The sequence below is a fragment of the Stenella coeruleoalba genome (genome assembly GCF_951394435.1).
Source record: "Stenella coeruleoalba genome assembly, chromosome: 1".
NCBI lineage: Eukaryota > Metazoa > Chordata > Mammalia > Artiodactyla > Delphinidae > Stenella > Stenella coeruleoalba.
Window position 1 is genome coordinate 114,286,445 of NC_137169.1, and position 129,891 is coordinate 114,416,335.

Sequence of the window (129,891 nt, forward strand, 5' to 3'; positions counted from 1 at the left end):
GTATAGCTGAATCAGTTTGCTGTACAGCAGAAATTAACACACACTATAAATCAACTCTACTTCAATAAAATACATGTAAAAAACTACATTGTAAATTTCAGTGTTAGCTATCTACTTTCCGCCATTGTACTCTAAACTAAATTAATTATTCGTCAGTGTTTGCCTAATGCAAGTCTTTGCCTGGAGCAACTTCCTCATAGGATCCACACATGTGAGAACCAGGAAGTATAGCTGCAGAGCTACTTACCCGTCAGTACCTGAATAAGTAAGTGGAACCAGTTATTTCACATCAGACAGGGCTAGAATTACTTCCAACATATACTAGTGACTTCATGCAAATCATCAGAAGCTGCCTTATTTGGTACACAAATTACCCAATTATGGCCCCTCCAGGAGATCAATTCTGAAAAGATATCATTGTTTTGGACTAAAGCAACTCCACCCTACGATAGGGGTTGGCAATTGAAGCACAGACTAGTTTCAGCTGCTCTGCCTTCTTCTTGGGTTTCTTTGAGCAGGGCACAGCTTGTTCAACCTGTTCATTCTTTACCAGAGTTATATTCTGTAAAGATCACAACCAAAGTATAAATCCAAATATTGCTTGGGTCTTAAGTATCCCTATCTGATTTGCAGCCCACAGACTATTTGCTTTTAAGCAATGAACTAGACTCCTAGGGAGGCATGTCTTTAGGAAAAATCATGTTTATTATTATTTCCAAATTATAAAAGTTATAGATGCAAAATTAGGAATTGAGATGATACAGAGAAGTATAAAAAAATGCAAAGCACCCCATCCCTAAGAATTAATGGCTAGTATACATATTGTGGTATTTCAACCATATGTATACATATATACTTTTTTTCTGTACTTAGATCTTAGCTCCATAAACATCAATATTAATGACATCCAGGTTTTTAGAAGAACAGCTATAATCAGGTTTCCATATATGATTCAGGATCGAATGGTTGTTCCTTGATTTTCCTGGCCTTGGTGACCTTGAAGAAGAAAGAGATAAGATAAACAATGAGATGACCCTGATTATACATTTCCCCCTTCACTCACACTGTGTCACCTTGCTATGGGCTGCATCCCTTTTTCTCTTCCCGTCTGAGGGGCTCTCCTCCCACTCTCACCTATCTTCTTTAGTGAATTCCTGTCTTTTGAGTCAACACCCCCAATTCTTGGCTGGAACCCTGAAATGAGATATGCACTCACACCCAGCGTGAGTGCATGTGGACAGGCAGGAGTTGTTGGAGAACAAGAGAGAGGAAGGAGCAGGTGTACTCAAAGCCAAGAGTTGAAGGGAAAGTTCTTACTGGAAAGAAAGGTGGAAGAAAGGGGCAAAAGTTATTCCTGGCACCATGCTGTGAAGGAAGGATTGGGATATATCATTGAGAGTCTGAGTAATGGCAAGATCAAAGAGCATGTGCATGTTGGTGGGAATGTAAATTGATGCACTATGGAGAACAGTATGGAGGTTACTTAAAAAACTAAAACTAGAACTACCATATGACCCAGCAATCCCACTACTGGGCATATACCCTGAGAAAACCATAATTCAAAAAGAGTCATGTACCACAATGCTCATTGCAGCTCTGTTTACAATAAAATAGCCAGGACATGGAAGCAACCTAAGTGTCCATCGACAGATGAATGGATAAAGAAGATGTGACACATATATACAATGGAATATTACTCAGCCATAAAAAGAAATGAAACTGAGTCATTTGTAGTGAGGTGGATGGACCTAGAGACTGTCATACAGAGTGAAGTAAGTCAGAAAGAGAAAAACAAATACCGTATGCTAACACATATATATGGAATCTTGAAAAAAAAAATGGTTCTGAAGAACCTAGGGACAGGACAGGAATAAAGACGCAGACATAGAGAATGGACTTGAGGACACGGGGAGGGGGAAGGGTAAGCTGGGAAGAAGTGCGAGAATGGCATGGACTTATATATACTACCAAATGTAAAATAGGTAGCTAGTGGGAAGCAGCCGCATAGCACAGGGAGATCAACCCGCTGCTTTGTGACCACCTAGAGGGGTGGGATAGGGAGGATGGGAGGGGGGGAGATGCAAGAGGGAGGGGATATGGGGATATATACATATGTATAGCTGATTCACTTTGTTGTAAAGCAGAAACTAACACACCGTTGTAAAGCAATTATACTCCAATAAAGATGTTAAAAAAAAAAAAGGGGGGGGGGGTCTTCCCTGGTGGCACAGTGGTTGAGAGTCCGCCTGCTGATGCAGGGGACGCGGGTTCGTGCCCCGGTCCAGGAGGATCCCACATGCCGAGGAGCGGCTGGGCCCGTGAGTCATGGCTGCTGGGCGTGCGCGTCCGCAGCCTGTGCTCCGCGGCGGGAGAGGCCACGGCGGTGAGAGGCCCGCGTACCGCAAAAAAAAAAAAGGATCATCAGAGTAGCTACTGCATAGGGTTATTCTGAAAATTAAATGAGAAGATCTATGTACGATATTTAGCACATGTCCAAAATTATCAATATCATCCACTCAAGCAAGCTCTGTTCCACATTGACTATCTTCAGTAATAAGCAAATTCGACATTAGCTGATTCCACATGTTTTGTGCAATGATTGGGTCCTATGGGATTAACTGCAATTAAGTACTCCAAGTTTGATGTCCTTTATTCCTACATAGGCATCTATACACAGACTAGAAATCCAGAGAGCACTAAAAGCACCATCATGATGAATGGCAGGGAGCAAAATTATAGTTTGAGAGTTTTTTACAACCTCAGTCACAAAAGAGATTTTGGGGAGAACACTTAATCGTAAAGACATTTTTTATATCTACTATTTCACTTAAATGTCAGATTAGAGAATAGGCTTTAATTAAAGTTTGTAATAAGTAAAAAAAAAAAAAAAGAGCATGTGCATTTCTGAGTGCCTGATATGTCAGCCTTTGTATTTGATCTGTTTGCATTCCAGTGCAGGCATACATTGAAGATATTATGGGCTCAGTTCCAGACCACTGTGATAAAGCGAATATTGCAATAAAATGACACACAATTTATTTGCTTTCTCAGCGCATAGAAAACTTATGTTTACACCATACTGTAGTCTATTAATGCAGTAGCATTAATTAATGTATTAATCAATGTATTAATGTACATACCTGAATCAAAAATACTTTATTGCTAAAAAGACATTAACCATCATCTGAATCTTCAGTGAGTCATACTCTTTTTTTTATGGAGGAGGATCTTGCCTGGATGTGGATGGCTGCCGACTGATGAAGGTGATGGTTGCTGAAGGTTGGGGTGGTGGTGGCAATTTCTTAAATAAGACAATGAGGAAGTCTGCTGGATTGACTGACTCTTCCTTTTCATGGAAAATCTCTCTATAGCATGCATTGCTGTTTGATAGTGTAGGGGAACAAAGTTTGCCACGTTTACCACCCCAAAATATGTCTTTCTGGCATGAGGATTAATTTATGTTGATTATCTTTAAGAAAGAGAAGAGTCTGTAAGTCTTTCTTTTCACCTCCCCTTTAGCTGTGTAAAGAATTTAGATAAAGGGGCTGTTCCCACAATAAAGGCCTCATCAGAGGTATCTGCAAAGAATATGGGCTAGGTGTAGTGGAGGAAAACTTGGCAGGGCCCAGAGATCAGAGTCCAGTCTGTGTCCCATCCTCTCTGCATGCCCAGAAACCATTTGTTTACCAAAACATTTGTTTTTCCATCTTCGTGTGAATTGTCTTTCTCCCCAGTGGAAGTCCCAAACAACTACCCCCAACATACTCTTTTGTCATTAACTGAAGATGGTATTTAAGGTGAGGGTTTCAGTCATCTTGGTGAGTTACTCACTTTTTCTGGGTCTCTCCCATGTATACATGCTATTAAACTTTTGTTTGCTCTACTTCTGTTTATCTGTCTCACGTCAATTTAATTCTTAGACCAGCCGAAGAATCCAGGAGGGTAAAATAAATTTTTTTCCTCACCGAGAATAGCACTTTACACACAGTAGAACTTCTTTCAAAATTGGAACCAAACTTCTCAAACCCTGCCAAAGCTATATCAACTAAGTTTGTGTAATAGTCTAAATCCTTTGTTGTCATTTCAACAGTATTCACAGCAGCATCATCAGGAGTAGATTCCATCTTAAGAAGCCATTTTTTTAATTCACCCATAAGAAGCAACTCATTATACGCTGAAGTTTCATCATGAGATAGCAGCAATTCAGTAACATCTTCAGGCTCCACTTCTAATTCTAGTTCATTTGCTATATCTACCACATCTACAGTTACTTCCTCCACTGAAGTCATGAACCTTTCAAAATCATCCATGAGGGTTGGAATCAAACTTCCTTCAAATTTCCTTCAAACTCTCATTCATGTTGGTATGTTGACCTCTTCCCATGAAATAGGAATGTTCTTAATGACATCTAGAATGGTGAATCCTTTCCAGAAGATTTTTATTTGACTTTGCCCTGATCCATCAGAAGAATCATATCTACTGCAGCTATATAGCCTTGTGAAATGTATTGCTTAAATAATAATCCCTGGGCTGCAGAATGGATGTTGTGTTAGCATGATAACAACATTAATCTCGTTGTACATCTCCATCAATGCTCTTAGGTGATCAGGTGCATTGTCAATGAGCAGTAATATTTTAAAAGGAATCTTTTTTTTTCTGAGCAGTAGGTCTCAACAGTGGGCTTAAAATATTCAGTAAACCATGTTGTAAACAGATGCACTGTCATCCAGGCTTTATTGTGCCATTTACAAGAGCAGAGGCAGAGTAGACTTAGCAATCTTAAGGGCCCTCAGAATTTCAGAGTGGTCAGTGAGCACTGATTTCAACTTAGTCACCAGCTGCGTTAGTCCATAACAGGAGAGTCAGTCCATCCTTCAAAGCTTTAAAACCATGCACTGACTTCTCCTCTCTAGCTATGGAAGTCCTAGATGGCATCTTCTTCCAATATCAGGCTGTTTCATCTTCATTGAAAATCTGTTGTTGAGTGTAGCAACCTTTATCAGTCATCTCTGCTAGATCTTCTGTATAACTTAGCTGCAGCTTCTACATCAGCAGCACGCGCTGCTTCACCTTGTACTTTTATGTTATAGAGATGGCTTCTTAAACCTCATGAACCAACTTCTGCTAACTTCAAACTTTTCTTCTGCAGATTTCTTATATCTCTCAGCCTTCACAGAATTGAAAAGTGTTAGGACCTTACTCTGGGACTATTGTAGCTGGTTTGACCTTCTATCCAGACCACTAAAACTTTTTCCATATAAAAAATAAGGCTGTTTTGATTTGTTATTCATAGGTTCACTGGCATAACATTTTAAAATTCCTTTAAAACGTTTTTCTGTACATTCACAACTTGTCTATTTAATGCAAGATATCTAGCTTTTGACCTCTTTTTTGCCTTCCTCACTAAGCTTAAATATGTCTAGTTTTTGATTTAACCTGAGAGATATGTGAGTCTTCCTTTCACTTGAACACTTAGAGGCCTCTGTGGGGTTATTAATTAGCCTAATTTCAATATTGTTTTGTCTCAGGGAATAGGGAGGCCCAAGGAGAGGGAGAGAGATGGGGGAATGGCCCATCAGTGGAGCAGTGAGAACACACATAACATTTATGAAAGAAATTTGCCATTTTATATGGGTGTGCGGTTCATGGCACTCCAAATGATTTCAATAGCAACATCACTGATCACAGATCACCATGACAAATATAAGAATAATGAAAAAGGCTGAAATATTATGAGACTTGCCAAACATGACACAGAGTCAAAGTGACAAATGTTTTGGAAAAATGGCACCAGGAGACTTGCTCTACACAGGATTGCTACAAACCCTCAATTTCTCAATTTGTCAAAAAAAAAGAAAAAGAAAAAAAAAAGCAATATCTGGAAAGCACAAGAAAATGAAGTGCAATAAAACAAGGTATGGCTGTGTTAACTTTTGTTAGTGTTCCAGGAATCCATCCCACATGAATGTGTATATGTGAGTTTGACAAAGACCATGGAATTTTCCCTGTAGGACCGAACACCTCTGTTGTAGACCAGTATGTGTATCTCACTAAAGGCAGGTAACTTTGTGTTCTGAAATGCTCAGGGGCATCCTTGATCATTTAGATTGAAATGAGCTCTGTTAACTATCCTCTGGGATAAAAGGTATTTCTTCTATTCTATACATGATGAATCAGAGGTTCCTAGTATTTAAGTTATTAGTCACCTAGCAAATGACAGAACCAGTATTTGAAACAAATCTGCCTTAAGGAAGTCCAAATTTACTAAATAATCTACCTGGTCTGAAAATTCAAACAATTCTACAATATTTAGCTTAGATATCATATCCTTTAATAGCCTCTCTGAAGTTTCTCTCTTCAATATGATTAAAAGTACCCTTAAATGAAAACTATAAGATGCTGATGAAAGAAATTGAAGATGGCACAAACAGATGGAAAAGTATATCATGTTCTTGGATTGGAAGAATCAATATTGTTAAAATGACCATACTACCTAAGGCAATCAACAGATTCAGTGCAATCCCTATAAAATTACCAATAGCATTTTTCAAAGGACTGGAAAATTTTTTTTTTATTTTGTATAGAAACACAAAAGACTCCAAATAGCCAAAACAATATTGAGAAAGAAGAATGGAGCTGGAGGAATCACGCTCCCTGACTTCAGACTACTACAAAACTACAGTAATCAAAACAGTATGGTACTGCCATAAAAACAAACATATAGATCAACGGAACAGGATAGAAAGCCCAGAAATAAACCCACACACTTATGGTCAATTAATCAATGACAAAGGAGGCAAGAATATACAATGGAGAAAAGACAGTCTGTTCAATAAGTGGTGCTGGGAAAACTGGACAGCTACATCTAAAAGAATCAAGTTAGAACATTCCCTAACACCATATACAAAAATAAACTCAGAATGGATTAAGGACCTAAATGTAAGACCCGATACTATAAAACACCTATCACAAACATAGGCAGAACACTCTTTGAAATAAGTTGCAGCAATATTTTTTTGGATCAGTCTCCTAGAGTAATGGAAATGAAAACAAAAATGACCAAATGGGACTTAATTAAACTTAAAGCTTTTGCATAGCAAAGGAAACCATAAACAAAACGAAAAGACAACCTATGGCCTGGGAGAAAATATTTGCAAATGATGCTACCAACAAGGGATTAACTTCCAAAATATACAAACAGCTCATACAGCTTAATATCAAAATAACAAACCCAATCAAAAAATGGGCAGAGGACCTAAATATACATTTCTCTAAAGAAGACATATAACGGCCAACAAACTCATAAAAAGATGCTCAATATTGCTAATTATTAGAGAAATGCAAATCAAAACTACAATGAAGTGTAACCTCATACCAGTCAGAATGGCAATCATTAAAAAGACTACAAGGGGGCAGAGTCAAGATGGCAGTATGGGCTTCCCTAGTGGCACAGTGGTTGACAGTATGCCTGCCGATGCAGGGAACACGCGTTCGTGCCCTGGTCCGGGAGGATCCCACATGCCACGAAGTGGCTGGGTCCGTGAGCCAAGGCCACTGAGCCTGTGCGTCTGGAGCCTGTGCTCTGCAATGGGAGAGGTCACAACGGTGAGAGGCCCATGTACCGCCAAAAAAAAAAAAAAGATAGCGGTATGGGAAGACACCGAGTTACCATCTCCCCACAACTAGGGAGCCTGCCTAGTTGGAGGACCCAGCCTGCCAGTGGAGGACCCTGATGTCCAAGGAGATGGAGGAACCCTGAAGTGAATGGGTAAGATGTGGGGGGACTGAAGGGGGAGGTCAGACAGGATTGGCACCCCTGAGGACAGGGAGATCAGGAGATGCAGGTAGGAGGGGCCCTCTGGGAGGAGGAGCTGGAGAGGAGTGGAGGGTGACTGCCCCACCCACTCGGGCCCAGGGAGCCTGCTGAGCTCCCAGGCCAATGCCCTGCCTTCCAAAGGCCCCTCCAGGCCACATGGGTCCTTGGGAACATAGGAGGGAGGTCGGGGAGATCAGGAGAGGCAGGCAGGAAGGGCCCTTTAGGAGGGAGGAGCAGGAGAGGAGAGGAGGGTGTTTGCCTCACCCACTCAAGCCCAGGAAGCCCGCTGGGCTCCCAGTTGAGGTCTCCTACCCTCTGGGACCTCTGTTCAGTTGAGCCTAGGCCCCACGCCCCACTGCTCCCAGAGCCTTTTCCAGCACTGTGGGTCCTAAGCATAGGCCCTGTCCACTGCCCAAACCTTGACCTTGCTTAGGCCCTACCCTCCACAATCAAGGCCTTTTCCACCATTTTTTTTTCTTTTCCCTCCTCCTCTTTTTTACTACTGTGGTACCTTCCAGTTGATAATTCATTTATATTTTTATATTCTTTCTAACGTATCTGTTAGTTTCCTAGTCCAATTTTATTTTCTACATTGTTATTGTTCCCTCTCTCTCTCTCTTTTTTTTTTTTGCCACCCCCACGGTTTGCAGGATCTTCATTTATGAGCCAGGTTGGGCAGAAGCTCCTGCAGTGGAACCTCCAAGTCCAAACCACTGGACTAACAGAGAATCTCAGACCCCAGGGAATATTCATCAAACTGAGGTCTCACAGAGGTCGTCATCTCAGCACCAAGACCCAGCTCTACCCAACAGCCTACAAACTCCAGTTTTGGAAGCCTCACACCAAACAGCAAGTAAGACAGGAACACCATCCCACTAATTAAAAAAAAAAAAATGAGAGGGCAAAAAAATATGTCACAGATGAAGAAGCAAGGTAAAAAACGTACAACACCAAATAAATGAAGAGGAAATACACAATTTACCTGAAAAAGAATTCAGAGTAATGATAGCAAAGATGATCCAGAATTGTGGAAATAGAATGGAGGCACGGATTGAGAAAATACAAGAAATGTTTAGCAAAGATCTAGAAGAAATAAAGAACAAACAAAGAGATGAACAACACAATAACTGAAATGAAAAATACACTAGAAGGAATCAATAACAGAATAACTGAGGCAGAAGAACAAATAAGTGAGCTGGAAGACAAAATGGTGGAAATAACTGCTGAGGAGCATAATAAAGGAAAAAAAAAAGAAAAAAATTGAAGACTATCTCAGAGACCTCTAGGACAACACTAAATGGACGAACATTCACATTATAGGGGTCCCAGAAGAAGAAGAAGAAAAGAAAGGGTCTGAGAAAATATTTGAAGAGATTATAGTCAAAAACTTGCCTAACATGGGAAAGGAAATAGTCACCCAAGTCCAGGAAGCACAGAGAGTCCCATACAGGATAAACCCTAGGAAAAACACACCAAGACACATATTAATCAAACTAACAAAAATTCAATTCAAAGAAAAAATATTAAAAGCAGCAAGGGAAAAGCAAAGACAATATACAAAGGAATCCCCATACACAGATTTTTCAGCAGAAACTCTGCTGGCCTGAAGGGAGTGGCAGGATATACTTAAAGTGATGAAAGAGAAAAACCTACAACCAATATTACTCTCCCCAGCAAGGATCTCATTCAGATTTAACAAGAAATCAAAAGCTTTCCAGACAAGCAAAAGCTAAGAGAATTCAGCACCACCAAACCAGCCTTACAACAAATGCTAAAGAAACTTCTCTAGGTGGGAAAAACAAGAGAAGAAAAAGACCCACAAAAACAAAGCCAAAACAATTTAAAAAGTGGTAATAGGAGCATACATATCAATAATAACTTTCAATGTAAATGTATTAAATTCCCCAACCAAAAGGCACAGACTGGCTGAATGGATACAGTAATACGACACATATATATGCTGTCTTCAAGAGACCCACTTAAGACTAGGGACACATACAGACTGAAAGCGAAGGGATGGAAAAAGATATTCCATGAAAATGGAAATCAAAAGAAAGCTGGATTAGCAATACTCATATCAGATAAAATAGACTTTAAAATAAAGACTGTTACATGAGATAAGGAAGGACACTACATAATGATCAAAGGATCAATCCAAGAAGAAGATATAACAATTATAAATGTTCATGCACCCAACATAGGAGCACCTCAATATATAAGGCAAATGCTAAGAACCATGAAAGAAGAAATCAACAGTAACACAATAATAGTAGGGGACTTTAACACCACACTTACACCAATGGACATATCATCCAAACAAAATATATAAGGAAACACAAGCTTTAAATGACACAATAGACCAGATAGATTTAATTGATATTTATAGACCATTACACCCAAAAGTGGCAGAATACACTTTCTTCTCAAGTGCACACGAAACATTCTCCAGGATACATCACATCTTTGGACACAAATCAAGCCTCAGAAAATTTAAGAAAATTGAAATCATATCAAGCATCTTTTCTGACCACAACACTATGAGATTGGAAATCAATTACAGGAAAAAATACTGAAAAAACACAAATACATGGAGGCTATACAGTGCACTACTAAATAACCAAGAGACCACTGAAGAAATCAAAGAAGCAATAAAAAAGTACATAGAAACAAATGACAATGAAAACACATCGACCCAAAACCTATAGGAATAAAAGGAATAAAAACCATATGAACATCTCAATAGATGCAGAAAAAGCTTTTGACAAAAGCTTTTGATGCAGCAAAAGCAGTTCTAAGAGGGAAGTTTATAGCAATTCAATATCACCTCAAGAAACAAGAAAAATCTCAAATACACAATCTAACCGTACACTTAAAACAACTAGAGAAAGAACAAAGAAAACCCAAAGTCAGTAGAGGGAAAGAAATCATAAAGATCAGAGCAGAAATAAATGAAATAGAAATGAAGAAAACAATAGCAAGGATCAATAAAACTAAAACTTGGTTCTCTGAGAAGATAGGCAAAATTGATAAACCCTTAGCCAGACTCATCAAGAAAAAAAAGGGAGAGTACGCAAATCAATAAAATTAGAAATGAAAAAGGAGAAATCACAACTGACACTGCAGAAATACAAAGGAATATAAGAGACTACTACCAACAACTTTATGCCAATATAATGGACAGCCACGAAGAAATGGACAAATTCTTGGAAGGGTACAATTTTCCAAGACTGAACCAGGAAGAATTAGAAAATATAAACAGACCTATCACAAGTAATGAAATTGAAACCATAATTAAAAATCTTCAAAAAAAGAAAAGTCCAGGACCAGATGGTTTCACAGGCGAATTCTATCACACATTTAGAGAAGAGCTAACACTGACCCTTCTCATACTCTTCTAAAAATTGCAGAGGGAGAAACACTCCCAAATTCATTCTAGAAAGCCACCATCACCCTGATACCAAAACCAGAAAAAGATATCCTAAAAAAAGAAAATTATAGATCAATATCTCTGATGAACATAGATGCAAAAATCCTGAACAAAGTACTAGAAAACAGAATACAACAACACATTAAATGGATCATACACCACAGTAAAGTGGGATTCATCCCAGGGAGGTAAGGATTCTTTAATATATGCAAATCAATCAATGTGATACACCACATTAACAAATTAAGGAATAAAAACCATATGAACATCTCAATAGATGCAGAAAAAGCTTTTGACAAAACTCAGCACCTATTTATGATAAAAACCCTCCAGAAAATGGGTATAGAGGGAACCTACCTCAACATAATAAAGGCCATATATGACAAACCCACAGCAAGCATCATACTCAATGGCGAAAAACTGAAAGCATTTCCACTAAGATCAGGAACAAGACAAGGATATCCACTCTTGCCACTCTTATTCAACATATTTTTGGAAGTTCTAGCCATGGCAATCAGAGAAGAAAAAGAAAGAAAAAGAATACAAATTGGAAAAGAAGAAGTAAAACTGTCACTGTTTGCAGATGACATGATACTATACATAGAAAATCCTAAAGATGCCACCAGAAAACTAATAGAAATAATCAATGAATTTGGTAAGGTTGCAGGATACAAAATTAATGCACAGAAACCTCTGGCGTTCCTATACACCAATAACGAAAAATCAGAAAGAGAAATTAAGGAAACACTCCCATTTACAATTGCAACAGAAAGAATAAAGTATCTAGGAATAAACCTGCCTAAAGAGGTGAAAGACTTGTACTCAGAAAATTATAAAATACTGATGAAAGAAATCAGAGATGACATAAACAGATGGAGAAATATACCATGTCCTTGGACTGGAAGAATCAAAAGCAATCTACAGATTCAATGCAATCCCTATCAAACTACCAATGGCATTCTTCACAGAATTAGAACAAAACGTTTTACAAGTTGTAAGGAACACAAAAGACCCTGAGTTGCCAAAGCGATCTTGAGAAAGAAAAATGGGGTTGGAGAAATCAGGCTCCCCAAATTCAAACTATACCACAAAGCTACAGTAATCAAGACAGTATGGTACTGGCACAAAAACAGAAATACAGATCAATGGTACAGGATAGAATGCCCAGAGATAAACTCACACACATACGGTCACCTAATTTACAACAAAGGAAACAAGAACATACAATGGAGAAAAGACAACTTCTTCAATAAGTGGTGCTGGGAAAACTGGACAACTACATGTAAAAGAATGAAATTAGAGCAACTACCTAACACCATACACAAAAATAAACTCCAAATGGATTAAAGACATAAATGTAAGCCCAGACACTATAAAACTCTTAGAGGAAAATATAGGAAAAACACTCTTTGACATAAACCACAGCAAGATCTTTTTTGTCCCACCTCCTAGCGTAATAGAAAAAAAAACAAAAATAAACAAATGGGACTTAATTAAACTTAAAAGCTTTTGCACAGCAAAGGAAACCATAAACAAGACAAAAAGACAACCCTCAGAATGGGAGAAAATATTTGCAAGTGAAACAACAGACAAAGGATTAATCTCCAAAATATGCAAACAGTTCATGGAGCTCAATATCAAAAAAAACAACAACAATCTAATTAAAAATTGGGTGGAATACCTAAATTGACATTTCACCAAGTGAGACATACAGATGGTCAAGAGGCACATGAAAAGATGCTCAACATCACTAATTATTAGAGAAATGTAAATCAAAACTACAATGAGGTAGCACCTCACGCCGGTCAGAATGGCCGTTATCAAAAAATCTAGAAACAATAAATGCTGGAAAGGGTGTGGGGAAAAGGAAACCTGCTGCACTGTTGGTGAGAATGTAAATTGTTACAACCACTATGGAAAAGAGGATGATGACCTAGAGGGGTGGGATAGGGTGGATGGGAGGGAGGCTCAAGAGGGAAGGACATATATGCATATGACTGATTCACTATGGTATACAATAGAAACTAACACAGTATTGTAAAGCAATTATACTCCAATAAAAATATATTAAGAAAAAGATACTATGTGGATTAAATGAGATAATGTAAAGAAAAAAATAGTTACAAGTAACAAATGCTGGAGAGGGTGTGGAGAAAAAGAAACCTTCCTTACACTGTTGTTGGGAATGTAAATTGGTGCAGCCACTATGGAGAACAGTATGGAGGTTCCTTAAAAAGCTAAAAATAGAGTTACCACATGACCCAGCAATCCCACTACTGGGCATATGCCCTGAGAAAACCATAATTCAAAAAGAGACATGTACCACAATGTTCACTGCAGCACTACAATAACCAGTACATGGAACCAACCTAAATGTCCATCGACAAATGAATGGATAAAGAAGATGTGGTACATATATACAATGGAATACTACTCAGCCATAAAAAGAATGAAATAATGTCATTAGAAGCAACATGGACGGACCTAGAGATTATCATACTAAGTGAAGTAGTCAGAGAAAGACAATTATCATATGTTATTATTTATATGTGGAATCTAAAAAAATGATACAAATGAACTTATTTACAAAACAGGAATAGATTGACAGACATAGAAAGCAAACTTATGGTTACCAAAGAGGATAGCAGTGGGAGAAGCGGGAGTAAATTAGGAGTTTTGGATTAACATATGCACATTATTATCTATAAAATAGGTAACTGAGGACCTACTGTATAGCACAGAGAACTATACTCAGTATCTTGTAATAACCTATAAGGGAAAAGAATCTGAAAATGAATATATATGTGTGTGTGTGTGTGTGTGTGTGTGTGTGTGTGTGTGTGTGTGTGTAACTGATCCCATTTGCTGTACACTTGAAACTAAGAAAACATTGTAAACTATACTTCAATACAAAAAAAATAAATTTAAAAATATCATTAAAAAAAAGAATAATGAAAAGAAACTTTACACCCACTAAATGGCAAAAATTAGTTCTCGTTCCACCTGCTGGACTCTCCGTAGTAACAGCAGTCTAGTTTTCTTAAAGACTTCTACTTTGGAACAATAATGACCCCCCAGAAAATCTCACCTTGATGAAACTGTGAATTATGGATCTCAGCTGCCTCTTATCCCCACTTACTGCCAATTCAAAGCAGATGAGTGTAAGTCTATCGCCTTTCTCACAGCTGATTCTGGTCAGTCGTTCTCCATAAACCAGGACTTCCATCACTCCTGTATTATCTTGTATTTCATAATATATGCATTCATTACGTACCAATTTCTGCAAAAGAAAATTAGCATCCATCTTCTGAGAACTGGATCAGGAATTTCCACAACTTTGAAAAATATAGGGTGTTAGTGGAAACTGTTGTCTCAGACCAGTTAATATGAGCTGGAGGTCCAGAATTACAGGTACCAAATAGTGTAAGATATCTTGTTCAGTTTATCCCCCCATTTAAATTCTCTTTCTGTCTTTCCTTCCTTTAAGTCTTTGTGTGCTGGGTTCTTCTAGAAAACTGGATTACTTTCCTAATTTTTCCTGCTCCCATCTCAGAATAGCTGAGATTTCTTAAGAAAATTGGATATAGTGTGGTCTGATAAGCTTCACAGGTTTCTTTGGATCTCCCTGAGAACAAAGGCCATTCATGTCTTATTATGAGTCTCAAAAAGATGGTTGCAAGTCCTCCTTAAGCAGATTATTATTTCAATATGTAATTCTTTCCTCTATCTTCTCTATTTATTCATTCTTCCCTAATCTGCCCAATCTTGAATCTAGATCATCTACTTCCATTGTTCTAATTTCTATATCACTTACTTTACTCATGAATTCTACAAATGCACATGTGTGCACAGTCACTTAAACAGAGTGTATGGAAAACAACAGGGGGATAGGTAAACAGCCACCCTAGAAGACATATATAATGGATTATGAAACAATACTTCACATAACGGTTAGGTCAGCTAACCTTAGTATTTCTATGATGTGTTGGGACTGAAATACGTACCCTAATTCTAAGAATTCAGCAAAATTCTGCATTTTATTGCCCATATTAATATATTGTGGAATGAAACAACTTGATTTTTCTAGCGTTTTCAACATCCATATTTCTCTTATTTGTTAATGCCAAGGTTTTTTGCTCAACAATTTTTTGATGAATGAATGTGAAGAAGTGAGAGAACTTTAGAGGTCAGATGATCAGAATCTTAGCTAACTGTGGATAAGAGCTGATTCTAGGGCAAAGTAGTCTATTGATTTCTGACTCTGGTTGTCATAGTTGAAATCCTAGCTTGGAAGGGCAATTCTTTATTCACAATTAAGTTAAGCTGTCACTGAAACAGGAGGCAGAACTCAAAGAAACAAAACCAGAAGGAGAGCTCTCTCTCTTCGCCCCCCCCACCTCTCTCTATATATCTATATATATAAACATATATAGATGGATATAGATTTGTATGTATCTATATATATATACAGATATAAACTCTGCCCTTTACTGGCTCAGGGTGGCTATGAATGGATTAGCACAGCTGTTAAAATCCCATGATTTCTGGAGGACTTGCATGCTGTTACCTTGGGAAGAAGAATGTTAAGAGATTGTCTATGTTATATTCTGAAGTGGGAAGACGGCACCCAGGTATCCCTGGTCAGGGGGGCTTTGAGTTCCTGTGTTTATGAAGTTAACCAAATTCATTCGGCAGCTAAGACTTTTACGTTCCAGGGTTGCAGAAGAAATATTGCAGAACAATGGTGTGGGCTTACCTCATGCACCAGAAACACCCCATTCACAAATGTTCCTAGAGCTTGCGAGTAAAGATGACTGATTTTAGGAGTTGCATTTGCCTTTTGAATCAGGCGTTTAGAGATCTCCATCTTTCGGTCAGGGTTAACATCAGACACAGATGAGGCATTGAACACCTCCAGGAACCCACTGCGGCCAAAATAATCTGATATGGCAATGATTTTCTTTGGGATGAACTTCTCCTTCAGGTCAACATGATAAACCTTCACTTGGAAGAACTGGCTCTCAGTAGCCACTGTGGCATGAAACATCTTCCTCTCGCCTTCTCTGACATCATATGTAAATGGTTCCGTTGCTTTCAGCACCATCACTTCTTTGGGCCCCCTCTGGAAGCCCTCCTCTCTGGAAGCTTCTTTAGGTACAGCCTTCAATCTTGGTTTCTACATAGAAGTATACACCAAAAACAGGCACAATTAAGAACAGGATTCACTCTCTAATGAGAATCATCTACGGCTAAATGTTGACCTCAACAAAGAACATAATTAAGAACATAATTAACATATTAAGAACATAATTAGGTGGAGTTGGGAAAAAAACATAATTAACATATTAAGAACATAATTAGGTGGAGTTGGAAAAAAAAAAACCTAGACAAAGATCACTGACGTGGTATATATAATCGAATGGAATGTATGGAGATGATTTAAACAGTGAATTTTCTTCTTTTTCATTGTTTTATGAGTGTGGTAGGAAGAATACTTTTCTTTAAAAGGTTTTTTAAACCTTTTTAAACTCAAGGGAAGAACTATTTCTCCCAGGAAGAGCTATGTAGAGTACAGAGGCAGTGGGCAATAGCAATGCTGCTGTGTAGTGATTTCTAGTAGAGATGAGGATGAAAAAATCAACTTAAATTATCCCATCAACTCATTTCAGTGTGCAAGATAAGATACAAATTTGGATGAACATAAATTGCCCTTGATAGCACTAAGAGTAGGGAATGGCTCCAGTCAGAATCCATTGATCTCATCCCAGTAGATGTGGCAATTTAAAGACCCAAATTTGAAAGTCTCTTTTCAGGAAAGCAGTGTTATGTTGAAAAAGGGTTAGTAGACAGTCACTGGAAAAAAATCCCATGAACTTTCTGAATTTGGAAATGTCCTGGATAAGGGATGTTTTGAAGAGTAGCAGAATCAGCCACCCCAAAATATGTTTCTTTGGCATAGGATTATCTTAAGCTGATTATTTTGAAAAACAACATACATAGAGGAAGCTCTAAAACCAGAAAGAAAGTTGCCCTTTTGCAAGGGAAATGTGTATTTATAAACTAAATCTCCATTTCTAAGGGTGTCTCCCCCTGTGTACTAGGAAGAGAAGGAGGACTCTAAATCTCAAGAGAATACTATCACCAGAGGAGAAACTGACTTAAATTTGCATAACAAACATCACCCTTGTTTTTCCTGCTTTTCCTGGTAACCTCCACAAAACGGGCCTCCCCACACTTGTCTTTCTTCTGTCTTCACTAAAGATGGTATTTAAGCTGGGGGCTTAGGCCACCTCAGGGAGTTACTCATTCTTCTTGGGTCTCGTCTATGTATAGATGAGGTATACCTGTTAATAAACTTCTGCTAGCTTTTTCTTGACAATCTTTGCTTTAATACAGCGGTCTCAGCCAAGAACTCAGAACGGTAGAGGGGAAATTGCTTTTCCTCCTCTACACACCCCTGTTAGAATAATGGCAGGACCCTTAGGAGAAGAATGCCAAAGGAGAAGTCAGGTGTCAGGGGACTTTTCTATGCCCCCCTGTCTACCCAGTGCCTGCACCATTTCTGAGTTTCAGGAGAGTAGTTTGAATTGGAGGGGAGGTTACTGATCTGTAAGAAGTGTGAAGGCAAGGGGGGGCCATGGGAGTTCTAGGGACCAGTTCATGGAGACAGGCCAGCTGCCTCCACAGACCAGCAGTGCTCCATGTGGTCTGACTTGTACCGTTATACAGGCCACAGCCTGGGGGTCATGAGGCTTAACTCTGATTTCTCATCACTGTGGCCAATTCTCCCTACATCCGATGCTCATTCCCAGGCCAAGTTAATCAGGAAAAACAAATCTCATACTAGTAACAACAGCAGCACCTTGACAAGAAGTGCACAGGACCTAAGGAAGAAATTATGTATCTATACTCAGGGTCATGAAAGAAGACCTGATGGACACATGTTCTTATTATGTTCATTGTGTGTATAGGGAATACTGAAAATAGCCTAAAGTCAAATAGTAAAGGATTATTTTTAAATTTATAAAAATTTAAAGATGCAGTTATTCTCTTACATTAAAATAATAATTTAAATCTATACTTCTTGAATTAAGTAGCACTTCAAGATATAGCAGGTGAAAGTAAAAACCTGAATTATAGAAAAATATGTGTAATGTGATCAACCTGGGATAAATTGATATTCTTTGTATATACATAACAAAAGGTAAAATCAGAAAGACTGTTTACCAAAATATGGCATTTGATAGAAGGGAGATTTCAGATAGTTAAAATTAATTATTTTTGTCTATGTATCTGCATTTCCTAAATTTCTTAGATGATATTACTTCCATAATTAAAAAAAAGAGAAAGAATTGGTGATAGTGCTTTGTTTGTTTCTGTATTTCTCCACCTCATTGCACCCTAAGCTCTCTCACTCATGATGTATTGAGAGAAACACAGAAATAAAATTAAACAAACAAATTACTAGTTATACCCATGACTGAAGAGGAATGATTTATGTGCACATTAGGTCATAGAATATCCTAATACAAAGGGCAGCATAATAAGAGTCCGAATTTGAATGTAGGTAGGATCTCAAAATACACACTCAATAACAATACGTGTGATCTAATTAATAAAGAATTGTATGTTGTAGGGGATTAGTGTGAAGTTCCTTTATGGTTCTAGAGAACGCTGTCATTATGTTGTAGGGAGGGAAAGTACTGAAAACAGGAATCTGGTACCTTGGTTGAGGAACTGCTGGATGAGGTTGGTGGCAGCATCTGAGGAGTCTGAAGGCAGCCCTCATTTGGGATTATGCTGAAGTTTGCACATTGTGGAAGCTGACTCTGCTCCGGGCAGAGTTTCTTTTTCTTGGAGTCAAGCGTTTTATTGGTTGTGTCTTCTATTCTTTGAATCCCAAAATATGTATTTTCTTCTTCCTGGTTAATGGTTTTCAATATCAGATGAACCATAACATTTCTCTCTCTCTCTCTCTCTCTCTCTCTCTCTCTCTCTCTCTTTCTCTCTGTCTCTATCTCTCTCTGTCTCTCTCTCACACACACACACCACAGGATCTTCACTCTGCCAATTTGCTCTGGAATAATAGTACATCTTCAGATACCCTCAACACCTCCCCAGCTTGGAGTCCAACCAGGATTTCAAACTTCTCTCTGCAAATGTTAAAAACTCAGGTGATCAAAATTTCATCGATCTGTTTTGGAATTCTGGCTCTACCTCTGCTGCAAACTGGCCTGTATCAACTTCACCAAGACAACACTTGGAGTAATTTATTAGTAGAAAACTCTACCAGGTTATAATGGAAGCACATCTCTGAACAATGTTGGCTGTACTTATGGACATTTTATTAACTAAGTCTTCATTACCTTATATATTTACCAAATAAGCAAATCGGTTCTATCATCTACTCTTCAAATCCAGGAAACCCAGGTCTGCATTCATTTGAATGCTTTGTTTATCAGCATACCAGAGACACTGTTTCAAATTCATAATTCCAGAGGCAGGATTCTGCTATCTACCTAGTCTCTATCAAGCAACCAAATCTTTCGTAGTTCTCAGCAATAAACAGACCCATTCACGGTTTCACCCAGGGCATTCTCAGTACATGGATTTTTATAATTGTTTAAGCCAGGGCAGGAAGTGTCTGTAAAATCAATTATTTTGACTACCTTTGGTTTCACTGATGAAAGACCATTTCTAACGTTCTGCAGTATAGAATTGCCGCAGTTCTTACCACTTCTAGCATTCATTTAACCAATCCATAAAGTATCAGTTGTTGGTAAAATTGTAGTTGAGGGAGCTGCTTAAAATGCCTGTCTCTGGCATGCAGCTACTTGATTAGAACACCCTCTGACCTTCCTTGTCACTTCATTCCTCATTAGAAGGCTTAAGAGTCTGGGCAATGGAAACAAATCTGAGATATAACACTATCCGACATAAATTTTTACAAATAAATTTCAGATATTGTAGCATTTATACAACAATATATGCAACTAAAAGCTCAAGTTTTAGAATTCAGTTAGGCTACATTTGAATCCTGGCTCTCACATTCACCTTCTGCATGAACTTGGAGAAGATTTCTAACCTCTAAGAACTTCAGTTTTCTCATATGTAAAATGGGATTAACAATAGCATCCTCGTGTGACGTTATAAAGAACAAATGAGATAGTGTACACAAAGGACACAGGTTTTAGAGTCTAGCATCATTAAATGCTCATTACCTAGAAATATCACTACATTATTATTTTACAGTAGACACAGGGCTTTCTATTTTTGCTCTGATCCACAGATGTTTCATGCTTAATGTTGGCTTTCTTGATGGAAACCCAATATAGAGGTGGTATGGGAAGCACTTTATTAAAGAAGCTTCTCTATTCACTTCTGCTACATTTAGTAATTCAATCTCATTGACAAGAGCATCTTGATCATTTTTTACATTCGGTTAAACCAAAAACTCCCATCATAACAGGAGGATTTAGGTCCCTAAAACATACTATATGGCTGGATAATACTTAAAAATAGTAATTGAATTTTTTCCCTTGGCTTATTTCCTTCACCGCTCTACCCTGTTCTTGAAGCATGCCAATGTGTGCTGTTTGCTACTGGGGAGACATAGCAGCAGGAATAAAAGAAAATATTGGTCTGCTTCTGTCTTTGAATCCCAAACAGAGCCTATATTACAAAGAAAACAGTTGGGAGACCCCATGATGAAGAAGAGCAAGGCTTTCCTGCTCTTTCCACTGATGAATCAAAGACAGAATGGGTCAGATCGTCTTTGTGCCAGGTCTCCTACAGAGGTGGCTGGACCCCAAAGAAGAAATGACTGAATGGTGTGTTTAGGTGTATGAGGCCAAAAGGACAGATGAGCCTCCCTGGGATTCCTGTGCTCCAAGGAGTTTTAGGGGCAGCAGAATGATTCTTATGAAAGTAGAAATGACTATGTCACAAGTTTAGGCAGATAGGACCTTAGAAAGTGTCAATTCTAAGCCTGTATGCATAGAAAAATAGGGTTGTCTTGCAAGGGGGGGCGGATATGGGGATATATGTATACGTACAGCTGACTCACTTTGTTACACAGCAGAAACTAACACACATTGTAAAGCAATTATACTCCAATAAAGATGTTAAAAAAAATAAAGAAGAAAAATAGGGTTGTCTAGAGATGTCCACATAAGTCATTGTCGTAGCAGAGAGACAGTGAGCCTGGGGTTTCAATGACTAGACCAAGGCCAGCTGGACCTAGAGGCAAACAGGCACAGATTACTAGCTCCATCCCATAAATAAAACAAAGAGAGACTATGTGAGGAATTATTAATCATTGGAGGTAACAGTAATAAAAACAATAACAAAACTTGAAAAGTCTTGTCAGAAGAAATCTGTCTTCAACTGGTATACATGGATTTGCATAGGGGGCTTCAGCCTCAGCAGCTTGGAACTTGGGTGACAAACTATTTTAGAGAATAGTGATTTAAATACTCCTTTTGCCTATGCCTCAGTCACTTGCTTATCTACCGCAGAAATAGGCATTGTACCCCAGTGTGATGATAAGCACAGGGGTCAGATCAGGGCAGAACAAAGGCAGGCTAGGATAGGAGCTGATACACACGTGTGTGTACTCACTTTTCCATTCTCATCTGGTCTTTGCTGGGAAAGAGCACTGTGAATGAAAACTACGGCCTGCCACATCCATAAACTGAGGATGCTGCAGCCATCAAGCCATCACATTACAGCTGCCCCAACGGTAAGCCCTGAGGGAACTCAAGATAGAAACAGGATGCCCGCCATCTAGCAGTCAACTGCTGCAGCCAACCCTGATGGCACACCTTGAGGAAACTCAGCATGAGAAAGCACAGGAGACTGGCCCCAGATAGCTGAGGTTCATAGCAAAGGAATGATTTCAGTGAGTTCAGACTCTTGCATCTTCCTATACATAGAAAAGTGCTAAATTCCTTAACTTGAGATATCTGGCTGTCTTTATTAACAGTAATCTTTTGATGTTCCAACTACCTGGTCTTTGTTGCAAAACCTCCTATACATCCTGGCTCCCCACTTGCTTCTTCAGAGCAGTATCTCAGAGCTATCTGAGATTCTGTGTCCCCCGCTTAAGTCCTCATATTGTCTGCTGAATAAAACATAACTCTCAACTTTTAGGTTGTGCATTTTTCTTCAGTTGACCTGCGCCTTATAACTGATGTTATAGTATAGTAACAAAGAAAAATGTACATTTATTACAGTTGCGATAAGTGCTAAAAAGGAAAAGGAAACAGATCTTTGAAAGCAAACAAAAGGAATACCTAGGACTTCCCTGGTGGCACAGCCGTTAAGAATCTGCCTGCCAATGCAGGGGACAAGGTTTCGAGCCCTGGTCCGGGAAGATCTCACATGCCACGGAGCAACTAAGTCCATGCACCACAACTACTGAGCCTGTGCTCTAGAGCCAGCGAACCACAACTACTGAGCCCGCGAGTCACAACTACTGAAGTCTGCATGCCTAGAGCCCATGCTCTGCAACAAGAGAAGCCACCGCAATGAGAAGCCCACACACCACAATGAAGAGTAGTCCCCACTCACCACAACAAAGACCCAACGCAGCCAAAAATAAAATGTAGATAAATAAATAAATTTATTAAAAAAAAGAAAAAAAGAGGAATACCTAATGTATTCTGGGAGGGGGGGTATCAGTGAGGACTTGTATGAGGAAGAGATTCAGGTTTGCACCTGAAAGGTGTAGACACCTGAACCAGTGGTGAATCAGGACAAGTGATTCCAAACAAAGAAAGCAGTCCATGTCAAAACATCTGACATGGGAAGGAGCACAGAACTTTGAAAATAAACCCTATCATGTGGTGGGTGAACAAAGGGGAGTAGGGCCAGGGAAAGTGGAATGTAAGGGTGAACACACATTCATCTTGACTTGTCTGGTCACCTTCCCCTCCTCTTTCTATTCAACACAAGAGTGTAACCCTCTCAAAATTAGAGATTATTTCATAAATACATGCTTTGTAAATAGCCAAGGAGTTAGAATAGAGTGGGATCACAAAACATACACGGAAAAATGAATGAGTGATTATATTAAATAAATAAATGGTAAATTGTGGGAAATGAGATTATGATAATTCTTGTACTTATGTTGTAGGAGGTACAAGGAATGGGAATAGGGAGCAGGTACCTTGACTGAGAAACTGCTGGATGGTGTTGGTGGAGGTATAGATTTCACTGGACAACTGCTCCCAGTTGGGCATTTGCTGGTTGCTGAAGTTCCTGGAAGTTGACTCTGTTTCTGAGATACGGTCTTCCTTTTTAAGTCGTTAATTTTGGTGGCTATGTCATTTTTTTTCTCGAGAAAAAAAGATTTTTTCCTTAGTTCTTGATAATGATATTCAAAATCACATAGAACACAACATCATTTCTTTTCTCTCTTTTTTTTCTTTTCTCTTTTTTAATGTAGAGTCTTAAGTTTTCAATTTTTTTCTGAAATAATAGCACATATACAGATACCTGTATTACCTATCCTTCTCCTATCTCAACTAGGATTACAAATTTCACACTCCAAATATTAAAAGCTCAGATAAAATTTCATTGTTTTGGGATGGAATCCAGGTCCTACATCTGATGAAAACTGGCCAAAGCAGGAAGGTAAACTTCCCTGGTTATAAGGGAAGCAAATCTCAGTCCAGAATTGGCTGCATTTAAGGATGTTTATTAACTATGACTTTCTGATCAAGAAAATACACAAGTGGGTTTCTGATATCTGCTCTTCAGGCTCCTAGAAACCTACTGATATTTTGGGAAAGATTACTGGACGAAATATGGACTCTTGGAACTAATAAAAATGACAACAAGGAAACTACACCCCAAATAGAGAGTCCCTTTATATGGGAGGTCTGTCTTCAAGGGGCATGTGTGTGTGTGGGGGGGGGGGGGTGGGGGTGGGTATGCAGCCTGAGTCAGAGGGCAGCTTGGTTCATAGGTGAGAAACTATGTTAGAGAATAGTGGTTTAAATCCTGCTCTTGCCTACCCTTCATGTTGCCTTGGGGCCATCTTTTAGTGCCCATTCATCTCAAATACAGGCTCCATAGTCCTGGGTTGCATATAACCACAGGGCAAAACAAAAAGCAGGTTGGAATAGGAGTCAATGTCTACAGGTGTGAAATCACTTTCCCACCCCTGTCTTGTCTTCCTCTGGGACAGGTTACCTATAATCTGAGCTCCTTGTCTAGAAGGAAAGAAAAATGTAGTTATCACAGTTGTGATAAGTACTATAAAGGAATAGTAAAGTGTCCAAACAATGAGAGTATCTGATCCTTTCTTGAAAGGGGTTGTTTCAGTGAGGACTTGCCTGGGGAAGGAATTCAGGTTGGTACCTGAAGGTTGAAAGCATTTGAGCCAGAGAAGAGATAGGGATAATGAATTCCCAATCAAGGAAAGAGCCTATGTGCAAACACCTGACATGGGAAAGAGCATATAATGCTGAGAACTAGTCTAGGCCCGTGGTTAAGGGGAAAGGGGTGAAAGGAGACTGAAATGTAGGGGAGAAACATACCCTTATAGTCATGTCTAATTGTCTGGCCACTACCATTCCTTATTTCAGGACCAAACATAAGACAGTCACATTCTTGAGGTCAGGAATTATTTCATAAATGCATACCTTGCCAAAAGCCACAGGACTTAGAATACATTGAGGTCTCAATATCTGCATTTGATAAATTAATGGGTGATTTTATTATATAAGGAAATTTTATATAGTAAGGGATTACTGAGAAACTCTTTCAAGGTCATGAGGATCCTTATAATATGATGTAGGGTGGTGAACATATTAGGAACAGGAAAACGGTACCTTGGTTGAAGAACTGCTGGATGGGTTTGGTGGAAGCATTTGAGGAGTCTGGGGAAGGCTCTCAGTTGACTCTGTACTGGTTACTAACAATCCTGGAAGCTGACTCTGATCCTTCTTTAGATTCATCCTCTTAGATTCATTAGTTTTTGTGGTTTTCTTTCCCTGAAAGTAGGGTTTTTTCCCCCGGTTAATACTTTTCAATAATAAAAGAAACACATCTTTACTACTGAGAAAATCAAATTTTTATTATTAGATTCTAATTATACTAAAATTTATGTCCTTGGGAACTCCAGGGAACTACATATAGTCCATTGTCTGAAGAGATGCCCAGAAGGTAAGCAGTGCACATGTATGTTGGCTTCATACAAATAGTAAGGAAAATTTTATACATGTCATTCCTGTACTCACTTCTGTGTTGATGAGAGGAGCAGTGGACTTGGATTTAGAAGATCTAAGTTTGAATTTAGTCTCTTTGAGTAGGCTTTGGCAAGCTGTTTTCCTAATCTGCTTGCTATTTTAATATACATCTAAAAGAGGGGTAATGATTTCATATTTCCACCATAGGGAATTATATTACACAATTTAAAGTGCACAGTAGTTCAGAAACATAATGGGTGATCAGTACCTATTAATTCACTGGCTCTAAGATTAATTTTCACTCTGGCCCTGGATCCCTTTTTCTCTGATTCATTTATTTGCACGTTGAGAAATGAATAAAGAACTAAGTGTTCATAAGAAGGTAACAAGTAGAAAAGCCACAGTAAAATCTCCTTTTGTGGGACCTTAGCCATCCTACCTTCACAGGTGTATCCTTGATTGATTCAGGTCCCAAAGCTTTATCAGTGGTGGATGTAGATTGGTCAGGACTGGGTTTATTCAGCTTGCTTTTTTTCGCTGGAGTTGCTTCTTTTGCTCTGCTTCTCCTAATAACTGATGTGGTAAAAAAGAACATGATAAATCCAGAGGAGATGGTCTAAGATACCTGAAGCACCTTCAATACTATTTCCTGTCACTTCCTGCTTGTGGATCTGGGTAAGCTTGTATCTGCCTCTACTGCATTAGCCTAGCTTGGCCATAGGTGGCCAGCAGTAGCAGCATAGGTATAGGTACTGGCTCAGACTTCCTCAGTGGTTTCCTTTCTTGTCCCCTGTACCACAAGCATATTCTTCCTGTCCTCTGGACTCCTATCTAGCTCAGTCGAACACTTTTACAATCCACTTATTCTATATTTTCCTTTTAAGAATCTAAAGTTTTCATGATGCTAGTGGTGGGTCAATTTCTACAGAAGATCTATTTGAATTACTGAAACCAGAGAAAATGAATATAATCTAATTTGTGATGGGACAAAGTGGTGATACTAGACTTTGACTTTTTAAAATATGTTTTCCTAATCCAGTGGTTTTATAAGAGGCAAGTTCTTCACATCTCTCAGAGGTAGGTTTTTATTTAAGTACTGCCTCAGAGTTTTTCTAGAAAGTATAAAAATGATAGAGTAAATATGATAATAGAGCATGCATATCAACTGATTTAAATATTTCAAGAATCTACATGTTCTAATTTTGTTTCATCATTGTCTAACCTTTCTAATGTATGGAAGCCTCAGCCTTTCTCATCAGCTCCTTCTAATATTTCCTTTGCCCACACCCCCAAAATACACCCTCTAAAACATATCAGATCTCTTTGTAGGAAAGGCATCCTCTAAGTTGTCAATTTGTTGGCATCTGAAGTACTACCATTGTCATGGCTACTGAGTCCTAAGTTGGGAAACAGAGGTCTAAACTTTGACCAAATCAGGGTTCTATTTAAGGTTGAGGTCAGTACGGAGAGAGTGTGAAAGAGGTTCTTCCAAGTACCTTTTAACCTCTCCTTTCGAAGAGTTTTAGCAAGGTCTTTAAGTTCTTCTATATCTTTGATCAAGTCTATTAATTTTTCAACACAGGCAGCCCCAGGGTACCTTACTTCCATCAAGTCAGCAATCTTAATTCTGTCATAGTCATCTTGCATTTTACTAGTCAGTCTTAAATCCCTGGCCAGTAAACTCTTAATCATGCTAAACTGATAATCCTTGATGTGCTGAAATCCTTTCAGCAGAACAATTCTTTTGAATTCACTCCCCATCTCTCAAGTTAGGGATGTGCCTGCAAGAGAAAAATAACATACAGTGTTACACCTTTATACAGACAATTTAAAAGACTGGTTATATCTATGTGAGTTAACGGCATATGTCAAAGTATTATCCATGGGTGTGTGTGACAAAAAGAGACTATTACCAGATGTGTTACTGCAGAAAATGGGTTGAAAACTGCTGTATGAGAAACTTCTAAGAAATTCTCCCATTTTAATGATGATCTTGAGTTGGTTTAAGGGTGGGTATGGTGGAAGGAGGTCCAGAAATAAGCAATGGTTGCAGTGTGTCAAGTATGGACTATGCAGTGTCAAAGTCCCTGATTCCTCCTCCCATCCTTTATTGGAGCTGCAGCATACTTCTTGAATGTCTGCCTTGTTGGTTCATGACTCTTTCCACCATGTCTGAAGTGGCCTATGAACAAAACGGGCTGCAACCTCTCACCTTATACAAATATCCTTCTGCCATAGCACTACAGCTCCACGCTGGGTACCAACCCTAGTCCATCCACTTGGCACTTCCCTAGTCAGTTCTTATTAGCATCATCTCTCCCTGGGGCGTGGACCATGTTCTCTGTGTCCTATGTGCCCATATCAGTGTCCCTTTGTTGGACTTCTCCCTTCTCTCTTAGACAGGATCACAGCATTTATTGGCTGGAATTATTTCGATGGCTGCTTGATTTTTCTCCTTCCAGGCTTAATTTCTCTAATCAGTTCTTTTCATAGAGCCAGATATCTCTCTATAAAGCCACAGTTCTAGCTCACTTGACATCCTTCAACAGTTTCCCATTTTCTCTTTGAAAAAGTTCTTGCTCCATAGCCTGGCTTAAAATGCCTTGAATTATCTGCCTTTCTTTACCTCTGTAATTTTTATTATTTATTTATTGTAATTTTTGCTCTAGAAATACACACCACACCTTACCTTTTCATATTTCATGACTTTGTTAATTCCCTTCCCAAGGCCTAGAAAGCCATTCCCATCTCTCTTCCTCTGAATACCTCCTTAGAGCATTCAAGACTCAACTGAGGCTTTGTCTTCTGAAAGCTGCCAGGGGCCTGACTTGGGAGGGAGTGTCCCTCTCTGGGCCTCTTTAGCACCGCCCTGTGCACCTCCTTGATGGCACTCAGTGTATGGTGTGCATTCCAGTTTTCTGTTTCAAGTCATGAATTCTTTTAGTTAGGAAACATGTGTTTGTGTACCTCTTCTATAATTGGAATGTTCAAATTCCCAGGGTTGTGAATTATTCCTTCTTGAGAGATCAGGAGCATCCTCAGTGAGATCAGGCCCATAGAGTGATGAGCCCACACTGGCCCAGGACCACCACAGTGCTGCAGACTGCCTTATCAGAAACCAGCCAATCCACCAGCAGGCCTGAAACAGCCCAAGAATCTCCTGGGCCATTGACCTGCCTGCCAGTAGGTCGAAACCAATTCTGGGACACCATGGACCCCTTAGCCAGTGGCCCTAGGCTTTGGCCCCAATGACCAACAGGCTTATACCAGCTTCAGGACCTCCAGGGTCCTGTAGCCAGTGGCCGACCCACCAGTGAGCCGGCACTAGTCCCAGTAAGCCCTGGTCCCTGGTCCTGTCCTTTAGCAAGCTGACTCCAGCCCTGGGGCCACTGGGCCCCAGACCCAACCACCAACAGGCCAACACCAGTTCTGAGACACACTGGACCCCTCAGCCAGCTGCCCCATGACCAAACCCCACTCACTAGTGGCCAGCACCAGTTTTGGGACACGCCAGAACCTGTAGCCTGCTGGCCTGCCCACCAATGGGCCAGCACTGTCCCTGGGACCCCCAAGGTTGCACAGCCGGTCACCTTGTGACCCAGACTCACCAACCATTGTCCTTAGCACAAGGCAGGGCCTGGCAACCAACTGGGGTCAGCCACACCTACCAGACTATACACGATAGTCAGCCGACCACAAAAGAAGACTTGCATAGCCCTCATAGGGTGAACCCCTAGAGCAGGGGCCCCCGAACCCTGGGCTACAGACAGGTACCAGTCCATGGCCTATTAGGAACAGGGCTTCACAGCAGGAGATGAGCAGCGGGCAAGCAAGCAAAGCTTCATCTGTATTTATAACTGCTCCCCATTGCTCGCATTACTGCCTGAGCTCCACCTCCTGTCAGATCAGCGACCGCGCTAGAGTCTCATAGGAGCGCGAACCCTACTGTGACTGCGCATGTGAAGGATTTAGGTTGTGCACTCCTTATGAGAATCTAATGCCTGATGATCTGAGGTGGAGCTGAGGCAGTGTTGCTAGCACTGGGGAGTAGCTGCAAATATAGATTATCGTTAGCAGAGAGGTTTGACTGCACAGAGACCATAATAAATCAATTGCTTGCAGACTCATATCAAAACCCTATCAGTGAGTGGCAAGTGACAAGCTGCATCTGGTGGTAGGCTTTATAGTGGCAAGTGAGTTGATGTACTTCAATTGTACAGCTGCATCTGGTGGCAGAGCTTAAGCCAGAATCCGACACATATTTTAGTCTGCACATGGCTGGCCCATTATTTTATTTACTACTTCTGTCCATGCCTCTTTCCCGCATTGCGCACTTGTCTCAGTCACAGTTTTGGCAAGCCCGCAAGCTAACCCTAGCCAAAATGAGTAAAAAACAAAAGTCACTGGAGAGCTTCTTTGAAAATGGGGAAAGACCCAATGATGAGACAGCAGAAGACTCTTAAGACTGCCAACAAAATGAAAGCTGCATTTAAAAGAAAATACCAAGAGTCCTACTTAAATTACGGGTTCATTGCAACAGGTGATTCACATTCTCCAAGCCCACTTTGCATAATATGCGGTGACCAGCTATCCAACGAAGCCACGAAACCTTCAAAACTGTTTCACCACATGGAGACAAAGCACCCTGCATGAAAAAACAAGCCTTTGGATTTTTTCAAAACAAAAAAACGTGAACACAAAGAACAGAAGCAATTATCGAAGGCCACCACTTCATCACATGTGTCTGCACTGAGAGCATCATTCTTAATGGCTAATTGCATTGCTAAAGCTAAGAAGCCCTTTACTATTGGTGAACAGTTGATCCTGCCTGCTGCTAAGGACATTTGTTGTGAACTTTTAGGAGAGGCTGCAGTTCAAAGGTGGCACCTGTTCCTCTTTCGGCTGCACCATAACTAGATGAATTGATGAAATAGCAGAGGATATTGAGGCACAATTGTTAGAGAGGATTAACGAGTCACCGTGGTATACAATCCAGGTTGATGAGTCTACCGATGTTGACAACAAAGCAACAATGCTTGTTTCTGTGTGATATATTTTTCAGGAGGATTTGCATGAGGATATGTTATGTGCACTTTTGTTGCCAACCAACACCACAGCTGCAGAACTATTCAAGTCTTTGAATGATTACATATCAGGAAAACTGAACTGGTCATTTTGTGTTGGTATATGCACAGACAGAGTGGCTGCCATGACTGGACAGCTTTCTGGTTTCACTACTCAGGTCAACTGGGTCGCTTCTGAATGTGAGTCTACGCACTGTGTCATCCATAGAGAAATGCTGGTTAGCCGAAAAATGTAACCTGAACGTAACAACGTTTTGCAGGATGCGATTAAAATTATCAGCCACATTAAAGTACATGCCCTTAACTCACATTTGTTCACGTAGCTCTGTGAGGAGATGGGCACAGAGTACACACATCTTCTCTTATAAACAGAAGTGAGATGGCTTTCTAAAAGTAGATCACTGGTGAGAGTTTTTGAGTTATGAGAGCTGCCTCAGAGATTTCTTTTAGAAAAACAGTCACATTGGCGGCAAATTTCAGTGACACAAAATGGGTCTCAAACTTGCTTACTTGTGTGATGTTTTCAACCTGCTCAACAAACTCGATCTGTCACTTCAGGGGAGAGCTACAACTGTGTTCAAGTCAGCAGATAAAGTGACTTCATTCAAAGCCAAACTGGAATTAGGGGGGTGACGAGTGAACATTGGGATATTTGATATGTTTCAAACATTAGCAGGGATTTTGAGAGACTGAGCCAGGGCCTTCTTTCTCCCAGCTGGTGCATGATCACCTATCTCAGCTTTCTAGAGAGTTTGAGCATTACTTCCCAACCACAAAAGACCCCCAAACTGGGAAGGAATGGATCTACAACTCATTTGTGAGTAAGCCAGGTGAATCGATTTTGTTCATGCTAGAAGACGATCGACTGCTTGAGACTGCAAATGACAGTGGCCTTAAAAGTATGTTTGAGACAACTTCAAATCTCCATGCAGTCTGGATTAAAGTCAAGGTGGAATATCCTTAAATTGCCACAAAAGCACTGGAAAGCCTGCTTCCATTTCCAACATCCTATCTTTGTGAAGCAGGGTTTTCTGCAGTGTCAGCAACCAAAACAAGATTATAGAGTAGACTGGACATGAGCAACACACTTCAGCTGTCACTGTCTCCCATCATCTCCAGATGGGACCATCTAGTCGCAGGAAAACCGCTCAGGGCTCCCACTGATTCTGCATTATGGTGAGTTGTATAATTATTTCATTATATATCACATTGTAATAATAATAGAAATAAAGAGCATAATAAATGTAATGCGCTTGAATCATCCCAAAACCATTCCCCCCACCTCAGTCTGTGGAATAATTGTCTTCCATGAAACTGGTCTCTGGTGCCAAAAAGTTGGGGACTGCAGCCCTAGAGCATATAGCTCTGGTGACCAGAAGGGAGTGCACTGCTGGGACAAATAGGACATCTTCTACAAAAGACTACTTCTCCAAGGTCAGGAAACATAACCAACGTACCAAATACACAGAAATAAAAGAAGAAATTAGGTAAAATGAAGCTATAGAGGAATATGTTCCAAATGAAGGAACAAAATAAAACCTCAGAAGAACAACTAAGTGAAGTGGACATAGGCAACCTACCCAATAAATAGTTCACAGAGGTGACCATAAAGATGCTCAAAGAACTCGGGAGAAGATTGGATGAACAGAATGGAAAGTTAGACGTTTTTAACAAAAAATTAGAAAATATAAAGAAGAATCAAACAGAGATGAAGAATAAAATAACTGAAATGAAAAATAAACCAGAAAGAATCAACAGTAGAGCTAATGATACAGTAGAACAGATCAGTGAGCTGGAAGACAGAATAATGGAAATCACTGAAGCTGAACAAAAATTAAAAAAAAGAAAGAAAGAAATGAGGACAGTTTAAGAGAACTCTGGGACAACATCAAACATGTTATCATTCATCATATCATAGGAGGGTCCCAGAAGGAGAAGAGAGAGAAAAAGGGGCAGAGAACATATTTGAAGACATTAATAGCTGAAAACTTCCTTAACCTGTGTAAGGAAACAGACAGGAAGCCTAGAGAGTCCCAAACAGGATCAACCCAAAGAGGACCACACCAAGACACACTGTAATTAAGATGGCAAAAATTAAAGATAAGGAGAAAATATTAAAATCAGCAAGGGAAAACAACAGGTTTCATACAAGGGAATTCCCATAAGGCTATCAGCTGACTTTTCGGCAGAAACTCTGCAGACCAGAAGGGAGTGGCATGATATGTTTAAAGTGATGAAAAAGAATAATCTACAACCAAGAATACTCTTGCCAGCAAGTCTTTCATTCAGATATTATGGAGAGATTAAAAGTTTTACAGGCAAGCAAAAGCTAAAAGAGTTCAGCACCAGCAAACTGGCTTTAAAAGAAATGTTAAAGGGACTTTTCCAAGTAAAAAGAAAAGAAACATGAAACATAAAAGGAAAAAAATCTCATTCGTAAATGCAAATATACAGTAAAGGTCATATATTAGCCATGTATAAAGCTAGTAGGAAGGTTAAAAGACAAAAGTTGTAAAATCATCTACATCTGCAATAAGTTGTTAAGGGAAACAAAAAGATGTGAATATGATGTCAAAATTATAAATGTGGAAAGGGGGGAGGAAATGCAGTGTTGTTAAAATGTGTTTAAACTTAAGAGGTCAGCAAGTTAAAATAATCATATATACATGAACAAGACAAGGATGCCCACTCTCACCACTTTTTTTTTTTTTACATCTTTATTGGGGTATAATTGCTTTACAATGGTGTGTTAGTTTCTGCTTTATAACAAAGTGAATCAGTCGTACATAAACATATGTTCCCATATGTCTTCCCTCTTGCATCTCCCTCCCTCCCACCCTCCCTATCCCACCCCTCCAGGCTGTCACAAAGCACCTAGCCAATATCCCTGTGCCATGCGGCTGCTTCCCACTAGCTATCTACCTTACTACGTTTGTTAGTGTGTATATGCCCATGACTCTCTCTCGCCCTGTCACAGCTCACCCTTCCCCCTCCCCATAACCTCAAGTCCGTTCTCTAGGAGGTTTGCGTCTTTATTCCTGCTTTACCCCTAGGTTCTTCATGACATTTTTTTCTTAAATTCCATATATATGTGTTAGCATACGGTATTTGTCTTTTTCTTTCTGACTTACTTCACTCTGTATGACAGACTCTAGGTCTATCCACCTCATTACAAATAGCTCAATTTCGTTTCTTTTTATGGCTGAGTAATATTCCATTGTATATATGTGCCACATCTTCTTTATCCATTCATCCGATGATGGGCACTTAGGTTGTTTCCATCTCCGGGCTATTGTAAATAGAGCTGCAATGAACATTTTGGTACATGACTCTTTTTGAATTTTGGTTTTCTCAGGGTATATGCCCAGTAGTGGGATTGCTGGGTCATATGGTAGTTCTATTTGTAGTTTTTTAAGGAACCTCCATACTGTTCTCCATAGTGGCTGAACCAATTCACATTCCCACCAGCAGTGCAAGAGTGTTCCCTTTTCTCCACACCCTCTCCAGCATTTATTGTTTCTAGATTTTTTGATGATGGCCATTCTGACTGGTGTGAGATGATATCTCATTGTAGTTTTGATTTGCATTTCTCTAATGATTAATGATGTTGAGCATTCTTTCATGTGTTTGTTGGCAGTCTGTATATCTTCTTTGGAGAAATGTCTATTTAGGTCTTCTGCCCATTTTTGGATTGGGTTGTTTGTTTTCTTGTTATTGAGCTGCATGAGCTGCTTGTAAATTTTGGAGATTAACCCTTTGTCAGTTGCTTCATTTGCAAATATTTTCTCCGATTCTGAGGGTTGTCTTTTGGTCTTGTTTATGGTTTCCTTTGCTGTGCAAAAGCTTTGAAGTTTCATTAGGTCCCATTTGTTTATTTTTGTTTTTATTTCCATTACTCTAGGAGGTGGGTCAGAAAGGATCTTGCTGTGATTTATGTCATAGAGTGTTCTGCCTGTTTTCCTCTAAGAGTTTGATAGTTTCTGGCCTTACATTTAGGTCTTTAATCCATTTTGAGCTTATTTTTGTGTATGGTGTTAGGGAGTGATCTAATCTCATACTTTTACATGTACCTGTCCAGTTTTCCCAGCACCACTTATTGAAGAGGCTGTCCTTTCTCCACTGTACATTCCTGCCACCTTTATCAAAGATAAGGTGTCCATATGTGCATGGGTTTATCTCTGGGCTTTCTATCCTGTTCCATTGATCTATCTTTCTGTTTTTGTGCCAGTACCATACCGTCTTGATAACTGTAGCTTTGTAGTATAGTCTGAAGTCAGGGAGCCTGATTCCTCCAGTTCCTTCTTTCGTTCTCAAGATTGCTTTGGCTATTCGAGGTCTTTTGTGTTTCCATACAAATTGCAAAATTTTTTGTTCTAGTTCTGTGAAAAATGCCAGTGGTAGTTTGATAGGGATTGCATTGAATCTATAGATTGCTTTGGGTAGTAGAGTCATTTTCACAATGTTGATTCTTCCAATCCAAGAACATGGTATATCTCTCTACCTATTTGTATCATCTTTAATTTCTTTCATCAGTGTCTTATAATTTTCTGCATACAGGTCTTTTGTCTCCTTAGGTAGGTTTATTCCTAGATATTTTATTCTTTTTGTTGCAATGGTAAATGGGAGTGTTTTCTTGATTTCACTTTCAGATTTTTCATCATTAGTATATAGGAATGCCAGAGATTTCTGTGCATTAATTTTGTATCCTGCCACTTTACCAAATTCATTGATTAGCTCTAGTAGTTTTCTGGTAGCATCTTTAGGGTTCTCTATGTATAGGATCATGTCATCTGCAAACAGTGACAGCTTTACTTCTTCTTTTCCTATTTGGATTCCTTTTATTTCCTTTTCTTCTCTGATTGCTGTGGCTAAAACTTCCAAAACTATGTTGAATAAGAGTGGCCACTCTCACCACTTTTATTTAACATAGTATTAGAAGTCCTAGTCACAGCAACCAAACTAGAAACAAAGAAAAATAAAAGGAATCCAAATTGTAAAGGAAAAATTAAAACTGTTACTGTTTGCAGATGAAATTATATTATACATAGAAAATCCTAAAGACACCACAAAAAACCTACTGAAACTCACCAATGAATTCACTTTAGTTGCAGGATATGAAGTTAATATATAGAAATCTGTTGCATTTCTATACACTAACAATGAACTATCAAAAACAGAAATTAAGAAAAAAATCCCATTTACAATCACATCAAAAAGAATAAAATGCTTAAGAATAAATCTACTAAGGAGGTAGAAGAACTGTATTTGGAAAACTATAAGACACTGATGAAAGAAATTGAAGACAACACAAAAAAATGGAAAGATATAATGTTCATGGATTGAACGAATTAATATTATTAAAATGACTAAACTACCCAAAGCACTCTACAGATACAATGCAATCCCTATCAAACTACCAATGGCAGTTTTCACAGAACTAGAACAAAAAAATCTAAAATTTGTATGGAAACACAAAAGACTTCAAACAGCCAAAACAATTTTGAGAAAGAAGAACAAAGCTGGAGGTACCATGATCCCTGATTTCAGACTATACTACAAAGCTACAGTAATCAAGACACTATGGGCTTCCCTGGTGGTGCAGTGGTTGACAGTCCACCTGCCGATGCAGGGGACATGGGCTCGTGCCCCAGTACGGGAAGATCCCACATGTCGCGGAGCGGCTGGGCCCGTGAGCCATGGCCGCTGAGCCTGCGCGTCCAGAGCCTGTGCTCCACAACGGGAGAGGCCACAACAGTGAGAGGCCCGCGTACCGCAAAAAAAAAAAAAAAAAAGACACTATGGTACTGGAATTAAAACAGAAATATAGGTAACTGGAACTAGATAGAAAGCCCAGAGATAAACCCATACACATATGGTCACCTTATTTTTGATAAAGGTGCAAGAATATACAATGGAGAAAAGAGAGTTTCCTCAATAAGTAGTGGTGGGAAAAGTGGACAGCTACATGTAAAAGAATGAAATTAGAACACTCCCTAATACTATACACAAAAATAAACTCAAAATGGATTAAAGACCTAAATGTAAGGCCAGACACTATAAAACTCTTAGAGGAAAACATAGTCAGAACACTCTATGACATAGATCACAGCAAGATCCTTTTGACCCACCTCCTAGAGAAATGGATATAAAAACAAAAATAAACAAATGGGACCTAATGAAACTTAAAATTTTGCACAGCAAAGGAAACCATAAACAGGAAGAAAAGACAACCCTCAGAATGGGAGAAGATATTTGCAAATGAAGCAACTGACAAAGGATTAATCTCCAAAAGTTACAAGCATGCAGCTCAATATCAAAAAAACAAACAACCTAATCCAAAAATGGGCAGAAGACCTAAATAGACATTTCTCCAAAGAAGATATACAGATTGCCAACAAACACATGAAAGAATGCTCAACATCATTAATCATTAGAGAAATGAATGGCCATCATCAAAAATCTACAAATAATAAAAAAAGAAAGGTCATGAAGAACCTAGGGGTAAAACGGGAATAAGACACAGACCTACTAGAGAATGGACTTGAGGATATGGGGAGGGGGAAGGGTAAGCTGTGACAAAGTGAGAGACTGGCATGGACATATATACACTACCAAACGTAAAATAGATAGCTAGTGGGAAGCAGCCTCATAGCACAGGGAGATCAGCTCACTGGTTTGTGACCACATAGAGGGGTGGGATAGGGAGGGTGGGAGGGAGGGAGATGCAAGAGGGAAGAGATATGGGAACATATGTATATGCATAACTGATTCACTTTGTTATAAAGCAGAAACGAACACACCATTGTAAAGCAATTATACTCCAATAAAGACGTTAAAAAAATCTACAAATAATAAATGCTGGAGAGGGTGTGGGGAAAAGGGAACCCTCTTGCACTGTTGGTGGGAATGTAAGTTGATACAGCCACTATGGAGCCCAGTGTGGATTTCCTTAAAAAACTAAAAACAGAGCTACCATATGACCCAGCAATCCCACTACTGGGCATATACCCTGAGAAAAACATAATTCAAAAAGAGTCAGGTACCACAATGTTCGTTGCAGCTCTATTTACAATAGCCAGGACATGGAAGCAACCTAAGTGTCCATCGAGAGATGAATGGATAAAGAAGATGTGGCACATATATACAATGGAATATTACTCAGCCATAAAAAGAAATGAAATTGAGTTATTTGTTGTGATGTGGATGGACCTAGAGACTGTCATACAGAGTGAAGTAAGTCAGAAAGAGAAAAATAAATACTGTATGCTAACACATATATATGGAATCTAAAAAAAAAAATGGTTCTGATGAACCTAGGGGCAGGACACGAATAAAGATGCAGACGTAGAGAATGGACTTGAGGACATGGGGAGGGGGAAGGGTAAACTGGGACGAACTGAGAGAGTGGCAAGGACATATATACACTACCAAATGTAAAATAGATAGCTAGTGGGAAGCAGCCACACAGCACAGGGAGATCAGCTCAGTGCTTTGTGACCACCTAGAGGGGTGGGATAGGGAGGGTGGGAGGGAGGGAGACGCAAGAGGGAGGAGATATGGGGATATATGTATATGTATAGCTGATTCACTTTGTTATACAGCAGAAACTAACACACCATTGTAAAGCAATTATACTCCAATAAAGATGTAAAAAAAAAAAAAAAAGAAAGAAATAATCACTATGTTGCATAACAGGAACTACCACAATGTTGTAGGTCAGTTATACTGCAAAAACAAACAAACAAACAAACAACAAACTCATAGAAAAGAAATTAGATTTGTGGTAAACTGTGAGGAGAAAGGGAATTGGATGAAGTCAGGAAAAAGGTGAGAACTTCCTTTTATAACATAAATAGGTACTAGGGATGTAATGTACAACATGATAAATATAATTACCACTGCTGTATGTTATATATGAAAGTTATTATGAGAGTATATCCTAAGAGTTCTCTTCATAAGAAAAAGAAAATTTTTTTGTACTTCTTTAATTTTGTATCTATATGAGATGATGGATGTTGCCTAAACTTATTATGCTTATCGTTTCATAATGGATATAAATCAAACACTATGCTGCACACCTTAAATTCAAACAGCGCCATATGTCAATTATGTCTCAATAAAACTGGAAGAAAAAAATATAAAATGCAGACCTTAGCTCCCTTTCCCCAGATAATCATTTAGATTCATTAAATAGCCTCTCTGAAGTTTCTAGATTGTGAATTTCAAAACATATCTAGTCCCAGGGGTAAGAGAAGAGGTACTCCCCATCTATCTTGAGGGGAAAATAATTTTTAGAGTAGAATTTTTAATCTAGTCTAAATGATACTTAAATATGAGGGCCTCAAACACTATTGCATTCAAGGCATTGGTAGTTTTGGCAGACAAAGACCCACATGGAAACATTTATTGGAAATAATAGTCAGTAAAAATTAATATATAAAATCAAGAAAAACTGTAAGCTGAAAGGTAAGTAAGGGTGAAAACTTAACTTGATTAGGTGTGTCTATGCCTTAAAAATAAATAAAGCCCTGACTGAAGAGAAGAGAAGCAGGAAGTATATCAACATGGTGGAGGGAGAGAGGGAGGACAAAGAATATGACAGTTCACTAATGTATTTGTCTTAAATGGTAAGTCAGATGGGGGTATAAGTAAAAAACAAATCAAAAAAGGAGAATATAGAAGTATCATAAATTGAAAAGAAGAAAGCAGATACAAGACAATATATGTTAATTATCAGCATAAAGGTTCTAACCGGTTAAGCTTAAGTGACAAATTGGTCAACTTGGATTTAAGAAATCTGCCAATGTATTGTTAACAAAAGATCACTTAAAGGTGGAAAAGTAAAATATTTATCATGCAAAGAGTAAGTAAAAGAAAACCAGTTTATCTATATTACTGTGGTTTTAAATAGATCTGAAGATAAAAAGTATCATCAGAGCACAACACAATGATAAAACGTCCACCTCCTAGGGAAATACAACAGTTTTAATTGTGTATTTGCCTATTAAAAGTAAATATAATAAGTGTAATTAACAGCATTTATCTAACATACATAAGATTCTGAAATGAATATTAAAAATCTTATATTCTAGTCAAGCACATATAAAATATTACTGTATCAGGCCATACAGAAAGTCTTTAAACAATTCTAAAAGTAGACAATAGAAATCTATTTGTAATTGCCTCTCTCCTATGCCTTGCCACCAGAAAAAAAAAAGTATTAATTTTCAGGAAGGCAGAAAGGAATCCTAAAAGAAACTGAAATAACAACACTGGCAGCTGGTGTAAAATGGAGTCTAAAAGAAAAAGTAAACTGTCTTAAGAGAGGTAAAGAAGCCATGTTTTATATAACTGTACTTGCGGAATTGAAACTTGTCTGCTCTTCTCTGTGTGTGTGTGTTTTCTAAAATTAGGACAATGCCATACAATACACTTTTATATCCAGATGTATTTTTTTACTCAATATTATTTTATGATACTTTTATCATGCCCCTATCTTGACTTTCACCGAGGCCCCCACCACAGCCACCAAGTTTCCTGTGCATCTTCCAGGGAAGGAAACCAAACCTTTGCTCTAAATATAGCTCATGCCGCTAGTTGCCTGGGGAATAGATTATAATATCTTCTATAGTCAAAATGCATCTCCCTTTGTTCAGGCTTCAGTTGTAGTGGAATAAAATGTCTATTATTTGCCTAGGCAGTAAAGGATTAGAATCAAGCTACTGCTGTTTTCACTTTTCTGAGTATAGTTGATATAAAACATTTCCCCCCAAATTCTTCATGACTAAAGCTCCCCTTCTCACCTTGAGGCTACCAACCAGGTACCCACAGCTCTCTAAAGAAATCCCTACCAGTCTTACCTCAGTGAAAATGTCCTCCACAGTAGTCTAGATGTTGAGGTTTTCTTCAGATATGCAAGAATCACTGCTTATTTTGCTTAAGTAGGACGATAAATCAGTAAAGCTCTCAGAGACTGAACTTCAGAATTTTATAATCTCCTGAAGGGCAGAGGAAAAAGAAGTATTTTGAAAGACAACAAGGAAAAAGGGCACTGGCTATACAAAAACTTGACTTAGTGCTGGCTTCCTCATACGGTGCTTTCCCCGGGGAGAGAGAGAAGTTAGGAAACAGTATTGAGACTCCTCCCACCAACGTTCTTAGCTTTCAGTTTCATTAGTCAGAGAAAATAAACGGTCTATTTCCTGTAAATATCTTAATCAAAATGAAAAATTATGGCAAAGTTACACTTAAAATTTTTTTATTATAAATGTCAGTAGATGAAAAGAGTTCCAACATTAGGACTCTGTTATCCAGCAGACTTACATGAGGGTCATTAGAAAACTATATTCCCTTGAATGACTCTCAAATATACAAGAAGTAAGGTAAGCCATCTGGCCACTTATCCCTTACTTCCTGTTCTCAGAGTAGCAGTGGCAAGAAGAGATCTTGGAAGAACCCTCTATCTCTACTCTTTTTGACTGAAACTCCTGGAAGGGGGTGAGTTTTCTATAAAATAGCTGTTGGTTTAAATAGCACCTAAAACATTCACCCAGTTAATGACTGACACACCTGGAGCTTGACAGAAGTAGAAGGTCATTACAAATATGTGAATCCTTTCTCAGATTATGTAGAAAGGAATGTGATATTAGTGGCCCTCTTGACTATGATTAGCTACTTAACTTCACTGATTAACCTCATGCTTACTCATCATGCTTTCTGCATTAGTCAAAGGTAAACACAAGTGGCTAGTGGGCTTATATCATGACAGCTTCGAAACCTTGCAAATTCTGGAAGAACACTGAACCCCTGGAATAAGAGGGGCCTGATAAACCTTCCGGTCTACGGTGTTACTTCTGTGAAGGACAGTGGATACCTTCCGGAGTACCATACGCCCTGAGATGTCGAATAAATGCCACCAGCCAGCAGACCTTATAGTGGTTACTCACCAGCTGATCTGCAAGTAGAGTGAGATCATGACTGCAAATGGGTCCTAAAACAACTAATGTTCGTAGATAATCCGAGGTCTTCTAAAGAGAAGAAAGCCAATTACTTTCATACAAACTAGAGTGATGGAAGGGATAGTTGAAGTCTGGATATGAAACCATCTGAATAACTTCACCAAAGTAGGAGTAAGTCAGGAAAAAGCAAAGAGGATCTGGAGTGAGGTCCAGAAACACCTGTGGGTGTTCACTGTTTCCTGTCACAGGTTTTAGGTTGCTGTTATGTGGATACATGGAGCTGGTGTTAAGGTAATGCGTAAAGAGGAACTTTAGGGAGGTCAGGAGATCCCACTCCAGAGATCAGAGGGCAGTGGACACATGGGAGGAATGGCCATAATTCAGAACATTTTCCTGCCCCTTTTCTTATAATCAATTCATGTGGAGTAATGTTCTCAGTAGAGACTCCAGTATACAACACACAGATTACTGTTATCAATAAACACAGTTCAGAGCAATGCTCCATAATTCATATTGTGCAGTTGGTATTTTAATAGACGAAGCAAAGGAATGCTAAAAAACCTTAACTTTGCCAACCTAGTTAAGGTTTACAGAATTTCACTCTCAGGAGGATGAAATGTATGGCATGGAAATAGAGGCAGACACTCAGTTGTGCAAACCAAGACAGTTCAGCTAGAGAGGCGAGATAGGAAGGGAGTAGGAAATGTCAGCACAGTTAGTATGTGTGTTGCTGGTTCTATGGCAGCAAGACAAATTCTAGACTCCTCTGAGGAGTGAGCTAGTTACTTCATGCCATGGTCACGACTGGCTTGGAAATTCAGTGGGATTCAGCATTAGAGGAAATTAGAATAACCAAGGGACTCGAGAGTGCAGATTAACATCAATCTCTGGTTTTGGCAATTCAGCTGAATAATATTCTTCTCAAACTTTAGGTTTGGCTTTTATTACCCAAACACACACACACACACACACACACACACACACACACACACACACACGTATACATACACATACATGTATGCACTCTCATACATGCATGTACACACACATGCACAGACAGCCAATCATTCTCCTGTTTTTGCATTCTTGGAAGAAAATTCTTCTATCTACTTTTTTTAATTCAACAAATATTTAACAATAAGTAAGATTTAAGGATCTAATGTACAGCATGGTGACTATAGCTAATAATACTGTATTGTATACTTGAAATTTGCTAAGAGAGTAAATCTTAAGCATTTTTACCAAAAAAGGTAACTTTTAAAGTTTGTGTTTGTGTGCTCTTTTTACTCTTAAATATGAGTAAACAGACATGAATCACGTTCAGAAAAACCCCTAATGTGAAAAAGAACAAAACATGCAGAGAAAGGAACTTAAAAGAAACAGAGACAAAGGATGAGGGAGAAGAAAACTACATATATATATATATAGAGAGAGAGAGAGAGAGAGAGAGAGAGGAGAGAGAGAGAGAGAGAGAGAGAGAGAGAGAGAGAGAGAGAGAGAGAGGGAGAGGGAGAGGGAGAGAGGGAGTCATCAGAGATAGAAGGCATTGTATCAATGAAATAAAAAGATCATGCTAACAAATGTGAAAAAATAAAGAAATTAACAGAAGAGTTTTTAGAGATGTGTCTTTTAAATGTGATAGCAGAAAAAATTTAAACTTAATAGAGTGGTGGAGGATAAATTTGAGGAGTTCCTTTTCAGTGTATACCTAGAAGACAATGAGATGGAGAAAAGGGAGAGAAAAGAAGAAGTGTAGAGGTTTATGCTTTGGTGAATATTAACCAGCTCAAGGTGGTTATATATAATAGATGCCCAAGCAAGAATGAACCAAGACAATAAAGAAAAGGAAGTTATCAAAGAACTAACATCTAGCTTGCTGAATGGTGGGGGGGGGACAACATATATAAAAGCACATTATTTTAAAATCACAAAACACCAAGGAGAGAGCAAGTCTTAAAGCTTCCAGAAGAAAAAAAAAAAAAACAGATCACATCCAAGGATTAGGAATAAGAATGGTATGGCCTTTTTTTTTTTTTTAACATCTTTTTTGGAGTATAATTGCTTTACAATGGTGTGTTAGTTTCCACTTTATAACAAAGTGAATCAGCTATACATATACATATATCCCCATATCTCCTCCCTTTTGTGTCTCCCTCCCACCCTCCCTATCCCACCCGTCTAGGTGGACACAAAGCACTGAGCTGATCTCCCTGTGCTATGCCGCTGCTTCCCACTAGCTATCTATTTTACATTTGGTAGTGTATATATGTCCATGCCACTCTCTCACTTTGTCCCAGCTTACCCTTCCCCCTACCTGTATCCTCAAGTCCATTCTCTAGTAGGTCTGAGTCTTTCTTCCCGTCTTGCCCCTAGGTTCTTCATGACATTTTTTTTTTTTTTAGATTCCATATATATGTGTTAGCATATGGTATTGTTTTTCTCTTTCTGACTTACTTCACTCTGTATGACAGACTCTAGGTCCATCCACCCCACTAAAAATAACTCAATTTTGTTTCTGTTTATGGCTGAGTAATATTCCATTGTATATAATGGCATGGCCTTCTTGACAGCAGCACCAGAAGCTAGAAGACACGGCGGGTGGGAGGGGGGCGCAATCGCTTTACCACTTGAAGGCAAACAATTTTTAGCCTGGTATTCTATACCCAGCTGACAATTAATTACACATAAGCATAAGGAAGGAACAAAATTATTCAGGGAATCTCCAGGACAACGATGAAGAGAAGTCCCTGAACCTTGACTCGTGAAGAGCTGGAGAGCAGAGCAGCTTGTCCAGATGGAAGGGTTGGACACGGAACTCAAGGAGGACTCCTGACCAAAGAAAGAGTGGCGGGGGGTGCGGGAAGGAGGGGGTCTGCCTGTGCTGCAGGTGGTGAGTGGCCCTTATAAAGTGAGTTTGCTTTGAGGGGAATTTTACAATTTTGGCAGTTTAGAAAGTCCTAGGGACCAGGGCATAAAAAGTTGAACAAACTATTAAAGAAATGTCATTGACTTCAGAAAAACATTAAAGATGCATAAGGAAGCAACACAATACAGTATATAGCTTACCTGTGAGTTTTATTTACATAGTCATAGTAATATAAAATACCAAACATTGATTTGGCCAAAAATACCAAACATTGATTTGGCCAAAAATTTTTTGAAAAATTTTGAAATGACTGTATTGGGGAAATGGAAGGAAGGAATCACATGTATTTGTGAGATGTGGGGCTCTCACAATGTACAAGAAAAAGGGTTTCATATAAAACAAACTTGTGGTTACCAATTATCCCCGGGGAGGGATAATTTAGGAGTTTGGGATTAATGTACACACACTGCTATGTATAAAATAGATAACCAGAAAGGATCTACTGTACAGCATAGGGAATTCTGCTCAATAGTTTGTGATAACCTATAAGGGAAAAGGATCTAAAAAAGAATATATATATATATATATATGTGTGTGTGTGTGTATATACATGTACATATATATATATCTGAATCACTGTGCTGTACACCTGAAACTAACACAACATTGTAATTCAACTATACTTCAATTAATAAATAATAAAAAAATGTTAAAAGATTAAATTAAAACATAAGGGGCTCTACTAGATGCTGATTAAAGTATCAGAATCTTTCCACTTGCTTATCCTAAGGATCTATTAATTTTACACAAACTTTCAAACACAACCTACATTAAGATATAATAGTATTTTATAAATAGAATTAACTACTTCCAGCTAAGAGAATTGGGGAAGTTTCCATTAGGGAAAAAGGGCATTTGGGCTGGTCCTATCAGAAAGAATCAGATTTCAATAAGTGGAAATACAAAAAATAAAATCCCAGGTCAGCAGAATGGAATAGTCCATTTCTAGGACTGTCCATGTAGAGTCAACAAGTCATCTATTCCCTGGGGTCCCTGATTGCCTCTGGCACAGAGAGTTAACCTTTATCACTAGCCTTTAAGCGGTAGGGCCTTCCATAGGTTATCTCATGTAACCTCACAACACACTATGTGTAAATACATTAACCACACCTCATCGATGAGGGAACTAAAACTGAAAGGCGTTAAGGCTTTTGTTCAAGGGTACCCAGCTAGTCAGTGCTGGAGACAGAATTTAAACTCAGTTATTTTCTGTTAAATGCCCATTTCCTTTCTATCACTCTGCCCTGCCTTATGGAATATCTGCACATAATTTATAGACTTGACACACCAATATACAGAAAGCGTTTTTTTAGGAGTACAGACAGATCAAATAAAGAAACCCTAGAGGGGCAGGCTCTGCACTCACCCATAACCACCGTTTCTAAGTCTTTCTCACCACATCCTTCCCCTCAGCTCTCACACAGCTCAACATACAGATAAATGTTCTACCAGAGAGGAAGCAACAACCTCAGACTGTTCAAGATTCTTACTGCAAATTATACAATCGACTATGGCTAGTTGTACTTTCTTTTTCAATTTGTTGTACAATGTGATGATTTAATGAATTGGAGGGGCTTTATTAAAGGATAGTAACCTCTCAGATCATTGGGAAGGCTGAAGGAGCAAAATCAAGTCTAAACTCATGCAAACAAAAAATGCCACATGCTTTGCACACCTCCTTACCCCGCCCATATTCACACACTCCAAGCCAGGCAGCAAAACTGCTCTGAATGAGCAAGCTCAGTGCTTCTGCCACTGCACACAAGATGTCAAGACCTGACTTCACCTTATTCACGAAATCTGCAGTACGAATGCCACTTCCATATCAGGAAGTTGACCGTTAGGTTGCTGCATTCGCCTAAAACCCACACATCTTTGAAAACAGCTGTATCAGCAAGAGGGAAGCCCCATGTGCATCCTGGTTCTCCTGCTGAGGACTTCCAAATCAAGCCTCCCTTGGAAGCAGGTGACAGGGCAAACCTATGCCACATGTATCCAACTGGGCTGCAAGAGAACTTGAGAGTCTGAATTCTGAGTTGGGAGGTGGGAATTGTTACATGTGAATTATTTAAAAGATGTTGGGCAGCCATGAATATGACATGTCTGCTGTAAACCCATTCAAAAGACATAGGAGTCATTCATCACTCACGGATTTCTGGCTCAAGAGCATAGGTGAATGATGGGGTGAATGACGGGGGAGTCATTACAGAGAATAAGAGCACTGGAGGTGGGGTACATCAGGACAGGTGAAGAGACGTGGCTTGAGTGCTAGAAGTGTTGAATTTGAGGTTCCTGTGAGATGTAAATGGAGATTTAATTGCACATATGACCCTGGAGCTTAGATGAAAGGTCAGAACTCCAGATAATAAGATGGACAGCATCAGAATACAGACGGCAATCGATGCTGTAGAACAGGATGAGATCGTCATGCTGAGTGAAGACAGTGTGGGCCTTGGAGCCACAGAGAGCTCAGACAGGAAGTGGCTGGGCGGAAGAGGAAGAGTCAGCAAGGGAGACTTACAAAGAAAGGCCAGAGCAGGATGGAAAAGAAGCAACAGCTGGCGCGGTTCTGGAAGGCAAGACAGAGAGTGTTTCAAGAAGGGTGGGGTTCAGACCCAGCAAACCCTTCTAGAAACAGTCATTAGGTAATTAGTCATTTCCTCCATTTACCCCTCATTCCATAATTTTAGTCTGGTTTCCCCTGTTTACGTTGAGTCACAATGACCTGAAACAGACAGTAGGTAAAAATGTAACACAAGCGAGGCAGTAATAAAAGCCTGAGAGTCGATCCTAAGGCTTTTCCAGCTTCTAAATCATATTCTCAGGGCCTCCTTCTCTTCCTACCTTGTGAACACGGGCCCTTTGTTCGTGGTGTGTGGTCATCTTTCTGTTCTCTTCCTGGTCATCTTATCCATAATGCTCTGTGGCCAGGCCTTTCCCCACATCTCTCTGTCCCGATAGACTAAGCTCAGGCTACCCTGACCATACCTGCCCTCCATTTCACCCTCGTCCTTCATTTGGTTAATTCCTATTCACCTCCAGATCTCTCTTTATATTTCACTTTCTCCAAAATTATTTTCAAGTCCTCCCAGCCTAAATTTGGGTTAAGTACTCCAACTGTCCATCCCCATAAAACCCAGGACTTCCCATATATCGACATTGTGCGAAGAAGTGCCCGGGCTCTGGCTCTGCACGAAGTTAGAATTCCCGCTCCACCGCCTGTGTGAGCTTGGGAACGTCTCTTACCCCACTGGAGACCGACAGTGCCTAATCCATGCCGGTGCTGTGAAAATTTAAAAAGTTCAAGTACTTAAGGCACTAAGCATAGTCATTGAAAGACAGAAAGCACTGGGCAAACACTGTGCATTATTATTAATATCATCCGCATTATCACTCTCATCATATTGTTTAAGGCCTAATATCTGCCTTCTTCCCTGAGATATAAACTCTGTAGGGGTAGAAACTGCATCTGTCTTGTTTAAAAACAAAAGAAAAAAAAATCAACACTGGGACTGGAATCGAGTAAGACTTCAATGCACATTCATTAAGTATGGGATTCTCAGGCACTTGTGTAAAAAATAATTCCAAACCCAAAGGGCCCAGATCCTCCACAAACCTGCCACCCTAAAAGTCATTTCTATCCAAATGTATAATGAAAAACTCACACTCCACATATCCTAAATCAGTGATAATCTTGGGCCCCTAAGTACCATCTCTTTCTGATTCTGCTTTTACTGTTAATGGAACCACAATCCTCCCAGTGACCTAGGCTCCAAACCTCATAGTCATCTCCAATTCTTCCCTCTTCCTTGACGCCTACATCTAGTCAATTTCATAAATACTGACAATATTAGGGACAAGGCTGATTCAGGGGTGATGGTAGTCAGGTGAGGTTGTGATAAAAAAATAAAAATGATCACCATACCTGATAGTAAGTTAACCTTTCAATATCTATGGGAAGCCTGCCTGAAGGAACCGTCCTCGTGCTGAACTGCTGAAGGGCACCTGAAGACAAAAACAGGGGGATCAGGATGGTGATTTTGGTATTTATATTCCAACATTTATATTAATCATTTATTAATGAATTTTTAATGGTAATAACCTGTCAAACCATTTGTGTGTTATGAAAAGCAACTGCAGGCTTTCTCTTCATTCTCAAGAGTCTGTTTTTGAATTTAATAGTGACATGCAGCACAGTTGGGTACATTTCTTCAGTGCTAAGTGGTCCTTTGATCCCTGAGGTTTCCTGCATAATCGGAAATGTTCCAATTTACTCTTGTCCCTTTCCTACTTCTCATTTACCACAGTGGATGATGGAAAATTACAAAATGATAGAAAAAGTTAATGCAACTGGTGATAAGCCAGGAGAGTGACCCTAATTGGGACATCAAGTAGGCAGGAAGAAGGGGAGGTGGGATAGAAAAAGCATAGGGTTACTTGGACATTATCAGGCATAGCTGAGGTTCTGGGGTGATTGAATTGGCTCTGGAAAATGGGATGATGTGTGTATATGTGGGACATAAAAGTTGTGTCTCTGACACCTGGATCCTACATCTTCCTGGCCATGTGGCCATTGTACATGCCTTAGAATCATGGGATGAAGATACACCAGGTACTAGGAGCCTCATGAGTCAGTTGGGCCTGATGTTTATTGTTTCATAATGTCAAGGAAACAACCTAAAGTTTCACACTGGTTTTCCCAATTATAACCCCAAACATATGCTTCCAAAAAGGCAACGATGTCCCTCCACCAAGCCCCAACCTCAATGAAACTATAGTGTCCAAATATCAGCCGCAGCTTTTTTCCCCGACGTATTGTTGGTTAAAAGTAGCTATTTTTAAGCTTATCTCCATTCTCACACTTGATCTTAGTCCATCATCCAACTCACTACATCTTCCTTCCTTTGCCTTTTCTTGAAACATAACACAGTATCCTGGCTAAGGATTGTCATACGTATGAGAAGGACAAGGTTTTCATAGAAACTCCTGGCCTGGGTGATGGGCTATCTCTGAGCCACTGACCGACCTGGGTACATACAAGTATTGTTTAAATTAATAATCCTAACTGTGCAAAGTAAGCATGACTATTACCCCCACTTTATAGATGAGAAAATAGAGGATTAGAGGTGTTTTGTGACCGGCCCCAAATCATACAACTAATGAGTAGCAGTAATAGGGTTTGAACTTCAGCCTTGTGAAGCCAGAGCCAAAGCTCTTAAAGATTATAAAACACTGCCCCTTCGTGGCAATATGAAGAAGTACAGCTCAGTGACCAGCAGGATAAAAACCACGTGGCTCAACAGGAGGTAAATATATAGCATATGTCTTGCTTAAAGATGTAGCAATTTGGGGTTGTTTGTACAGCTCCACTACATGCAGGCATCCTTACTGAGTCTTGTTATCTGGCTCTTCCTTAAGAAGTTCTTTTCCTAGTTCTATTCTTTTACTCTCAGCGTAGCTGAATGCAAAACAAAACACAAGGCCCTCTGCTTAGTTCTTTAAATTATGTGCCAGCCTGGACCAAAAAAGACTACTCAGGGGCATTTTCCTGGGTGCCAGAATCACAATATCACAATAACAGAACTGGAGGCTGGAAAACACCACCCAGATCCCCAAACCCCACAAGGAAAGCATTTATTCCTCCAGGAGTATTGGCTGCTGACAGCTGAGTTTGTCTCCTGGGATTGCTCAAGGCTGAAGGAAGCTGCCTTGCCTAAGGTTACACTCTCGTATGGACAGGTTCAAAGTTCCAGCCCTCCTGCCTCAGTGAGAGACCACTAGAAGCCATCCCAACTCTAAAGTAACAGAGGGATTGGCTGCATCCCCGTTACAATTGCACCGCGGTTCAACTTCTTCCTCTGCCCAAGCTGCTTCCCTCTCTCCTTTCAAGTGTTTCCAAGAGCATCCTCTAATAAGCCTCCCACAGGCAAATCTTGGAGTCTGTTTCTCAGACAACCAACCTAAGATAATACTCAACTCTTAACTTGAATCATACTCACAAATACTGTCACTTTAAATAAGGTGCAGGAGTGCAGGGTAAAGATATATAACAGAAAAGCACATGGATGTAAAGTTCAGAAACATACCAGAAGGTAAAAGTCATATATGAATTGGGGATCAATCAATCAGTCCTCATATGCTGCTCGAGTATGTGACCACTTCACATTTCATAACTTTGTAATCGCCATCATGCCACTTAAATTCCTTGCCCTTCAGTTTTTTAATCTCTAAATAAAAGGATGTAATTAAATGTTTTCTATGGTCACTTCAGACCAAGTCCAAAAATTTACCTTAAAACTTCACCTTAAAACTTCATAGTGAAAACTCTTACAATCTTTCCTACAAGGTTGTGTTTGAAGGTTATTTGTTTGTTTTCGTTTTGACCTTGAGCTGTTCATCTACTGTTTTGATATGGTGATTAGGGATACAGGTCTTTTCCATCAGTATCAGCATCAAACATATGCAAGGCATGGTTCAACTCTAGGAAACCTTGGGACAGTAATTGTTGATTCCTCTTTGGGGTAAAGTTCTCTTTTAAGTTGATGCTAAAATTTTTCACTAGGAAGAAACTCACTCTAATTATCCACATTAGCATGAAGTGTCTCATTCTCAAAGACTCAAGCTCAAATCCCTCCTGGAATCCCTCTTATTCAGTAACTTCCTATTGACCTTCTTTCCCTCTTAGTTTCTTCTTTGAATGGAGACATGGGAATAAAGGTATAGACTGTCATCAGGAAAGATGAATGACTGTTACATGAGAAAACTCAATCCCAATGTTAAACTTATAAAACTTAGTTTGCGTGGTCCTAAGGAAATGTTGAACTTAGGAAGACAGTACAAAATAATTAATACAAGATAAAGTAACTTAAATAGCAGAGCTAGAGAAAAGAATGATGGGATAGAGGTTAAAGTTTCTATATTCAGACATTCTTGATCTCACAGGTGTAGAGGACAGAAAAGTTTTTCTTCAATCAAATTAATATCACGTGTTGTTATGACCCCTGAAAAAACCAGGGCAGAATCCGTCCACAGTGACACTTTTGTCATGGTATGACTTGGCAGGTTCTGTCTTCCCTTTTTTATATTATAGGCTGGGTCCCTTTTCATTATTCCCATCAAGGAAGAAGAGGAAGAACTGTGAGCCTTAAAGATTCACAAGTTACAAGACCGTCCTATATGCCTGAGGGTAGACACCATGAATAAAATTATATACTTATAAAACACAATCGTTACATCACTAATCATTAGAGAAATGCAAATCAAAACTACAGTGAGGTATCACCTCCCACCAGTCAGAATGGCCATCATCAAAAAATCTACAAACAATAAATACTGGAGAGGGTGTGGAGAAAAGGGAACCCTCTTGCACTGTTGGTGGGAATGTAAATTGATACAGCCACTATGGAGAACAGTATGGAGGTTCCTTAAAAAGCTAAAACTAGAACTACCATACGACCCAGCAATCCCACTACTGGGCATATACCCTGAGAAAACCTAATTCAAAAACAGTCATGTACCACAATGTTCATTGCAGCTCTGTTTACAATAGCCAGGTCATGGAAGCAACCTAAGTGTCCATCGACAGATGAATGGATAAAGAAGATGTGGCACGTATATACAATGGAATATTACTCAGCCATAAAAAGAAACAAAATTGAGTTATTTGTAGTGAGGTGGATGGACCTAGAGTCTATCATACAGACTGAAGTAGGTCAGAAAGAGAAAAACAAATACCGTATGCTAACACATATATAGGAATCTAAAAAAAAAGGTTCTGAAGAACCTAGGGGCAGGACAGGAATAAAGACGCAGATGTAGAGAATGGACTTGAGGGGACATGGGGAGGGGGACGGATAAGCTGGGACGAACTGAGAGAGTGGCAAGGACATATATACACTACCAAATGTAAAATAGATAGCTAGTGGGAAGCAGTGGCATAGCACAGGGAGATCAGCTCGGTGCTTTGTGACCACTTAGAGGGGTGGGATAGGGAGGGTGGGAGGGAGATGCAAGAGGGAGGAGATATGGGGATATATGTATATGTATAGCTGATTCACTTTATTATACAGCAGAAACTAACACACCATTGTAAAGCAATTATACTCCAATAAAGATGTTAAAAAAAAAGAAAGAACAACAATAAAGACACAATCTTAGATGGAAAAAACAAAACAAAACACAATCATTACATATATCCTCATTATCTCTGTTTTGGGAGCAATCTGGATGGCACGAACCAAAGCAGACAGTTTAAGGTTTTCCTCTCCGGATGCCCCTTTATTTGGAAAATAACTTAGGAGGCTGAAGTATAAGAGAGGCACCAATAAATGATAAGCAAGTGTGTGTATATCAGTGTGTGTGTTTGTATGTTCATCAAATGCCAGTAATTGCCAAAGCGAAACTGGCTTTGTCCCTCTCCGTTGAAAAGGTCCCCTTTAAGAGGTGACCATTTAAACTGGTGTCACCTCTAGAAGTGTTCTGTCATGGAGGGGCTTCAAGGACACATAGAATAAAAAACGAATGGCATCCCTGAAGTTATGCAATGTAAGAGGAAGCAATGAGGGTGATTTGTCCACAGACACATACCCTAAAAATAGCTCTATTTCTTTCATTCAAATTAAGGAAGGAAATGACTAAAAAGTGAAATCCTTAGGTCAGTCTGGATCTTATAGTGAATTAAAGATTCTTCACAAAAGAGAGCAAAGAATTATCATCTAGCAATCCACCTCCTCGTATTTACCTTAAGAAATAAAAATGTGATCTCAGATTTAAAGAGATGGCTATTCATCCTAATGCAATTTTAACAGTAAAATACGAAAATATTTTCTGAACAAAAGTAAGAATGGTATTGAAGAATATGACGCAGGAAATGGTTCACCATGTTGCGTTATCTGAAAACAGTAAGTTACCACATAATATATACGATAAGTCCCAAATTTCATGAATATGTGTTCAGCTGGAGTTTGTGATGGCATATAACAGTTTTAGCCCTAATTAGGCAGAGCATAAGTTAAACCCCACCAAACATGCCCCACAATTATACAGATTAGAGACTGGCTCCCATTCTCTGCTCACCTTACGTTATCAGACTGAAGCAGTGCGAAGCTCTAATCTTCTGGGGGAGGGGTAAAACATAGTGAAGCTGGAGGAGGGGTGGGAACACTGCCCCATGCAGGCAGCTGAGAGGGGGAGAGTGTATCCTCATGTCCCTGTATTCTCCAGGCCCAACCACAACCTAAGGATAGGATCAATCACAGTGTCTGTGCTCAGAGTGAGACACTAGAGTGTGAAGAGGATAGGTTCCTTGCCTGACGTTACAAAGGTATAAGTAGAGGGTAAGAATTTGATCCCAGGTAATTATTCTCTAGAGCCTAAAATTTTAAGCAAATACCAATCTGCTTCTGCATAAATAAATTACTGGAAAGACATTAACACACACTCACACACACACACACACACACACAGACACACACACACATCCACACACACAGCTCCATGACATTTACAAATGGAAGGGAGCATTAGTGATGGCATATATAATTCTACAAGGTCTAGCATATTATTTCAATTTACCTCCCTGGCTATACAATATTAAAAGGCATCTGAATTTCCTGAGGGTCAGTGGAGGGATGTAGCCAGACACATTAGATTATGCAGTGGCGGTGGGGGGGAGTTGGGGAATGCATTTAATATTTGCTACAGATTTCCTAGAAAAAATAAGTTGGTGATATTGATTAGTGGATTTGTAGCTGCTCTAAAAGGTACATCTCTAGAGTTTTTTTTTTTTTTTTTTTTTTTTTGCGGTACGCGGGCCCCTCACTGTTGTAGCCTCTCCCGTTGCGGAGCACAGGCTCCGGACGCGCAGGTCCAGCGGCCATGGCTCATGGGCCCAGCCGCTCCGCAGCATGTGGGATCTTCTCGGACCGGGGCACGAACCCGTGTCCCCTGCATCAGCAGGCGGACTCTCAACCACTGCGCCACCAGGGAAGCCCTAGAGTTTTGATTTGTGAATAGAATTCAGCTTGGAAGAACAATCTGGAGAGGCATGCCACAGGATTCTGTTCCGATGGAGCTTTTTCATCATTCACTCAGAAGCAGGCACCAGATTTGCTGAAAACACAAAGATTCAAGGGAAAGCTTATATGTATTGGTAAACACAATAGATATCTCAAATAGCCTAAAAGGACCAGAAAAATATGCACACTAAATTTGCAAAGTCAACTTTCATAAAGTTAAGTTTTGGAATATAGAAAGAAAACATCAAATGTATAATTGATAGGAAAGAACTATATTAATAGTCATTCTCATAGTTCCATATGAAATGAAAAAACATTACACATAAATCAGCGTCAAGTGGATCGAAAACTTAACTGAGAAAGAAAATACCATAACACTTTTAGAAGAGCACATATAACAATAAATTCATGACAGAGGAGTTGTAAAGGGTACAGAATGAAAATCATGAAGGAAAAGTTGATCAGATAAATTGTATTAAAATTGGGACCTTCTGTTGACGAAAACATCAGAGAAAGTGGAAAAACAATCTAAAAATTGGGAGAAGATATGTGAAGGTCCATACAACTGACAGAGGTTTAGTATCCAGAATATAGAGAGAAGTCCCATAAATCTATAAGAAAAAGACAAACAACCCAATAGATACATGAGCAGAAGATTAGAGCAGCACTTTACATGTGAAGAAACACAACTGGCAAACTAATATGTGAAAAGGCGCTTAAACTCATCAATGGTAACCAGGGAAATGAAAATTTAAACCACAGTGAGATGCCACTTAACCACCACCAGAAAAGCAAGTATTAAAATTTGACAAACCAAACATTGGTGAGGACATGGATAAATGGAAATTAGTCTTTTATTAATTTTTAATTTTTTTTTAATTTTTTTGCCATGCTGCGCAGCATGTGGGCTCTTAGCCCCCGACCAGGGATCAAACCCATGCCCCCTTCATTGGAAGCATGAGTCTTAACCACTGGGCCGCCAGGAAAGTCCCCCGGAAAGTAGTCTTATCCACTGCAGAAGTATAAGGAAGTATAAATTGTTTGGATCATAATGTGGCATTATCAAGTAATTTTGAAGATACACATCTCCTATGATACAGCAGTCCCCATGCTAGAAAAACTTCTTAGCAGCCCTGTTTGTTAAAGCAAAAAGAAATAAAGAAATAAAAAGTGACCAACCAGGGGCTTCCCTGGTGGCTCAGTGGCTAAGAATCTGCCTGCCAATTCAGGGGACACAGGTTCGAGCCCTGGTCCAGGAAGATCCCACATGCCGTGGAGCAACTAAGCCCATGCGCCACAGCTACTGAGCCTGTGCTCTAGAGCCCGCGAGCCACAACTACTGAGCCCATGTGCCACAACTACTGAAGCCCATGTGCCTAGAGCCCGTGTTCTGCAACAAGAGAAGCCACTGCAATGAGAAGTCCGTGTACCACAATGAAGAGTAGCCCCTGCTCACTGCAACGAGAGTAAGTCCGCGTGCAGCAACGAAGACCCAATGCAGCCAAAAATAAATAAGTAAATTTATTTTAAAAAATAATAAAGTGACCAACAATAAAATGGACAAATAAATTGTGGTATATTCATGTAGTGGAAAATTACACGACTGCAAAAGTGAACTACAGTTAAAACAACAACGTGAATGAATCTTAGCAAGTTGCAGAATATACATGATTTCATGTATTTAAGGTATAAAATGTACAAATTAAACAATATATTGTTTACTGATACAAAACTTAAAAGAAAAGCAAAGGGATAAAACCTCCAAATTCAGAAAAGTAGTTACTTTAGGGGAGTGGGAAGTGAATGGGACTGGAGAGGCACATGGGGCTTTGGAGCTAATGATCATATTCTATTTCATAAATTAATTGGGTGGTGGGTACACAGGTATTTGTTGTGCTTTTATACGTCTGCATCTTAAACATGTGCTTATAAATATTATTTTGTATATCTATGCAGTACTTAACAATTTTAAGACATCAAATATTCTCAGTGAGGTTTTTTTTTTTCTTTTTTTAGTATGGGTAACTCGGCATACCATGAAACTCTTTTACAATTATTTATGATGGTTTACATTTTTAAAATAACTTTTCCAAAATTGAGGATTTTGTTCTACCTTTTCATTTTGTGTGTCTAATGTATTTTCAGTGTTATTCTCGTTCTAGCCTGCTTGTGCTAGCAAAAAAGGTAAAACAACCTGACTATCAAAAAATATATATTTTACTATTTCTTTCATTAAGCTCGGGTTTTTTTTCTTTTTGTTGCTGTGACAGAACAATTTAAATCATTACTGAAAATCAGAAAATATAGCCAAACAATAGTAGACAAGAAAAACAATACTCATAACCCCGTAGAGGCAAGCACTCCTGACACTTCTGGGAAAATCCTTTCAGATCAATTTCCTTGCTGGCTATGAGCTAATAAAAAAATGGAAAGAGTAGTATTTTGTTATACATGTTTTATAATCAACCATCATTTAGTCAATCTATATCAGAGAGCGGAAAACTCTGAATCTGCCCTCTCTCTTTTCCTCTGTATCCTAAGGGATTTATAAAATAATTCAATCCTTCCCTCAAGGCAGGAAAAAACAAAGAGGTTGGATGGAAAATGTCAACTCCGATCAGTTGGTGGCGGTTGCGTGAGCTCTGTTTTGAGACACTTTCTAAGAATGCAGCTGAGCAGTGAACTCTGTCTGTGCCAAGAACTTGGGAAGAGAGAGGGACGAAGCACCCATGCCCAGAGTCTGCCATCGCAGCCTACAGGGCTTCTTTGTTTACATGACAGCTTCCTTGTGATCTCTATTTTCCCAGCTAAGTTCTCTAGAATACTCTCTACTATATTCTGCACCTTTCTTTGTCTTCCTCCTTTACAGCCTATGTTGAAAGGTACCTAGTTTACTCTGTCTAATATCGAAAGTGTATGTAACTTGAGATCTTTAAGGTACCACGCTTGCTTTGAAGTGGAAAGCGCTACACTTAAAATATCATAACGGATGCCTGGAAATCTATAATGGCTAGAAGCATTTAAAATTTAAATAACTTAATTGGCATATCGTACATTGTATACTACCAAGAATTCCCTATGAAGGAGGTAGGAACACTGAAAAGGAAAACATTACAGCTTCAATTTGTACTTTATAATGATGATCATAGGTGTTCATTTTCAAGTCAAAGCTATTATGATGATAGGAGGGGACTAAATTGAGAAGAATTTGCAGAGCATATGGAATTGGACTAGCATCCCATTTATTAAATCTCAATAAAATTGAGCCCTCATAGCACACCAGCCCACTTTTATAAAATCTCCTCCGTTACAATAAACCAGATTGTAAAGTGTCTTGGTAGAGTAGGTCTGGGCTCTAAGAAGGCTCTTCTACCAAAGGAAAGAGGGCTGGTTCCTGATACAACATAAGCTTTCTTTTGAAACTAATGTACAACTGTGATGATATCCACCCACAGTGTTACTACTCGCTGAAAAGGTCCTCCTTTAACTAGTTTTTAACTTTAGTGCCCACCCACACCTTCTCATTTGAGATTTAAGAGAGGCAACTTGGTGTAGTGGAAAGGGCAGGAACTTTAAAATTTTTTCACATCTTCATTTCTTGGTTTCTCTCATTCACTAGCCAATGACCTTGGGCATGTTACTTAGCCTCTCTGAGTCCTATCTGCCAAAGATATAATGTCCCCCTTGCAGGGATGCTGTGAAGAGAAATAGGATAATATGTCAGTATGACCTATTGCAACGGCTAATTCATGGTATGAGCTTAATCAGTGTCAGTTGTGTCATGTATATCAGGGAAATAATAATCTAGAATCTAATAAATAAACTGCCATTTATTTTTATTTCAAAAAAATTTAATGGCTTTTGATGCTACTTACCCACAGTCTCCTTTTCCAGCTCTAAGAGACATTTTAAAACTATGGCTTCCTAAGGCAACCTCTCTAAACTTTTTCTGACTTCTATGGCCTACTAGTGCCTCCTTGAAGTATGATCACAACCAGAACTGCAAGTGGTACTCTCAGGCAGACAGACCATGGTGACAGAGTGCTACTCACTGAAGCGTCGGAGCTGGAACCAGCCAAGAATGCATGTAACTCTTTGTAGGTGTTACCAGCCATGAGAGCAGAGGTATATATAAATGGGCTGCTTGAAGATTTTGTCTCCTGGAGGGGCTACAAGGGGACTGCATTGGCCTTTAGTCATACACACACACGCACACACCACCACCACCACCACCACCACCACCACCACTTCCCTTCATCCTTTAATCCCTTTCCTGCTTGTGATCTGGGTGATTTCCAAGACATTAGGTTGTTCTGGGATTGAAGCAACTCTAAGACACAGAAAATCCGAAATTGCAAGAAAGCCCTCAGGCCTCTCTTTCACCCTCCAAGAGGATGAACCCTTGAACTGCAGGATAGAGAAAAGTGAGAATTCTCCCCAAATCTTAGGCAAACCACTGTAGCTGTGTTATCTCTGAGATCTGGCATTCCTTAAAGGTCACTGTGCCAATGTTTTATATTCTTAGGTACCCACCCTGATGGAGCCTTTTACACTTTATAAAGCCCTTTCAAATACATAGTACATGTAATTTTAATAACCAAATGAGGTGAGTAACATTTCCCAAAACTCCATAAGTGAGAACACAGTGGCTTCTAATCCCAAGGTGAATTCTTTTCCACTGGCCCATGGTTACATCACCCCAGGCCTTGTGCATTCTGGTCCCCTCGCGTCCCAGGCTGCAACACAGAACTACCTTCTTCAGGAAACACTCACCACACATGCACACACAAATTTCACAGCCATAGCAAACCTGTTTAGAGTTATGAGAAGTATAGAGAGACACAAGTGATTATACAAGAGGCAACACAAGTGAAAGTGGATTTTGAACCAGAGTGCCTGGGTTCCGATCCTCCTTTCCCCAATGAACTGAGTGACACTGGGCAAGTCATTAATCCTATGCTTTAATTTTCTTATCTCTAAAGCGGAGATAATAGTAGTACTTGAGAATCCCATAAATCAATGCATAGAAAACACTTAGATTAGTGCTTGTTATGTGGCACAAACTAAGTGTTACTCACATCACTAAACTGGCAAAGCAATTCCTTAGCTCAAGGATCGCAGGCGCTACAACCACTCATAAAAGAAATACTCACTTCATCCTGAGGGAGTCTTTCATTCCCAGGAGGGGTCCCCTTCATCTTCCTGATTTTGTAGATCTTCAGACAATTTATGAAAATACATTTTTAAAAATTTCTATGACATAGTCGAGAGCTGAGACAGGAGAAGCATTTCTATCACAAATTCAGCTACCTGAAGCCTAGCCACTATTGCTAGCTTACATTTGAAGACCTTTCACACACAAAATAATAAGAACTTAATCTCTTAAAATCATCAGCACAAATATTCAACCCATTTTGAAACAGAATTTTCTCACATTCCACCTCCCTCTCACCATAGAAGGCATCAACCTCTAAGCGACACAAAATCTGTGGATTATATGCCCTTTTTATTGGATACCTGTCATATGCCAGGCCCTGTGCTGGCCCTGAAAAATACAACAGAAAACCAGACAGATACAGTCCCTCACCTCACAGAGCTTAAAATTTAGAGTTGCATGTGCTCTCCAACATGGTTACCATGAACAATGTGTGGCTATTTAAATTTAAAATTAATTAAAATCAAATAAAAGAAAAAGTGTATTTCCTCAGTCACACTAGCCACATTTTTTTTTTTTTTTGGCCATGCTGCATGGTTTGTGGGATCTTAGTTCCCTGACCAGGGATTGAACTCAGGCCCTCAGCAGTTAAGGAAAGCACAGAGTCGTAACCACTGGACTGCCAGGGAAGTCCCTAGCTACTTTTTAAATGTTCAATAGTCACGTATGCCTAGTAGCTACTGCATTGGACAGCACGGATATAGAATATTTCCAGCCTTGTGAAAAGTCCTACTGGAGGGTGCTGATGCAGAGAAAGATAAAGGTAAGTAAACAGGCAATGGGAATATGGCACAGAAAATGCTATGACAGAGAAACAGGATGCTAAGGGAAAAATCCCTAACTCAGACTTGATAGGAGACAGGGATTCTGGAACAATTCCTAGAGATAGTGACATCCAAGCTGAGGCTTGTTCATTTGTTTAACAAGCATCTGTCATGCACCAGGCACTGGGAGTAGAGGAGCATATAATATAAACAAAGGTTCTTTTTCACAGAGCCTCAGTGGAGGAAGACAATCAAGAAACAAATACACTCCCCAAATAATTTCTGTTTGTGACACACGCTATGGAGGAAAACAATGGCATAATGGGGAGAAGCTACTTCAATTTGCTGAGAAGTGAAAACCCAGTTGAGTTTGGGAATCTTAAATATATACTATTGATACTACGTATAAAATAGATAACTAATGAGAACATACTGTATAGCACAGGGAACTCTATTCAATGCTCTATGGTGACGTGAATGGAAAGGAAGTCCAAAAGGGAGGGGATATATGTATATGTATGGCTGATTCATTTTGCTGTACAGTAGAAACTAACACAACATTGTTAAGCAATTATACTCCAATAAAAATTAATTAAAAATAGATATAATGACACAAGCTTCATGTTATGTGATTTTTTTTTCACCAGTGCTCAGTAACCCCAAAGTAGGTTCATAAAAGGCAGACAGTTAGGATCTTGCAGCAGAGGATGGTTGAACAATAGAGTTAAGGATAAGGGGAAGAGTTATTGAAGTTCTGGGCCATGCAATTCAAGTTTCATAGAAAAATCAGTGAAGACAGGTGGGGCTAATAGGCACTGAGAAAATAGGTCCAAAACTGGAGATCCAGATGAAGCAGAAGGAGACAAAGGGCAGGGACAACTGGGTGATAGAACTGGAAGGATAGAGAGACATGAAGGTGTGGTCAGAAGACAAAGTGCAAATTTTATTATTCAGAGAAAAAAAGTTCCTATAGGAGTGGCGATAGGACTAGATGGATACAATGAAACAGAGGTGAAAGCTGATGTAGGTGAAATACCTAGGATCCGAAACTCTGACTCACCTCTATAATGTACAGCTCACAACCATGTTCCACAAGGTTTTCATAGACCTGTTTCGTTTTGGTTTTTTCTCCCATAGACCTACCATATCACTCTGTGTCTGATTATATTAACGACTTTTCTTTTTTCATATCACCTGCTTGAATCAAGAGCAGGGACACAACCACATCTTCCTGGTGCGCTAGGTCCTCACTGGCATGTCCTACACTGACTTGCCTTAGTAAAGGACTTCCTACAGCTCTGGGCTCCTCCCATGTTCCTTAGAAAAGCCAAAGGATCACTTAATCTTACCCTTGTGTGCCTAAAGTAGAATTCTAACCTGGCAACAGGTAAGCACAACCTTAGAAACAAGGTTAGGTTGAACTAAGGGAGACTGATTTAAGAAATGTCAAGGAGTACACTGGCTTCAAGTGATACCCCCACCAGTGTTTACATTTACACATTGGCCTTAATAATTTCCTTCTTTGGGGATATAAAACAAGAGCAGAGTGTAATTCTTACTCCCAGTCTTAGCCATTTATTTTGGCTTCTACCGTGGAAATCGTCTATGCTTCAACCAGGGACCCACACTCTGCCATCAAATTATGAACCCTTAAGACATGTCCACAATACATAAAAAGTGAATTGGTAGATAAAACCTAGTAAAAGTCAGAATGCATCACTATAGGTAAACTCTTTACAGACACATGGACTGTCCTTTCTCTACCTTATAATATCTGAGATACTCCAACTCACCCCTCCAGACCCCACTCATTTGACTCTCCATGTTCATGAAGCCTTTCCAAACCTTCCCACATCTTCCCCCCATAAAACATTCTCACCTCTGGGCCACCACTGTGTCTCTACTGAAATTTGTTTTTTAATCTGTTTCCCATTATAAACCACATATTCCTTGAAACAAAGAACAATATTTTATTCATCTTTGTTTTCCTGATCTTTATGTATTAGGTAGTGCCTAATACATAGAATATGCTTAATGAATGTTTTAGGGAGGGAAGAAGAAAAGGGAAATAGGGAGGAAGGAAAGAAGGAGTATGTGAATTAGGAAGGAGAGTGACACAGGCTACAGATAACTTGATAAAATCCTGCATGCTCCTATTACAAAAGGGGAAAGCAGGGATAAGCAGAAATGTGACTATAAGACCCTTCCTGAAGCTAAGCTTGTGTTTATGCCTAAGCTCTAGATCAGTCCAGAATGTTCCTCTACAACAATGAATCAGGAGACATGCATCCTTCTTCATACCTTCTAGCCATAGAGGAGGCAGCATGCTTAGTGAAGAGGGGGCCGAAGCCAATGACCTGGTTCTTGGCTCTGTGGCCCTGCATGAGCTCCCTAACCGGTCTGAATCTGAGTCCTATGTGTAACACCAGGCTGTTAACAACTGCTCTATGACCTATGCTCAAGTGAGATAACTGAACTGAAAATCTTCATAAAATCTAAAGGGCACTGCCCATGGATGAGATCACTGTCATTGGATCTAGCTCCACTTAGTTTCCAGACTTACTCTCCCCCCAGGCCAAAGTGTATTCCAGCTGTTGTAGGCTGTCTCATCCACATGTAGCACAGGGAGTATACTTGCTTTCATCATATGTTAGCTGGATGATATCACATATACTCACAGTTTTACCATGTCTTATTTTCCCTGTCTACTGTGCTGGGCTTATGATAATCATCAGCTTAGTGTTCATCTCAGAGAGACTGTCAGTCACTGCAGCAAAGCTTGCCCGGGTCAATCTGGAGAGAGAGTCACCAAGGTTAGAATTGGAGAAGATAAGACGAGGTAGGTTTGCTTAGTCCTCGATTCATAACTTCGTGGTTCTGGGACGGGCATAGATGAGTAAGATGGCTGGACCAATCATTTTCTCGAGTCCTGAGTTAGTGTCTACCATTGATTGAAATGCGAGAGAAGATGAACTCGCTCCTAAACCATCCTCTTTCGGTTGCCGTACAGATATTTTTCTTCTCTTGGCTGCAAAGAGGCAAGAATGCCTTCCCCGAAAATCAGACCTAAAACATGAAAAGAAATTCTAGGTGTAGCTTTCAATTCCTTACCAATCATCTCCCTTTCCCAAATTCGCCCACACCAACACCAAGAGGATGCGAAGGAGCTATTCTGGAACCCAATTAAGCAATGGGGGTTTGACATGAAATCTATTCTAGCTACTATTTCCTCCCACAGTTGGTAACAGATAGCCCTACCTCATCCTGCATTTTCTTATATATTAAGCAGAGCTAACAGAAAAAACCTACATGTTCTTTTTGTCTCATGAAGTTTCTCACCTTTCCCCAAGTAGGATATAGGATCTGCGTCATTCAGGGCATTTGAATGTCAATGTTGAATACGAAGATGAAGATTATGGGCTGAATGTCAGAAGATCTGAAAGGCTCATGAGGAGAAGATGGAAAGAAACTACCGCAGTGACAGGAGCGTTTCCCCTCTGGCAAAAAAAGGAGAGTGGTTTGGGGTATGGGTTTTGTTTTTGTTTTCAATTTGAGAGAATAATTTCTTGTTATAATAACAAAAGATTTCACTGAAACTGGAACAGTTGACAGAATATGGTTGAACTTAATTAAACCCTCAAGGGGGAATAAGAAGAGGGTCAAACAAAGTCAATGAATGGAGAAGCCCTAGACTGGTCTGGAATTAAATAAGCTAGTAAGATTGAGAGAGCTCTATGAAGTACAGAGTATTGTGCCAATGTCAATTCCTTTTTACTTTTAGAATCATTACTGCAGGATTAGCCTTTCTCTTAGATAAAACAGATAGTTGCTTCTGTGGGATTATTTCTAAGGGTCCTGAAGACCTACCTGTCTTCCAAATTGCCCCTAAACTGATTTGTAATAAGATGGTCAAATCCTATGCCACACAAAGTTCCAATACTACTTTGGGAAATAAAAATGAAACATATCTAGTTTAGGAATAAACGAATGAGTTGTAAAACCATCAGCTATTAACACCATGGCTCTTCATAGCTAGCCAATCACCCTGCAAGGTTTTGAGGACATGGGCCACAGATCATGTAAATTTTCACTTATTGTTTCTCTCATTCAACAAACATATATGGAGTGTCTATTATGTGTGAGGCATTCTGGGCTCTTTTACTACATGGTAGAACAAAAAAGACAAGGTCCCTGCCCTGGAGAAGTTCATATTCTAGCTGGGGAGAGGAGCAATACACATAATAGATATGTAAGTGAGACAGTATAAATATCAAATATATGTAAGTGAGATAGTATACTTATAAGTACAAGAAATGCCAGGACAGAATAAAGGGGGTCAGGGATGCAGGCGAAGTGAGTGATGGCAATTTTAAATTGGGTGGGCATTCTATGTCTCCTTGAGAAGGTAAAATTTAAGCAAAGACCTGAAGGAGTTGATTAGGCAGATATCTGGGGAAGAGCATTCCAGAAAGAGAAAACTCATGTGAAGGTTCTAGGGCAGTAGCACACGCATGAGTTCAAGAATCACTGAGGAGCCCAAAGTGATCACAGCAGAGCAAGAAGCAGGGAGATAATACAAGGTGAGATCAGAGAAGTATGTTGAGAGAGGGGTAGACAGATCATGTAGGGCCTTACAGGTAGAAGGGCCATATAATTTATTGTCCAGATTGCAATCCATGTAAGGATAAAGGAGGTGTTACTAATAATTACACTGGGGCAATAATCTTAAAGCAGGCAAACCTGGATGTTTGGTGGCCTTACTGATAAGCCACTGTCTGGCATCTGGCTTTTACTTTGAAGCAAATGGGAAGTCACAAGATATACACTACCAGATGTAAAATAGATAGCTAGTGGGAAGCGGCCGCAGAGCACAGGGAGATCAGCTCGGTGCTTTGTGACCACCTAGAGGGGTGGGATAGGGAGAGTGAGAGGGAGACGCAAGAGGGAGGGGATATGGGGATATATGTATAGGTGTAGCCGATTCACTTTGTTATGAAGCAGAAACTAACACACCATTGTAAAGCAATTATACTCCAATAAAGATGTTAAACATAAATAAATAAATAAATAATAAAAGGGGTGGGTGGGTGGGGGAGAAAGCAGTGTGCCCTGAGGTTGAAACTGGGAGATAATTTGTAATTTAGATGAAAAAAAGTCATCAAAAACTTAACACTTCAGGCAATTCCAACCCCAAAAGCCTCTACTTTTCCTATCAATACTGACTGTATGCCAGGTTTCCTGCAGATGTGAGTGGGAAGAATATGCTTGACACATTTGGCAAGATGACTCCTTAGAGCAGGAGGGGTGAGCCTGTAGGCCACAGCAGACATCAAAGAAGGCAATGGTACTAGTCAGTCCTTTAAAAGAGGGACAGAAGGGGACCACGGATGGGCCGAGGGAATCTTTGTTTACTCTCTCTCAGAGTATTTCACCCCTACTACCACGGTTAATCCACCCCAGACAAAGAACCACATCTTATTACATTTTAGGTCCTCTACATCCTTCCTACCCAGAGAAGTTTACAAGTCTCCCCCAGTCTAACGGCTATCACTCTTGTTGCATATTTTTACTGTGATAAAATATATATGACATAATATTTATAATTTTAACAGTTTGTAAGTCTACAATTCAGTAGCACTAAATACATTCGCAATGATGTGTAAGCATCCCCGCTGTTTATAATCAAAACATTTTCATCACCTGAACTCCTGTTGCTTTTTAATGTTTATTCTAAACCCAATGATTACCTCTCACTCAAACCTCCACAGTGATGAACACCACATGGCTGACAAATTCACATTTCTTAAGGCAAGATGTTCAGGTTCTGAGGCAGCTCAATGTTACTGAATGTTACTCAGTGTTAAATCTTCACTCTTCCTTTCTAAAATTATCCCATGTGGTCTCAATGTGTCCAGTTTACAAGCAAGCAAAGAGAGAGAAAAACACTACAAAACAGCTCCCACCTTCCCCAGCCTCCCTGATGCATAGGGAGCGCCACATGACACAGTGCTAACTCAGCAAAAGCTGTGGGGGGGATCTCACAGCAAAGCTTGTGAAGGAGTGGAAGGGGAGGCACAGACAAGCCCTTTGCCCATCCACTTCTACTGCTTTGAATAGGGCACTAACATGGAATTGGAAGAGCCATTTTGTGGCCATAAGGTAACAAGCACACCCTATGTGTGACTAAGTGGAAAAAAAGAAGTATCCTGAGTCCCAGATGGCTTTGCAAAGCTGCTACACCAGCCCTAGGTGGTTGACTACCAGACATAAAAATAAGGCTTTGAATTAAATGTCTGTTAAATCAATGTTTTTTTGTTGTTTGTTCATTTGTTCATTCAAGTCTCTGTTTCTTTCAATTGAATACAAATCAAAAAACTTCTCTGCTGTGGGATCATCGTTGCTTTAATATGGTCTGTGCCAACCAACAGCAAAGTTGTCCAAACTCTCCAATTGTGTCCTGACCATTTCTAACAGGCACTATTAAATTTTTACCAAAAAATGTATACTGACAAAGATGTTAATCACACCTCTGGACTTAAAAATGAGTAGACGAGCCACATAAATTATCTTCCTTTTAAAAAAGCCATTTCAAGAGATTTTCTTTAATAGCATAAAATATTTTCATGGATAAGGGAGCTTACAAACACACATGTACCTTTGGACAAGATTATTTCCTCACCTCCACCCCTTACTCCCACGTGAAGGTGGATGTGAGATTGGAGAAATGAATACAGGAGATGGAAGAGATGGGGAAAAGGTTGGTACAAAGAATGGACTATAACACTGTGTTTGGTTACACTCCTGTGTCTCAGCAGAACTGCCACGGGCTCCCTTCAGTCTAGCTTGCCACCAGCACCCCTGCAGACGCACCAACACGCTCAGCTGCTTTACTTCCAAACTTCTGGTCCTCAGTCAGGTTCTTCTATCTTCTCTAGAAACCTCCCTAGCCCTTTTCTTTTTTGGAAAATGTTAAAGTCTCTAGAACTGGCTAGGGACCTGAAGAGAGGCATGATTTAGGGGTGAAAAGAAAAATCATCAAAATTTCTTCATATGCAGGCTTCAAGAAAAAGACGAGACACGTGAAAGAAAAATGAGAAAATGGCATAAATAAGTACCCACTTGTTTTATTCTTCCCCTTGATACTGAGAAGAGCCCTGGGGGGCTCCTGGGCACAAAAGCCTTTTTGTGTCCCCCATTTCTCTGATTACAGGAAATAGGCTTCATTCAGCCTCCATGACCTTCCCTGAGTTCCAACGGGCAGATTCAAGAAGTTGCTAGTTAGGGAAGAGAGGGGAGGCCAGACCAGGGAGAAACAAACAGTCAAGAGAAACCATAGTGCAGCCTTGGGGCAAGGTCCTGGCTCCTCATCAAGGGATACACACAGCAACATCTTTGAGCTGTTTTGTACAGACCGAAAGCCCCACCACGTGGGAGAAATTAATGGGTAACATACGAAGGAATGCTGCCGGCAAGCAAGTAGACCCCAGACCAGTTGGAACCAGAAGGTTGATGATGCTGACTCCCACTTACCTCACCACCAACCAATCAGAAGAATGTTCACGAACTGATCACGCCCTCTTCGAACAATTGCTATAAAACTCCCCACTACCTCCTCCAGGGTGGGTCACACAGTTTTGAGGACATTAGCCTGCTATGGCCCCCTTTGCCTGGCAAAGCAATAAAGCTATTCTTTTCTACTTCACCCAAAACTCTGTCTCCGAGATTTAATTTGGTGTCAGCATACAGAGGCTGGATTCGGCTTCACCCTTGACCCACAGTTTTTCTTTAATAGGAAGTAATACTTTACCTCCTCCTCTATGATGGATTAAGGGTACATTAGAGGAAGTATAGAAACTTTATCAAAGAAATTGAAATTAATTAATTACTACCATTTTATGCCTATTAAATTAGTAAAGTTAAAAACTACAAATATATTTATGGAGACTCTGATAACTTGCAGGACATCCTAGAAAGCAATTTATTAATACATATCGAGTCAAAAAATAGTTATGACTTTGACTTAACAATTGCACTTGTGATGTATCTTGTGAAATAACTCGAAAGAAGATTCCACATCAGTTACACATAATGAAAATTTGAAGATGCTCAGTTCAGAGTTACTTAGGATAGCAAAAGAAGAAAAAGGAAACAATCCTAATGCAATAAATATTAATGACAATGTGCCAGGCTGTGTGCTAAGCAATGGAGATACAATTCAAAAAGACAAACAAACCCCATGCCCAAAGGGGGCTTATATTCTAGTGGAAGAAACAAATAAAAACATGTGTCAAGTAGTGATCACATCAACAAAAAATAAATGAAGCAAAGAAAATCATTGAGCTTCTATATGATGGAGCCAGAAATTAAACTCAGGTCATGTGAGTTATGCTCTTCTCAATGCTTTACCCACTTACCTCAAAGCAGACCCAGGAAATTCATTCAGATCTGCTGCTCTAAATTCCCCCATGGAGAACAAGAAAGGAAACCATATTAGAGAAGCTATGAAGAAGAGAGAATTTCAGGACCCCAAGGTGTTTTTCCTCGCAGGAGGGCAGGTGACTTTGTGAAGCCATGGGAGTGACCAGCTCACAGGACAGAGGCCAAGGCAGTGAGTGGGGTTTCCCTTCAGCTTCTTCCCTGATTTCTGAGTGTGGCTGAGACCAAGACCATGGCCCTACACCCACAGAAAACTTGCTTCAGGAGTCATCTTACAACATTTTATTCAATGGAAGCTCTGAGAACCAGAATCTGAAGTGTCACCAAATTGGGGGGGCACCATTTATTCACAAAAGACCCAAATTCTATGTTCCTTCAGACCCTCTTGCTCTGCCCTTGGTATACAAGGGCCTATGGACCTCAAAATGTCATTTAGAAAAAAAACTATGATGACTTTTCGATGCAGCTATTCCCAACTTTCCAGCAAATTATCTGTGAAGACAAAGATAGATGTGAAGATTTGCAAAGAAAAATCTTACACCATCAGTCAACCTATTGCCAGAATGTGAGAAGCTGATGGTAACGACTTGATAAGTGCAACCAGAAGCCTTAATATACTTTACTACCCAAAACCAAAATCAAAAAGTGTGAAGACATTTTGTCCCTCCCCCAATTGCTGCCCCTCCAGATTAGAGAAATTGAGTCTGTGCCAAGTAGAACTGAGATCAAACCCTTCTTGGCATGAATATTGATATTTTAGCAGCCAAAGTGTCACCTGTTCTCATCCTCCTTCTTTCTACATACATTCATGAATTACACTATCTAGAAAACATCAGGGAAAATTTGGGGTGAGGGTGGAGGTACTGGATCCTGGCAACACATTCTATTAGTGGTCCAGGGAATTATACATCCTCACTATAACATGTTGTAGGTGGGGTAGAGTCAGGTAGAGCTCTAGAAACAACTCTTTTTTTTTTGCAGTACACGGGCCTCTCACTGTTGTGGCCTCTCCCGTTGCGCAGCACAGGCTCCGGACGCGCAGGCTCAGCGGCCATGGCTCATGGGCCCAGCCGCTCCGCGGCATGTGGGATCTTCCTGGACCGGGGTACGAACCCGTGTCCCCTGCATTGGCAGGCGGACTCTCAACCACTGCACCACCAGGGAAGCCCTCTAGTAACAATTCTTACTGGGAATTGTGGTTTTCTTGTAATCCAGTGTTCAGCATCTATAATAAACAGTCAGTACACCTGAAACTACTATAATATGTCAATTATATCTGAATTTTTTAAAAAAGTAAAACATAAATGAATAAAATAAACAGTAGGACAAGACTCATATCAGTTAGAGGAAGCCACACAATACCAGCTCGTAACAACAACCACAGCGAGATCAGGTAGAACTGGGCACATTCATCTGCATTTTCACCTCAGATTAGACTGATGATTATTCTAATAGCAGAGTAGACAGGGAATGAGGCCTAGGGCAGTCCACATCTCCTTTGGGAGATGCTGGGGATGTATAGAGCTCTTCTTTATCAAGGAAATTAAAACAACCTGGCATGCGGCCTAATAAAACACCTTATAGAGCAAAGCAAAAGAGACCTTGTTATACTTTGGAACTAGATAGAGTAGTGCTTGCACAACACTGTGAACATTGTAAAAGCCGCAGAATTGTTCACTTTAAAATGGTTAATTCTATGTTATGTGAATTTCACCTCCATTTTAAAAAAGGAGTGAGAAAACATCTGGTAGCAATTTACTTGGACTCTAAGAAAATGACTTGTCCCCACAGAATTAATGACATAGGACTTATGAAACAAGAAGCAAGGGAAATATATAAATATTGATCCTAAAAAAAAAAGATGTTTAAAAAGGAGAAAGCAAACGTAGAAGAAGTATAATATGAAAATAAAGCTAATCACACCAAATCCAAATATATCCATTACCCCAATACATGTAAATTAAACTTGTCAGTTAAAAGAGAATGACGGATTGGATTACAACACAATCCAACTTCTGTGCTACTTACAAAAGACACACCTACAGCATGAAAATAATGAAAAGTTGAGAAGAGATACATTCAGCCAAATACTAACTAAAAGACAGCCAGGTTAGATATATTAATATCAGCCAAAGAAGACTTTAATACAAATAGCATCATTAAGGACAGAGTTCCTATGCAATGAATAAAGACTAAAGTCACTAAAGCAATGTAACAATTCTAAACATGTACACACATTATTAAATAGACTCAGTAGATTTAAACAAAAATGGAAAGACCTGCAAAAATAAATTGACAAATCACCATGATGGTGGGAGACTACAGCATGCCTTTTTTCAATCAATTATGATTCAAGCAGCCAAAACAATTCAGCAAAAATATAGAAGAGTTGAATAACACAATTAACAACTTCATCTGATGGAACATTTAGAAATATTTATTATGTATTTAATAGATGTAATAAAATACATATTTTATGTATTTTAAAAGATGTCTCAACCAATTTCAAAGAATAGTTGTCACATGGATTTAATTGGTTCCTCAAACTCTAGGAATTTAGCCATAACTGTGGGAAAAATGGGGTTCAACCTTAAATGAACAGAAATAAATTTTCTGCCATGTAATACTATAAGAAATAGAAATTAAAATGTGTAATAAAAAAAGTTTAAAAGCTATACTTCTTGCCCTTCTGAATCTGTGAAGAGTTTTATCTGCTAGGTATTTTTGTAATTGCAAGAATAATGTATAATACAGTATTGTACTCTGCTGTTTTTAGCCTAATATTACATCATAGGCATTTTGTCACGCCATTGTTCTTGTCTTTTTCTTAGAAACTGATCCCCAGCCCTAAAGTTTTTCCCTCCTTCAGCCAGAAGTCAAAAGCCTCTAAAAATAAACTCACATCAATAAGACACCTGCAGACCAACACATCTAGAAAATCAGAATTCCTTTTAAACTCAGTCTGGATCAACCTCCTGCACAATATATTCTAATTCCTGCCACAGCCAAATGCATTTCCTTTTGTTAAAGTCTCAGTTGTGGTGAAATAAAAGCTAACTTCTATTCCCTCAGTCAACTGAAGATTTAGAATCAGACTACACACAGCTTTTCCTTTTGTGGAATATAGTCAGTGCCACCCATTTTCCCACCACAGAAACCCACAGCTATTGTTCCTTTCTAATTTTTCAACGAGCAAATGGTTCCCCAGAGCTTTTTCTAGAAAAATTCCCACAGGCCTTACCTCACTGGAATTTCATTCCACAGCAAACTAGTCCTTGAGTCAATGCTGCAGGAATGACTATTAGCCTTCTTAGGGTAGAAAGATCTATCAGGTAAAGCTCTTCATTAGTTAACAGTGGGACATGATAAGAAGAGGATTTGAAAGGTAACAAGGAAACAGTGCCCCTGGCTAGTTTCACTTGGAAACTGGAGTAGTCCTTGCTGTTACCTGGGTGCTAAACCCTGGAAAAGAAAAGGCACAATTATTACAGGATTTTAAGAGTCCTCCCACCAAATTCTTAGTTTACTGTTTCCTTTTCCAGTCAAGTCTGAACAGTTTTTCTATTCATTTGAGAACTCAGCCAAAGATATTTCAGGTAGAGGGAAATGAAAGCAAGGAGGTCTTCCTTTATTTTGTTTCCCAAATTTCAAAGGGATTCACATCTGGAGTAGTGGGTCTCAAAGTGTGGCCCCTGGACCGGCAACATCTGCAACACCTGGAAACTTGTTAGAAATGCAAATTCTTGGGCCTCACACCAGATAAAATAAATCTGAAACTCTGGGGGTGGCACCAGCAGGCTGTGTCTGAACAAGCTCTTCAGGGTGATTCTGAAAACCACTACTCAGAACATTCCTGTCTAAATGTCTGCCAGCTGAGCTCATAAATTCTTATAGCCTTGGGTGAGGTTCAGGTTGCAATTTTAACCAGATTGCCAAGCAGAGGGTTGAGTGAGCAAACAAATCCTGCCAGAAAATCAGGGCAGTGGAAGTGGCTGAAAGAGATATTGGTTAGAATAATGATCACATTAGTACCACACTGAGGCTCTTAGAGCAGGCATGGGCAGGTCTACTATGGAATCCAGATAATCTCCCAGCTCCAGGGTTGGGAGCAAATAAAGTAATATCTCGGTTCTCCCAGGACCACTCCCAACAACAATTGTTGAGCCTTCCTGCAATGATGTCCAACATGGTATCAGCTCAGATATAAGGTACAAGAAGATGTGACAGACCATATGAGGGATAGGAAATTAGCATTAGGGGCTCACCAGACTGACACCTGACAGAAGCATAAGACCTACCTGTCAGCTCTTATTCATTCATTCATCTATGCATTCATTCAACAGATATTTGTTGAGCACCTATGTGGTCAGACACATTTTTTAAGTAGCTAAACTGCTATGGCATTTGCATACAGCCATTTTTGGCCATACAGCCACTTTTTAAAAATTTAAGTAGCTGAACTGCTATAGTGACCTCTCCATTCTTCAGAAATTTCCTGGAGGTACTTATGGTTCTTTTAGAGAGCACTGAACTAGGCACTTTTAACCTTGCTTTGAGTGAGTTCTATCAACTCTGATGAATACAATAGGGTTGAAAGCCTGGGTTATGCCCCTGGACATTGAGGACTAATACTTGGATTGTCATACACTATGGATCTGGACATTTGGGCCACCTGGTATGTACATCATCTGGAATTCAAATCCCTATAAGAAAATAACTCATCACATCTGGCAGGAACTGAACTTTTCTTGACCACTACCGTGATCATGCCTCAGGGTTAAGAATGCAGGCCCCTCAAAGTAGAGTCTCTATGCAAACTTAAAAGTAAGCTGTTATTTTTCCCATCCTAGGTAGATGACCCTGGCAAAACCAAATGCACAAGTAGGTTTGAGGGTAGAGCTTTCCCAGATGGCATTTTCTGGAAATAGGATGGTACTCATTTTATAGTGTGATATCTGTCTTTAAGAATTAGGGGGACTTCCCTGGTGGCGCAGTGGTTAAGAATCCACCTGCCAACGCAGGGGACACGGGTTTGATCCCTGGTCTGGGAAGATCCCACACGCTGCGAAGCAACTAATCCCGTGTGCTGCAACTACTGAAGCCCGTGCACCTGGAGCCCGTGCTCCACAGCAAGAGAAGCCACCGCAATGAGAAGCCCGCGCACCGCAATGAAGAATAGCCTCCGCTCGCCACAACTAGAGAAAGCCCGCATGCAGCAACGAAGACCCAACACAGCCAAAAATAAATAAATAAATTTATTAAAAAAAAAAAAAGCATTAGAGAGGACATGATGTACTGGGTTAGGTTAAGATTTGGGCAAGAGAAGATTTCCTGAAAAAGAAAAAAAAAATGCTGGTGCTGTAGCCAAGTTTCAGGGAAAGGTGATCTTTCTTAAGGAAAATGGAAAATGGACAATAAGGTGGTTAATGGGATATGATCTTCTAGTAGTGCCTTCAAACCTCCAAATGGGCTATCTTCCTTTTAGTCTTGGGGGCTTACCATTAAATACAGAGGATATCTTGTCTTATATTACGGAGGTAAACCTGTTTGGAGAACATATCATCATCGTCCAGAAGTGAGGCCTCTAAGCTCTTACGCACGTATTGTGTGCATGCTGCGCTAGCTGGCCCAGCTCCAAACACACCAAGGACCGTTGTGAGTGAGGAACAGTGTGGGGAGTTTTTGACAGATCTTCTGGATAGCAGTCACTCTCACTCACTGGATTATGAAGAATCATATTTATTAACTGCTGAGATACTAAAGTTGTATCCTGGAAAGAAATGCATTCCTTAATATTTCTGTGTCCCTAAGAGTGTCTGGAAGGCTTTTCTTATACCACTATCCCCCTTTAGACTGGTTATTTGCCCCAGCCCCAAGACTGAGCTTCGTGAATACTCCAGCCTCACAGCTGTAAAAATTTCAATGGGTGAGAATGGATAGTGGGCACATACTGACATAAGGCTCTAGCCATACTGTCAGAGTTTGAATTTCCATCCTTCTTCAAGAGGAGGGCAGAGAACCCAACAGGATTAACTGAGTCATAGGAACCTCTTTTAGGATTAAACATTATTATCTATATAATACCAGAAGAGCTGTTCTTCTGGTTCCAAGAGTAAATGCTACATGTAATGAAAGGCACAGCCACATTCTAATGTGAAGGTAAGTCTGCATCCTGTTGTGTAAAGACCTTTCCCTTGATCGACTATATGATTTGTTAACACCCAGATATAGGTAAAACAATTAGGGAGGCTGCCTGTGACAGTAGGCAATACTGGTGAGGGTATAGGTGGTGTGCTGGGGATTACTGCAGCATAGGATTCCAGCCAGGATGTCCAAGTGCAGAAGGAAGCCATATGATAGATGAAAGGTCATCCACACAGAGTGTTACGGGTGTGACGTCATAGGGATGGTTCCTGTAGTGTGTGCATTGGCTCAGTAGGTGGCTGGGGTCACTGAACAGGCCAGATATAGAAAGTATTTCCAATGGCTTGAAACTCAACTTTACGTGGAATCTATAGTTATGAACCAGTATCCAAGGTTGTGGTCTTAAGAAAGTTGAAAAGAGGATTGAGTAGACCTGAATCTGACCATTTATCTCATTACTTCTGAAGAACAGAGCATTTCTTACCTGGGATGTGCTTTATGAAGCCACCAGGCTCTCCAGGGGCACAGACTCTAGGACTGAGGCTACTATTTGATGAGCATCAAAGGGAAGTTCCTTCTCCACTCCTCCACAACTTTCACTGATTCTCTATTCCCTTCCTCTGGAGCCATCCCTGCTAGGAGCCCAGGTGAAGCTGTCTGGAAGGTGTGGCCTTGACCATTATTATAAATCCAGGTTAGTGGGGCAAAGATGGTTTTCACCAGCTCACAATATTAGCCCAACTGACCTGCATGGTCCCTGAGACTGTTTATTCAAATTTCCCTAGGGGAGTGTACAATCTCATGCCAAATCTTAGAAGAGCAGACATAAATCACTATCATACAAGATGCCTGATCATTCTCTTCCAGTGGATCCTGAGAATGGTTGTGGCCCACGTGGACCATGTCTGACTGGGAAAGTGGCTTCGTAAAGACCACATGAGGCAGCCAGGGATCCTGCATAGTTTGCCCTTTCAATCCAGCTTCTTGTGCAGCGGTATAACACACTTCTCAGTCTCCTCTTTTAGGCAGGATAACAGAAATGCCATTTTTAAGCCTCTCCTCAAAATGTGAGTGCCTGTATCTCCACTGATATTTAAAGCTGAATTAGGAATCGTATCTTTTTCCTAGGATTGTAGGTGTTGGGTCTGTAGGCACAAGGTAAGCAACTCTATCCCTGACCTTTGAATTGGCTACAAAGCCACCAACCAGACACAGAAGCCCAAAGAACTATGTTTATGAGGCAAAACTGCTGTTGTGCATGATTACCTTTTATCAGAAAGGTGGGTGTCCATTACACTCGGCCCCATGTGATATTCTGGGAACCTGAACGCAATGCAAGGGTGAAACCGTGAACTTCAGGATGTTATGAATGAATCTGAGACGGAGAGACCCAAGAGACAGTATAACAGGACAAACTCAAATCAAAGCTAAGGAAATATCACAGATAGTCAGTATGAAAGACTACACTGAAAAGGAGACCAGGCATAAGACAACAGAATGGCAATAGAGGAAAAGCACACCTGAGCACAAAGGGTTTAAAGTGGAGAGAGGAAAACTGAGCCTGGAAGAAGACAGCGGCCTGAGTTCATAGAACCCCTGTGGCCTTGGGTTTCATAGGAAAGGGTCCAATGAAGTGACCAGTCCAGCTTGGAAAAGGCCTGTGCACCTCAGGCCTTCCATAGTCACTTGGTAGCTTCTGAAACTGTAGTAAGAAATCTGGATGCTGCAGAGAAAAAAACTTAAGATGGAAGAGGTACCGAGAATGTTTTTTTAAATAAATTGTAGAGAAAGAAATACAGATGAGTACAGAAAATTGAAAAATTGGTTTCCACTACCAAGTTGCTTTTTTGTGTTACTTCAGCAACAGTTGTTTCAGAAATGAATGAGAATAATGAATAAGCAGCTAGGGATGGCAATAGCTTTTAACAGAAATTTTGCAGCCAAGGGAAGAACAGAAATAGGTCAATACATGTTGGGAGGCTTAGTAGATAGCAGAAAAATAAACTGTGCTTTATATGGAGGTGACAGGTGTGTGTGTGTGTGTGTGTGTGTGTGTGTGTGTGAGTGTGTGTGTGTGAGTGTGTGTGTGTTAGGCTGAATCTCAAGTGTCAAAAGAAATTTCATGAAAGAGTGAGAGTAACAGAAGATCAGATCAGGGTCCCAAAGGCATCAGGAAAGGATGTGCCCTGGAGCAAATGTGACATTAACTATAAAGAAGAAGAGAAATGCTTCATCCTATGAGGCAGAAGAGCTGGGAATATGGGGAAAATAATAACACATCAAGTTCGTGCATTTTGTATATAGATGCTTATTTCAAACTGAGAAGCCCTAGGTTATCCAGTAAAATATGGCTTCTCCAGGTGGGTCGTTAAGTCAAGTAAAGTGAGGTTATTGATCTCCTTCCCTAAATCAATGGATGCTTCTTTGTACAAGGGAAAAAAATGGAGGATGCAGAAGGTCAGCAGCAATGATTCAGGCTCAGAACCCCTAAAATAAAATGGCTCAGAAGCAAGTAAAAGAAAACAAATTGAGGTCACATTTATCTTGCTAGATTTCTGGATCAGGATGACATTTTGAGCACAGATTTGAATTCCACCCTCAGGTCTTTGATATGAAAAATTTTATACAAAATATTTCAAATACAAATTTGAAAGAATAAGATCATGAACGCTTGTATACCCATCACTTAGATTCAAGAAATGTTAACAATTTGCCTGAATTGTAAACATTATGTTGGTGTTTATCTGTATAAATTTACTGCTGAACCATTTGAAACTGGGTTAGATATCATGATATTTAGCCACTAAATACTTCAGCATACATCTCCTATAGGAAAAAAGTCTTCTATAGAGCCTCGATACCTTTATCACCACCTAGGAATATTATCAAAAATACCCTGTTATCAAGCAACTACTGGGCCATACGGTCAAATCTCCCAAACAGATGAACAATTGCTTTTATAGTGAGTTTTTTCACACTAGAATCCAATCAAAGCTTATGCACTACATTTGTTTTATATCTTTTGTTATTTTTAAACCAGAACAGCCACCCACACACACACATATTTTTTAATACCCGTGACGTGGGGATTTTGAAGAAATTCTAACAATCACCTTATAAAATTACCATATTCCTGATGCATCGTCCCTTGCAGCATTGTTTAACATGCTCCTGTGTCTCCTGTATTCCCTGTATGGTGGAACTCTGGACTAAAGTCTTGATTAAATACAGATGAAACATTTTAGGCAATGGTATTTCAAAGGCAATGCTGTTGCTTCACATTGCATCACACCAAGAGGCACACAATGTCGAGTGGTCCACTATCAATGAGGTAGTTTGATGCCAACAGCCCTCTATATTTTAAAGGTGCACTTAACCCTTTTCAAACAGGAAGTAATCTATAGGCTGATACTTAGCATCATCTAAACATTCTATTTCCTAAAAAAACTTTCACCTAATGGTTCCAAATTCACTGATAATAACTGCCGGAATTAATTATTTCAGGATGGCAAAATGGTGATTTCTAGTGGCATCATTCCTTCTATATTTATTAGCAGGCGATCTGCAATACTCACATCACTTCCTCCTTTAAAAGGCAATGCAGTGGTCATTTGGGCTACCCACCAATATTCCATTTTTTTTCTTCCTTCTGAGTAGAAGGAAGAAACCCTTAGAAGGAAGGACTAATCCACGATGGGTGGATTAGTCAGCTTTTGCTTCAGTAACAAACAATCCAAAATCTTACTGGCTTATAACGACAAACATTTCTTGCTCACAAGTCTGTGATTTGCCTGTGGCTCAGCTGTAGCTCTTCTGAGCTTTGCTCCAGGCTCCAGATCAGGAGCCTGAAAAAGAAGCAATGGCTCCTGGGGGCCTGCTCTTCTCTCGCTGGATGGCATGAGCTCCAAAGAGAGAGTAAAAGCCTGAGATGCCTTGTAAACCATCTGCTCCAGGCCAGTGTGCTGTCACTTCCACCCACATGGCATCAACCAAAGCAAGTCACAAAATCAGTAAAGGGAGGAAGTTTACTCTCTTCCTGGGGAAAAGGGGAGAAGAAAGTTATTTCCTAAAAACATTATACAATCTGCCATCGTGGGATTGAACTTTTCTACCCTCCTAAATTGGGACATGACCATATAACTTGCTTGGGCCATGGAAATATGAACAGACATGTGGTGTATTTTCCAGCACCTTCCTTTCCACTGCCACAGCAGCATTCTAAATTATTGAGTCTCTGTCACTTTGCGTCCCCAAGTGAGGATGACATAGATCAGAACACCTGCTAACCCAAGGTAGACATGTAGTGAAAGTGAAAAATAGACTCTCTTGTCTCAAGCCACTAAGATTTTGAGGTTGTGGCATAACCTACCTATCCAGACTAACACAAAGTAAAGTTTAATTCTTTCTTTTTAATTACTAATTTTCCGAATAAGGAGTGGGTGTACTAAGAATCCCCACTGTAGCAAATAAGCTTTTTATTTCCCCCTTTCTCTTTTTTGTTTTTCCTTTCCTTTTCTTATCTTTTTTTTGAATATCATTATGGACTCATTTTGATTGATATGATCAATCATAAGCATTATTCTTTCGAGGCTCATATTGTCCCAGACTTGGCCAGTGAGAGTTCTGTCCTTTTAACAAGACGATTAATCTTCAGAATTTCCTTCTACTCTGACAGAGTAAGAAATCTTAAGCCCACTTTAAACTTCCCTGCTTCACACCTAGAACTTGCCACTTCTCTAAGGAGCCTTGGTTCTTTCTAGTGAGAATGGTATTTCAGAAAACAATACCTGAATGTCAGGTGTGCTCATTGCTACTGGAGTATATTGATTTCTAAGCTCTTTCATTGGACAGAGCATATTCTCACATTTTCTTTCTCTCCCTGTCCCTCTCAACACACACATATATGTATATGTGTATAGATAGATAGATAGATATAGAGATATATAATAGACTTACAGATTATATGCAGATAAATATAAATTACACAGATTGTATTGTATGCATGCTATATTTTATATAGACTACGTGTAGATGATATTATATATAACCTTGTGCTCTTATTGATATTTCCAACTCAGATTTTATATTATAGGGTTCTCCCCATTACCTTCTTTGTTTCTATTGTTTTTTTCTTTTCTCAGACACTGAAAAACTTGAATCCTAACACCATGAACAGTTTTGCTTATTTGCTTTTTTGTTTGTTTGTTTTCTGGCCACACCATGTGTCTTGTGGGATCTTATTTCCCTGACCAGGAATCGAACACAAGCCCTCGGCAGTGAAAGCACAGAGTCCTAACCACTGGACCGCCAGGGAATTCCCTGCTTATTTGCTTTATTCTACAACACGCATACAATAATTTCAAAATTATAACATCAACAATAAAACAACTGAGTGAAGTTTAGGATGCCCTTGAGTTCTTTTTGTCCTTAGAAACCCTGCCACCAAAAGATGGACTCTGTGAGTCAGAGTCCTGTGTGCAAAAGACATTTGAAATATTTCCTTTTACTGTATAGTTATATGTTATCTATTAAATATGCAGTTTGGTTAACTGGTTACAGTTTTTAGTTGAGCAGACAAGATCTGTGCAACTTGTCTTGCGTAAGGATCCTGGGGCAGCTTGCTCTGCCACCTCTTCCCGTCTTTCTGATCACCTGTGTCATTATCTCAGCTATTGGCCTGTCTTTTGTTCCTAAACTAAACTGTCCTCCCCTGCCAGGGAGCTGGCTGTGAAAAATGTTAGGTATTTAGTATCCCTACACCAATTTCAAAGAAAATCCTTCTTTGTTATAACTCTTGGGCCAGATGTGGATGACTGGGCTGGCATGTGTAGAACTGCCAGGGAGGAGGACATGATTGCAGGGAAGACAGAGAGAATCAATGAGGAGAAGATGAAGGGAGAGAGTGACAGCTCAAGAGAGAAGGAGGGAACTAGCTGTGATTTGGAAGGGAAAGGCTGGTCATGGACACTAGTGCTGTAAGGATCCTCCAAATAAGGCTGAAGGAACCTGAGTCAGAACCTTAATATCTGCAGGCAACTGATTCTTTTTCAGCAGGTACTGTTCTAAAGACTTACCCCTATTGGCTCATTTAATCCCTCTGGCAACTAGATGGTAGGGTGTATGATTATCCCCATTTTACTGATGAGGGAAGTGAGGCAGAGAGAGGTTTTGTAATTCACCCAGAGTCATAGAGATATTGAGTGGCAGAGTCAGGATTCAAACAACAGAGCCTGGTCCAAACTCCAGCACATCATAAGAAGCTCTTCCTCCAAGAGCCAGGTAACTGGCTCTTAGAAAGTTAAAGGATTATTCAAGACCAGTGAGATTCCCTACTGCCTGTATAAACTGGTGATAGAAACTGTAAAGGGAGCCCTCCAGCCATGTTTTCATCCCAGTGAAGCCCTTAATCCCTAAGTGACTGTAGAATAATTTTCTTGTTTAGAAACCACAATCTTACCCAACACCATGACTCAAATAACAGGCTGTGACAACCATTCTGAGCACAGACTCTGCTTGATTGTATTGTGGGGGGACCTGTGAGCGCAATCTGTACACGTGGGAAAATTATGAGATCTCAGACACTAGTTTGGTGTGATTCTGTAAGCTCCTATTTTTGCTTGTTTTTGTTTTCTAGGTTTTTGTTTACTTGCTTTGCACGTGTAATGTTATCCTCCTTCAACACATGGGCTCTCAGTTTTTCTTCTATTCAAGTATATTTAAACCTGGGCTCCAGGCTCACAATGTGGTTTTAGGTTTCAAACAACTCTCTCATCTCCCTGTGCTGGTTTTATAAACCAGATAATGACCATAGGGTACTCACTCCACTGACAAATCTTATATTTCAAGGGCACTCTGCCACATGGGAAGTAAGAAATAATAATGAAGCAAATTCCATGGATGTAAAGTGGTGAGAAAGCACTCTTCCTTTGGAGTCCGAATTTAAAATCATGTCATTGAAACTTATGGTCTTTACTGTTTATACATTTTTTATATCCAGGATAAGAGTTTAAGCCAAGAGCCTACATACATCCGTCTTTGGCTCCCATCCAACACCTGGGCTACTACCATGCAGTTGAGTCAAGCAGAGAAAAAACAAAGGAATGAATGCATGCGTGAACGAAATAAACATTGTTCTTCTATTCTCCTTGCTCTTTGTTGATGTTATTATTCATCTGAAGACATAATGGCAGGAAGGGTAGAAAGGACCTAGGGAGAAAAGGGAAAGGGCTACAGATCAAGAGAAAAAGCTAGCTGATCACAATTTGTAGAGAACAGAATAGTCTGAGAAGGTTTGCTAATATCAGCAGCTGTATTCGTCCAAGTGATACCAGAAAACCCAGAAGTCCCAGTGGATTATTTGCTCACATTCCAGTCTGATGTAAGTGTTCCTGGTGGGGCAGCTTTCCTCCAAGCAGTGACTCAGATGCCCAGTTTCCTTCCATTTTTGTGGCAGTTCCATCCTCAAGACTTGGTTTCCAGTATCACCACTGGTATGAATATCCAGTAAGCAGACAAGAAAAAAGAGAGTGGAGAAAGAGCATTTGCTTCTCAACCACTTCGTCCTATAAGACATTCACATTACATCCACACACGTGCCATTGGCACCCAGTCCCTTCTAGACACGAGGCAGTCTGGAAAGGTGGCCCCTGGAAGGGGAGCATGAATTCTTGGTGGGATGTTAGCTGTCTATGCCATAACTCTAGGAGGGTTAGTCAGGATCCTGTCCTGAGAACACTTGTTTAGGAAAAAAAAAATGGCACTGGTAAGGAATTCAAAGGAAAAAGGATCACAAGCTGCCATCTCTCAAAAACCCTAGACATGGGCAGAACAAACTAGCCTAAGTCAGTCAAAACTGTGAAGTCAGTTGCAGAAGACAATTCCTCTCTTCCTTAATGCCTTGCTCTCCCCTGATGCTCAAACAGGCATTCATTCAGTGCTCTCACGGTGACCCCAAGCTCTTTGGACCCTTCCATTTAATGGTAATTCTGCCCCATTCTCTCAAGACATTGCTAGAAGACCAGCTAATCAAGAGCTAAGATGTACACAACTGAATTGATCCTGTCTTTAATATATTTGCATTTTTACTATTCTTTATTTTCATAACCTAAGGACTGTAGAAACCTTGGACCCCACGAAAATGATTAACTCATGTTATCACAGTCCAATTTAGGAGAAATTTGACAGACAGCTAGTCCTTTGGAAGCCCCTCAATCATAGTACACAACCTGTTCTATGAGTGAAGTCAACCCACTAATAAAATAGTAATAAATAATAATAAAATACTAAAACTCATAAAATGTCTGTCATTATCATAGTTCCTAATATTTTACAAAGGCCTTTAATATGCAGGTACAAATCAAAACAGCAGTATGAAATAAGAAAAACATATGATCTCCATTTTACTGATGAAGAAACTAAGACTCAGATAAGCTAAATGACTTTCCTAAAGTCACATAATCAGTACAGAGCAGACTAAAAACTAAAGCCAAGATGTTTTGATTCCTACTTCAGTGCTCTTTCATAATTCTGAGGAAATGGGCCCTTGCTTGTGATGTTCAGTATTTCTTGGGTATTTAGAAGTCTCTGCCTTTCAAATGATCTTCCAGCAAAAATTAGCCTGTTTACCTGTCTTCCAACCTGGTCTTACATTTGAGATCCTTTTCCTTATTTTCTCTTCAACATGTATTACCTCTACATTCATGTTCTGATTGTCCTCTTTCTCCACCTTCAATATTTTCTTATGGTCAATTATCTGGGGGGAAAAAAAGGTTCGTATTTTGATTAAAGTGCCATGACATATTCCTGCAGTTATTTCCCGATCCACAGAAAACTTTCCACGACTGCCATCCTTCCCAATCACCCTTGCCAATCTACTCTCCACGGCAGTAATGCACTCTTTCCCTCCTTTTTTTTTTTCTTTTTAATCATGAAAGCTGATTGAACAAGCACTAAACTAACAGTGTTGGATTGTGGCAGGAAAGCAAGTAAAGACCTTTGACCCGACCCATACGGTTAAAAGAAGACTGTAGTGATAAGCCACAAGATGGGAGTAAATTCCTCCTTAAATTCCCATGCAAATCCAGTCTGTTACACAGCAGGGCTTGTGTGTATTTGCCAGTAACTATGCTTAGGAGAAAATCTGCCTTGTTTACTCCATTTTCCCAGACTCTACTTGATTCAAGATACTCTCCGTTCAATTTTCTTCCCATATCCTTGCCTTTTTTCCACATTTCTAATTCCTTTAAATAATTGCCTCACAATCTCTGTTCTTCCTTCCCTTTACTTTCTTTTGTTCGTTTTGTTTTCCAGATTATTTCTTAGTCACACTTGATCTTAATATTTCTGCTCATTGCTTCCTCCCAAAATATATAATAGGAAATCCCCAGAAGATTTTTCTCTATTATCCAGCTGCTCTAAAATTGAAGATGAGCTTATAGGACTGCAGTTGGCAAACTACAGGCCAAATCCAGCCTGTGGTCCATTTCTGTAAGGCTCCTAAACTAAGAATGGATTTTACATGTTTAAAGGATTATAAATCCAAACAGACAGAAAGGCCCACAAAGCCTAAAATATTTACTATCTGCCCTTCTACAGAAAAAGTTTGCCAGCCCCAGACTATGAAAAACTTCTGGTCTCTCATCCATTGCTATCCTCAGTAATCTTGATGATTCTTTGAGATTCTCTGCCCAGTTTTCAAGTAGAGGACACAGGATAACAAGGCAACCAACTGCAAAAAGGAACCAGAACCCAAGGCCCCTAATATTTTTCTTCATGGGGCATGACCATTATTAGAAGGGTTTAGAACTTCTTTTTATCTCAATTTATTGTTTTAGGGGTAGAGTATTTTGGGTCATAGAGAACAACTCCTCAGATGACGGCCTTCTCATTCCCACTGTATCAGGGCTACACTGGAGAACCAGCATCCTTCTCTCCAACCAGGAGAGTAAGAGAGAAGCAGGTGAGGTGGACCAGCATGCAAGGCAGCAGGGAGGTTGTCCAGGAGGAGAAAGGTCTCAATCATTTAGCCTCCAGGTGCATCCTAGGTGGTGGCGACTGGGTCTCCCACAGCCACACCAAGATAGAGACTGATCTGAAACTTTCCCGCATTTGAATGACAACTCCTGGCTCTGCTTCTGATGCCCTGTTAGCAGGTTGAGGTGTCACTAGAGAAGTAAAGAGCCTGGGAGGTTGTGATAGCAGTGTCCCCGGGGTATTGAGGGTGTGCTGCTTGTGCTGACAAGCCTGACTGCTTCTCTGAGACAAATGCCAGATCTAAGGTGTGTGTGAGTTTGTAACAGCAGATCTCAGGAAAGCCTCCACTAAAAACCCTAACCGTTGTGAGGGGAAACGCTCTCTGCCGACAAAATAGGATGAAAGCAAAATAGCAGACAACCAGCAACACACCGGAGCAAAAGCTTTATAACGAAAACCTACCTAACTGTAGGCACACACCAGCTGTAGAACAAGCTAAACTCACATGTTTAGGTCCAGGCTGTGAGAGTAGATTTAGGAGACACATATAAAAACAATAACAACAATACCAATAATAAGGTAGAAGGAGAAAGACCTTTTGCTGGCCCAGAATGTTACTCTTACTGGAATGTAAGATGTCCATAGGGTGATTTTCATTTTTTAATAAATGTTTATTAAACCTATATGAACTGCTAATTTTTGACCTAGGGCTCAGATAGGAGAAGACACTCATTCAGGACCACATGGTTATAAAAAACAAGACAGAAAATAGAAGAACAGGGAAAGCACAGGGAGGAAGAGCACAGATGAAATTAAACAGATGTGACTTCAACTCCCAAGTCTTTTTTTTTAATTAATTTATTTTTATTTATTTATTTTGGGCTGTGTTGGGTCTTTGTTGGTGCGCGCGGACTTTCTCTAGTTGTGGCGAGCAGGGGCTACTCTTCGACGCAGTGCGAGGGTTTCTCATTGCAGTGGCTTCTCTCATTGTGGAGCACGGGCTCTAGGCATGTGGGCTTCAGTAGTTGCAGCACATGGGCTCAGTAGGCACATGGGCTCAGTAGTTGTGGCTCACGGGCTCTAGAGCGCAGGCTCAGTAGTTGTGGCACATGGGCTTAGTTGCTCCGTGGCATGTGGGATCTTCCCAGACCAAGGATTGAACCCACGTCCCCTGCATTGGCAGGCGGATTCTCAACCACTGCGCCACCACTTAGAAGCGATCTAATTTTGGGTGAGTTACCTCTCTGAGCCTTAGTTTTCTCATCTCTAAAGTTGGAACAGTATCTACTTTTCAGGGATCTTGTGAGGATTCGAGGTTGTTTTTCTAATGTAATTGGTTCATGGATGATTCCCTAGAGGGAAAGAGGACAGAGAGAGGAAGCTGTAGGTACTAGGTACTCTTACTCCAGGAAACATGGGGCCTAGGTGGCCTGAGTGTCAGGATAGCAGAATTTCAGGCAGGGTTATATCCATATTTCCATATCCTTTGGGGATGAAAGATTAGAAAACTTGCAGTTCTCACAATCCATACTATAGTGACCATGGAAATTCCTAGCTGCAACATTTCAGCTCTGGGGCCAAGATTTCTGGACAGAACGTTTGCAAAGCAAGCCCTTCCTTCATTGCTTTCTGGACATTCCAGACCCTCAAATACGTGTGCAGGGCAATGTCCCCTTCTTTTTCTGCCTCTAACTTTGACTCTCCTGTTTTCTGACATTCTCAGCCTCCTGGGAGACTCCTAACCACATCCATGTGATAAGAAATATTCCTGGGCTTCCATGGTGGCGCAGTGGTTGAGAGTCCGCCTGCCGATGCAGGGGACACGGGTTCGTGCCCCGGTCTGGGAGGATCCCACGTGCCGCGGAGTGGCTGGGCCCGTGAGCCATGGCCCACTGCAAAAAAAAAAAAAAAAAAAAAAAAAAAGAAATATTCCTGTCTGAGAATGAGGGTTAGGGAAGGAAGACGTGCCACCAAAATTTCACTGGCCTGAGAGTGCCCACCCATTTCCTGCACTGTGGTTATCTCTAAAGGGAGAACCGGGTAATATCCCTGCCTCCAGGTTTGCAAAGTCTCTGGTATTATCAGTAATGAAAAGACAACCTAAGATTGGTAAAAAAAAAAGTATCACTTTGGAAAGCAATAAAGTATACCTTGATGAGGCTGACTAGGAATATAACCTATGATTTAGCAATCTTATTCCCAAGTATATAGTCTGAAAACTCTTGCACCATGAGATACAAGAATACTCTAGCGGCACTGGTTATAACAGAAAAACCTGGAAACAAATCACGTGTCTGTCAAAGGCTAGGTGTATTAATAAATTGTGGTATATCCATATCATGGTGCACTACACATCTGTGGACATAAATAAACTGTTGTACGTCTAAGGACATGGATAAATCTCAAGAAACAAAATGATGAGGGAACCAAACAACACAAAAGAAGGTTTCCACTTATATACAGTTTAAAAATAACCAAGACTAGGTAACATATTATTTAGCTATAAAGAAAACTAAGGGGGTGATTTGTTACATCTGGAGGCTGGAAGAGGGGTACCATAGAGGAGTTTCACCCAAGCATCTTCAGAGGAACTGGCAATGTTCTCCTATTAAGCTGGCTGGTTGGAACTTGAGTGTTTATTTTATGATCATAATTATACATTTTAAATTGTTTGGATATTTTATATACATCCTTGGCTATGAATAATTTATTTCACAATAAAAGAAATTAATGTAACCCAAATGTGCATGGGGCCCCTTGCAGAGTAGCCTCTGCTCTTACTCTACACTGAGCCCAGGAAGAGCACCAGTGTCAACCTTGACAAATAGCACAAATTTTATTAAACGTTTTGTAGAAGATGGAAATGAGTGTTATATATTGTGTAGCACATGGCAAAAGTTAAACTTTCCCTTTCTTTAATCATCTCTATTCTTCCTTTTTTCCTGCACAAATGCTTTCTCTTTCGCATACATCTGTCTCCTCCGAAGCCTTGAAGAAGCCCGTCTAGAAACTATGACAATCAATTCTTCCCACCTCACAGAGCCAGCTGTCCTGGCCAGCCCTAGACCCCGCAGCATGACTGGGGGGCATTGACTGATACAGAATTTTGAATCTCATCAAAAAACTATTGACTACCACAACAAACTAATGTCAGAAAAGCAAAAGCACAGATGAACAGGAATCTGTCCCTGTCAAAAAGGAGTTACAAAGCCAAAGAGTACTGACAAGAGAGATGTTGACTATCTGAGGAATTGGCAAAACTAGTTTCATGCCATGAGAAACAGAATAGGTCCAATCACTCATTCACTCATTCTTAGTTCATGGTTTCACTTCATTCTTAGTGAGAGAATAGAAGCCACTGGATGTGAAGCCCCACATCTTCTGACCTACAAACCCACCTACTCACCTGCACTCATCACATCCTTCCTCCCTCTCTAAGCTCAACCTTTCCCTTGGGTTCTGGACTCCATCTATTCTTAAATCCTAGAACATGTCAAGCCTTACATTATCTTTCTTCTCCCAAACCTGCAATTTCTGCCTCTCTCCTGGATTATCTTCATTGGCATGAAAACATAATCCACTATCTCTCTTTAAGAATATAACAACAATAATCCTCCACTGACCCACACCTCTCCATATCTACTGGTCCATTTCTCAGTTCTCTTCTACAGCCAAACTTCTTGAAAGGGTTACTTACACACACTGCCTCTGTTCCTAAATTCTGAATTTTATACTACTGAAATCTAGCCTCTGACTTCACTGCTCGCTGAAACACCCACTGACTTCCATGTTGTGCAAAGTTCAATGGACCCTTCTCAGTCATGTTACTGAACTTCTCAGCAAAGGCACTCCCTCTTCCTTAAAACTTTTCTTTTTTGCTTCCTAAAACCACTTTCTCTCTTAATGGCTGTTTCTTCTCCTCAGTTTTCTTGAATGCTTCCTCCTCCTTGACCCAAATTTCAAATCGTGGGAGTCCAAAGAGCTTGTCTGAGCCCTCTTTGCTCTTCTCTCTACATTTTCTTCCCTAAATAACTTCATCAATTTCCACAGGTCTACTACTTATGGTCTTTATATGGAGGCCTTTTAAATTTACACGTGAAGCCTCTGAGCTCTTCTGAGCTTAAAACTCATATCCAACTACCTGCCTGGAGGCTTCTCTTGGAAAATTTACACACATCTCAAATGTAAACAGAACTCTTATCTTTCTCCTGAGCCTGTTTTTTTTTGAAGTATATAGTTGATTTACAATGTTGCATTAATTTCTGCTGTACAGCAAAGTGATTCAGTTATCCATACATATACACTCTTTTTTATATTCTTTTCCATTACGGTTTAATCTTAGGATATTGAATACAGTCCCCTGTGCTATACAGTAGGACCTTGAGCCTGTTTCTTTCTCCTTCTTCCAAATCTTCCCAGATCAGTACATAGCAAGCCATTACTTCAGTGAGAAACATCCTTGGTTCCTTTCCTTCCTTCATCATTCACATCTAAATCATCAAAATATCTGATCAATTTCTATCTTTAACATATAATCTCAAACCTACATTCTTCTGCCTTCACTGCCCTTGCATGACTCCAAGACAGTAGCATCTCCTTCACTGTGATGGTGATGCTCCTGCAGCATCTTGTCACTCATCTCCCAAGTCCTCCCTCCTGAACTCCTAACTATGGGGCAACATCTCTGTGTGATCTCACTCCTGTATCTGTCCAGGATGCCCAGCTCATTCTATTCCATCCATATTTAACTCAGGGCCTCATTCTGCCCTTTCCTCTGCCTGGAGTTCGCCCCCCTTTCCCAACTGGGAAAGGCTTCTTTTTCATCTTAACCAAAGTACCTCCACCCATCAGCCTCTGTCTCAGTCTCTCATTTATTCCCTTCATAAGAAACTAATTACAAATGGTGGCTACTTCATTTATTTTGTTTTCTGCTGCTTTCCTTTTTGTCAATATCTCCTACCTGAATACATGTTTCACGAGGGTCAGGATCTCCTATGTCTTGTTTATTCTTCTTCTTCCAGTTCCTAACACAGTGATTGACATAAAATAGTTGCCAGACATAGCGACAAAAGCCAGATAATGACAAATTCATAAAAAGTCCACAATAAAATGACTTCAGTATAAATTAATTGCCTCTTACGTGTCAGCCATTCTGTTGGGGAGACAGAAATAAAAGACAAGTAAATATGGCATGGGGAAGGCCACAACAGAGGCACACACAGGAGGTGACAGGCAGTCAAAGGTAAGGCACCTGATCTAGATGGGGTGGGAAGGTTAGCCAAGAAAAGCTACACAGAGGAGTCTGACATTTCAAAGGATGTTTTAAGTCATCCAGTGAAGAAATGGAGGAAGGGCATTCCAAGCAGAGTGAATAAAGTGTACCAGTCTGAGAAGACTCTCCTCCACCTAACTCCTCCAGCTGGAAATGTGTAAACCAAGGGCTCTGCTTACACTCTCCTTTCCTTAACCCCAAACTAGACAAATGTGCCACACTTCAAAATGTCATCTCATCCCCACCCTCTGCTTCCAGGAAGTACTGTCTTTATTAATCTCAGGCAGACCTACTTAAAAAGATATATTTAACCCACCTGTAAAATGCACAGATCTCAAGCAAAAGTAACAACTTGGAATACACTGTCTGCTTGCAAGTTTGCTACATTAACCTGAAAGAGAGACTCATCTGAGATGACGCTGCCATGTCACAATATCACTTACTCCATGCTCAGCAAAGGCAGAGAACAACCCAGAACTAGGATCGTGGTCCAGGAAACTTTTGAAACTGTGTGTTAATGATGGAGAAGTTTCTGTGGCTGTGCTGTGTAAAGTTGTTTTCTCAAGACTTTTATAGTTTTAAAAAAAAGCAGATAGGTAGTGAAGATTAGCCAGACTCTGGGTATAATCATTAGTTTCTAAGACCTGTGGATTCACAGGAGTCATTTCGAGTTATATTTAATTAAGGAGAACTTTAATATGATGTTTCTTTCCACCTTAAGGATTTGAAATTACATTTTAAAACACAAAAGTTAAAATAAGAAGGACTTTTAGGAATAATCTTCTTCACCCCTTCGTTTTATAATCCAAGAGACTTAAGACCAATAGAGTAAGACCATTCACGTAATCAAGGTGTTTGTGGTGGTTAATTTTATGTGTCAACTTGACTGGGCCCGGGGTGCCCACATACTTGGTCAAACACCATTTCTGGGTATGTCTGTGAGGGTATCTGTAGCCTGAGTAAAGCAAATTGCCCCTCCCAATGTGGAGGGCTCCGTCCAATCTGTTGAAAACCTGGATAGAATAAAAGCCTAAGAAAGAATTCTTTCTCTCTGCCTGACTGTCTTCAAGTTAGAACATCAGTCTTCTCCTGCCTCCAAATTTGGACTTGGACTGGAATTATATTATCTGTTCTCCTGGGTATGAGTTTCTCAGCCTCCATAATCACATAAGCCAGTTCCTAATAATAAATCAATCAGTATCTCTCACCCTCCCTTCCTTCCTGTACACACACACACACACACACACACACACACACACACACACACACATTATTGGTTTTGTTTCTCTCAAGAATCTTCACTAATACAGTGTTCAATGTCATCCCAAGGGAATCACACATCCGACCTCAATAGCCTCCTCCAACCACCAAAGTCCTGAGGCTCCAGGTCAAACGCCACACCATTAGCAGCATTTGCCACCCAGGTCCTGCCATCTTCCTGTGTGACTCTCTGTCCACATGGGTGGCCTGTCCTGAGTCCTACCTTCTCTTTTTTTTTTAATAATTGAAGGATAGTTGATTTACAATATTATATTAGTTTCAAGCATACAACATAATGATTCAATATTTTTATAGATTCTACTTCACTTAAGGTTATTATAAAATATTGGCTATATACCCTATGCTAGACAACATATCCTTGTAGCTTATTTATCTTACACACAGTAGTCTGAACCTCTTAATCCCCTACCCCTATCTCGCCCCTCTGCCTTTCCCTGTCCCCACTGGTAACCACTAGTTTATTCTTTATATCTGTGAGTCTGTTTCTGTTTTGTTATTTTCTTGCCTTCTCTTTTCTTTGACTTTTCCATTCCCATTAACCTTCTCTTTGCTTCTGCTGCAAGCAGATTCTTTTCCTCACGTAAATTGATACAATCAAATACTCTATACTCTGAGAATAACCTTGCAGCATCACAGCTAGTTCACTGAATTGCTCCCAGCCTCTTGCCTGCTTTTTGACCCATCCCTTAGTCCCCTTCTGACTTCATTTCCATGCACACCCAGATTTGCTCCTAGGGGCTGTAGAAAACCCCCACTTGCCAGTATCCTAGACTTCCTCCGTCTCTGTCCTTCCTCCACATCCGTTTCCCTCCCCCCAGAATGTAACTCCAGTCACTTCACCTGTCAGCTTTCTCTACGCTTGTACCCAGCTGCGAATCGCTGCTAGAGAAAATCACACAGCTATAAATTAATGATAAACTTTATCTGCCTTCTCCACGCTGCTCCACAAACATACTGTGCTTCCTATTCAGCTGACTCTCCACATTTCAATAATAACTACTTCAAGATTTCTTCACTCTCTTCAGATACTTGACCCCTCTACATCCGAGTTCACTCTCAGAAAATTACTCTTATTCTACTTCATAGAAGATAGAGATCTATCAGACCAAACTCCTTCAACTTTCTAACTGTAGTGGATTGAATAGTGTCCCCACCAAAAAAAAAAAAAAATATGTCCAGATCCTAACCCTCAAAACCTGTGAATGTGACCTTATTTGGAAAAAGAATTTTTGCAGACACAACTAAGTTTAGGGTGAGCCCTAAATCCAATGGCAGGTCTCTTGATAAGAGAAAGGCAGAAAGAATTCTGAGACACAGAGAAGCCGGCCATGTGAAGATAGAGGCAGAGGTAGGAGGTATGCAGTCTCAGACAAGGGACCCCTTCAGAGGGGGAGAGACCAGATGACACCTTAATTTCTGGACTTCTGACTTCCAAAACTGTGAGAGAATAAACTTCTGTGTACTTACACCACCCAGTTTAGGGTAATTAGTTATGGCATCCCTAGGAAATTAATCATGTCAATCAAGCTGGTACTTAACTGCATCCATAACTGCCCCATATCCTTCCTCTTTATTTACAAGAACAAAGGGTGGATACCCCCTATTTATGTCTCCAGATAGGCTGAGGATCCCACAACAAGGCCTTGTGATTAATAGTGCGAGTCTCAAGTCAGATGCATGGGTATGAATTCCAGATCCACCATGTACTGCGTGGCCTTGGTACCTATCTGTGCGTCAGTTTCCTCATCTCAAAGAAATGGGATAATAATAGTACCTCTCAGAGAGGCTGTATAAGACTCAAATGAGATAGTGCTCTTAGAACAGTTCCTGCACAAATAAGGGCCCAGTAAATTATTATCTTTTAATTAGCTCTGGTTATCTTCTTAGGGACTAAACTATTTAGTGAGTACTTCCTTTCTTGTTCTTTCAGCCTTTCTTTCATGGGATAATTTCCATGAGTATTGAAACATTCTCAACGCTTTCATTTCCAAAAAAAAACAACATCACTCCCCTAACCATACCTCGCCCGCCAGCGAGCTCCCACCCCATCCCTAAACTCCATTTCACAACAAATCTGCACTCACTGCCTTCACTTTCTCATCCCTTCCTCGTGCCTCAGTTCGCATGTGAACCGACTGAAATCGACTCTGGCCCTCCACTGCACCTGCACTGGCCAAGGCTACACATGACTAACTTCTAAAGAAAACATCAGTTGTTATCAGCAGCCTTTGTCACTGCTGCCCACACACCCTTTTTTTTTTTTTTTTGCGGTACGCGGGCCTCTCACTGTTGTGGCCTCTCCCATCGCGGAGCACAGGTTCCGGACGCGCAGGCTCAGCGGCCATGGCTAACGGGCCCAGCCGCTCCGTGGCATGTGGAATCTTCCCGGACTGGGGCACGAACCCACGTCCCCTGCATCGGGAGGCGGACTCTCAACCACTGCGCCACCAGGGAAGCCCCACACACCTATTTTAAGAGCTTCTTTCCATTGGCTCTGGTACCTGCCCTCCTTGTTGTCTCCCAGGCTCTCTGGCCGATCTCCTGTGTTGGCTTCCCCCTCTTCTGATGATTCCTTAAATGGTGGGTTCCTCAGGGCTTCCTTTTAGCCATTCTTTTTTCTGTACCTTCAGTGAGATGTCGACCACTCCCAAAACATCAATTTACTCCCAACAGGCTGATGATTCCTGACTTGTCTCTCCAGCCCAGATTCCTCTTCCTCATTCCAGGCTCACCTATCTCATTGCTCACGAGATATATCTACCAATACGTCTTAGACATTTCAAATTCAACATGTCCAAGGGGGAATACTCACCTTCCCTGACCATTTCGAGAATCTACATCTTGTCTAGTACTCACTGTCTCACTAAGTGGCACCTCCCCTCACCCCTTGGTTCAAGCCAGAAAGCTGCGAGCCATCCTGGACTCGTCTCTTCCCTTGACTTCGTAAAACCAATTTCCACCAAGTCTTATCCATTCAACATCTTAAATATCTCTCAGATTCACTCACTTCTCTCCTTCTCCACTGCCCTAATATAAGCCAATACCACATCACAGATACCTTGAAACTAATATCCCATTGGGGGTTTTCCTCCAGAACGTCTCCAAAGTTCAGCTAGAATAATCTTTCCAAGATATAAATCTGAGTGTGGCCACCCCTGCCCCCATACACACACAAACAGTTAAAATTTTTCATTGCTGGTATTTGCTCTTATAATAAAACCTAAACTCCTTAAAAAGATTTATCAGCCCCTCCACAATCTGGCTCTCAGCATTCGGCTCCCGTCCCATAGCCTGCCTGGTGTCTTTTTGTTCTCCCTTTCTTCCATGGCTTCATACCACTTCTTCCAGGAAGACCTCCATGACTCTCTGTCCTCCAGATATTCCATGACATTCTCTGTACTTCTTTTAGCAGAGAACTTACCAGAACATGTTGGGATGCTGTAATTAATGTCTGCTTTCCACATTATATAGCAAGCTCTGTAAGGGTCAGAATCATGCCTGTCTTGTTCCCCATATCTCCCCAGTGCTTCTCAAAGCTCCTGACACACAGTAAGCATTTAATGAAGACAGGCTGAGGAAATAGACAAATGTTTTTCTAAGAGGGAGGGGATATTTGTATACATATAGCTGATTCACTTCACTGTACAGCAGAGACTAACACAACATTGTAAAGCAATTATACTCCAATAAAAAAAGTAAACAAATGCTGCTTTTCTTGTGAATAACTCAGTACTTTATACGACATTTCTCTAAATTCCCCGTGAATCATGACTGAGTTTGTATATGTAAAATGACCGTAATTAAAAGTTATTGACTGAATTAAAGGAGCAATTAGAGTGATTTATCCCTGAACTCTCTCATAGAGTAAGTTAATTCAAAGGAAAGGAATTATTTGAAGAAAACCTAGAAACTGGGAGCCATTTAGTGGTGTGACCTGGAGACCTTGGAGAAAAGGTTTTAATGGCGTCGTACTCAGATTAAGATAGACCATGAAAAGGATTCTTTATAGTAGACTGGTTTCCTGAGGGGTCAAGTTTGGAAATTATAAAGAAATACATATAGAGGAATTTAGGATAGGAAGCCATGGACAACATCCAAATTTGAGGGATTACTAAATAAGACATCTCTTAACCTGGTCAAATTTGGACTCTATCTTTTATACTTTCTACACCTTTGACCAATAATCTACTTCTGATTCGCACCATTTCAGATAACTCTGACATCTTATTTCTCTTCTTTCCTATATGGATCATGGATGAGGTTTACAGACAATGTGTGTATTCAAATGGGATAGATGCAATCTTTGACCAAAATCAAGTCAGAAAGGAACACATTTTAATGTTTGTGATTTGACATGCAAATAAAGAAAGTAAAAGAGTATCTAATAAATGAGGCTCACATACCATGAGGGAAATGCTGTATGCAGGAACACTGACTTTCCAGAGAAGAAAAGTTTTAGATTTTGCATTGGAAAAGCCTGGCTGGCATTGTTGAGCAAGATTTCCAGAAGGTGGCGCCCGGAACCAATTAATGTGAAACACAAATGCCAATGTGCTGTTGGACATTTTAAGAATTAAAATGTTTTAAGAATTAAATCACCTCCCTTTTGAGACATATATACTCTGCTCACACACTCAGGAGATTGTGGAGTCCATGCCTTCTGTGCAGACACATATACATGCGCCTAGACACATTCCTCCACTGAGGAATAGAGTAGCATTTTATATACCACTACTATACTATGAAGGCTAACATTAACAAGCCAGACATACAAACACACATACATATGCATGTGAATTGGATCTGCTTCTCAGGGCCAATCCACCTCCTCCAAACTGGTCCTTTAACACCATCTACTAAATAGTTCACATTTCTCGGCTATATTAGCATTCTCTCTCTCTCTCTACAATAACTAATCCACTTTCTACGCTTTCTTAAAACACACAACATCCTCTTTTTCCCAGTTATTCTCACAAGATGACATGATTACTTACTTTAAAAGAAGGAGGGGGGCTTCCCTGGTGGCGCGGTGGTTGAGAGTCTACCTGCCAATGCAGGGGACATGGGTTCGTGCCCCGGTCCGGGAAGATCCCACATGCCGCGGAGCGGCTGGGCCCGTGGGCCATGGCCACTGAGCCTGAGCCTACGTGTCCAGAGACTGTGCTCCGCAATGGGAGAGGCCACAACAGTGAGAGGCCCGCGTACCGCAAAAAAAAAAAAAAAAAAAAAAGGAAGCCTTATATATGCTGTCTACAAGAGACCCACTTCAGACCTAGAGACACATACAGACTGAAAGTAAGGGGATGGAAAAAGATATTCCATGCAAATGGAAACCAAAAGAAAGCTGGAGTAGCAATTTTCATATCAGACAAAATAGACTTTAAAATAAGGACTATTAAAAGAGACAAAGAAGGACACTACATAATGATCAAGGGATCGATCCAAGAAGAAGATATAACAATTGTAAATATTTATGCACCCAAAACAGGAGCACCTCAATACATAAGGCAAATGCTAACAGCCATAAAAGGGGAAATCGACAGTAACACATTCATAGTAGGGGACTTAAACACCCCACTTTCACCCACGGACAGATCATCCTAAATGAAAATAAATAAGGAAACACAAGCTTTAAATGATACATTAAACAACATGGACTTAATTGATATTTATAGGACACTCCATCCAAAAACAACAGAATACACATTTTTCTCAAGTGCTCATGGAACATTCTCCAGGATAGAGCATATCTTGGGTCACAAATCAAGCCTTGGTAAATTTAAGAAAACTGAAATTGTATCAAGTATCATTTCTGACCACAACACCATGAGACTAGATATCAATTACAGGAAAAGATCTGTAAAAAATACAAATACATGGACGCTAAACAATACACTACTTAATAATGAAGTGATCACTGAAGAAATCAAAGAGGAAATCAAAAAATACCTAGAAACAAATGACAATGGAGAAACAACGACCCAAAACCTATGGGATGCAGCAAAAGCAGTTCTAAGGGGGAAGTTTATAGCAATACAAGCCCACCTTAAGAAGCGGGAAACATCTCGAATAAACAACCTAACCTTGCACCTCAAGCAATTAGAGAAAGAAGAACAAAAAACCCCCAAAGCTAGCAAAAGGAAAGAAATCATAAAAATCAGCTCAGAAATAAATGAAAAAGAAATGAAGGAAACAATAGCAAAGATCAATAAAACTAAAAGCTGGTTCTTTGAGAAGATAAACAAAATAGATAAACCACTAGCCAGACTCATCAAGAAAAAAAGAGAGAAGACTCAAATCAATAGAATTAGAAATGAAAAAGGAGAGGTAACAACTGACACTGCAGAAATAAAAAAGATCATGAGAGATTACTACAAGCAACTCTATGCCAATAAAATGGACAATCAGGAAGAAATGGACAAATTCTTAGAAATGCACAACCTGCCAAGACTGAAGCAGGAAGAAATAGAAAATATGAACAGACCAATCACAAGCACTGAAATTGAAACTGTGATTAAAAATCTTCCAACAAGCAAAAGCCCAGGACCAGAGGGCTTCACAGGCGAATTCTATCAAACATTTAGAGAAGAGCTAACATCTGTCCTTCTCAAACTCTTCCAAAATATAGCAGAGGGAGGAACACTCCCAAATTCCTTCTACGAGGCCACCATCACCTTGATACCAAAACCAGACAAGGATGTCACAAAGAAAGAAAACTACAGGCCAAAATCACTGATGAACATAGATGCAAAAAACCTCAACAAAATACTAGCAAACAGAATCCAACAGTACATTAAAAGGATCATACACCATGATCAAGTGGGGTTTATTCCAGGAATGCAAGGATTCTTCAATATACACAAATCTATCAATGTGATAAACCATATTAACAAATTGAAGGAGAAAAACCATATGATCATCTCAATAGATGCAGAGAAAGCTTTTGACAAAATTCAACACCCATTTATGATAAAAACCCTGCAGAAAGTAGGCATAGAGGGAACTTTCCTCAACATAATAAAGGCCATATATGACAAGCCCACAGCAAACATCATCCTCAATGGTGAAAAACTGAAAGCATTTCCACTAAGATCAGGAACAAGACAAGGTTGCCCACTCTCACCACTCTTATTCAACATAGTTTTGGAAGTTTTAGCCACAGCAATCAGAGAAGAAAAGGAAATAAAAGGAATCCAAATCGGAAGAGAAGAATTAAAGCTGTCACTCTTTGCAGATGACATAATACTATACATAGAGAACCCTAAAGATGCTACCAGAAAACTACTAGAGCTAATCAATGAATTTGGTAAAGTAGCAGGATACAAAATTAATGCACAGAAATCTCTGGCATTCCTATATACTAATGATGAAAAATCTGAAAGTGAAATCAAGAAAACACTCCCATTTACCATTGCAACAAAAAGAATAAAATATCTAGGGATAAACCTACCTAAGGAGACAAAAGACCTGTATGCAGAAAATTATAAGACACTGATGAAAGAAATTAAAGATGATACAAATAGATGGAGAGATATACCATGTTCTTGGATTGGAAGAATCAACACTGTGAAAATGACTCTACTACCCAAAACAATCTATAGATTCAATGCAATCCCTATCAAACTACCACTGGCATTTTTCACAGAACTAGAACAAAAAATTTCGCAATTTGTATGGAAACACAAAAGACCCCGAATAGCCAAAGCAGTCTTGAGAACGAAAAAAAGAGCTGGAGGAATCAGGCTCCCTGACTTCAGACTATACTACAAAGCTACGTTAATCAAGACAGTATGGTACTGGCACAAAAACAGAAAGATAGATCAATGGAACAGGATAGAAAGCCCAGAGATAAACCCATGCACATATGGACACCTTATCTTTGATAAAGGTGGCAGTAATGTACAGTGGAGAAAGGACAGCCTCTTCAATAAGTGGTGCTGGGAAAACTGAACAGGTACATGTAAAAGTATGAGATTAGATCACTCCCTAACACCATACACAAAAATAAGCTCAAAATGGATTAAAGACCTAAATGTAAGGCCAGACACTATAAAACTCTTAGAGGAAAACATAGGCAGAACACTCTATGACATAAATCACAGCAAGATCCTTTCTGACCCACCTCCTAGAGTAATGGAAATAAAAACAAAAATAAACAAATGGGACCTAATGGATCTTAAAAGCTCTTGCACAGCAAAGGAAACCATAAACAAGATGAAAAGACAAACCTCAGAATCGGAGAAAATATTTGCAAATGAAGCAACTGACAAAGGATTAATCTCCAAAATTTACAAGCAGCTCATGCAGCTCAATAACAAAAAAACAAACAACCCAATCCAAAAATGGGCAGAAGACCTAAATAGACATTTCTCCAAAGAAGATATACAGACTGCCAACAAACACATGAAAGAATGCTCAACATCATTAATCATTAGAGAAATGCAAATCAAAACTACAATGAGATATCATCTCACACCGGTCAGAATGGCCATCATCAAAAAATCTAGAAACAATAAATGTTGGAGAGGGTGTGGAGAAAAGGGAACACTCTTGCACTGCTGGTGGGAATGTGAATTGGTTCAGCCACTATGGAGAACAGTATGGAGGTTCCTTAAAAAACTACAAATAGAACTACCATATGACCCAGCAATCCCACTACTGGGCATATACCCTGAGAAAACCAAAATTCAAAAAGAGTCATGTACCAAAATGTTCATTGCAGCTCTGTTTACAATAGCCTGGAGATGGAAACAACCTAAGTGCCCATCATCGGATGAATGGATAAAGAAGATGTGGCACATATATACAATGGAATATTACTCAGCCATAAAAAGAAACGAAATTGAGCTATTTGTAATGAGGTGGATAGACCTAGAGTCTGTCATACAGAGTGAAGTAAGTCAGAAAGAAAAAGACAAATACCATATGCTAACACATATATATGGAATTTAAGAAAAAAAATGTCATGAAGAACCTAGGGGTAAGACAGGAATAAAGACGCAGACCTACTGGAGAACGGACTTGAGGTTATGTGGAGGGGGAAGGGTTAGCTGTGACAGGGCAAGAGAGCGTCATGGACATATACACACTAACAAACGTAGTAAGGTAGATAGCTAGTGGGAAGCAGCCGCATGGCACAGGGATATTGGCTTGGTGCTTTGTGACAGCCTGGAGGGGTGGGATAGGGAGGGTGGGAGGGAGGGAGACGCAAGAGGGAAGACATATGGGAACATATGTATATGTATAACTGATTCACTTTGTTATAAAGCAGAAACTAACACACCATTGTAAAGCAATTATACCTCAATAAAGATGTTAAAAATAAAATTAAATTAAATTTAAAAAAAAAAGGAAGAAGCAGAGAAGGAGCCACCTCCATCATCAGGTGAAATTTTCTTATCTTCCAGATGTCAACATGCAAATCTACATCTGCACACATGCTACCATCCTACAGCAAGAGAGAAGCTGACTCTCCAGCTACCAAAGTGAATCCCTTCATGGTACTCTACATCATATTCCTACCTCCTCTCCACTTCCTCAGAAACCTTGGCTATCATTTTTGCCTTTTTCCTCTGTTTCTCTCTCTTGACCATTCAAACTCTCCTTCTCAATGACTTCCTCCCCAGTGGTTTTCAAACAGCTCAAGTCTCTCCCACTGAAAAAACAAATAAAATGGGTGGATATACAGATACAAGTTTGGCCATGAGTTAATCATTGTTGAAACTAAGTGATGGGTACATGAGGGTTCATGATACTACTCTGTTCAATTTATTTACATTTGAAATTTTCCAGAATTAAAAGTTTTAAAATAGAAAAAACAGAAAGATGTTCTTGTTTGGCTCTTCCTGCCATCCAGCTCACCAGCCTCCCCTCATCCCTTCTCAGCCAAACTTTTAAGAGTTGCCTCTCTGTGTTCCCTCCATGTCCTTCTCTCCCCCTTCCTCTGCACTCCAATCCAGTTTCTTGCCCTGATACTCCATAGAAAGTGAAATAACTCCCACCACTGGCTTCCACGTCACTGAATCTAACAGATAAGTTTAGTTCTGCTTATTCTTGACTTTTCAGTAGCATGTGGTACTCAATCAAGTCCCATCTTGAACGCTCCCTTCCTGTGAGTTCAGAAATGATAATATTCCAGTTTCTCTCTTACTTCTCTTGCCATTGCTTTTCTCTTTTTCTACTGTGCCATTAAATATTAGACTTCCTCTTAGCTCATTCTTAGGTCCTTTTCACTCTACACTTTCTCCCAGGTGATCTCATTCATACTTTTGGCTTCAAATTCCAACATGCAGATGACTCCCAAAATCAAACCATCAGTTCAGACACTGACCCGGCTCTCAACTTCATAGCACCTCAAAGTTAGAAGCTCAGAGCTGAACTCACCTACCCCAAACCTGGTCTTCTTTCAATGTTTCCTATCTCACTCAATGGTAGGCAAGCCAGAAATCTTGGAGCCATACATGACAAGTCCTTCCTCTTTGTACCATTTCCAACCCACCACCAAATCCTGCACATTTTAGCTCCTAAATATCTCTAAAACCCACCTACTTCTCTCTGTTTGCACCACTACCCCCCCCCCAATCCAAGCTAACCTCACTTTGCACAACAACTACTGAACTGCTATTCAGCTCCAGCATCTATCCTGGCACCCTTCCACCCTGGCCCCTGAGCAGCAGCTGTAGTAATGCAAAAGCAAAGCTAAAATGCAAAGCTAATCATGTTATTCTTTGACTTAAAACCCTTCAGTGGTTTCCCCCTGTTTTTCAGATAAGGACAAAACCCCCTGCAGTCACAACAAGGCCCTGTGGGGTCAGCCTCCTGCCTCTCTCTCCAACTTCATTTCACGCCACTTTCCGCCTTCCTCTCTGTAGTCAAACCACACTCGCTTTTCAGTCATTTGTCCTCCCTCCCACCACAAGACCTTTGTGCTCCCTGTTCCTTTGTCTGGAAAGTGCTTTCCTTTATTCTTTGCCTATTTCCTACTGATCTTTCAGATTCAAGTCAAGAGACATTTCCTGGAAGAAGCTTTCCTCGGCCCCTCAGAGGAGGTCAGCTCCCTCTGCCATAAACGGCCTGGGCTCCATCGACCTCTCCTTCACTCACAGTTGCAATTCTACGTGTATTTGTGTGATAATCTCTGTCTCTTTTTGCTTATCCTTGTATCCCCGCACCTAGTTCGATGCTTAGCACGGAGTAGGCACTAAATAAATATCTGTCAAATGAGTAACTGAATGAATGTTCATTCCCTGCCAGGTTTCTATCTACTTAACCAGTCTCTAGACTATCTCCCCCATCACCTCTGAGTGAATACTCAGGGGTCACAAAGTCATTTTTAATATTAATATATCTCTGTGATTTTATAACTGATATATATCAGACACCCATATGTGGGACATGCCAGTCATTTTTATTATAAGGTTTGGAGCCAGATAATTATTTTTATACCTAAAAATGCAGATATAATGAAGTAGAACCCCCAATTTGTACTAGAATGTAGCATAAAGTATGAGACTTCAAAGCAATGTTGTACTTGGCTAAAGCCGCTTTAGGCTCTGCTTCCTGACACCTGGGGGTAAGCAGTCACTCTCCTCCACTACTTGGGGCACACTTAAGTACAAAAATTGTAAAGTACTGCTGGAAGTTTGTGCATAATTAGAAAAGAAAAAAGTTGCATATTCCTTCAAAATAAGTATAATTGGTTCTCAATTGTCTGCTATTTTGGATGGTACCATTTCCCTGAAAGGAAAGAAGGAAGAAGAATATTAGGGGTTGTTAATGATTCCCAGATGATGCTTCTCCGAGACTCAGGACTGAGCTGGGTGCATGGCAGGCAACTCTCCCAGAAAGTACGCTGGTCAGGAACACAGCAGCCAATCTCTGGTATCCTATCTCCTCCCAGCTCCCCAGGAATCTGTCTTTAGTCTCAGCCCACCTTCCCTGTATAGACATACTTGCCCTCATATCTAGCTTTAAAGCCCTGCATTGCTCCTAGCAGAAAAGGCTTCAGGTGACCCTCTCCACAGGGCCTGTGAAACTTTGTCCCCAGGGCTGGACTAAGGATTGCTGCAAGGTTTCAATGCTCAGAGCCCTAGAGAGAAATCCAGGGCTCCCACAGGGACCACAGGGAGAGAGCCCTCTTGAGGGTAACTACTATAGAAGATACATTGTACACTTCTTACTTCCCTTAGCACTCTACTATGCCCAAGCATTTTCAAGGTGGAGAAACATGTGGTCCATGGCTAAGTCCCCCAGAGCCTCACACAGGATCTCCAAGAAAATAGCATGAGGCATGCAGTCTGAAGAAGTCTGGTTGGACACACTGTCCGTAAACAAAGGAAGCCAGTGTTTGTTTTTACACCTACTGTGTATCTACCTATCTAGACACTTTTCCATTTTACCTTATTTAATTCTAGATATTATTTGGCTCATTTTCTAGATGAGAAAACCAAGGCTCAAGAAACCTAGTGCATGCCCAAAGTTATGCAAGTAAAGAGCAAGCCCTCTGATGCAGACCGAGGTCCATGTCATCCCCATGCAGTTTCTTCCTCCATTACGCTCCTGTTTCCAGCTTCTCGTATCATATGACTCTGTGTCTCACCTGCTGTCCATTGTCTCAATGGAACCACCACAGGAAAACATTACCATTACAGAAGCAAAAAGATATATCTTCCCAGGAAGACATAGAGAAGTTTAAAGACATTCTGTTCCATTATAATTTATAGAAACTGCAAAAGACATAAACACTGAAATCATGTTTAGGAGGATAAGTTCCATTTCCTATGGCTCTTAAATACAAACAAAATGAACATTTTTTTTTGCTAGTAAGTGGAATCATTGTAATGACAATAAGTAAAAGTAACTAGTTCCTAGACAAAATATAAATGATCCATGCCAGGCTAGCTCTCCAGAGATGATAAATCACTTTTGTAGGTGGGCATTGTTATAAAACCCTCCACTTCTGGTGGTACTAGCTCCACCACTTGGGAACCACAGTGCCACGCCCTGCTGCTTCTAAAAGGTGTTGGGTCCAGCAGATCTGCAAACATTCCCCTCCCCCCAATCCAGTCTATTCTTTACCAACAGCCAAAATTATCCTTTTAACATCTAAATCAGATTCCACCACCTCTATGCTCAAATCCACCAATGATTTTCATTAGTATGAAGGAAAGTTTGACCTACAAGCCTTATGTCAGCACTTGCCAGTTGGTCTGCAATTGCCCCGAGGTAGTGGTTTGAAAATTTAGTGGAGTATTTTTTTGTAATGACTGGGGACCACCACTAGCCGCAGAGAGGAAGATTACCTGGGATTTGTGTGTCCTGCAATGTGTAGATGCACCTCACACAAGGAAGACTTTGCCCTATGTTGTGCACTTCTCTTGAATGACCTACTGAAAGGCTAGTTGTTGGTGTCTGGACCTAGGGTCTATCTTATTTTTCCATACAACTACAGTTTCTGTATGGTTTAAAACTTCCTAAAATATTCAGGAATGCAAAATGCTGCATACTTTGTAAGAAGATTTAATTTGTTTTGATCATAAATTTATCAACTGTGCACCAGCTTGGAAAATCACAACACTGCTTGTGACTGACATTCCTTGTGATATTTAAAACATACCTGCATTTTTTTGGGCATATATAACATCTATAGCTGTTGCACTGAAGGTGATTCTTCATATAGGTATGACTGCTAGTGTGGCATTTATGTATTAAAATACACAGCATTTATGACAAGTTTATTTCCTTATATTACAAAGAGGATATTTCATTGATTTGTTTTAATTATGTGTGTACGAAGTTATATAACCTATAAATTTCACTGCAAGAGAGTAAAGGAAAAGTGAGGAGACACTGGACTTATTATACAAGGCAGAGTTGGCCAGAGTTTACTGATAGGGTTGAGTACATTATCCTATATGACATGCTCCATATTTATCTCTGAACTTTACTCTTCATCACTCCCTCCCCTCCAACCACACTGACCTTTGTGCTTTCCCTCAAAGCCATCAAGCTCATGCCCAGCTCAGATTCTCTGCTCTTGCTGTTTCACTGCTTGGAACACCCATCTTCTGCATCTCATTGAGCTCTCTTGCTTTATTCACTCTTCACTCAAATGCCACCTCCTGGGAAAGTCTTCTGTGACCATCACACTTCACATCACTCTATCTTTAATCATTAGTTCCTCCAGCAGGTATCCCTACCTACAATTCTATCATAATATTATTTACCTATCTATTCTTTATCTGGCCCATGGGAATATGCATTCCATGAGGGAAGTGGGCAATGCTATTTCGGATGCCAGTGCCTGCAACATGGAAAATGGCATAAAGTGGGCACTTGATAAATATTTGTAAAGTGAATGAATTAATGCATGAAGATATCGCCTGTGTTCCTGATCCCTAGGAGCTACGGCTCTTTCTCTTTCCTATCTACATAATTTATAGCCAGTCTAAGTCAGCATTCATTCTTTCAAATATATCCATCAAATGCCAACCATATTTCAGGCAGTGTGAACACAATAATAAATAAGACATAGCCTGCCTGCATACTTTGTAATTAATGATCATTTTCAGCACCTGTGAAGCACTTGAGTCCTACAGTGAAATGACCTTATTAAAAAAAAACCCCACCCATTTCTATTTTATATTCTGAGTATCTTTAAAATACAATAATTATGATATTCATAAATTAGAAGTTATCTCTCATATGTTAAGAAAAAAGTTGTTATCACATATAAAGGAATTTTTACCAATGTGGAAAATCTTGCTGCCAGTGCTGGTGATGTCCTTTTCAAGTCCCCAAAACATCACCCCTCAGAGGCTGAGGGAGCTAAAGGCTGATGATGTTTGAATAAGTGGAAGCTTTTATTTCCCTTCAGTGGTGTAGCCAGCAGGGGCCTCTACCTACCTGGCTGAGATGAAACTACCCATGTAAGGCACAGAGGGACCATCTGCCCTCTGAAGGACTCCACTAGCTAGAAAGTCCACTCCAGCCTCTTTGTTAGGGTGGCACAAGTCAGCATTAGCCCCAGCTGATGGCATACAGCCACAGTGGAGGTTCCAGGCAGGAGATGATCATTCAGTCCCTTTCATTTCCCTACTCTCTGGCCAGGCATCTTTCCCACATGCTGAGGAGAGAGACAAAAGCAACCCCCAAACTAACAGAGCCTACATACTTGTACAGAGCTGTACAATGGATTTTCTCATTCATTTTTACGTTTGGAGGATAGATAGTACCATTTTGTTTTTATAAATTAGCAAATTAAAGTTCAGAGAGGTTTAGAAACTTGGTAAAGCTGCAACTTAAACCAAGGTCTTCTGGTTCTAAGTTAGAAAATGGAAATCATTGGCTAAAATAAGTTTGGGGGATTATCTGTGGGGTTTAATTCTCACTGGTATAGAACTTCACGTAAGGAGCAGGCTACATTCCACCCTGATCAAACACTTGAACAAATCTCAATTTACTGCCTACTTGGGCACATTCCCTCCCGGTTCCCACAATTTCATAAAAACTACATTCCTAGAAAGCTTCTAGAATTGAGAAAACCTTAGAGTAGGCCATGATGAACCTGTACTCTTACCCCAAACTTTAACAGTGACAGAGGAACAACCCTCTTACTTTTCAAAACTGTTACTGTTGAGCAGCACAATTTTAATAGAATGATGCAGGGGCGGGGGGACTAGAAAGATGTAGGTAGTATTCTGAATTAAGGCGGAAAACTCTGATATGCCCCCTCTCTAAACCTCCTCCCTACATGCCCTCCCGCCACGCACCCCCATCCAGACACACAGACCAATTTCCTTTCAGGCCTGACCTTTAAGCAAAAATATCTAGGATAAACAGGGCTAAAAATGGGCTCCAGAAGGGCTGCCCGGGGATTTCAGGTCCACACCAGTATCCTCCAAAGGGCATATCCATGGGGCTGGTAGGAAAGAGTTAACATTTGAATTGGTGTTCTACCAAAGTAACTCAGTAAGGTAAAGCTGTGTTGGTTCTTACTGCAAGAATCCTAAGTCCCTTTAAAGTACCAGACTACTTCAAAAGAATTTCAGGAGTTTCAACTTGCTACAAACATGCGTGTGTCCTAAAGGCTTAAAAAACATCAGTCTCCTTCCAGTGCCCTCCTGTCTGCCCTATCAATTCCCCACCTCTTGGCATGGTTTGGATTCTCCTCTCTCAGCCCGCCCCAGCTTCCTTAGAGCAGGAGTGCATGGCTGGCTGTGTCCTCTGGTCGCCTGTCCAGAGTCCCGTGTGGGAGAGATGCTGACTCCCCAGCAGTCAGGAGGAGAGGTGTGTCTTCTCAGGTTTCCTGAGTTCACCTGAGGTAGAGGTCAGTTCCTGGCTTGGGTGGCTCCCTCTAGCTAATAGACTAGAGGCTGCAATGTGAAAGGGAGAGCCGGACCAGCCCAAAGTAGAAAACCAATCTGACCGAGCTCCCAATCTTGCTGAATATGGCCCATTAGATGAGATAGGGAAAGAGAGCAGAAGTGGATGCAGGGTGAGAGAGGTGGTGAGAAAAAGGCTTGTTGGAAACCAGGAATTATGAAAATAACATTCAGATACAAACTTCCAACTTTGTCCTGCAATCAGGAAAGGCTGCAAACTTTTCACAGTAAAGAGCATTTAAGACCTTGACTTTCTTGTACAAGTTTGTCTGCTGCTGGTAATTAGCATGCTGTTGTGTAGTTTATTCTACTGAGACAAAGAGCAATGATTACATCTCACCTTGTAGATGCGGAAGTGAGTGATGAACATTAGCACAAAAAGCCCACCCTTTGGAATACAAAAGTATAGCCAACAAAGACAGCACAAGAAATCATCCTCTGCATGACCCCATCCATCTCCTGACCCACCTTGGTCAAGGTGATTGTCACCCTGGAGCACAACTGGACCTTTCCTCATCAGCATATGGGACGATCTGCCTTTTTGTTTTCTCGGAGGTAAAGGGATGGAACCATAGTGGTTCCAAAACCTATGGCCAGGCGTCACCATCCCTCTGTGCCAATGATTTTTCTATGAAGCAAAGGATTCAAAGGCTGTGTCAGTCAAGCTGAGCAGGGAGATGCAGCAGACATCTGAGCCTTCATTAGGCAATGAAAATTAGTAAGGGAGGAACAGAGAAAGAACAAAGAGGGAGGAGACAGAAAAAGAGGGGAGGTCCAGGATTCCCAAGGAAAGGGGTTTCCTTTCTCTTCCCAGAGCCCCCAGGAAGGAATAAATATAATTATCGACCTAGCATGACAGCATACAAAATAAAAGAGGCACCTGCCAGGTGACCATCTCTGCCGGGACTCGAACCCGGAACCTCTGGATTAGAAGTCCAGCGCGCTCGTCCATTGCGCCACAGAGACCTCACCACACACACAGCATCAGCACCAGAACTGAAAAAGCACATACCTTCTGCATCACCGAGCCATCTCAGCATCCTGCTCTCTGAGCGGTGGGGGGACAGGGACAGCTGGAAAATCTGGAGTGGAGATCTACCAGCCGGCTCCATCAAAGCTTTTCTCAATACCGTGGGTCCTGGGGTCCTCAGAGGACTGGAGAAATGTGAAGGTGGTCATTCTCCCAGTCCCAGAATCTCTGATGGAGTAGGACAGAGCTACAGCCTTTGCTCTTCTTTCCTCTCCATCCCTAAGGGAGGATAGGGAGAATGCCTTTCTATTCTCATGCTAATCAAGCAGAGTGCACCCAGCCCAGCGGAGAAAACTGAAGCCTTCTCTACCTCCACCCCTCTCCCTCGCTGTGGTTTCATCCCATTCCAGCTATTCTCAGACAGGGGCTGGGCAAAGCTGGGAGATTCAGGAAAACCCTCGATCCCTGAGACAAAGGAGCTGCCTCCGTAAAGAAACAGTGTGAACGGCAGCAGCGGCTAGCAGGGAAGCTGGGCTCCAGGGGACTGATCCAGTTCTCAGCTTTGAGAGCTGTATCTGTCGAGTCTGGGGAAGAGGTAACGGGAGTCTGATATGACGTTTCTTTAGCATCTTCACTAGAATTAAGGATGGGAGTGGAGTCGAGCAGCAGTGAATGTGTGTGTATGTGTGTGTGTGTGAGAGAGAGACAGAGAAAGTGAGAGGGAGGGAGGGAGGGCACACACAGGGAAGAGGGTGAGAGTGGCAGCTCTGTAATGAAATACAGATGGTCTTCAAGCAGCCCTCCACGAATACCTGCTTCCCTTCCCCCACCTTCCTCGACTCCAAGTCTGCCTTTCTTTCCTCCCAGGACTGTCTCATTTAAAGAATGAGGATTTCTCAGCTGTCTGGGCTTGCTAGAGGTGTCCCAGGACAATCAAACTGACCATCTCTCCACAACCATACATAAAGACCTCCATACCCAGCCCAGACCCAATAACACAGTTCCCATTTTTAAAAGCTTCCTAGAGAAGACAATGCCATAATCACTGTTTCCACTATGCCAGTCCTTCTGAAAGTCTAATCTAAGCCCTTCTTACCTCACCTTCAGCTCATTTTATCTTATTTGATTCCCAGATACATCAGGGGACAATGCATTGATCTAAAGACTTTGATTCAGTGTTCAGGACCGTACTCCCACTCAAAAGGTTGCAATAAGAGCAAAGCGCTGGCTCAGATTCCCCTCGTGCTCCCTCAGTGTGTTCTTCTTAGGGCCCACGGCTCTGGGCACTGCCAACTGACTCCGATTATAACTCCAGATCTAGGTGATGGCCAAGTGAAGAACAATATGACAATATGAATGGCTTCAATTAGAGGAATCTTTAAGGGCTCTTCTAACTCTCAGACTACATCCTAGTGCAACATCTCACACCTCCCTACCTGTTCCTATAGCCCCAACGATGGGATCTGGGAGAGAACGGACCAAGGTGACTCAGTCAGGCTGGGATGCAAGGGGAAGACTCTTAACACCTGGGGAAAAACAGCCACTCCAAACAAGCCTGCCTTCCGTCTAGGACCTAGAGATAGGAGCTCAGAAAAGTGAAACAGATTATGCATATTACAAACCTAAAGCAAGGAGGCTCATTATAGGCCGTTCTTAATACATTTACCCTAGACAACTCCAAGAACCTGACACACAGAACTCCATGCTGGCCAGAGACTGTATTACTTTGAGTGGCTAGTAGCAAGGTGCTAGTCAAGGAATTCACCAGGAGATCCGTGTGCCTGTAAAGGGAAGCTCAACCCTTAGGCCAGCCATGAACCCCTTGGCACAAGGAATAGGAAAGCCTAGGTTCTCAAGGTACTTTGCACCAGGCTCTGTCCATGTTCTCTGAGACACGACACACATCCTTTGCTCTTCATAACGATATAGCCCTATACCCAAGAAATCTATCAGTCCCAAGTTCTGCCCAAAGCTTCACTACCCTAAGAGATCATGTGTTCTCCACAACCTGAATGAAGAGCCCCAGCTCTCCAACTCCCTCCAGGACCTTCATTCGCTGTTCGTAATGTTCTCAGTTGGGGCTGGGGATACGATGATGAGAGATAATAATGACATGGTCCCGCCCTCAAGGATCCTGTAGGCAAATTCTAATCTAGGAACTACTCTGAAAGACTTACAGGAAAAGATGGAATCAGTCTTATTACCCACCAAATAAGGTGTCAATTTTCCAAGTTCACACCAAGACCGTAACTCTGGAAACAGAAAGATCCAGCTTCAGTAGCAAGCTGTGCAGCTTACTTGCTTCAAAACCCTGGGAAAATGACTTATCTTCTCTATCTTCCATTTCCTCCTTATAAACTGAGGGCAATAAAAAAATGCTGTTGAGAAAGATGATCTGAGACTTCATGGTACACGCCGTTGTCCCCTTCCTTCCTCTGTCCCATGAGTTATAATTCTTGACTATCTTGCCTGGATTGCCTCCTTACTCTTAAATACCCTTCCTTTATTTTTCCTTCACCCCCCACAGCAATTTCTCCATTCTAGCAAAAAACCCACCCCTCCTCAACAAGAGTCTTTCCAGGACCCCTTATACTTACAATCTGTATCAATAAAAATACCCTTGCATTTTGTCCAAGGATTTTTATCAAATAAGGAATGTCCCTCTGACATCTGTTATTTCACTTTACATCCATAAATCAGATAAAGCTTCTTGATAAGTGTGAATACTGTCTCTCAACTAGGTTTTTAACTTAAAAATAAGAAGGGAAACAATCAAAGAAAGTGATAGTTTTTAAAGGGGCAGGAAAGATAAGGTTAAGCCATTCAAAATGATTAAAGAGAGTACATCTTTTTTCTTCTTTTAAACTAGGTATGTCATTTGTGTTTATGTAAACCCTTAAGAAGATGAGTACATTCTCCTTCCAAAAGAAATTTTGTACTGATTGAATTCTCCAAAGATCTGTGACTCAAGCATTACTCATGCTTCTAACTGAATACCACCCTTTGACCCCACAGACACACTGGTGATGCTCATACATTATTTCATTCACAAAGTGTTGCTGGGATACATATGATAAATGCCAAAATAAATTCTCCCATTGGCCCGGAAACAAATACAATTAAATCCCACATCCTACTGTGGTCCTGCTGACAGCTTCCCTAAAGGTACTTATACCAACTAGTCCATGTTTTAAATACTAAGAGATATTAGATGGAGTAAGACAGTGTAATAGTCATTTGGATAGCACAGCCTTTAAACACCATACTTTCATCTTTCAGTCCCCACAATGTTCCAAACCTTATTCATTCACATCTGTGTGGACACATCCTCCAGAAGTGGTTTCCATATACCATTTTCTAGTGTCCCTAATGACTAAAAGCTCCCTCTTACTTTTTCACCCCTACAAGTCAGCCCACCTCATTCCTCCTGTCAGCACCTCCCAGAGAGGTTGAGAAACGTGTTTTGCAAGGTCAGGCCTGTCGGGCTAGGCCCATTCTGCAGAAGTAACAGATGCTCAGCTCCTAACTCCCTATCCCTTAAAGGGCAGCAGGGACATATCCATAAGGCTGGAAAAAGGCCTTGAGTTCTTTTCCAGATACTGCATCCTTTTGGGGCCTTGCTCCATGTCATTTGTCTATTCCTCTCATGCATTTTTCTAACCCATGATAATAAAGCATTTATGTTCCTAAAGCCTTCTATTTCCTTCCTTCTTCAGTCAAGGAGCTTGACAAGATTGCTTGTTCCATCCTCATCTTTTTCCTGTTATCTAAGCAGAAAGAAGTGAGTTAATCCAAATAATAATTGAGCCTGAGATCAAGCCAAAGGAGGATAAATACTGAGCAAATTTTGCTTTAATCATCACATCCAACTTTCAGAAACCATTCCAGGTCTAGCCCAGTCCCATTGGGTTACCCAGCCCTCTCAAGCTTCCCCAAAGGTAGACCTAGAACCAACCTATCTTGACAATGGGCTGGACTTCCAATGACTAGTCAAGGTCACAATGGAGTCCACATAGGGTCAACCTCCTACGGGAGTCTAAATAATGCCAAAGAATCTGGAGATAGAATATCCCTTTCCTGGTTGCCTCTATCTCCCATCTTTCTCAACCTTCTCTAGGAAACTGTCTACAAAGTTCAAGATGGCATGTCTCCAAGGATATGAATTCTCTGTTTGGTCAAAAAAGATGAGGCAGCTAGCAGTGTCTAACAAAAGAAGAGGAAGTGAGTCGATATGTCCCACCAGATCTTTCTGGGAATTTGCTGGAAAATGTTCCCCCCAAAATGAATTAATTTCTGGTATTTCCTCTCTAGTTCAACGCCTTTTCTTCTTTTTAAAATCCAGGGTCTCGTAGACATAGAGAATGGACTTGAGGACACAGGGAGGGGGAAGGGTAAGCTGGGATGAAGTGGGAGAGTAGTATGAACATATACACACTACCAAATGTAAAATAGATAGCTAGTGGGAAGCAGCCACATGGGACAGGGAGATCAGCTCGGTGTTTTGTGACCACCTAGAGGATAGGGAGGGTGGGAGGGAGACGCAAGAGGAAGGAGATATGGGGATATATGTATATGTATGGCTGATTCACCTTGCTATACAGCAGAAACTAACACACCACTGTAAAGCAGTTATACTCCAATAAAGATGTTTAAAAAGTTTTTTTTTTAATTTAATAAAATAAAATCCAGTGTCTCTATGCCTCCGTTGCTAACCCCAAGCCATCCCCTTCTTGTGTGTTCAGTACTAACTCCCCCGTTGTGTTTTCTTACAGTTTCTTCTCATCATCTCCAACAATTTCTCCTTCTTCCTCAGGGTACATCAACCTTAGTCATTTCCTGATTTAAAATGTCCCTTCCCCCTCTGCCCACACCACTCCTCAGCCATGTTCATTTCACTTCTTCCCACATTCTGCAGTTGACATTCCCTAATCCTTTCCCACCCAGTCCCTATGCCCTGCAAGGCTCAATTTCTTGGCCATTTTCCTACCTGTTCTCATCTGCACTTGGATTCATCTATCCTAAGAACTACTGCCCAAACTCACTGTGCCTGGGCTCTCCCAGATTCAGCCCACTGCTCCTCTCTGTCTCTGTCCCCGTAGCCACCACCCTGAAGACTTTCTGAGTTTCCCAGGCCCCCAAGCTCCTCGACCCTCACCCTCAATCATAATACTCTGTCACTTGGCTCCAGAGTCTTGGTATTGTCTTTCCATCATCCTCAGGCTTTTTCTTTCCTCTAGATTTCATTCCCCAGATCTCTTTATTTCCCTCCCATCTTTTCAGCCCAGATCTCTTCTCCTTCTTAAATCTTCAGTCTATAGTACCTGTTCTGAATCTCTTCCTACCCAGTCCATACAGTGCCAGATTTCTGAGGGTTGTCCAGAATGACTTGCTGGTCCTTCCCTTCTTCACCATGTTCACCTCCAGACATCCTGGAATCTTCCAGTCTCTACAACACACCTGTGTCTCTTTTACTTCTTTGCCTGGGACTCCGTGCACCACTGGCTTTAAAACTGAGAGACCCTGAAGAGGGCCCTGCTAATCCCCACAGCATTGAGTTACCAGAGGGATGGGCTGGCAACCAGGATCCTTAATCTTCACAGTGACCATGGGGTCCTTGGTCCTTAAAGGGGCAGATGCTCTAGGACAGAGGCTGAAGAATTAGAAGATGGATCCTTAAAAGGCCAATTATTCTGTAGTCATTGGCCAAGGGATTCAAGAACCTTGGATTTGCCTAATACTAGGAGTAAACTGAGCTTCCTTTCTCTTTCGCCTACCTCAGCTCCACTTCCCTTTCAGCCTGGAAGGAACCTTGAGGTGAACACAATAAAGCAGGCTCCACAATGGCCAGACAAAAAAGGCATTCATCTTTTACAATGCATCGGTTTAATTAAACAAAAAAGTACAACCATGAAAGTTTCAATCCCAGGAACTAAACTTGTTCTTACATAAGGACCTTCTGTTTGACAAACCATAGCAACATCTATATACAGTTTATCCTTACACAGCAGTTCATCACTGCCTACAGAGGATTGGGCCTTCTAAAGTCTGTCCTAAAGAGTGTTTAGTCCCCACAATGAAAGCAAGGTTAAGGGAAAGCATTTTACCTTGAGTAAGCCAGTTAATCTCCTTCAGGATCAGCTTCTCCTCCTTTAAAAGGTGGTAGCTGAATTTTCAAGGTCCTTCCTCATGCTACCTGTCTACGATTCTACGAAACATTATTAACAGTAGTCATAATGATGATAAAAGGTTTTGGAATTCTTTATCTCATTTTATCATCAGAACAGACCCTAGATTGTGGAAAAAGTGATTATCGTTATCCTCCTTTTACAAAGAAAAACTTTGATCAAAGACATTAAGTGGCTTGGGACTTCCCTGGTGGTGCAGTGGTTAAGAATCCGCCTGCCAACGCAGAGGACAAGGGCTCGAGCCCTAGTTCAGGAAGATCCCACATGCCATGGAGCAACTAAGCCCGTGCACCACAACTACTGAGACTGCGTGCCACAGCTACTGAAGCCAGCGTGCCTAGAGCCCGTGCTCCGCAAAAGAAGCCACCATAGTGAGAAGCCTGCGCACTGCAACGAAGCATAGCCCCACACACAGCAACAAAGACCCAATGCAGCCGAAAATAAATAACACAACCTTTTAAAACAAAAAGACATTAAGTGGCTTGCCCAAAGTCACTCAGCTCAGAAGCGGTGGGGCAGAAGAGCCACCAGTGCCGTGTTCTGACTTCTGCCACCGCTCCAGCCAGCTGTCCACAGAAGAGATCTGCTGATAGGCACGGGCTGCCCGTAAGATTTGCCCCAGGAAGTGAGATTCTGAGACCTTTCCCCGCCTTTGCATACACAGGGTGGTGGCCCAGGGAAGGACAGAAGGGCCAGGCAGGTCTGGAAAGAGCCACAGGGCGGAGGAAGAGGCTATGGTGCTTAGAAAACAGACAGCAGCATTGGGTAAGGCAGCTCTCTACGGGCTCCCCTTTAGTGGCTCACTCCCCTTTCAGTTACTTTAAGTGAAAACACAGGAAACATTTACCTGATATCCAGATAAATAAAATAACCTGCCCAAGATCAGTCAACTAGTCATTCACAAAGCTGGCACTCAATTCTAGGTTTTCTGACTCCTACTTTAGTGCAAAAATGTAGGAGTCAGAAAACATCAAACACCTTTTAATGAAATACATCAAATAACAGGTAAGCGAGAAAAGCATTTTAACAGATTCAATCCTTAGATCAAATACAGCGCTCATTCATCAGATACAATTTTTTTTAATGTTTTTCCTTGTGCTGAGAACTCTCAGGATTTGCTCTCTTAACAACTTTCTTAGATAACGCACAGCAGTGATAAACTTCAGTGCCCTTTTTATTCTATTATAGTGTCACCAATTCACTCTTGAGTCTTCAATATCATCCCTGTGCAGTGCGTGTGGGGAAGGGGAGGGAAGACCAACATGCTTAGTATTCCGTCTTAACTGATAAATTAAAAAATCAAAAGTATTGGATAAACTCTTCCCAGAATTACTGAAGGCTCAAAATAGAAAAAGAGTTTAAAATAATTGTCTCCATTTTTAACCTTATGCATCAGTTGAATTTTTACCACATGCTCTTATGACACGAATAAATTTAAAAAAAAACTGATTTGAAGATTAAATTGATAATGCTAAGTGGGCGCATGCTTGCTCTTTATTTTCTCTATTTCTGTAGTCTGTAATTTTTGTCAACCCTCTCCATCCGTAATTACATAGATTAGTAAACTCATGACCATAGAAATTAAATTACTCACCCAAAATTACAAAAATAGACTCACCATAACGGTCTAATTGGAAAACTACAGACTTTAAAGTCAGGATTGACCAAGGTTTGAATCTCAGTTCTGCAACTTACTATGGGATGATGGGCACCGAAGGGCACCTAAATGTACCTCTCTGAGGTTTGCATTACTCATTTGATTTTTTAGATGCGCACAAGTAATAATGCCATGTAAGGTCATTATAAGGAATAAATGAGATAAAGGATGAGAAAATCCTTAGTAGACTAGTGCCAGGTAGTCTCCATTTTTACAGAGAAGAGCTTATACCCAGGGTTTTTCCCTTATCCCCGACCCATGCCACGATTGACTTCAATGTAGGTAATGCGAAAATGTTCTCCCTAGAGTCACTAATGGCTCCCTAATCGCCAGATTCAATAGTCTCACTTCACCTTTCTGCAGCATTTCACGCTAGTGACCACACCTCTGTTCTCGAAAATGTTCACTCCTCTGGTTTCTGTGACACACGCTACTCTCTTCTAATTTGCCTCCTACTTCTTGCCCCCCACCCCTTTTCAGTCTCCTTCACTAGCCCCTCCTCTTCCTTCTTAAATATCAGTGTGCCACAGAGCAGCGTTTATCAGAGTGCCAGTCAGAGTGTTAGCAGCGTTTTCATATTATTAAATAGAAGAGAAAAGAAATGATGGGACAGGAAGAGACAGGACAAAATAAGAAAGAAAATATCAGAGGGCATCACCTTCTAATAAGACCATGTACTGGTTCATAAAATTTTGTTTTAGTTACATGTACATGGATTTGTGTGGGCTTGTATGTTCTGGGGCACAATAAAAATTAACTTTTTCTGTGAGCTGTGGTCAAAAATACTCTCCCAAAGTGTGCCTTGCTCTCTTCTCATACTTTCACCCTGAATGATCTTAAATAGCACCATACCACATACTACCAACTACGAGCTAAAAATTCCCATACCCATATCTTAAAGCCAGACATCTCACCTGAAAGCCAGATTGGTGTATTTGGCTGCCTTGAAACAGCCATCCCTATGTGACTCACAGGCATCTCAATCGTAAAATGTACAAATCTGAACTTACAGTTCCCCATAAATCTCCTGCTCTTCATAATCCACCAGTCTAGCTAATGTTAGTGCCATCCAGCTACTCATTTATCCATTTATTGATTTCGCAAACCCACAAACATGTACTATATACCAAGAAAGTGCTAAGCATTTGAGACACAGAGATCATGGAGATACCATACCTGCCCTGGATAGAGTCACAGTCAGAAACAAAATAAACAGAATCATAAAACAAAAAAGTTGCCCAGGGCTTCCTGGGTGGGGCAGTGGTTGAGAGTCCGCCTGCCGATGCAGGGGACACAGGTTCATGCCCTGGTCCGGGAATATCCCACATGCCGCAGAGCGGCTGGGCCCGTGAGCCATGGCCGCTGAGGCTGCGCGTCCGGAGCCTGTGCTCCACGACGGGAGAGGCCACAACAGTGAGAGGCCCGCGTACCGCAAAAAAAAAAAAAAATGTTGCCCAACTGTAGAAGTAGGTCCAGCGTCCTACAATATCAAAGAATATGGGCAAACTAATCCAGGCTGCAGAACCTGAGAAAGTTTTCTAGAGCTGCAGACCTAACCTGAGGTTTAAAGTAAGAACAGTTGTGAATCTGAGCCAAAGAGGTTAGAGTGGGAAGAGTGCATGCATATGTGTGTGCGTGTGTGTGTATGTGTGTGTTGGGGAAACAGAGAAAGAAAGGCATTCTAAGGAGAGGGGACAGCACAAGCAATGATATAGCTCTGTGTAAGATACTACAAGAAATGAGGGGTTGCTTAAGTCCAAAGTCTCAGGCAGGGAGTTACAAAGAACGTGGCCAGAAAGACCACATCCTGGAGACATTCATATGTCATGTTAAAGGCCTTCGATTTTCATCCTGCAGCAGATGCAGAGGCAGTGACGGACAAGTTTTAAGTGAGGGAGAACTATGATTTGATTTGCATTTAAGATAGATCATTCGGGATGCGGCATGGTGGATAATTTCAAGAGGTCACAGTGAGGAGGCTTTGGCAGTCATCAAGGTAAGTTATGATGGAGATCTGGACCCCAGTAATAGAAGAGATTACACAACAGCAAATTGACAGGAGAAGACTGATTTGCCATAAAGAGTACTGAGGAGAAAGAACTGGTCATCCACTCACTTAAGCTGGAAACATGGAGTCTGTCAAGGCTCCTTCCCTCACCTTTATCCTCCAAATTTAATCAGCTACTGAGTTCTAGCAATTCTGCTTCTTCTCTAGCTCTCAAATCTATCCCTCACTTTCCATTCTCATTACTTTTAGTTCATCCTTTGTAACCAGGGCAATTTAAAAATTTTAATAACCCATCTCTTGTCTACCTGCAACCCTCCCTGTGCCCCTTCTACCCATCTGCCATACCACCACCAAGAGCAATTGTGATTTTTCTGGAAGGCGAAACCCCTCAATGTTTCTCCATGGCCTAGAGAAGAGCCTAAAGGCCATTTATGATCTGATCTCTCCTCCCCTTTTCAATGCATTTACTAATATTCCCTACCCCTACCCTCATGTTGTGCCATGCCAAAGTACTTCCAGTTCCCTAAAATAGAAATAAAATAAACCAGAATGAAAAACCTGTTCCAATCCCATGCTAACATGCTTTGGGATGCAATGCTTCCTCTTTCTGGAAGGCCCTTCCCTTCTCCCCACCCTCACCTCTGCCTGGAGAACTGCTCCTCCTGCTTGAAGATTCAACTCCATCACCTCATTTTCTATCATATCTTCCCTGACCTCCCCCATAGCCCTAAGCAGACTGGATCACATCCATCTTCACACAACCCTGTGCAGATGGCTACTGGAGCACCAAGCACACTGTACTGCAATCAATTTTGTGCAGGTCTCTCTCCGACCAGATGGTGAGCAACTGAGTTCCTTCTACTTCGTCAGTCCAGCAGTGTCTGGCACATGGGAGTTGCTCAACATATGTTTGCTGGGTAAAAAAAAAAAAAAAAGAATAGACAAACAAACCGACTAGAACTGGTCTCTGTCCCACCCAGAAATTATCCCATAATACTACTATAATTTTTTTTATAATGGAAATATTAGATGGAAACCCTTAAAATGAGTCCTAAGAACTGGAGACTTTTTCTTCTGTTCTACCTCAAAGTGGTAGTTGGAACTTTCTCCAGAGCTCCAGTTTTTATATCCAGTCTACTGAATATTTATTAGATGGGTTTCCAGAAGCTTAAACAACATAGTTTATACAAAACTAACCTCCCTCATCCCAAAATACTACACCCCACAGAAAGATTCTCCTGCCTCCACTATTTCTTTCCAGGGTTCAGCATTTTCCAAGTCAATCACTCAAACCCGCAAACTGAGAGCGGCCCCTGCCTTCTCCCTCTCGGCCTTTCCATCATCAACACCAAACACAGAGCCTCCTTTCCGTTCCCAGCGCCATCACCCTAGCTCAGGACTGTGACTTTGCTCTTGGATTTCTGTAATCATCTTTGGATAACCTCTTTAAAATAAGCTTTTAAAATTATCTTAAATCTGAAAATCTCACTCCCACCCCAAAAATAATAATTTTCCAAGTTTTATATGTGTCTGAATAATAGGATCACTCATCAAGTATGTCCTATGTGCCAGGCACTATTCAAAGCACTTTAAATAGATTAATTTATTTAAGCCTCACATCACACAACCCTAGGACACATGTACTCTTATTATCTCTATTTTCCATTCAAGGAGAATGAAATATTGAGAGGTTAAGCATCTTGCCCGAGGTCACACAGCCAGCAAGTAGCTATTCATTTACTTAAACACATTTTCACATATGTTATATATGAAATATAACATATGCAAAAATATCGTTTTAGTCCTTTCTCTTATTTTACACAAAAGGGATAACAGTATGTGTATTTTCTTTGTATTTGCTCTTAACAGTGCATCCTGGTTATCTTTCCATATTGGTACGTATAAATTCACCTCATTCTTTGCTATATGTTATTACAAAGTATGGCTATAGCATAATTTATTTGACCAATTCACTGTTGATGGATATTCAGGCTGTTTTCCATTTTTCACTACTGTAAACAATGACGTGATTCCTATGTACATAAATCATGGTACTCATGTGAATAGATTTATAGCACAGATTGGTGGAAATAGCACTGCTGGTATTTCCATTTTTAATTTGGATACATTCTGCCAAAATAGCTCCAAAAAAAACTGCACCGATTTACATTCTCATTAACAATATATAAAGGTGCCCGTTCTTCCAAACGCTTGGCAAGTTGGATATTATCCATCATTTTAATTTTTAACAATCTAGGGTCTCTTTGTTGCTTTAACTTGCATTTCTCAAAATTCACATGCAGTAGACCATCTTTTCAGATGTTTATTGGACAGCTATACTTGTTCTGAAAATTCCTACTCATGCCCTTTGTCCAATTTTCTATTGAATTGTTTGTCTTTTACGTGTGTTTATTAAATATTCTACATATTATCAATTTAATACTTTGTTATATATGTTGTAAATAAAATTATCCCAATCTGTAACTTACTTTTAAATTTTGCCTACAGTGTCTACAATTATATCAATTTTCAAAAATCTTACAGTAACCTGCTGTATAGCACAAGGAACTCTCCTCAATATTCTGTAATAACCTAAATGGGAAAAGAATTTGAAAAAGAATAGATATATGTATATATATAACCGAATCACTTTGGTTATTCAATCACATAACATTCTGCTACAAAAATTTTTCCCACTGACATTGGGCTAAAGATAAAACTTTTCAGTGTCTGGTTTTCACGTCCTACCTTCTCAAATTTGGTTTAAAGCCACCTCAACAAATTTATTTCCCTTTATTCTTATTCACAAAGTTTTTCAAACAAACTAGTGTACTTGACTGTATCCTAAATAATCCTTCATTACCTTTGCTAGGCATGCTTTGCAATTAGGAGAGAACGAAAGCAGATACATCCTTTGTCTACACATCTTTAGTCTGAAGCACTGGCATTGTGGGTCTATCCAAGGTCCATCACTACCCTTTGGCAAGGCAAGAATGGGTGTATTTTCTCTTATTAACTTAAAAAGCTCTGACGTTGAGGGTAAAAAAGAGGGGATTTCTATGATTAAATAACCTATGGCAACATACCGCTCTTTCAGCATTCCTAGGCCAGAGAACTTGGTGTTAAACAAGGCAACAGATAATGGGATCTGAAACTTGAAGAAGCCTTACTGGCATCCAAACTCATAACATTCAGCATACATTTCTTACACAATCTCTGACTGATGAGATGAATATTAGAAAGGAATCAGGAGAGGTTAGAAGAACTGAGATAATACTACCTGAAGAGAAAAGACTGAAGTTAACCTGAAAAATGCTGTATGTATGTGTTCAAAACTCAGAGGAGTTGGGAGCCAGTTCAGCTGAGAAGCTGGGAAGAGGCTGCATTACAGCAAAGCAACCACAGCGAGGGAGCAGAGCACCAGGAATGGTGAGGGGTCAGGGTGGCCACACGAGGGTAGCAGAGAGCAGGCTAAACAGAAACGCTCTGGGTAAGAGTGAACAAGTTATTGGAACCGAACATCTAGACCCAAGAAGTACTTTCTATTCAGACAATGAGCACAGAGAAAAATTGTATGGTACACACAGGCAGAACAGAGAAACATCCCTCACACATCTGCTCTAAGGTGAAGGGGCACAGAGAAAGGTAACTAACATGGATTGAGTTCTTAGCTAGGAGTTTTGCAGAAATGTCTTCATTTAATCTTCACAACAAGGTGGAAAACAACAATGTGGAATATTCAACAAGTGAAAAGACTGATCTCAAATAAAAGAAGTGGCATGGTTGGTATTTAAGCCCAGGACAGTCCAACTTCAAAAGCCATCCTTTGTCCTGCACTGTTTCTACAAGGAGTCAGGAATAGCTCCTTGCAGCTGGACCCTAGAGCCTGTTTAACTTCCTTAGAGCCAGACACGCAGCCTTTCCTGGCCTCCTTCGTCCACACCATCACTAGCCAGGGCTCCACGTGACTGTAGAAAGAACACCCTAATGTACCTGCCTCGGCATCTGGCTTCATTCGCCACAAGAAGAGCAGCAGCAATGGTCAGCCTGACAGGTGGTAAGAGGTAGTGGGGACAGTAGTCCACAAGGAAGCCCTGGGACTGGACTCTCTGGGGGCGAATCTCATCAAGTGTCACCTGGCAAGGGAATACTCCTCGAGTGGTAGCAAGCTCTGGAATTTTAGGGCTTAAAAAGGTCTTAGGACCAACATGGACCACAAGTGATCATGAGTTAGCCAAGAAGACAGATTTAAAATCAAGGATAGCAGAAAAACATACCTACTGGGACCTGTTCTGAACTCAACTATCTAAGAGAAATCAGAGAAGACGTTCTGAAATGAGAAAGGAAATGGCAGAAGGTTAAGAATTAGGACACTCCACCTGATATATAGGAGGCTGAGGGGCAATTTAAGAACAGTCTTGAAGGCTCTAGAGGGACATTACACAGATGCTAGGAAAGAGAAAGAGATGTCTTCTTTCGTGAACCAGAGGGAAAAGCCTTAAATGACAGTGGGAGGTTCTTGATTGTAAAATCAACGTGTAGAATCAAAGAATGTGGACACTCTTCTCCAAATGTGATGGATAGAGTTCTCTTTCATGCGTTCATTCAAACAACACTTAAAAAGCAACGATTATGTGCCAAGCATTCTTATGTGCAATATCCCTTCTGTTTCTGACAACACAACTTGACAGAAAAATTGACAGGGTTTCTTTCCTCGCGAAGTTTACATCTACTGGGAGAAGGAGTACAGACAACAAATAAACCAAAGATAAATTATTAAGAACATAGCAGGAAATGCTAACTGATGACAAGGGAATGAGAAGGCTTCTCTGAGGAGGCGACATTTTAAGCTGAGATGTGCAAGAAAGGCCAGCTTTGCATAGAGCAGAGAGGGAAGATTCCAGATCAGGAAGGCCAGCCAGTGCAAAGGATTAGGGTGGGCACGAGCTTGGTGTGTTAGAGATACAAAAGGAAGAATAGTGTGGGAGGGGTAGTGTGGCCAAAAAGTAACATGAGGTCAGAGGCATAGGCAAGGGCCAGACTGCATAGGGTTTTATGAAAAAGGTTAGCAATCGCTGGAGAGGAAGAGTCAAGGAAATTCTGTGTTGAAAGACTCAGTGATATTTTTTGGTTTTAAAACTTAACACAAAAGACTATTTACAGACACAGTTCTCTCAGGAGTCAGTCAGCCCCTTATGAGGAGACACAAGCTGTGGTGTGTTGCTTCTCGGGAATGTCGGGACCTAGGCATCATCTGGAAGCACTTATTAACAGTGAGGTCAGGAATCTTCATTATTACCCTATGGAACAAGAATCTCCTGGGTACCTGTATTATTTTTAACCACTGCCCCCATATAATTCCTACGATCAGGCACAGATGGATATACTGGGTTTCTAGATGACCAAGGACTCCACCAGTTAATGTGTGCCTTGTAGGAAGTTACCACATCTCCTGAGCCTCATTTTCTTCATCTGTAAACTGGGAATAATAATACCGACAAGACACGGGGCCGTGTGTGAAGGCTGAATGACATAGCATGAGCAAAGTGCCAAGCACATCGTAAGCACTCCATGAATGCTGAAGGAATAAATACATGTGTGAATATGTCACCCTTCAGCAACCATAAGGAATTGGTTCCAGGCCCCCACCCCCACCCCCAGGATACCAAATCTGCAGATGCTCGAGTCCCTTACAATTGGCGCTCTGTATCATCAGGTCCCACATCCTCCAACAAAGAGGGCTGACTACACGTATTGAAAAAAATCCACGTGTAAGTGGACCAGTGCAGTTCAAACTCGTGTTGCTCAAGAGTCAACTGTATATGAACCCCATGCATGAATGAAAAGCTAAATATATACATTCAATTCATTCTTTGCAATCCTTTCTGTTTCGAGTCTGCAGTACTCCTTACCACCAGCAGGGAGCCCAGGATCTCAGAGATTCGAATGGAGGTGAGATCCTGGACCAGAAACCAACGTCCGCCCTCTGCCTCCTGCCTAGCCTTTCTTCTTCCCTCTCGTTCAACTGGCCTAGCTATTCTGACTCATCGCCACCTCTACCCCTTCCCACTGCTACCCTCCCCTAAAACAGAAAAGAGCACGCTCAGCTTTCCTCCCACTCCAGCCTGCCCTGGAGATGATCCCAGCTCCTTGCCAGGGAGATGGTCTAAGTAACAGGTGCCCCTGACTGCAGGCTGTTTCTGCCAGGAACTGCCTAAGGAGACCAACCTCATCTGAGTTTGTCTGGAACTTTTCCAATTTTAACACTGAAAGTCCTGGCAATTGCCTCTGGCAAGCAGGGACAGTTGGTCATGGTACCTAACCCCTTTCTCTATACAACTTTACATTGCTGTGCACCACTGTTTGGGTCTGTATGTGCTCCACAGCACCGTCTACACTATATATTGATGTCTGGGTCCTACAACAGTATCCTGGGGTTATCTTCACCCTACCCATAGGATCAGACAAGACCACACTCGGTGGGTCCTAGTCAATGTCATGGAACTGGATGTGTGGTCCCCAGAAGGGTCAGGCTTCTGAATCAAATGATGCGCCTCTTCCAGTACATCCATCCACCACTGCCAGAGTTATCGCTCTAAAATGCAAATGTGGCAGTGACATTTCCCTGCTTCAAACCCTTCAATGACTGCTCGTCTGCAGAATAAAGAGCAATCTCGAGCATAAATTCCCTTCACAATCTAGCCACAACAGACTATAGTCTGCTTTGCCTGCTTTCCTGCTTTTGTATATGCTGTTCCCTTTTGCAATACCTTTCATCCTTTTTATACGTGACCAACTCCTAGTCATTCCTTAAGGTTTTCCATAAATTTAATCCCTGCCCCTTCCCTGATTCTATGATGCCTTATATATAATTGTACTGTAGCGTTTATCACATGGTGTAGTAATTACATGTTTGCCTATCTTTCCTACTGGACTATGAGTTCCTTGAAGGTAAATTTCATGACTTATCTTTGTATTCTCTAGAGGCCAACACTAGACATAACATTTTTTAACATTCACTCCTACTTTATGATTCTAAAAAGTAAGCTATTACTGCCAGATTGGTCTTCGTCATCATGAACTTTGCATCCCTGAATGTTATCCTGACCCTTGCATTATTCCTTGCAGATAAAGTGAGGCTCAACAAACAGAGTGGGATTGGGGATGGGGTAAGAGCATCCACTGATCATCTTGTTTTGTCATTATAAAAATAAAACCTGGGCTTATAGATTTTTTTTATAGATTGCAACAAAACAGCTGTGTCAAAACACCCACTTTCAACTAGCATTGTGCACTGCACATAAAAACTCAATAAACTATAAATGAATGAATGAATGAAAGATCAGGGATCTATTCTGGACAAATAATTTTTTGTGTTCTTATACTGGAGTGTGACTATAAAATGACAAAAATCCTGTTTGACTTTGTTTGTATTAACAAACTGATCAGAATGCCACTGCTCAGAAATTTTCTAGAACTCCTCTTCAGAAACTGCCCTAAGAACCAACATATTAGTCAACCTATAAGCCATTTACTATTACTTTACAGCCAAATCTTGTTTTTGCATTACCCAACATGAACCACCACTTATCGAAAAGGCTTGGATCCCAAAGACTTTGGCTATTTTCAAAATTAAAAGCTAACCTCCAAGGATAAAAATTTTCCACAATTGAAGATATGCAAAAGGAAGTGGAAGGCTCTAAGTCAACTCCAAGAATTAAAAAATGTATCTTGAATAAGTGGATGAAAATATGTGTACATGTGTATTAGACTCATTCACCTAATTTGGGACACATTGTATCTATATGAACACATACAAACGTACAGGAAGTATACCAATGAAATCAGTGTGCCCATGCTTCTGGAAAAAAAAATCGGTTGATTAAGCCTATGTGTTTGTAAACATATCATTTCAGTTTAATTCAGCAGAATTAACTGAGAATCTACTATTTTTCTGTTTCTACACTAAGCACCGGGAATAACAACATTCATAAAATATTATTCCTGCCCTCAATGAGCTCACAGTTAGAAGAGAAAACCATGTAGACAAACTATCGTAACACAGTGAAAACAGTGTAATAGTGGAAGGATATATACAATATCGTGGTAGCACCTAGCAAGGAGTGATTCACTCTGTGCAGAAGGCTTCACAGAGGCAACGACACCTAATCAAAGTTTGGATGAATAAACACAAAAGTTTCATCAAGCTTAATGACATGGGCAATCCAGGTATAGACAATAGTATGTGCAAAGACACTGAGGCATGAAACGACATACTGTGTTTGGGAAATTACAAGCCATTGGATGTCGGTGGAACACGGAAGGTAAGGGGAGGGATGCGGAGATATTTTGTTGGAGAGGCTGCAGATACCCATGTAACTGAAATGTGTATTTTTGCTTGCAGATGATTATGTGTGTCTACTGTCTTTCCAAAATACATCAATCAGCCTGTAGCTGAAACAACAGTGGCACACATATTTATTACATGATTTTATTTTTGCCTGAATGCATCACAAAAAAATCCCCCAGGTCTCTGCTCATATTCGTTCTATTTCCCTGTTATGCTCTCACCTTTTACTCACTTCCCTCCATTTGCTATCTTGCTCCTTTTCCCCTTGTATTGTCTCCTCCCATATCGATCTGAGTCTATCTACAGTCTCATAGGTCATCCTCCTTTCTAATGTCAAGCAACTTCCCTTCTCTCCTTTAGAACAAAGCTCAAATGACCTCTTCTCTAACATGCCTCCCTGGCTAAGTCTAGTGGTTAAACATTGAGGCTGTGTAGTAAGACAAATCTGTCTTTGAAACCTGTGTCTCTCATTCACCATCTTTGTGATTTTGTGCCAGTCATTTGGCTTCTCCGGGCCTTGCTGTCCTCACCTGTAAAATAGGGGTGAGGCATCCTCTGCACCAGGAGCTAGTGAATATTAAAAGGGATAATAAATGTAAAGAGCTTAGTAGAGAACCTGGCACACCCTTAGCCTTTAACAGTCATTGTTAATCGTAAATTCAAATTGTCTAGAGGGCCTCAAGCCTAAGTCGTGCATATATACGGTGATTTCATTGGTACATATTTATTTTGACTCTAAGTGCTTTCCTGATACACAGTGGGAGGCAGGGCAGCTGTGCTGCAAAACTCCAATGGGAACAATGCCCCCAGGGGTACCGCAAGCCTGGGGAGGAGAAGGAGGCTTTTCCTTTTGGTTTGTTTCTTTCCACAGTTTGATTAGTTTAACTCTATAAATACATTACTTTAATGTTTTAAAGTGGCAGTGGGGTTTCTGGGCAGGGAGAATTTGGGCCTTTTTGTTGGTATGTTTGGTTTCTATCTTGTACCACTATTTTTTTTTAACGTAACTAATAATACACTTTCAAGAAACTCAGTATTTTAGAAGTTATTCTAGTCAGAATTAGGATTTTAGGAAAAGATGGATCAGAAAGTATTTGTTAGCAGAAAGAGAGATGAACATCAACAGTGGATTTGGATGCACTACTTACAAATAACATAATCTCATCAAACCTTTATTTCCTCGTATCTGTAAGGCAGCTGATAATTCCAACCACATTAGGGTACTTTCCGGTACCTGAATGACATACTGTGCATGTAAAGGACCCAGTGCAAAGTCTGGCATACAACGGATTCCCAAAAAATGGTACCTGTGATCATTTTTATGATGTGCAAGTTGCTGTCCTAAATTGGTGGCTTATAACAGGTTAGAATTAAGATGTGGCTTAAAATTAACAATTAAATTGGGGTTGGTATTAGGATTAGTAGAGTCTGTAATAGCTTAGGGTTAGGGTTGAAATTAGAATTCAATTAAGGTTAGAATTAAAACACGTACAAAGGTTATTATTAAGGATAGGGTTAATTAAAACTGTATAATAGAAACAAGAAGCAGTATGAGGAATCCTGGTTTAGTTGGGTGGAAAATTAAAGGGGAAAGCAAATACGGAAACCTGTATAGAATTTACTGATAAAGAAAAAGTCATACAGAGGCGAAGGGTTAGAGGGCAAAGCAGAACCGAGGCAGGCTTCTGAGATTTTTCCTTCAGGTGCTGTCATCCCCCTCCTAGATGAATATGTAGTATTCACCCTACTCAGGCCGAGTTCCTGCCCTCCCCGCTCCCTGAGAGGAGGCGCGTGGGGAAAGGAATGCCCAGGGCCCACACAGCTGCATCCAGCCCAGCACCGGTGCCAGCGCCACATTCCTCAACCCTAGCCACCCAGGCTGCTGCTGAGTGGATAGGGGCACCCAGGAGCCAGAACTCGCCTTCTCTCCACTCCCCTTCACTGTTCCCCCCAGTTTTCACTGTGGTGACCAGTTCTTTAATCCCACAACCTACTCCAGACTTTGTGCAAGTCTCTGGGAAACACAGCTTGTATGTCATAGCATTTTAGAGTGCAAAGTAACCATAGAGATCACAAAGCAACATGGATACTCTTATTTTACCTGTTTTCGGGATGAGGATAATCCTTGCAGGTCAGGCTTTCTTTGTAAAATTCTTTTCCTAGTGAAAAGGGTGCCTGTAAGATGCTGGGTGCACAGAGACAAAGGGCATTAGAGCGATTATAGGTAATGAGTTATTCCAAATGGAGACATCTGCCTCTGTAGGAGACACTACCCTTTCACTCTGAGATACGCAGAAGTGGAAATTCCTCAAAGAGGACAATGCTGGAGAGTAATGATTCTCCTTATTCCTCCTGCCCCCGAGAGTATATCTGCCTCCTTTATCCAATACCTTAAGCCCTCTACCACATCCCCGTGTGAACACAGAAAGTCACCTAACTTCTCTGAGTTTCATTTTCCTCATCTGTTCAACAAGGGGTATTAATTAGGTAATCCTGAAGGTCCCTTACAATTCTAATACTCTTTTATCCTATAATTCCAAAAGCCAATGACTGCTTCCTATTCCCAGGGCCTAAAGTACTGCCAAACTGATGCTAATGATGCAGAAAAGGGAAGGAGCCAGTAGGAAAAGAGCATTCCAGAGTCTCATTTGCTTGCTCTTAATACTCTCTCTCCACAAAAGCTCTCGCCCTCTCCTCCCACCCTTGGTTCTCATCCCAGTGCAGTTACAGTAGAGGGTGGGGACAGACCAGCAGAGTAGTTAGAGAATTAAAGGACAGGCAGAAGGGGATCACGGCAGAGTAGCAGATGGAAAAGGTGATTAGTGACAGGAGC

General features: G+C 40.5%; 1 protein-coding gene across 1 annotated transcript; it reads right to left on the reverse strand.

Annotated features, from left to right (window-relative positions):
• Positions 1 to 686: 686 nt before the first annotated feature.
• LOC307198120 (interferon-activable protein 203-like) lies at positions 687 to 68,838 on the reverse strand. Its single transcript, XM_079944791.1, has 11 exons — positions 68,816 to 68,838; positions 48,332 to 48,411; positions 40,383 to 40,520; positions 26,935 to 27,219; positions 25,878 to 26,011; positions 25,082 to 25,243; positions 23,413 to 23,580; positions 18,968 to 19,165; positions 16,000 to 16,419; positions 14,332 to 14,523; positions 687 to 996 (listed from the first exon to the last, which is right to left on the reverse strand). The coding sequence occupies exons 4-11, from the start codon at positions 27,197 to 27,199 to the stop codon at positions 934 to 936; spliced, it is 1,602 nt and encodes a 533-aa protein (XP_079800917.1). The 5' UTR covers positions 27,200 to 27,219; positions 40,383 to 40,520; positions 48,332 to 48,411; positions 68,816 to 68,838; the 3' UTR covers positions 687 to 933.
• Between the last annotated feature and the right edge of the window lie 61,053 nt (positions 68,839 to 129,891).

Bases quoted from the DNA above. Each gene is read 5' to 3' on its own strand.
- LOC307198120 (XM_079944791.1), bottom strand. From the start codon at position 27,199: ATGGGGAGTGAATTCAAAAGAATTGTTCTGCTGAAAGGATTTCAGCAC. The intron at 26,012-26,934 runs GTACTTGGAAGA...TTACCACATCAG, and splicing joins TCGAAAGGAGAGGTTAAAAG to TTATTAGGAGAAGCAGAGCA. The intron at 997-14,331 runs GTGAGATTTTCT...TTCTTCTTCAAG, and splicing joins TAATTCACAGTTTCATCAAG to GTCACCAAGGCCAGGAAAAT.